The sequence below is a fragment of the Sarcophilus harrisii genome, chromosome 6, assembly GCF_902635505.1.
Source record: "Sarcophilus harrisii chromosome 6, mSarHar1.11, whole genome shotgun sequence".
Taxonomy (NCBI): Eukaryota; Metazoa; Chordata; class Mammalia; order Dasyuromorphia; family Dasyuridae; genus Sarcophilus; species Sarcophilus harrisii.
Window position 1 is genome coordinate 158174426 of NC_045431.1, and position 125124 is coordinate 158299549.

The window sequence follows — 125124 nt, forward strand, 5'->3', positions numbered from 1 at the left end:
TGAAGCAACTCCTTAACAACCATCTCTCTTTTTCTTTAAAAGGTATAAAGAGTATCTGGAAGAGTTGGTTGGCTCTGAGGATTAAAGGCTGGCGACATCACTTCTTCAGCAGAGTAGAAAGTAGCCACAAGGAACTTCAAGAACACTTTGATGCTTGGTTGTTGAAGCACGATGGATGAACTTTGCTCAGATGAATCAACTTGAGCTGGCTGTCTTTGATGGACACCCTTGTTTAATATTTTTCTTCTATGGCTAAGTAAATTTCCTTTTTGTAACTATTGAATTATCTCCAAGTGTCTCATTTTATTCCAAATTTTAAATACCTTAGGACTGGCTTGATTTAGGTCCAGCCTAGGGCAGGAGGTGTTCCATGTGTTCTTAGTCCAAAATAGAAACGTTCTGTTCTCGTCTATAACATGATTTCCATTCTTACAGTGTATATGGGTTTCCCTAGTTATATCTAGATCTATATACTAAGAAACAAATTTGGGAAAAAAAGTAAAAAGAAAGTGCTGGAGAGACTGTGAGAAAATAGGTACAATTTTGGTCTAGCTGTTCTAAAAAATATTTTGAAATAACTCAATGTATATAGATCTAAACTTCAGGTGTGAATAGACATATTTTGACCAACACCAAGTTGTATGCTGCCTCCCAGCGAGGAGTGAAAGCACTTGTTAACTGTGAAGCACATATTATTAGCCATTGAAGACTGGTGTGGATGCAGAGGCTCTATTCTGTAGCTCTCACAACACTAGAATTGTGGCAATACTCATAGAAGGTGTGATGAAAATTCCTGAGATGCTCAGGACATTAATTTCTTTTTTTAAATGTAAAACTGATTAATTTTTGTGTTTGTTTTGATTTTTCTTTTTTTAAATGTAAAACTGATTTTTTGTGTGTGTTTGTTTTGATCAAAGCCAAATCTATCTCAATGTCATTTCATACCTTATATAGGGCATCTCACCTGGATAATAAACAGGACCATCCTGAGTTCTAATGATGCTCCTGACATTTTCTCCTTTATTTTTTTTATCAGGGCACTAATTTCAGTCAAATGGAAGAGCATTTGAAAACCTGAGAACTCTACTTACAGACATACCACCAATATGTGAATTTTGTGGTACCAAACCCATCCTGTTTCCTCATTTATCTTTGGATGCATGGCAACAAGAACAGATGCATGATAATAGAATATGGGAAGAAATAAAAGAATAAAAATGAAGGACCAACCCTTGTAGCTCAAGCTTTCTTCTCTGGAGAAGACCTTACTCTTAAGACAAGGATGGAAGTTCATCGTATTCATTGAAATGCTGCTTTATCCCACCATGTTTCCAAGAAGCTGGTATTTCTCTGTATATTTCATACTATGACTGTGAAGACAATGCATGATGAGAAAATCCTTAAAATAGGGAGAAACATTTCTACTGGCTCAAAACTGCAGCAGATATTGATAAGACTTGTGTAGTTGTGACTGATAAAAGAAAATGCTCCCAGTTTGTGTTGCCTACTTGATACAGCAGATAGATCCCAGAGCTTGGAATCTGGTCTCAGACATTTACTCATTATGGGAGCCTGGGCAAGTCAACTTCTGTCTGCCTCAGTTTCCTCAACTATGAAATAAGGATAATAATAGCACCCATCTTCCTGGATTGTTGTGAGGAGTAAATGAGATAATATAAAGCCTTTAGCAAAGTGTCTGGCCCATGTTGGGGATTTTTTTTCTTTTTTGTTTAGTCCTTTCAGTCACGTCTGACTCTTCATAACCCTTATTTGGGTTTTTCTTTGTAAAGAAACATGGAATGGTTTACCATTTTCTTCTCCAGATCATTTTACAGATGTTCAGAGTTCAGTGACTTGCCCAGGTTCACACAACTGGTAAATGTCTGAGACCAGATTCTAATTAGGTATCCTCGACTCCAGACCTGGTGCTCTATTCACTGCACACTCATACAGAAATATATATTCAAACATATCTATACATGTATAGATGTACATGTGTAGTATATACATGTGTATGAAATGTTTATGAGGTTAAACTTCCTGGTTTATGGTAGCACTTTGCAATGAATTAAAGACCTGAAAGACAGTGTTTCTGGGTAATTAATAATCAATTTATTAGTCTAGCTAATAATCAATAAACTGGTAGTCAGTGGTTTGTCTCAGAAAACCAAAAACCTCCAATGGAGACACTAAGTGTTTTAAATATCTTTATTAAAAGGGATGTCCATGACAAGTGAAAATAAGCCCTGACTGGTAGACATTTAATGAGGAGGTGGGCTGGAATTCTTTATCTTTATAAAAGAGAATGTCCCTGACAAATGAAAATAAACCCCGATTGGTGGATATTTAATGAGGAAGTAGGCTAGAATTCTTTAGCTTCTCTTCCTGAGAATATGGTTTGATGATGAGATTCAGCTACCTCCAGCAATCTGGACAGGGCTTGATTTTCTTCTTCATGAGATGGGTCATCCTAAATTCTAATGGACCATTACAAGGACTAGGATTCATTTCCTCAGGGTAAGAAATGGTCTGGATTGGGTTCTGTTTATTCTCTAAGCAGAAGTAAAGTCTCCTAATTGGGTGGGATTGGACCTAAGATTTAGGAGCGTGTTCCCCAAGAGTTAGGGTGATTTCATCAAAGACTGAGTGAGCTTCTACTGGTGTTGGGTCTTAAATGTGGAAATAAAAAGAGAAAATTCTGGATCTTAATTTAATAATTGGTTATTATTACTATAAAATAGCAATTTCTTTCAATTTTTTGTTCTTGCTTGTTGCCAATCTTTTGGGCATTTGTGGGGAACACTTGAATCCATGGCTTTTATTACTGGTTTCTTGGATTTTATCTCTTATGAATTTCTGAGTATATCAATTACTATTTTTCCCTTTCATTAAAGCAATTCTCTGTAAAATATGTTTACATAGACAGTTTTCTTCTTTCTCTGAACTTTTTAGTTGAAATTCCTTTTAATTAGATTTCTAAGACATCAACAAATATGTCCTTATCAGACCTTGTTAGTTAGGTACACTCCACACCTGTATTTTAAGCAAAGATCTAAATGCAAGTTCCATCCTCAGATACCACTTTTATTAGCCAGTTGTTCACTTCCCAAATTAATTTTTCTTTCTTTTTCTTTCTTTCCTCCCCCTCCCCCTTTCTTTCTTTCCTCCTCCTTCTCCTCCTCCTCCTTCTTCCTTCTTCCTTCTTCCTCCTCCTTCCTTCCTCCTCCTCCTTCTTCTTCTCCTTCTTCTCCTTCTTCCTTCTTCCTTCTTCTTCTTTTCCTCCTTCTTCTTCTTCCTTCCCATAAGAAAAACACCTGTGTTCCTATGGTGTTCTGTTTCTTGCCAAGAAATATATTACATCCAGCAATATTTTAATGTTCCTTTTGGCAGTATCATTTGTGCCTACATGAATCATTTTGTTAAGTCTTGTGAGATTTTTTTTTGTTATGTCTTGGCTATGTGCCCCAGAAAAAAGAACAAAGCCCTATTGTTATCAGTTCAATTTTCTTCCTTCTTTTTAATCAGTTTGATTAAAGGTTTGCCAATTTTGTTACTCTTTTCAAAGAATCAGCTCTTAGTTTCATTTATGAGTTCTGTAATTTTTATTTTTCAAATTAGCTGCTTTTGCTCTAATTTTCAAAGTTTCTTCTTTGAGTTTATTTGTTGCTTTTCTCATTTAAAAAATTACATATTGTTTATACATCTTCTCTTTATTCTCAGTTCTGTAATTTTTCTTCTACAAACTACTTTAGCTGTATTTTGAAATTGCTAGTATGTTGTCTCTTCATTATCATTCCCCACCATGGTTATTGTTTCTATGTTTTGTTCTCTGACTTACTTGATGTAATTATCAAATATCTAGTTAGATCTGTATCTTTTGCTTGTGCTCTCTGTACTGATTATGATTATGGCTTTTTATATATTGTAAAGGATATTTAATATCTCTTCTGCATTTATTTATACTTTTTCATGTGCTAATATGTGAGCTATTTTGAGACAGTGTCTTTTGAAAGACAAGAGATTATGAAAATAGTTTATATCATGAACCAATCCCCTTTTGGTCCAGCACTTGAAAAATATTGACAGTGATTTTTTTTTAAAAAGAGGCCTTTTGATTCAGATAAATAAAGAGTACACATTTTTAACAAAAATCCTTGCCATCACTTGATAGTTTTTGAAGTAGTAAGGTTACTTTTAATTAAGTATTGAATAATCTCAGCTGAGAAAAATTGAACTTTAAAACTTAGACATCCCAGCAGGAGTGAGGGAAAGAGGGCAAACATTTATTATTACTAATTTATTTATTAGATTAATATTTTTATTAATTACCTATTATGTGCCAGGTAATGTTCTAAGCACTTGAAAAAGCGAATATTATATCATTTAATCTTCATATTATTATGATTTTCACTTACAGTTGAGGAAACTAAGGCAGTCAGAGATTGAGTGTCTCAAGTTCAAGTTCTGAGTCATGATTTTAACTCCTATCTTGACTCCAATCCCAGGATAGGTGGTGACTTTAGATTCCACCTATTTGTTAATACATATCATAATATCATGATTTTGAGATGGAAGAGATTATTTAATTTTCCCTTCCCCCTTCCATTTTAAAAGTGAAGAAACTGAGGCCTCTAGATGGCACAGTGAATAGAGCACCAGCCCTGAAGTCAGGAGGACCTGAGTTCAAATCTGGTCTCAAACACTTAACACTTCCTAGCTGGGTGACCCTGGGCAAGTCACTTAACCCCAATTGCCTCAAAAAAAAAAAAAAAAGTGAAGAAACTAAGATCCAGGTGAAATGACTTATCAAGATCACACTAACAGTGAGTGATATAGAATTAAGATTTAAACCCAGATCTTCTGGCCCCAAATACAATGCATTTTCCCTATGTTGTATTGAACATGGAGAATAGAGAAAAGACATTTAGCTTGTAACTAAACATAAACTATAACAATCTCAGAATGACAGAATTTGAGACTTGCAGCCATTTAATCGCCTCCATATAGGAAAAAAATTCCTACTGTATCATAACCCACCAGGGCTTGTCCAGTGCCTGCCTAGAGATCCTCAATGTTCTCCCATCAAAGCTGGAGACACAGCATTCTTCTTCTGCACAAATCTAATGCTTAGTAAGTTTTTTCTGACAATCAAGTCTGAACTGGCCTCTTGGCAACACTCCCATTGTTCCTGCCTCTGTCCTTCGGGGCCAACCAGATCAGACTAAGTCCTTCATAGGACAGCCTTCAAATACTTGAAAAGAGATAAGGTGCTTCCCTAATCTTCCCTGCTTCAGGCTAGTTCTTTCAACAGGTTCTCATAGGACATGAACTCCAGGCCTTTCAGATCCTCATCCTTGTCTTCCAGACACTTAGCAATGTTCTGCTTAAAATATAGCACCCAGATGTGATCCCCGCTGAGGAAGTCTGTTGAGGACTGAGTATAACCTAAAACAAAATTAAGTAAATAGAGTACAAATGGACAATGCACCTATTTGTGCCATCCCAGGCTATGAAAAATGAGAGCTATTATTCCGACTCTGTGCTCTGGAGCTGCTACAGGTACAGGTAAGAAAGGCATGAGCCTGCCTCCCGTGTCTTCTCCCAGTATAACCAGGTCAGGTTGCCTGGCAACACACATTGCCTACCTCCCTCTCCCACAGCCACAAAAGGCTGTCTGATGCCTTTTTGTGCCTTTCTTTTTGCCTTTAAGGTGTGCCCTTGGTGTACGTTGTTCACCACATCTCACCCATAAAATGATGGAGAGCCAGGGGCATTCATTTCCAAAGATAGCTCTTCCAAGAGAACAAGAATTGTACTACACTGTTATTCACTGCACACAGAAGTCTTGTTTCTGAAATTATGTTCCCTCAGGAGTAAGACTCTGGGTCAGATACTGACATCAAATAATTTATCTCAGTTAAATGTCCTTTTAACCTGTGCCCCATCCCCTTGGCAGTGCTTGCAGGAGATCTGGCCAAATCAGCATTACAGAAATGGTGTAGAGGAGTACTCTCTCCATTAGAATGGACCAGGAGAGTATTCTCTCCCTCCTAGAAACGATCTTTTGTCTCCAATTGATCTTATTGCCTTTCTCCATAGTCTTTCCAGGAAATTCACTTAAAGAAATAGCATCCTCCATTTGCCAGTCTGCTAAAAGACTACACCCATATTCAGAGAATATAGCCTGAACCAAATTAAAATGTAATTGGGAAATATGATGCTGAATAATTAAAATACAATGAACATAGATAATATTAACAAGCATATAATTTTCTTAGGCAATGTGGCCTGCAGGGATCTTTTTTGTAAGGCTTACAGGACCCAGTTGTATTCCAATGACAACACTGTTTTAAGACTTCCCAAGAGGAGTGGTACCCTAGAGGACAAATTATTCCTTTTCCCTTCTTTGAATAATATTTTATTTCCTCCCCTGGTTATATGTAAAGATAATTTTAATCTTCATTTAAAAAATTGAGTTCCAGATTTGCAAATAACTCTTAATGAGAACAATTCTTCAGTATTTTATACATGTCAATCTGGAGACAGTAAATGTCAAGGATAGGTTTGAAAGAAAGAAAGAAAGAAAAAGAAAAAAGAATGAAAGAAAGGAGGGAGGGAGGGAGAAAAAGAAAGAAAGAGAAAGGGAAGGGGGAAGGAAGAAAAGAAAGGAAAGATGGGAGGAAGGGAGAGGGAGGGAGAAAGATACAAATATTGGGCAGAAAGAATGTGAGTTTCCTGAGTTTGGAGGCTGTTTTATATCTTTACAATGTAGTACTTTTAATAAATGCCTATTTATAGGTTTATAGGTCTATACCTGGGAGAGATTCTTAATAAGTACAGTCCAAATCCATCATTTTAAAGATGAAGAAACTGAAGCCCAAACTGAGAGGTTAAATGATTTGTCAAGGTCACATAACTTGTAGAAGTCAGAAGCATGATTTGAACCAGAGGTGTTTTGGAGGTAATTACTATTCCCTCTCCATAGCCAACTGTTTAATGTAAGCATTTACACCTGAATATCATCAAATGCTTCAAATCAAGACTTGATTTATTGTTTGGTTGAAGAAAGCAATGGAAAAAATATAAATAATGCAAATTAACTTAAATGTTGAGTCGTTTTTCATTTGCATTCACTCTTCATGACCCTATTTGAGGTTTTCTTGGTAAAGATACTGGAATAGTTTGTCATTTTCTCCTCCAGCTCATTTTTACAGATGAGGAAACTGAGGCAAATAGGGTCAAGAGATTTGACCTAGATCATACAGCTGAGACCATATCTAAATATACACAAAATAGTACAGATAAGGAGAATTGCAGATAAATTCATGAATCTTTATTAGATACAGCTTGCTTTTTTTTTTGAAAAAAAGTTTTTATTGATATTTTTGTTCTATATCATCATACTTAACTCAAGTAACCCTCTCTCTTCTCCCCGCAAACAGCCATCCTATATAACAAATATATTTCTTAGAAAAGAAAAAGAAATTAGCATACATGATCAATGTATCAAGAAAGTCCAAAAACATGCAATATGTAACACGTAAGGAACTCCCACGTCCACCAAGAGTGTGAGTGTCTTATCATATCTTCATTCAAATTCTGCTGGATTACCATATGATCATCTCAATAGATGCAGAAAAAGCATTTGATAAAATCCAACATCCATTCCTATTAAAAAACACTTGAGAGTATAGGAATAAATGGACTTTTCCTTAAAATAATCAGTAGCATGTATTTAAAACCATCAGTAAGCATCATATGTAATGGGGACAAAATGCAGCCATTCCCAGTAAGATCAGGGGTGAAACAAGGTTGCCCACTATTACCGTTACTATTTAATATTGTTTAGAAATGCTAGCTTTGGCAATAAGAGTTGAGAAAGAGATTAAAGGAATAAGAATAGGCAATGAAGAAACCAAAAAATCACTCTTTGCTGATGATATGATGGTATACTTAGAGAACCCCAGAGATTCTACTAAAAAGTTATTAGAAATTCTTCTGGATCTCTTTTTTAAATTAAAGCTTTTTATTTTCAAAACATAAGCATTGATAATTTTTCAATATTGACCCTTGCAAAACCCTGTCTTCCAAATTTCCCCCTTTTCCCTTAACTCCCTCCCCTAGATGGCAAGTAATCCTATATATGGTAAACATGTTAAAAATATGTTAAATCTAAAAATTATGTGTGTGTATACATACACACACACACACACACACACACACACAATTATCTTGCTGCACAAGAAAAAATCAGATCAAAAAGGAAAAAAGGAGAAAGAATACAAAATACAGGCAAACAACAGAGTGAAAATGCTATGTTGTGATCCACCCACAGTTCCCACAGTTCTCTCTCGGGGTGTAGATGGCTCTCTTCATCACAAGATCATTGGAATTGGTATCAATCATTTAATTGTTGAAAAGAGCCACATTCATCAGAATTGATAATTGCTTAATCTTGCTGTTGCCGTAGACAATGATCTCCTGTTTCTGCTCATTTCAGTCCTGCTGAATCTTTGTAATTTTGTTATATTTACTTTTGATTGTTTTACTGTGTCTTGTTCTTTCCATTTACTTTGTTGTAGTTATATATATATATATAATATATATATATATACACACACATATATATGTATATATATACACACATATATTCTTATCTCTATTTACTTCATTCTTCATTAGTTCATATAATATTATCTTAGTTTACTTTTTTTTCCTAAACCTATTATAAAGTGTTTTTTATTTACTTGGAACTAGGTGCTTCCCACCTATTTATTTTTTTTTAGATAATAGCTTTTTATTTTCAATATATATGCAAAGATAGTTTTCAATATTCACCCTTGCAAAACCTTGTGTTCCAAATTTTTCTTCTTCCCTTCCTCCACCCCCTTCCCTAGCAGAAATTAATCCAGTATATGTTAAACATGTTCAGTTCTTCTATACATATTTTCACATTTATCAAGTTGCACAAGAAAAATCAGATCAAAAAGGAAAAAAATGAGAAAGAAAACAAAAAACAAGCAAACAATAATTAAAAAGGTGAAAATATTATGTTGTGATACACACTCAGTCCTCCCAGTCCTGTCTCTGGATGCAGATGGCTCTCTCCATCACAAGTTCATTGGAACTGGTCTGAATCGCATTGTTGTTAAAAAGAGTCATGTCCATCAGAATTGATCATTGCATAATCTTCTTGTTGCTATGTATAATGATTTCCTGGTTCTACTCACTTTACTTAGCATCAGTTCATGTAAGTCTCTCCAGGCCTCTCTAAAACCATCCTGCTGATCATTTCTTATAGAACAATAATATTTCAGGACATGTATATACCATAATTTATTCAGTCATTTCCCAAATGATGGGCATCTACTCATAAAAATTTTTCTTAAAATTTTTTAAATTTAATATTTTATTTCCTCCAATTTCATATAAAAACAAATTTTAACATTTGTCTTTTAAAAATTTGTGTTGTAAATTCTCTCCTTCCCTTCCTCCCCTCTACCTTCCCTGATATAACAAGCAATTGGATATGTAGTTATGAAAAACATATTTCCATATTAGTTATGTTATGGAAAAAAAAACACAGAACACTCCCTCCCCCCCCAAAAAAAAAACATGAAAAAAGTAAAGCTAAAAAAAAAGAGCATACTTCAACTTGCATTCAAATTCCATCAGTTTTTTCTCTGGATATGGGTAGCATTTTCCATCATTAGTCTTTTGGATTAGCTTGGACAACTGTATCGCTGAGAATATCATTCCCAGCTGATCATTCCCAGCTGATCCCATAATATTGCTGTTAGTGTGTACAATATTCTCCTGGTTCTACTCGCTTTATTTTGCATCTGTTCGTATAAGTTTTTCCACAGCTTACTTTTTTTTTAAAGTATCTAATAGATTTAATATGCTACTTTCAAAGTTGTTGTGTTTGCTCTATATTTCTTTCTCAACTCAGCTGTTTTCTTTTGTACATTTAAAACTGTTTAGTATCCATTTTTTCTTTCTTTTTGGCAAAGCTATGATTAGTTTCCCTCCTCCCCAAAAGTCCCATCTCCCAAATGCACTTAAGTTTCTATTTATGGAGGAAGCTCCAGACAGATGTTTTCTCATTTCCCACCTGACTACACTACTCTCTGGCTTCTCCACAATGCTTCTATGTCTAATACCTTCCTATTCCCCAATCCCTCCCCTCCCCTGCCCTCCCCTTCCCTCCTCTTCCTTTCTCTTCCCTCCCCTCCCCTTCCCTTTCCTTCCCTCCCCTCCCCTTCCCTTTCCTTCCATTCCTTTCCTTTCCCTCTCCTCTCCTCCCCTCCCCTCCCCTTTCCTCCCCTCCTCTCTCCTCCCCCTCTCTCTCCTCCCCCTCTCTCTCCTCCCCCTCTTCCCTTCCCTCCCTTTCTCTCTTTCTCCCTCTCTTTCTCCCTCTCTTTCTCCCTCCCTTCCTTCCTTCCTTCCTTCCTTCCTTCCTTCCTTCCTTCCTTCCTTCCTTCCTTCCTTCCTTCCTTCCTTCCTTCCTTTCTTCCTTTCTTTCTCTCTTTCTTTATTCACTGTTAAAAATGAAAAAAAAAAAAAAGAATATCCATGTAGTCAATAGTAATAGTCAAACAAAACAAATCCATACAATGACCTTGTCCTGCCCCTAACCCTAACCCTATATACCATATATACATATGGGTCCTAAAAATTTTTCTGATTTCTTTGGGACATAGTCTAATAGTGGTAACACTAGGTCAAGGATGTGCACAGTACTTTATTAATGGAGTTATAAATTACATTCCACAATGTCTAGACCAGTTCATAGACAGGTAGATGATACAATAGATAGATTATCATGCCTAAAGTTAGGAAGGCTTATCTTCATGAGTTCAAATCTAACCTCAGACACTTAATTATTGTGTAATTTTGGGCAACCTACTTAGCCTTTATCTATCTCAGTTTCCTCAACTGTGAAATAAGAATAATACTTCACAGAGTCGTTGTGAGGACAAAATGAGATACTATTTTTTTATTTTGACATGGAAATGATTTTATTAATAAAGTGGCTCAAATGTGTATATGCCAATTTAAGTACAGATCCTTTTTAATCTCGGCAATAATTATACTAAAACAAAAACAGATTTGACAGTGTAATTGTTAGCTATTATGTTTAAGCTATTCTAATTTTTTATTATTAATATTATATATTATTTTTATATGTGATATAATAATAATATAAAAATAAATAATAGTAAGCTATTAAGTTTAAGAAGAAAAAATCAGGATACAATGGATAATGTATATACAAGAAAGGAGGAACAAACTACTTCTATGCAAATCTTTATTGAGGATGAAACTGAATTACCATGAAGTTGGATGAATTATTAGGAAGATCTCCAACAGTGAAATAGGCAATCAATGAAAGATTTCTTCTCTGTAGAAATGGTATGGTAGTCTTGGGTGTTTATTTGCTTGTATTTGGGAGCATGGAGGTTGCCTCTCAAGCTTTATTCAGCCCCAAATATCTCTGATTTACTAGTCTACAGCTGGAGGAAGAGTTAGCTATTAGTTATATGAGAACTGCAGGGGAATTCACCAGCAATTGCTTGTGGTTAATGTTTAAGCTGCTCTAGCCCAGTGAAAAGAAAGACGAGGCTTGGACTAAGTCAGTCATTCCAAATTGTGAAATGCTGACTGTAAATGAAGCCTCCTGCTGCCATCTGATCCTTCCTAATGCTGGTTTTCTTGGAAAGATGAGTGTTTTCCCACAGATAAGCCCTATAAACTTCCACCTACTTCAGCAGCCCTCTCTTATATTTTGCAATCAAAACAGAGTTATAGGAAATGGGCTGGTTCCTCAGAGTAATATCAGAATCCAATCTGTACATAGTTCAAGCTTTTTATTGCATGTTCTACTCAAAGCAGAGGAACACACATAGGAAGACCAACAATTTCCAGTTTCTTGATACAATTTATTATCTGCCTTAAAATGAATGCATCCCTCAACTGAGAACAGCAAAATCTCTCTCTTTCTCTCTCTTTCTCTCTCTCTCTCTCTCTTCTCTCTGTCTCTTCTCTCTTCTCTCTCTCTTCTCTCTCTCTCTCCCTTCCTCCCCATATGTCTATACATATATCAGCATATATTTATATGTACATAATATTATATTCACATCCAGATCAATATCTCTTGAACCCATCCTTTGCATTCCCATAGCTACCACTCTGGTTTAAGTCCTTATATTAGTCTTTTGGAATACCCCAGCTCCATATTTCCCCCTCCAATTCCCCCTGCAAGCTCCTAACAATCAATCAATCAATAAGCATTTACTAAAGCACCTATCACATGCCAGGTGGAATATAAAGTCAAAAGTGCAACCAGCTTTTGATCTCAAGGAGATTTCATTTTAATTGGGCCGGAGAAGAGGGAAATGATATGGTATCATGCACAAATACAGATACATATAAAAGGTAACCTTGGAGTGGAAGACAATAGGAAATGAGATATTTGGTTCTCCTCCTACCTAATTTTTTCTTCTCAGTCTCTTTGGCTAGATCTTCAGGCAGATCATTCCTATTAGTATATCCCAAGGTTGGGTACTGGGCTTCTTATTTCTTTCAATTCAGTCATTCATCAGTCATCCCGACTCTTCATGACCCTATTTGGGATTTCTTGCAAAGATATTGGAGTAGTTTGCCCTTTCCTTTCCAGCTCATTTTAAAGATGAGGAAACTGAGGCACACAGGGCTGAGTGAGTAAAGATGACTCTTCCTGACTCCAGGTATAATGCTCTAAATACTGTGTCACCTTGTTAGCCCCTCTACACAATTTTATTTTGTGATCTTATTAGCTCTGATAATTTAACTATCTTCCCTATGCAGATGATATTTAGATTTATCTAGTCCTAATGTCTCTTCTGATTGGCAGTCTTCCATCTTTAATTGCCATAGAAAATTTCAAAATAGATGTCCTGTAAACATCTTAAATTCCAATTAAACTCAATTTTCCATCTTATCTCTCCCCTCTTCTTAACTTTATTACTATGAGGGTGCCTCCATTCTCCCAATCATCCAGGCTCACAACCTAGATGTCATCTTTCACTTCTTAAGCTCCCTCGGTCTCCCACACACACACCTTATCCAATCTGCTGCCAAGTCCTGTCATTTCTGCCTTCATTAACATCACTTTATAAAGTCTACTTCTCTCTACTCACTCACCCATCTCTCTGATTCAAACTCTTATCAACTCAAAAGGGGCCTTATGAAACAGGCTGCTAATTTGTCTCCCTGCTTCAGGTTTCTTCCCAATCCAAACCATCTTTACTCCCTATCATGGTAATCTTTACAAGTGTAAATCTAATCAGGTCTTGCTCCTATTCAGTAATACCAGTAGCTTTCTATCACCATCAGGATCAAATATAAAGCCCTCCATTTGGATTTTAAAGCCCTTAATATCCTGGTCCTCTCCTACCTTTCCAGTCTTCTTACACTTGTACTCTGAGATCCAGTAGCCTCCTCATTATTTCTTGGATAAGACACTCCATCTTATGATTGTACTTAGCACTTCCTTCCTGGCCTACAACTCTCTCCCTCTTCATTCATTTCCTAGCTTTCCCCGCTTCCTTTTACTTTCAGCTGTAGTCCTACCTTTTGCAAAATGTTTTTCCCATTCTCCTTCAATGCTAGTGCATTCCCTTTGTTAATTTTGTCCAATTTATCCTCTTTTCTCTCTGTCTCTCTCTCTCTCTCTGTCTCTCTGTCTCTGTCTATCTCTGTCTCTGTCTCTCTCTCTCTGTCTCTGTCTCTCTGTCTGTCTCTCTCTCTCTCTCTCTCTGTCTCTCTTCTCTCTCTCTCTGTCTCTCTGTCTGTCTCTCTCTCTCTCTCTCTATCTCTCTGTCTCTCTGTCTCTCTCTCTTCCTCTCTCTCTCTCTCTGTCTCTGTCTCTCTCTCTGTGTCTCTGTCTGTCTGTCTCTCTCTCTATCTGTCTCTCTTCTCTCTCTCTCTGTCTCTCTGTCTGTCTCTTTCTCTCTCTCTGTCTCTCTGTCTCTCTCTCTGTGTCTCTATCTGTCTGTCTGTCTGTCTGTCTCTCTGTCTCTCTGCCTCTCTCTCTCTCTCTCTCTCTGTGTCTCTCTCTGTCTCTCTCTCTGTCTGTCTGTCTCTGTCTGTCTCTCTGTCTCTCTCTGTCTGTCTCTCTCTCTCTTTCTCTCTCTCTGTCTCTCTCTCTGTGTCTCTCTGTCTCTCTCTCTGCCTCTCTCTCTCTCTCTGTCTGTCTCTTCTCCCCCCTCTCCTCTCCTCCTCTCTCCTTCACCCCCATCTCTATCTATCCAATTTTGGACACAGGTTTTTACTCCCTCATAATATTTGGTTTTCCCCTCATTAATATTGTGAGCTCTTTGGCAAGGAAGGGAATGCTGGGTTTGGCCTTTCTTTGTATCTTTGGCTTTTTCTTACTTTTTACACAAAATAAATGCTTAATAAATGTTTGTTGAGTTATTGAATGACTGGAAGGTGGATGAAGGGGGCTAGGGAAAGGTCTCATGTGCTTATTTGAGCTGAGTCTTGAGAACAATTGAGTAAATTGAGTAAATCTTGAAAACAAAAGAGTATTCCAAGAGGAGAACAGCAAAGTTATGAAGATGAGAGATAAAGTTTGATGCATAAGGAGCAATAAAGTCGTCACTGAAAGGAGAGATGAATAAATAAATCTGGAGAGATTTATTGGAGCTAGGATGGGAAGAGATTTAAATGCTAAACGGAAGAATTTATATTTGATCTTAGAGGTGATAAAAAGTTATTGGAGTTTATAGAGTATGTATGGACAACATAGATCATGTTGTTCATAGTCTGATTTGTGCTTGACAATATCACCTTGACGATTATCCCCCTCACCCAGGGCTATGAAGTTTCTTTATTTAAAGGCCCATAAAACAAAGTTTTTGTTTTTACTATAGTCCGGCCCTTCAACAATCTGAGGGACAGTGAACTGGCCCTCTATTTAAAAAGTTTGAGGACCCCTGGACCCCTAAACTATGAAACAGAAAGGAATCAGACATGAAAGATTTTATTGCCAATTTTATTGTTTTGGATCAAGAATTTTCCTACTACTCATAGTTGTAAAAGTTATCTCCTTTCCTGCTTTCTTATTTGCTTATGGTATTATATTTTATGTTGAGGTATTATGTATCTATTTGGAACTTATTACAATGTAAGGTGTAACTCATTAGTCTAAATCTAATTTCTTCCCAATTTTTTCCTAAGTTTTTTATTCCAAATAATACATTCTTACAGTCTAGTTAACCAACTGTTCTTTATTTATTTTATTCTTGCTTTGTGGTACAGTTTGAGGTCTGGTTCTAGAACGGTATTTCTGCCCTTTCCCCAATATTTTCCTTGAGATTCCTTTTGTTCCTCCATAAAATAATTCTTTGGTAGTTTGATTGATATGTACTGAATACATAAATTAAAATTAATAGTATTTTAATTTTTGAGACATTGATATAGTTCAACCATGAGTAATTAATTTCTCTCAATCATTTAACTATTTCTACAAAGAGTATTTTGTAGGTATATTTATATAATTCCCTTATGTTTTGATATTTTCTAAATGTTTCATACAATTCTAGCAATTTTGTAAGGAATTTCTCTTTTCCTATATCTTTTTTCTATATTTTGCTGAAACAGCAAAGGTTAATTTTTTTTGGGGGGGGAATATATTGATATTTTACTAAAGTAATTCTTTTACTCAAGGAATGTGCCTTGGGCCCTCACCCAAAATTCCTCAGATTACAGAGTGACGCCCTGCCACACTCCCTGCCCCATCCACTTTTGGGGGCCCAGATGGGAGTCTCCATGATGTTCTCCTGTCCCCACCTCCCATGCTAGGAGGCTTAGCTCAGTGTGAGTCTATAAGAGGAGATGGCTGAAAGAATAGAGGTCATCAATATCTTTTCATTTTTCTCTTCTCAAAATACAATTAAACTCAATTACAAAATGGAAAAAAAAAAACCATGCAAGCCCACTCAAGTTATCACAACCACAATTAACTCTGAAAAATCAAATAAAACAGAGCTAGCAATGATCATACACAAAAAGCTTTCTTTATTCCATTGGAAGAGGAAACTAGACTCATAGCTAGTCTATGGACTCCTATAGTAGCCAATGTCTTGAGGATGAGACACTAGATCTTTCCTTTGCTTCTCTTCTGATAAACTGGGACTAAGATCTGGCTTCAGTCTATCAATTATTAGAGATTGTTCAAAGGATTAAGTGGTTCACTGACCCTTTGGGGGAACTTGTGCTGGTCTCCTTGGTTTGTTTTTCAGGCTTTGCTTTCTGGTGTACTTACCAGGACTACCAGTCTCTGACACTGAGGATACTCACTTTAGTATATGGCTAAATCCTGCTATGCAGGAAACTATCGCTGACAATGAGGGGTAACAGCAACATTGAGATACGTCTGATTCATAGCAGGACTTCATGATTGATGGGTTTTGCAGATGCTTGTCCAAACTCAGAGAATACCTGGCGCTTACATGAAAGAATTCTGGAATTTTGCTGAGACTGAGTTCATTCAGAGGGTGAGTGCAAAGAATTTTTGTTTTACTAAGCTCAAGGCACAGCTTGCCCACTGGGTCTTAGCTTGGGAAAACATGATAAAAGGAAGAAGTAAAAAGAGAGGGGTGGTCTTGGCATGGGGATCCTGACAAAGCCTTGTGGCCAACCATTTTCCCCCTACTGCTTCTGGGTGCTGTGGGGCCATTATTTTCTTCTGGGTTTAATTCGTGGGTTTTTCGTTCCCACAGCATTTCCTTGTGTTCAGTTTGTCTTTTGTTTGTTTTCTAATACTTGTAACCTCGGTGCTTGGATTGGGATTTGTGGGTTAGGCAAGTCCCTTCTAGCAATCATAAATATATTGAGTAGGCATTGTTTGATCCTCTGTAGTCTAGATGTCATTGGCAGATGTGGTGTAGATGGGGCACCCTTTTTCTCAATCTCTGGCTCTTTTCTCAGTTTGGTTCCCTCCAGGATCTGGTTTTGGCTGGTCTTTATCTCTTTTCTTACACATTCACCTACCAGAAGCTGTGTCCATTCTCTACTGGAGCTCTGAGAGATTCCAGGAAAATTTTGGAGGTCATTCTGGTACTAGTTGGTCCTGTCTGCTCCTATAGCAGCCAGTATCTTGAAGATGGGGCATTAGGTCTTTCCTCTGCTTCTCTTCTGATAAGCTGAGATCTGGCTTCAGTCTCCCAATTATTGGAGCTTGTTCAAAGGGTTGAGTGGTTCAATGACCCTTTGGGAGAGCTTATGTGGCCCCCCCCCGGGTTTGTTTTTCAGGCTCTGCTTTCTGGTATATTTATTAGGGTTAAAGATTCTCTGTCTGTCTTTCATTATGTCTCTTTTTTTTTTTTTGTCTTTCTCTGTCTCATTGTCTCTGTATCTCTCAGTCTCCCACCCATCTCTCAGCCTTCCCTGATATGACTGCTGTCCTGGTCCTTGTCTTCTGGCTTGTTTACCACAGTTCATACTGGCTTCTCTTCATTGAAGACCCATGCAAGAACAAATAAGGTATGTGTGAACCATATTTATATTTAAATATGGGTTGGAGATTGTGAGTGGTGACTTTCTCTTCCTCTCCGCTCTGATGGCTATTGTCACCCAAAAAGATGTAAAGTACTGAGGTTCTTTAAACTAAAGTTGAATTTTGTCAGTGCAAAATGACTGATGGGGAGAGCCTCATTATTTAGTAAATAATATAGAAGGAAACAAAGAATATGAATGGGGCCATATTCTTGAGTTTTGAGACTAGTATAAAAGCATCCTGGGCTGCAAATGAGCAAAGAGAATTTTTTTTTCTCCGTGGGCTTCAACATTTTGTCTGATGGGGATTAAAAAGAAAGACACATCCCTAAGGAAAGAAAGAGATAAAAAACAAACAACTTCCTTGCCCTCGTCAACCAACCAACCAAACAAAAAAACTTAGATTTCCAAAAAGGGAAGAGCAAGTTCTATCCTTTCCTCCTCTTAAGACATTTTAGACTGGCTGGCCTGACAACATCTTTCACGTGAGAATTTGATAGCTACTTATACATAGGAATTCCATTTGAGTGAAGATATTCTGTCTGTCTCTGTCTTTCTCCTTTTAGTCTCTATCTCTTTGACTCTGTCTATTTCAGTCTCACTCTCATCTCCAAGTAACTGGAGCAATCCTCCCGTTGAAAATATCTTTACTATATGACAATATAATTTTTCTTAGAATACTTTTAAGCTCATTTTTCCTTATTTTTTGGAATTTTTTATTTTAAAATTTTTATACACAATTTGAAAACACTTTTCTTTCTTTTTTACTAAAAATTTACATCCTGGGCTTTTAAAATCCTATTTCAATATTTACATTTTGTTTGCTATTGGTTTGCGTTTGCATTTCTTCTAGGCTTCATGGATATTTCCCTCTGTCACAACCAATCTGTTACATTTCTGTAACAAATATAAATGCAGAGTACCTATTTGGATGTTGCTAAGTGATGCATTAAGTCTGTGTTTGTGGAGAGTTTATGAATGTGAAATCACTATTGACTAATTTGATGTTGCCTAGTCATTGCTATTTCCTGCTTTATGAATGAAGGTTCAGAACAAGCTATTGATATCACAACTAGAAGCCTCCCATGTAGCCAAGGCTGAGATAGAGTTCTTTCTTTCAAAAAGAAGAAGAAAATCCTATCTGTGGGAGAGGCAGAATCTAAGTTCTTTATATCAGAAATAAAGATCTTACCTGAGAAAGGTAATAGTTTGACCCCTGACTTATAAGGAAAGCTTCACTTTTGAATGTAATCAGGACTCCATCCCCTGAATGATATAAAGAAGTATAAACTGTGTGGGAAAGGGGAGGGGGAACAAATCATTAAAGTCTTACAGAAGCCTCACCCATGGGTAAGGCAAAGGAACCTAATTGCAGATGTCAGAGTGACTATCCTAATCTCAATCTGCCTGGACCATCACCTCCTTGTGAGCATCATTGAAGTCATATCAAAATTTCACCTCTGTAGTGGTCACTGCTGAGGCAGTGTCCACTTTCTACCATGGCTGGGTAGACGATTTAACTTCCTTCCCCTCTGGAAAGCAAGCCATCTCATCCAGACACCATCCCCTTGGTTCTCTAAGACTTTTTGAAAAGGGCTGTACAAGCAAAATAATGTTTTGGTCATGTATACTTATTGTGTATCTAAGTTATATTTTAATATATTTAACATCTACTGGTCATCCTGCCATTTAGGGGGGGGGGGGGGGTAAGAGGTGAAAAATTGGAACAAGAGGTTTGGTAATTGTTAATGCTGTAAAGTTACCCATGTATATATCCTGTAAATTAAAGGCTATTAAATAAAAAAAAAAAAAAAAAAGAAAAGGCTGTACAATTCCAAACAGAAATAAGGTTCTATGCCCTCCTTAGGAAGGAGCTGTCCAATGATTACCCCAGCTGAAATATTGACAGCAGTGTGGAAGTGTGTACATACATATATGTATGCATCTTTTTTCTTAAAAGATATATATATATATATACATATTTATACCTCTCTATATATGTTGTTTATATATTTTAGATACTAAATGTTTACCAGAGAAATATCATACAAAGATACTTTAATTTTTTAAATTGATAATAGTAAATATCTGAGGCTAGATTTGAACTCTGTTCTTCATGACTCCAGACTCAGGGATTTATCTGCTGTACCATGTGGATACCTCTTAAAGGCCACATATGTCAATTATTATTTTAATGCTTTGAATGAAAACAATCTTAAAAGTCTTTTTAAAAAAACTCAGAGGAAAGGCAGGTGGTTGGGGTAGACAGGTTAGGGTCAGAAGTCATGCCTCTGGGAGACCAGAATATTCGCAAAAAAGTGGGGTTGGGGTAGAGAGGTCAAGTCAAAAAATTGTTGTAAAATGGCAATAATATAACCCTTAACTCCCAATATTGTTGTGAGGATCAACTGAGATCATATTTGCAAAGTGCTTAGGACAGTGTTGACATAATAGGCACTTAAAAATGTTCATTCCCTTTTATGCTCATCAGATCTTCACTTTAACCTTAATTTTACAGGAGAAGCACTGAATTTCTGAGAGATTAGGCGACCTGCCCATGCTCACACGCTAGGAAAGATAGGAGGGAGCATTTAAATAAAGATCTCCTATTTCCAGTTTCAGTTTACTTTTTGCTTTATCAACCCACCTCTCCATAATTGAGGAACTTGGTAAAACTAGATGTGGAGAAACAAATTAAGTTATTCAGAAGGAGAATCCATCTTTACTTGTGTATATATAGCACCAAACATCCAGATAAAGCATGATGGATTCATATTTTAATTATCCAAATATTGAATATTTGCACATTTTTATCCCAGTGTTGTTATTCTTTAAAGTCAACTAGCATTTATTAAGTGCCTACTATATGCCAGGAACTATTCTAAGTGATGGACATACAAAGAAGTCAACAAGTATTTATTAAACCCCTACTATATGCTACACTGTGCTAATTGATAGGTAAGGTCAAAGATAGGAGCTTATACCTATTGAGAATAAGTAGGAAGCTATTAACAAATAAAAGACAATTCAATAAGTACTCATTATTCATAAGCTAAAAGACAATGTAGCACAATGAATAAGGAGCAGATCCTACAACTAAGAAGACTTGAATTTAAGTCTACCTGGGAAATATATTGACTATGTTAGCTGGGGCATATGACTTTTCCTCTAGTTCCAGTAATTAAGTCTGTAAATTTCCTACTAGTTGGCAATGTCTATGTTGTTAGGAGAGTCTCTAGCTCCAATGGAATCATAAGTCCTAAACTATCCCATTTCTCTTTAAGAGCAGAAATGTCTTTTGCTTTTCTTTGTATCACAAGGTAGTGCTTCAGTGGACCTGGAGTCAGAAAGACTCATCTTCCTGAATTCAAATCTGTCCATACTTACTAGTTGTATGACCCTGGACAACTCACTTAACCCTGTACACCTCAGTTTCCACATCTATAAAGTGAATTGTAGAAGGAAATGGAAAACCGTTCCAGTATCTTTGGCAAGAAAACCTCAAATGGGGTTATAAAGAGTTGGATATGGCTGAATAACATAGCCAGAATACTTCATACATTGCCTGGCACATAATAGGCACTATTCTAAATGGGTTTTTTTCCCATGTGAAGCTATTAATACTATTTTATTGGCTTGTGTCATTTGTGATAATAACAATTAAAAAAAACCCAACCATTTTCTGGCAAAGTCTGCATGTAACCAAAATCCCCATGTGTGAACAATGGACGCAAATGTTTATCACAATAAATGGGGCTCTTTGAATCCATTTCTCCTTCGTATTTCACTGCTGTCTTTAAATGCTAAGAACTTGTTTCAGTCAAATGGCTTCACTGGAGAGGTAGCATTGCATTGTGGAAAGAGTACTGGCCTGAAATCAGGAGTTCCAGCTCTGCCACTAACTAGTTGTGAGACCTTAGACAAGTACTTTTCCCTCACTGGGACTTTCCTTCCCACCTACAAAATGAGGAGGTTGGACTAAGGGAACCCTAAAGTCTGTTCCAGCTCTTGCACAGTACAAATATGCTAAATGTTTGTTGATTGGCTCCCCCTGTTGCAAAGGAAACTGCTTTTACCTTAAAATTATGCATAATATAATGCCACTAAGGTCAGATAGACAGTAAATGATAAAACTGGGATTTGAGCCAGGGTCTCTAGAGTCAAATGTATCACTCTTTCCTACATACAAAACTGCTTCTTTCAAGTGCAGTTTATAATATACAATAGCTATCTCAGAGGGTAGTTTTAGAAATACATGAATTGACAGTCATAACATCTCAGGCTATTGATTCTTTCCCCAAGGGCACTTCAATAACCTTAAGACTTTAATGGGTACAGATTCTCCTGTCTCATTGGGTCAGAACATCAGATTTGTTAGCATTTCATTTTACTTTCCACATTTAAGGTTGCTTCCAGATATTCATCCATGTATATTAAACATACACTCCATTCCCCCCCCCTTTACCTTATTTATTTTTAACATTAAATTTTTTTTGAGTTCCAAATTCTTTTCTTCCCTGCAGTTCCTCCCCCACCTATTGAGAAGGCAAGCAATATGACTCTCATTATACATGTGAGTCATTACATTATACATGTAAAATAATGCAAAACTTATTTCCATATTAATCATTTTGAGGGGAAAAAGCAAGACAAAGTGAAAAAAACATTCAGAGTTCATCAGTTCTTTCTCTGGAAGTATAGGTAGTATTTTCTATCACAAGTCCATTAGAATTGTCTTGGATCACTGTATTGATTAAAGCAGCTCCATTTGTCACAGTTGATCATCATTACAATATTATGGGTACAGTGTTTTTGGTTCTGTTCCAAACACACATTCCTATAATAACTTTATCAGATGCAATTCCCACAGAGTATGACTTTTTTGTTGCTATTTTTAATAGTGGGTCACTGCAAAGCCAGCACCACCTCAGGAATCTCTTTTTCCCTCTGACCACACAGGAAATTTCCTGTCCTAATATCCAGATGAAGGGGTAAGCCAAGTACTTCTGTTTGAATTGGATCATTTGGGTGTATATTTTCTTTTGACTACTAGCTAGAATATAATGTTTTAAAGTCCTAGATGGCTTTTGAGCAATATACAGTATACCACAAAAACCCAACTGATAAGTGAATACATTTTTTTATTCACAATTTGAAGAAGCCTGTAGAAGGGAAAAAACACCCTAATCATGGGTCCCATTCCTGATTCTGTCCTTGGCTCTCCTCTATTATTCTCTCCCCATCTCTTCCCCTCTCCTTCTTTTTCTCTTCTCTCTCTCTTTTCTCTCCACTACCCCATCTGTTTCTATTTCTGTAATCTCTGCTTCTCTTCTTATCTCATCAACTCCTATGAGTTCAACAATTCCTTGGTATCTCTCTTCTCTTTTCCCTATCCCTATCTGACTCTGTCTCTGTCTCTGTCTCAATCTCTATCCACATCCACATCCATATCCATATCACCCTATTTTTAATGAGATTATTTAAGACATACATGTAGGATTACATGTGTGGCAAAGACAATTCACAACTCATGGTTGAAGGGGTTGAAGTCCTTTCTTTATTTAGTCTTCATGAAATTCCCTTTGGGGACAGCATCTCTGTTGAGTGGGTTGCTCATTTGGGTTCCCGGGGTTTACTCTTTCCATTTTCTGACTCTCTTTTCTGCTGCCAGGACTCACATTCCTTGAAGCTGATTCTTTTTGAGGAATGGCTGACTATATGTATCCATGTTAATCTGAAGTTTATGTCTCTATTCCATGCTGGATTTAGTGTCTCCTACTGGTCCAGTAGCTGCGCTTCAAAGCTACAGGCCAATGGGTAAGAAAAGAGAGAAATTCCCCTCTCTGGTCCTGCAGGAGGGTCTTCTCTACAGGAAACCCCCTGCTTGAAATCTTTCCCACTATCAAACTGGTGACATTTTTCCAGAACATAGCTATTTTAAATCCTCAAAGAGCTGGCTAATTTGTTTCTTCAGCCAATAACATTGTTGCTATCTTAACTCAATCAGAGAGGTGTGTTCACACTTATAAAAGGATGGAGCTGGTGAGTTTAACACCTTATTAACATGTTATATTCTAAGCCTTCAGTAACTACAACAATTGAGATGGGGAACTTTAGTTTCCTCACTTATAAAATAGAAATAATAACAGTTGTTAGTTGTGTAATAACAAAATTTTTATAATAATTTATATATATAATATAATGAGGTTATGAATTGTTAAGTGCCATATAAATATGAGTTATATTAGCTAAATTAGCTTAAAAGAGAAATTATAAGAAAAATAAACAAAAAGGACATCTGACTCTTTATTCCCTTGTCCATCTGCTCCATTTGCAGTGTGAAAAGTGACTATGTACTCGTCTTCTTTTTTTTAACCTAAAATATGAATGATACAAACATTGACATCAGCCAAGGGTCTATTTCATGACACCCTAGCAAGGACAAACTGTAATCTTTGCTATAATGTACAAAGGACACTGATACATCTCAAATGAAGAGCTGGAAGATATCTCAGCAGTCACTGTCTGAAAGCCTTATTTTTCAGATGAGGAAATAGAAGTACAGAGAGACTGGGATTTGCCCATGGTCAAATGAAAATAAATGACAGTCAGGATTTGAACTCAAGTCTTCAGAATCCAAAGTCATCACTCTTTCCTTGATATTATACTATATCTACATATTTCCAAATGAATCCCTTCCTTCCTGCCATATCCAGAGAGTCATCCCTTGTAAGGAAAGGGAAAAAAAGGAATTCATTAAGACTAGACTATATCTTAGTCTGACAGTATATAAAGTGTCCATATATCCATAGTTACCCACTCTTCAAATAAAGGAAGGAATGTACATTTTCTTATCTCTTCTTCAGTCAAGCTCAGCTATCCTAATTATTTAATGTTCAGTTTTGTTTTGTTGTTTTCCTCCCATTAATACTATTTAAGTCATTATATATGAATGATATAGAATGCAAGCACTGGAGTCAGTAAGACCTGGATTCTAATCTTGTTTCTGACACGTTAGCTGTGTGGAAAACAATCCTCCAAGATTATAAACTTCAAGGCAAGAGAGCAGAACCGCTCATCTGTTTGCTCATTGAGAATGCCCTTTGCTAATGAATTCAATTCAGTTCAATTCAATAAATAATTTATTGAGTGCTTACTATGTGCCAGGTACTGTGCTAAGTACTGAATATTCAAAAAGAGACAAATGACAGTCCTTGCTTTCAAGGAGCTTACAATCTAGAGGCGGAGATAGATGCAAACAAATCTATGCAAAATAATCTATAACTGGTATGAATAGAGAATAATCAACAGAGGGAGGGAACTGGAATTTAAAGGGATTGGGAAAGACTTTCTATAAGAGATGGGATTTTAGTTGGGAATTAAAGAAAGCCCAGGTCAGTTAATACTACATTAAATCCATGTATAAAATTCATTTGGCCATTTCCCCAATAGATTGGGCATACATTTTCCCCCTGGTTCAAAAAAAAGCAGACCATCTCTAGTCTTCATTAAATTAAATAAAATGATATATGAAAAGCTCTTTGAAAACCATAAGGCATTATGTAAATGCTCACTGTTTATTTTTAGTATATCAGTCCCGATTCAATCTAAGAAAATGTAGGATACATTTTCATTACTCACAGCATTCTTATAAAACTTGGACTCACAAAAACAGCTACTCAAAAATACTTGGATGGCCTCATGAATGAAAGAATTCCTTCCAACAATGCAGGTCACAACCCACCCACCTCTGCCCATCCTCTGTGACCTTGGTTAAATTCACCCAGAGTTCACCCTAGTGGGTCTCTAGTATTTATAGAAATCTTCCTTACTTCCCCATAACAAGGAGAGGATCGGTCATCCCTTGCTCTCACTACATGATCCTCTGTGGAACAATCTTGGAAAACATCCTTTACCTCTGTTCTTCTTCAGAATTTCTTATTGGTGATATATTGCATCCACTATGTGCTTTTTGCATTGCCCTGTGTTTGGTTCTCATCTTCAATTCTTCAGAAGCAATGAGGTTCCATGTTTTCCTCAGAATAGGCAAAGAATAAAAATGATGAACTCTGAAAGTTCCTTTAGTAAATTCATATTTTGTTTTGGTCATTTTGAGGGCTTGTGTAATTGGTGTGTGTGTGTGTGTGTGTGTGTGTGTGTGTGTGCCATTTTAGTGGCCAGAACTGGCTTATTAATAGTTATTGTCCTTAGTAATAATTTAGCTATTAATAATTAATAGATAATAATTATAATTACTATCCTTCTAACATTGCTTTCATTCATGTTAGGCAATCTTGTTCATCTGTGTGGTCAATAATTCTCTTGCTCTAAACTTTTTTTGGTTTGTACATTTTTTTTTTGCCTCTTGAATTGTTTAGAGATATACCTGGCATTTAGCATTGTGTCTTATACATAGTAAGTGTAAGTGTCTTATTAAGGGGTAAGTGATCAATTGATGTCTGTATTCTATAAACCAATAGGAGAGGAGACCAGGAGAAATATCATCTCTCTTTCAACAGACCAATTTCTATCTCGACAAGAAATTGGATTAGAAATTAATTAATTTCCTGATTTTCGTAAGTGGGTTGAGATTGTGAATTATACATGGAAACAATATGTATTATAGAATTGTCAAAAAGAAAGATAATGTAGACTGTCAGCAGAGATTGTTCTATTTTTATCTTCCTCTCCCCAGTGATTAGTATGGTTGCCTGAGAAGCATTAAATTAGTATGATGAATTGATTTATCCTGTAAGAACTATCTTTCATTGGAGATTCCAATTTCAGCTAAATGGTATAGTAAATGGAATGCCTGGCTTGAAGTCAGGAATACCCAGGTTCGAATCTGGCTTTTGACACTTGCTGTGTGATTCTGGGGCGAGTCACTTAATCACCGTTTCCCTCAGTTTTGTCATCTGTACAATGGGGATAATAGTAGCACCTACTCTCCAGGGTTGTTTTGAGGACCAAATTAATTGTAGTATGCTTTAGTACAGTGCCTGGCACCTTGTAAGTGCAAGATAAACATTAACTATTATGAGATCTAGAGCTGGAAGGAACCTCAGATCCGACCCAACTCCCTCATTTCATAGATTTGGAAATTTAAACCCAGAAAAGTTAAGTACCTTGCACCAAGGTCACAAATGTGAGCAAGCCTCAGAAGCAGAATGTGAATTCAGATTCTCTTGGGAAAGCCGGTTTTCTCAGACCACCCCTAGTACAATGAGAAATTTTAAAGAAAAAAATGATTATTTATTTAAGGCTCTTAAAGCTTTAAACTCCACTAAGACTTTTGGAACATACTGTATTATATTTTCCAAGGCAACAAGCAACAATTTCAACATGATTGTTTTCTTTCTTCTTTCTTTCTTTCTTTTTCTTCCTTCCTTCCTTCCTTCCTTCCTTCCTTCCTTCCTTCCTTCCTTCCTTCCTTCCTTTCTTTCTTTCTTTCTTTCTTTCTTTCTTTCTTTCTTTCTTTCTTTCTTTCTTTCTTTCTTTTCTTTCTTTGTTTAACACAAAGAAGTAAAACTCCAACAATGGGGAGAGAAGAAGCATGTAAAAGAAAAGAAAAAAATAAGCTTAAAAAAAAGCCTTAAAGTTTCTTATATGTAAAAATATCCATTCATTGATTTTGATACAATTTTAGCTATTTGGAGCACCAATTGTCATGTAAGTCTTTGAAGCTTCTTTGTTTGATGCTATCTTTTTCAGCCTGTTTCCATGGGAACTGTTGTCAAGGACATTGTCACATGATTCGTTTCTTGTTCATTGTGTGGGTTCTTAACTTAACAAGCTTCATTTGATTGTAGCTCTATCTTGACCATTATGAATAAATGCTAGATGACTTGATGAGTTGGTGAGTATTTCCCCTTGATGGAGCATTTTAAAAAAGAAATAGTTTTTTCAATAACTATTATCTTTTAAATGATGTCATCTATTAGAATCTTTCTCTAAAATGTTTATAAACAATTTTCCTTTCTAAAAAGTCTTCTAAGTATATTCAAAAAAGTTAATGCCAATAAAATGCTGAGATCCCAGAAATGTCCTGAATTCCAATTTAATGCAAAGAAAATATTATTTATTGCACTATTTCCAAACAGACATTAGCAACCATTGTGTAAGAAGCTCCTCAGCCTATCATCATGATTCACTGAATGATTATTTCAGATACAGGCTTTCAATTTAGTTTTGAATAAATTGTTGTCTGTCAATATTGAGTCTTCTTGTTTTGAAATAGCTAGTTTCTTATTGATTGTATTTGTGAGAATAACTATATTCTGTGTCATCATGCCCTCAAACCATATTTCAAATCAGTTAGGGAACTCAGGAATGTAATTGTTTTAGCTTTCTTCCCAATAATACTATGAGCTGTATAGTGTACATACAGCTCATAGTATATACTATACTATATACTATAGTATATACTATATACCTAGTATGTATAGGTATATATATATATATATATGTATGTATATATATACCTCTTACATATCATATATATCTAGTATAAATTTTATTATATATATTTATTTATGTATTTGAAACATGCACACAGTATATATCTTATTATATGCACAGTTTATATTTTTACATACATTATATACATTTCATTATTATTTTATAAATGGGTGAACTGAAAGCTATATATGTGAAGTGTCCAGGGCAATCAAAAAAGTATGATATTGAACATGGAATCCTAGAGGGCCAGATCTCCATAAAACCTGGAAAAATCTAGATGTAATAGCTATTCTATTTGTCATACTTGTAATTTTTTCTCCTCGCCCTTCCTTTTTGTTTTATGGCTTCCTTCAAGTGCCAGTTTGTTTAAGAACTCTTTTCTCAGTCTTCCTTAATCTTCCTGCCTTCCCTCTGAGGCTACAATTTATCCCATATTTAACTTGTTTGCATGACGTCTCCTCCATTAAACTGTGAGCTCCTTCAGAGCCCAAACTGGTTTTGATTGGGGTTTTTTTTTGGGGGGGGGGGAAAGGAGTGGAAGGTAGTCTTTCTTTGTATTATCAAACAGCACCAAATACTATGACTGGCATGCATTAGGTGCTTAATAAATGCTTGTTGTTGTGACTTTTTCTCCACCCCAGCCCCATCTGCTACCAATACCCTGATCTCCCAGTTCCACAAATTCTGCCTCCAGTCTCTTCCACCATCCAAAAGAATAAAATATGTCATCCTACTTTAGAGTCCATGCTCTTAATTCCTTTCCCCACTCCATTGCATTTTCTCCAGGTGCCAGAATTCCAAGTTTGAACCTTGCTGCTGTCTCTTAATATAGGCTGCACTTTCATGCTGCACATTCACAATATGACTTCCATCACTTTCACCTGGATTATCAGGTGTAAGAAATGGACCTGTACTTGGCACCTGTTTAGGTTTGATGTTGGGGTGAAATGAGACACTCACCAGTCATTGAACAGTTAACTTTGTCTTAACATGGAAGAATGTGCAATAGGATACTCAGCTTCAATGTGGGAGCAAGTCTTTTCAGCTGGGCAAGGTGTGGTGACTCTTATGGTCTTCAAGCATCATGGGAAGGACCATTAATACTTGGAAGTTATATCAATCCAGCCAGAAGCCAGCAAGAAGCTGTTGAGTCTTGCCCTATCCCTGTGACCAATCAAATCTTGACTTTATCACCTTTTCCTGTTTTGTTCCCTTTTTCATGGGAGGGATATAAATGGAAAATTTGATATTTCTTCAAAAGAAAAATTATAAATTAGTCAAGCTGTGGGATCAGGTTTCTTTTTCCCCTGCCTTTCCAGACTGTAAATCAGGAAGATGAGTTTTTCTGACTTCAGACCTGGCACCCATATCCACTATACCACCTAGATGCCCAAATTGACTTCATGCCATGGGCAAAGTAGAACTAGGAGAACTGCACTCAGCTGAACCAGCATAGTTATGGTTATTAACTTATCCTTTCCTTGCTATGAATAGTAAATCTTCTTAAATTCTCCATTCTATGAATGTTTCATTTTGTTCCAACATCAAATCTCAAGAAACCAGGGAATTAGCCTGGACCTATGCTAGAAGAAAACGATCAATCAATCTATATACATTTATTAAGAGCGTTTTGTTTTCCAGGTAGTTTTCCAGTGCTACATACTGGGAATATATATCTATGTATCTATATCTATATCTATATAAAACAACAATGAACAATTTTTACTCACAAAAATGATGGCTATCCTTAATTGGAGGGCTGTCATGTGGAAAGGTAATTAAAATTGTTCTGTTTAGGTCTCTGAAGGCAGAACAGGGAACAATTTCGGGAAGTTACAGAGAGGAAAATTTCAATTTGATGACAGAAAACACTTTGTAATAATTAGAACTATCTCAAAAGGGAATAGGCTACCCCTGGAAGTAATGGATTCCTTTTCAATCTTGTCTGTACATTTTTTATTGAAGATGTGATAGAAAAAAATTATGTATATGGATTAAATGATACAGTCTTTAGGGATTCCTTCCAACTCAGATTCTGTAGTACTGAGATTTTGACACCTCCAGTTAAATGTTTTGCCAGAAACTTAAATTTAATGTCCAAGATTAACCACAGCATAATTTCCCTCAAATCAGCTGCTTCTTTTTCCTTTGTGTTAAATGGCACCACCACTTTACCAGGTCATCCAGATTTGAAATTTTGGTGTCTATTTTGACTCTTAGAATCACACTTAAAAACTCACACCCAGAATTTGAGAGATGGATGGGAACTCAGAGGTAATCTATATTATATGAACCCATATATGAAAGAAATTTCTTTTATAATGTACCCAACCATCACCTTCCAAAATATCTCATTATTCCACCTTTGGGCAGCTCTAATGGTTAGGAAGTTTTTCTTGGCTTCAAGCCTAAATGTGACTCTTTTCAATTTCCACCCATTGTTCTACTCTCTGGGGACAAGACAGCCCTTTAAGTACTTGAAAATAGCTTTCATGTCTCTCCCATATCTTCTTTTCTCCCCATCCACAGTCTCCTTCTCTAGTGCCTTCAAGAAATCTTCATTTAACATGGACTTTCTATAACAAGGCCCTTTATTATCCTGCTTGCCCTTCTGTGGACATGCTCCATCTTATCAATGTCTTGCAAAGGCAAGGCACATCTTCTCACCAGAAAACTATGTTCCTCTTAATGTAGCCCAAGACTGCATTAACTTTTTGGACCCTCACACCCTCCTGTTCTCATGGAGAACATCCAGTAAAATCCCCAGGTCATTTTCAGATCAACTGTAATCTAACCATGGTTCCCTCATCTTATATTTCTGAAGATGATTTTGTTTTGTATCCAAATACAAGATTTTACATTTATTTCTATTGAATTTCATTTTATTATATTTAGCCTAAAGCTCCTAATTGTCAAGATTCCTTCAGATACTGACCTTTTTCATCTACAGGGCTAGTTATCCTTACTAGTTTGGTGCTATCTACAAATCTGATGAGCATTTGTGTCTTTTTTACCAAGTTATTGATAAACTGCCCAGATACCTGGAGCACTCTACTGGAGACCTTCCGCCATGATGACATTGAACCATTAATATTTCTGGATATCCAATAACTTCTGAATCCATCTGATTGCATTAGCATCTAATCCATCTCTCTCCATTTTCTCTGTGAGAATAATATGATGGGGCAGTAAGATAGCACAGTGGATAGAGCACTGGTCTTGTAGTTAGGAAGCGAGTTAAAAATCCCACTTCAGATGTATGATCCTGGGTATATCATTAAATCCCAATTGTCTAGCCAAAAAAAAAAAAAGATTAATGTGACATATTTTATCAAAAGCTTTGCTGAAATCTAAGTAAAGTTTCTTCATAACATTCCCCTCATCTACTAGTTCAGTAATTCTGTCACAAAAGGAGATAGGATTAGTCTGGTATAACCTGTGCTTGATAACACTAGTATGGCTCTTTGTAATCATTTCCTTATCAAAACACTTAGCAACCATTTCTTCAGTGATTGAATTTTTAATTTTCCCATAAATTGAAGTCAAGCTTACTAATAATTATTATTTGCAGATTCTATTCATTTTCTTTTTCAAAAAAAATTTTGCAGTCTCCAGTCTTGTAGTAACTCTTCTGTTTTCATTGATCTTTTAATATCATTGACAGTGGTTCAACCATCACACTTGCTAGTTCTTTTAGGACATGAGGATATATATGGCTCATGTTGGCCAGGTAATTTGAATTCATCAAGCTAAGTATTCTTTTATTTGTCTTGGATTTCAGCTTCCTGTTAATCATTTTTATGTTGTCATTTCTAGTAATCATTCCTTTCTTTTTCTTTATTCAGATTATATATATATATATATATATATATATATATATATATATATATATACAAGCCCAAGAAACAAAAACAAGTATTTCCATACACATAGCAAAACACATAAAGAAGATCTTTATCTGGGAATCTTCATTTCATACCACTTGCTTAAAAACGTATTATACTAAATTCTAAGCTCTTTTCCCAAAACCATTCTATTTATCTGGGCTTTCTAAACTCCCTTCTTTTCTGTGAATTTCATAAAATTGTTTCAATGTCCTCCATCTGTCTGTCTGTCTTTTTTTGCCTGACCATCACTAATGTCCTCTAGATGATCCCAATTAAAAGTCAGAAGAAAGAAAGGAAAAACAAATTTTAAAAACCTTCAAATAAGCAGAGTCAAGCAAAATGGATCTCTGATAGGTTAGGCAATTAGGACTTATTAAATATACTATAGGCCAGGCATTGATGAAAAAGGTAAAAAAAAAAAAGTCCATTTTAAAGGAGCTCGCAGTCTATTTGGACCACATAGTAACCATGTTGAAAAATGTCTATCCTGCACCTTATGTCCATCACCTTTTGTCAGGACACAGGTAACATGCTTTATTCTGGGTCTACTGGAGGGAAAATTGATCAATTATTGTCTTTAAAAGTTGGGGGTGGTTATTGTTAGGTTTTTTGGTTTATTTGTTTTTTATGTTGCATCCTTGTATTAATTCTTCTACTGGATCTGCTCACTTTAATCATCAGTTCCTATTTCCTAGGATTCTCTGAAACTCTCTCATAATTTCTTACAGCACAATAATATTCCATTATATTTGTATATCACAATTTATTCTACCCTGATTGTAAGGGAAATTTCAGACACTACCTTAGATTCTAGTTCTCTGCTTTTCTTTCTCTTTCAATCCCCACTTCAGAAACAGGAAGTTTATTTTGCTTGTTATTTTTCTCCTCTTTAATCTCTTTCCCTCCCATCCCCGCTTGTGTTCTCCTTGAATCTGATGGACTTTTTACACCACACTGTGCCTATATGTCCAACCTTTTTTGTCCATTTTAGATAAGTAGTGAGATTCATCTAATGATCACTCCTCCAACCCTTTCCTCCATGTTTGGAGACTATTCTCATACATATAAACTATGAGAAATTGGAAGTTTCATTCCACTCTTTCTCCTTTCTATACTATAGTATTCCTTTTATCGTCCCTTCTCTTTTCTTAAAACTCTCTATCCCAGAGAATTATTTTTTCTTATTTAACTTCTTCAATGCATTTTGAAGGAATAAGGTTATAAAAAGACACTTGCTTCTTCTCCCCTTAGTAAAATGCTAATACCACAGTATAATAAAGTTTTTTCCAAGTACTCAAATTTAACTTGTTAGGTTTATATGGACTCATTCATGTTTACATTTTGCAGTTAGCTTTTGCCTGTTCATTGGAATGCTTGAAAATCCCCTTTTCCATTAAAGGTCTCTCCCCAACCCCAGTAGAATTATATTCAGCTTTGCAGGGTAAGTTGTTCTTGCTCGAAAGCTTATATCTTTTGCTTTTTGGAATATTGTATTCCAAGATCTTTTTTTTTTTTATGGCAGAAGTTACCAGATCGTGTATGATCCTGACTCTAGTTCCTTGGTACTTGAACTGTTTCTTTCTAGATGTTTGTAGAACTTTTGCTTCCAGCAAGAGCTCTTGATTTGACCATGGCTTTCCTAGGACTTTTATTGTGGAGTTTCTTTTAGGACATGATTTTTTTCCCCTTTTCTTTTGGTTCTAATAGATATAGGCAATTTATCAAAATAGAGTGTCCAGGTTTTATTTTGTTTTTTAAATCTTGGTTTTCAGGGAGTTCAGTAATACTTAAGTTATGTCTCCTTGAATTCTTTTCCAAGCTACTTTTTAAGATATCAGATATTTTACTGTTTCTTCTTTTTCCCAGGCTTTTTGTTTTATTTCATGTTGTTTCATGGAACCATTGATTTCTATTCTAATTTTCAGGGATTCCATTTCTTACCTTCTCTTCTAAGCTATTTATTCTCCTTCCAATTTTTCCTCAAGTACTTTTTCCCATTTTTTGGTTTTATCATCAGAAAAAAATTAATTTTTTTCTTTAAAATCTCCACTTATAGTTGCTATGGATATAGAATTATATTTAGTGTAGAATTATGTGGAGTATAGGAACTACATGTTCCTTCTTTTGATCTGTAATCGTTTTTGATACTGGTTATTTTTTTTAATCCATTCATCTTCACAGTTTTAGTGCTTGAATTTGAGCTGTTTGCCAGGTCAAGTCCATGAGTCCTTTAGATTCCTGTACTGACTTCTACTTGCATTAAGTCTCCCCTGGATTGTTCAGAGGGCTAAATGTTCAAGATTCACAATGGTGTCTCAGAACAAAATATTAGGGACCCTGGAGCCACTAGGCCCAAACATCTTGATTTGAGAGCTTCAGCATAGATTGGTTGCTGCCAGTTGCCAGCTCTCAGTCTTCAGGGCTTCTAAGACTCTGTAGGGCTTACTGGTCATCTTTAGACTTTATAACCACTCTGAGGCTTTCTCAAGGCAAGTGTCCAATCTTGCTGCCTCTGGATGCAGAGTCCTATAGGTTACAAATGTCCCTCCTCATCTCTGGTCATACTGAGAGAGACTAGGTAGAAAGTATTATTTTTTCCAACCGTAAAATAATCTTTTGGTGGTTTGATTGATATGGCGTTAAATAATAAATTTATGTAGTTTCTTTTTTTTTGCTTGACCTACCCATGAAAAATTAGTATTTCTCTAATTACTTAGATATGACTCTTTTTTCTAGAAAGAGTCTTTTACAGTTGGATTCACATAGTACCTGAGTATATTTTGCAGATATACTCTCAAATATGTCAGACCTTTTCTCATTATTTTGAATAGAATTCTCTTTTAATTCTTCCTGATTTTTTGGGTAATATTCAGGAATGCTTACAATTTATGTGGATTTATTTTGTATTCTGCAATCTATTAATTGCTTCAATTAATGTTTTAATTGACTTTTTAGAGTTTTCCAAGCAAGTCATCATAGCATCCACAAAAGTGATAATTACATTTTTTCTTTCCCTATGATTCTCTTTCTTGTTTTATCACTATAGATAGTAGTTCTAGAATTGTGTTAAATATTATCAGTAATAACCAACATTCTTGCTTTATCTTTGGTCATATCGAAAAGCTTTCCCATTTTGTCTATTACCTCTGTTTGTTTTTTATTTTAGATGGATACTATTTATTTTATTGAGGAAAAGTCCAATACCCTAATGAACTCTGGTGCAAACATTTTAAATAAAATATTAGCAAATAGGCTTCAACAGCTTATCAGAAAGATTATGCCCCAGTTGGATTTATAACAGAGTGTAGGGTTTGTTCCAAATAAGGATGACCATTAATATAATAATCTATGTTACTAACAGAAATAATAAAAATCACATAATCAGATCAATAGATGCTGGGTTCTGTATCTTTTCCTGCTATCTTTCCTCTCCTATCTGCAGCCAGCTTCCCCTGGCCTGAGCCATTAGGCATGAGTCTGTGACTAATGCCAACTCCCCGTTCCACGCCAACATTACTGGAGCTCACATATGGGCCTGCTGTCTGCTCTGCCAGAGCCAACTGCTACCCTCTGTGCCAGGGCAGGAGACACTGTCTACCACGGCCTACCCTTTTGTGCCCTTTGATGGGTCAGAATATTACAATTTTGTTACCAAATGTTGGGGCCTGACTGTACCCTACATGGCAGGCCTTTCTGTGCCCTACCTACCTCCCACTTTCCCATGTAGAAGGTTTGTGGGGACCTGTCCTGATTGCTGCCCTTTGTTCTTAGGACTGCCATGGGGGCTGTTACTGCTGGAGCCAGACTCTGTCCTCCTACTCTAGGAGAAAGACATCACTGAGAGCAACAAATTCAGACTCCGATTGACTAATATGTGTTTTCTATTTCTCCTGGTAGCCAATTTTTTTCTGGAATTGGGGGATTTTACTCCTGGGGGCCAAGTTTTGAATTCTTCAGGGGCCCCTAAATGAAAACTGTGGAGAGAGAATTACAATTCACAAGTTGGGGGTGAATAGAAATGTTTTTAACTAGTAGAGCAGCCCTGCTACTGTTGGTTAATTAAATGGAGAGGAGGGTACAATCTTGACAATAGAAGTATTACTTAGTTACCTGAACTTGCTTCTATCTTCTATACATTTTTTTATAGAATCTAAGTTGATGAGTGAATTTCCTGTGGAACCAAATCAGTCTCTTCAGAAAAGCCCCATTTTCCTTTTTCATAGTGTGGAAGCTTGGGGTCTACATATATCTTCAAAATACTCAAGTCACATATCAAGGATAGTGGAGATAGAATCACCATAAGGTGATGGAATATGGAGAAAGTGCAGAGAAGAGGAAGAGTGAAACAGAGAATGAGCAAAAGGGGTGATATTAGAGCTAGGATGTGATTATTACCTACTTTCTTGTAGATGAAGGGCAGGTTTTAATGAATTAAGTCTCAGTCATATTCTCCAATGAAATTTGGCAAGGAGGAACAGTAAAGCCTCTTCCCCTTTTCAGCCAGAAATAGATATGGAAATAGTTTAAAAACCATGGCATAGATTTGAACTTTTTTGGGGAAATCTCCTATGATTATGCAAATCACAAAAAAGCACAAATTCAGTTGCTTTGCTATGGGAACAAAAGGATAATCAATCAATAGGAAGAACTGAGATAGTTCTTATAGATAGATAGATGAAAGACTTGGGAACTATAGCATTCATCCTGCTCCTATATAAATTTCTAGCTTGTGGTGTTCTTTCTTTCTTTATTTTAAAGGTTTATTGGTGTATTTTGTTTTTACATTTTTAAAATTTCCTCAATAAGCTCTTCTTAGAACCAAGTTTTTTTTTTTTTTTTTAGAAAAAAAGGGAGAAAGCCACCAAAATCAATCAATACAACAAAAAAATGATAATAGATGCAATTTTCCTTACCTGCAGGCCCCCCCCCCCAATCTCTCTGATGGATTGGGGAAGGCATCTCCTCTTATCTTTTCTTAATTCTTTGAAATTTGCAGCATTCCTTTCAACAATTTTGTGATTGTGTTCTTTCTTTTTACTTTATTGTACACCCCGTGTATCCTATCTTGCCTTTTCTTACTTCACTCTCCCTCAGTTCATGTAGACTTTCCACAGTTCTCTGTATGGAATATATAACGTGTTCTTTTTCAGAGCACAGTAATATTCCTTTACATTATAGACTCTGGTTAGTTTAGCTGTTCCCCAGTAAATGGGCATTTACTTTGTTTCATATTCTTTGCCGCCACAAAAAGGGCTGCAGTAAATATTTAGGTGTATAAAAGTATACTTCTGCCTCTTGGTCTTTTAGCTTTCTTCTAGGTTCAGCTCTGATACCACCCTCTGTAGGAAGGATTCAGTGAGTCAGTCATCTGACATTTATTAAGCATTTACTAATTCTGCTAAGTACCAGGAATACAAAAGAAAAAAAGGCAAAAGATAATCTTTCCTCTCAAGGAACTCACAGATTAATTGTAAGACAAAGTACAATCAACAATGTGAAAATGAGTTATATGGGGAAAATTGGAGGGTAGTTTCAGAGGGAAGATATTAAGATGAAGGTGACTTTGGGACAGGGGGATGAGGAGGGAAAGAATTCGAAGCATGGAGGGCAGGAGCTGCAGTGGTGATAATTTATAAAATTTTAGAGTTGGAAGGGACTTCCAGAAATCATCTAGTCCAACATATTTTGTTAAATGAAGGGGTTTTATTCCAAGTTAAATTGTGAAAGGTCTATTCCCCATGTCTCAATATTCTTCCCCTTACTGTTCATGTTATTCCTCTAAGTCTTTTAGGTGAAAGTTCTCTAATGAGTTTTCATTTGATGTCAAAGAACTTTTAAATAGGCCCAAGTCAGAAATATATAGGTTGTTTTGGAAGGATTTTGAAATGTAAAGGGACTCATAGGTCATCTGGAAACAGATTTGTGGAATTTTACATTTGGAAGGGGCTTCAGCGACCCTTTTGTTTAATCAATTTATTTTATTTTATTTTTTAAATTTGTTTATTTATTTATTTAATCTATTCTCAAAAAGAATACCCACTATTATTTCCCAGACAAGTGGTCCAATCTTATTCTGAAAGCTATGTCACTCCATACAGGTCAAGATTATATCTGCTTTATTTTCTTTTTGGCTGCCACATCATACTACTGATTCATGGGGCTGCCACAAAAATGTCCAAATCTTCCTCAGATCCACTGCGGTCCAACTATGCTTCCTCTACCTTGTTTTTGAAAAGCTGATTTTTGTGAATCCAAGTATAAGACTTTACATTTATCCCTAGTGAAGTTCATCTAATTAGATTCAGCCCAATGAATCAATCAGTCTGTCAAGATCTTTTGCATTCTATTTCTCTATAGGCCAAGGTGTTGGCTATCCCTCCAGCTCCATATTATCTGAAAATTCATTGGACTACCCATTCAATCTACTACATCTACCCATTCATCCAAGTCATGGATAAAACATTCAGTATCCTAAGATCAGGAATAGATCCTTGGATTACACTAATAAAAATCTAGAACCAAGGGAACACAGAGCCACCAAAAGTGACTCTTTGAGTCTAACCATTTAACAAGTTCTATACCCCAATTTTATCACCTTATTATCACCATTTATTTTGATTAGTTTTTTTCCCACCCTGTCATGTCTTTTACATTCACCATGATATTGCAACTATCTCTGATGATGTCAGTCAGTCAACAGGTATTAATAGGGGCCTACTATATGCTTAGCAGTGAAGATACAAAGAAAGGCTCTCAAAGAACAGCAATCACATTTGCTAATTTTTTTCTTAAAAAATTGAGACTATAGTTCATCTCAGCAGGTTTGAATTCTACCAGGGCAGTGAAGTGTTATCCTTACTACATCCTTACTTGCCTTTCTCATCAGGTTCCTGTCAGTCATTTTTATTCTATTATTTCCAAAGAAGAAAAGGAGAATCGACCAGCCCTTTGTCTCCTTTTTAAAATGGATGTTCAGTCAATGAAAGGGGGAGATCCACAGCAGAGGGGACTTCCACTGTGACAAGTAATTCAACTGAGCTTTCAGTCTGCAGACAAAGATGTATGTCTTAAACATGCACACAAACACAAATGCACATTAATCTAGATTAGGTGGTAATTTGTGTATTCCCTGTGGGTTGTTCAGGATATTCTCATTTTTCTTGTGAATGTTTTTTTCTTTTGTGTCTTCAGAATTTCATTCTTGAGAGTTTCTCATCCCTTTTGAGATTATTTCCCCTATAGAATTTTAGGCCACAGGAGCCTACCTCTCTTGTCTCTGAACTTTCTGAATTCTGCATTCCCCAAATCTATAGTGATACTATCAACTCTCTCATAAATTTGAAGAGGAAGGGGCCAGTTCTCTATTCACAGTTCCATAATTTCTACCCCAGCAAGTTCAGTAAGAATCAGATCCATAACAGAATTCACCCATCCATCCCATCTCTGCCCCTGGTGTTCTCTCCACTTATTGAAAAATGAGATCATCATTAAGACAAGTCAAGAAGTTAAAAGCTTTCTTGCTTTTGGCAGACAGAAAGCACTTCCGCGGATGCTTGGATAGTTCAAGTCTTCAATTATTACTGCTCTATCATGTCTTTTTGCAAGACTTGAGGGTCAGTTTCTTGAACTCTTCACTGACTTTCTCTTTTGTACAGGTGTCTGATAACAAAATTGCTTCTTTTCTCCTTCCTTTGCTCTTTTCCTAAATGTTTTCTATATTTTTCCTCTTTTGGTCCCCTGATTTCCTCACAGAATATATGATACTTTCACCACTTACCACCACTCCCACCTCTTTCCCACTCACCATACATTCATTAAACACTTCTTTTACCTATCTGAATAAGGTATATATATCCACCAGAATCATAGTCCACATGGATCTCATCCCACCAAGTCTCACTGACACCGAAAGAAATGATTATTTTCCCCTCTTAGAGACACCAATTATTGAATTGGAACCAGGATTTTTTTCAAAATTTTGTGGGTTACTTATTATAATATTCATTTTTCTCATTACTTATTAACCAATCAGAATTAATTCAATTAAAAAATAATTGAGATTGACTCAAAAACACCCACTCTTCTAAGGGCATATAAATGGAAGCCTTTCTCCATGAGGGGACTTTGGCACTTAAGGTTGCCACTGACCTCTTTTATTGATAAAATGATTAATTACCCAGAAAGTATGTTTCTCAAGCTTTTAAAATATCTTGAGATACATTTTATCTCCCTGTGTTTGAAAGTCTATTTTTTTCTTGCTTATAGCCTAAATTTTCAATGTATGTATTTAGAAATATTAGGCCATGAGTTTTATTCCTCTCTCTATTCTTGGATTTTGTTTACTGTTAACTCTTCAGAATCTCAACTGATATTCTTCTTCTTTTATTGTAGTCACTCTTCCGATATCTAAGCTTGAGGTTATGCTTTAAGAAAGGATTGCTTTAAATTTTTATATTGAGCTGAAGATTCTTCATTCTCTGCTCACCTTGGGTATCTATAAAGTAGTCATGTGAACCATGGCTATTTTATGTGAATAGCTTTCAGCTATTAAAGCTTAAAAATACACTAAAACTTTTGAGATACCCTGAATTTGAGTGTAAAAGGCCAATGAGAGTCTAGCCCTGTATGAACATTGGTTGGCAAAATCTTTGACATGGACTTCAAACCATGGGCAGGCTTTCTGTGACATGTCCCATCTGCATACCAGGTGTAGGCTGGTCTCTTAATTTGCTTAATCTGCTTAGTCTTAATTGAACATGCAGACAATATGCTCTACTATACTTTAGGTACCCTTAGAATTCAGAGGAGATTTATTCTTCAGATGGGTATCCAACTTGCCAGTGAGAGTGAAAATTGGAATAAGGACTCCCAAAGGATATGAGGGCTACATCACTATATAAATTTTAAAATTTTCATTTTTTTATATTTTTAAGTCAATAAGTAATCTAGACCTAGCATTAAGTTGGCCATATCTAACATTTTCTCAGTACAACTTTCCCTCTTGTCAATCTTTTTTTAATCTGAAGACTGTTTAATTAGATTTACAAGACTCCAAATAAGTATTCTTACCAACTTTTATTAGGGATATTCTATCCCTGGTGAGGAGTCTTGTTATCTCATTCTCAAATGTCACCTTCTTAGTCAGCTATTTACTTCCCAAATTAATTTTTCATTTCTGCATTCCTTGACTTCAGAAGGTAGTAATGAGGAAATTACAATTCATGTATTCAGTGTCTTGTCCAACAAAGCCCTTGCAATTTTTGGCAGTCATTTTAATCCAACACTCTATTATACAGATGAGAAACATTGGCCCCCAAAGATAAAGTGATTAGCTCAAAATCACACAGTTAGAGAGAGTTATGATTTGCATCTAAGTCCACTCCTTTATCTCAATCTGTCCATTGTTCTAAAGTAAACATGAAAACAAGGATAGTCTGAGTTATTTGTTTGATCTTTACTTTTCTCGAAATACTTGATCTTCACAAGAACTTTTAACATCTGGACAAATGCACAAACTAATTCATAAGCATTTATTGGAAATCACTCTGAAACTTACACACCATTAATGGACAAATGAACACGGTTAAATACCTTCTGCGTCAAGTACATTATAAGGACAATTTCATATTGAAATAATTTCTTTAAAAAATGTTAAATTTAAAATTCTATATCCTTCCTAAAAATAGTTGTTTTCCAAGTGCTCCAAATGCCAGCAATGTAAGGCTTTTCTCTTGTGCTTGCTAACATGTAACACAAAGGGCACTATGCTCCATTAATTCAACATGCTCCTTACCAGGCAACTTGTCACACATTTAAAAAAAAACCCAGAAGCTCATTAGGTAATCATCATTTAATATTTTGATGCTAACTTAATGAATGTTGCATGCACTTAAACATTAGTCGACACTGAATTCTAGATAAATGCCAGTTAATTATGATCTGATTGCCTGATGTGGAAAATTAATGGACTTACTTTGAGGGAGTAGGTGAAGTGCCCATGCACCAATGACTGTGATTGATTAGACGATAAACCAGCTCTGTCAACATTTAAATGAGGGCTTTATTTGGCACCAGGCATATTTGCACAAGACAGCTTTACAAATGACACTAGCAATGAGAATAGATAAAAGGCAGACTGGAGAAGTAGACCGAAAGCTCACCTACAAGCCAGGAAAGCTTTGATTTCAGTCTACCTTTGTCACATCATGGTTGTGTAACCCTGGTCACCTCTGAGTGCTCTGGGTGCCTTTCCAACGTTAGAAATTGCAGAAAGGTGCCAAACCACATTGATAGAGGGAATAGTTTCCTATACAAATAAAGACCATAACTATGAAGAGATGAAGTATTTAAATGAGCCACAATTTACAGGATTAGCTGGGTGTATCGCTTTAAACACAAAGTTTGCAGAGCAAAAAACAAAATTATCAAAGAAACTGAAGGAAATAAGCTTAGGAAAAGGGTAAAAAATTAATTAAGCCATTTTCCTTTTTCTCTTCTCTATTATTTTTAGCTAACTTTTATCTTTCTTAAAGAAAACAAAACAAACCCAGTCCCTGAATAAAATTTCTTCAAAAGCATACTTAACCCTCTGCCTTTTTTTGTTTTTTCACTCTGCCTACTGGATTTTTCATGTAATATATCTCAAAAACTACATTTGATTAGTCACTAATTTTTTTTAATGCTCATCATAACTTAGAAAGACTAATCAATTACTTCATCTAGTCAGGTTCAAGACCATAAAAAAGTTTGACTGTACATTTGACATATAACTACAAAGACTATTCCATATCCTACATCTTGGAACATTAACTAACATTAAATAACAGCTTTGCTGACTTTTCCTCTTACATTTCAATGAAGAGTTTAATTTGAGACATTAGACAAGTTGATTCTTAAAATAAATAATTCCCAAAACAAAACCACAACAGTTTTCCCCCCACCCCCAGAAAATGAACATCAAGACTACATTGCCCAAAGTAAAGAACCAATATGTAAATGGTATATATTCTGGATAAAGATCAAATGGTCAAGCGCTGCCATCTCCAGTCCTCTCTTTACGGGCTTGGATCATCTGCTTGGGAGCCCGTTTCAGCTCAGTGGCCAGCCCTAACCAGGACATGAAGTCAATAAACCATGTGGTCGGGTTGAATTTTAAGCCAAATTCACTGGCAGAATAGTCGAATGGGAAGGTGTGATGGTAATTATGGAAGCCTTCACCTAGAAAACAAAGAAAACAGGTAAGAAAATTAGCCAGCTTCTTTCCAGAATGCTGATGCAAAATAATCATTCTAATAACCATGACGTTTCTATAACGCTTCAGTTTTCATTCATCTGAGCCTCACATCAACCTTCTGAGGAGGGGTCTTGGTTCAGGATCAGTGGTAACAACATTATAGAGAAAAATAACTTTGAAAGACTTTAGAATTCTAATTAATGCAATGACAAGCCATGAGTCCAGAGGACTGAAGATAAATCTAACCATCCACTTTTCATCAGAAAAATCATGGACAGAGAATTCAAAATGGAACCTGTATTTTTGGACATGGCAATGAAATGTATTCTACTGAACTCTGAATACTTATTGAGAGAGTTTTATTTTGTTTTATTGTTCTTCAAATACGAGAAAGATGGGAGGAAGAGATAATAAATTAGTGCTTATAAAAGTAAATTTTAAAATAAAGTTGCAAAACTGTTTAGTAAGGATGCAGTAAAATTGTCCTCAAAAGTTAATTAGTACAGGGAACTCAGATCTGAGATGTTGACATAGCTTCCCAGTTATCTAAGGCATATAAAACCTAGGGCACCATGAGTAAGGGTTTCTTAGATTTGATTTTCCTGTTCATATATATATATATATATATATATATATATATGTGTGTGTGTGTGTGTGTGTGTATAAAAATATATATACACATGAACATGAAAATACATGTATATTTATAAATATTTATATACACATATAAAATATAAGTATATATGTGTTTCTATGTATATACACATATATAAATATGTGTATATGTGTGTGTATGTATATGTATAATCTCCCTTGATCTTCAAAACAGCCCAGTGAGATAACTGCTATTATTAACTCTGTTAGTTTAGAAAATTGAGGTCTAAAAAAATCACATGACTTCCAGAGGGTCACACAGCTACTAAGTGTATGAGGGAGGATCAAAATCCAGTTCCTCCTGATTCTAAATCCAACACTGTGTCTACCACACTGTTTCATATTCTTCAAGGAGGACAAAGAGAGAAGAAAAGATCCTAATACAACAAAATATTTTTGGGAGCATTTTTTATAACAAAATACTAGAAGGAAAATAGCTAATTAGGAAATGGCTAAAACTGGGGTAAAGAAGCATATTGGAATATTATTGTTCCATTATAAATGATGAATATGAAAAATTAAAGAAGCATGGGAAAACATGAACTGATAAAAAGTGAAAAACATAGTATGTCAATGATTACAACAATATAAACAAAGAGCCACAGAAAATATCAAAGTGTTATTATATTTTCTCATATTTTTCTTTTATATTGTAATAAAATATTTTATATTTATTCAGTTTTTTAAATTATTATATTTGTTCTAAAAAATACAAGAGAAAATGCACCTTTCTATTTGTAAAGAAGGTTGGGGCCTTACATCATGCTGTCAAAATTAGCTGTTTTTAAAATGTAGCAATTTAAAAAGAAAAGAGAAGAAGGAAGAAGAGGAAAACAAGAAGAGATAGAAGAGGAAAAGGAAAAAGGAAAGAAGGAAGATAATAGTAATGGTAGTGGTGGTGCTGGTGATTTCGATGATGATGATAATGATGATGATGAAGTTGTTGGCTCAGAGCAGCAACTAAAACCAATTACATCATATTTGGCAAACATTCTCCATTAAATCCATTCAGCAGGTCAATTTATTCTTTGATCTGGGAATGTATTTCTGAGCAAATTCCTACCCCAACAGGATAAAATATTCCACAAAATCAGACATTCTCATACTAAGTTTCCTTACTCCCAAAAAAATTTAAGTAAAGTTTCTCAAACCAAAACAATATCATCTTATAGGATATAGAATTCTAGGCTATCAGATATCAGTTGTCCCACTGACTGAGAACATTCAGAGTTCCTTTTTGAGGAAACTATTGACTTTGCTCTATAGATTGTTCTACAAGTAAGTAGATGGCCTTTCATCTGGGAAAGAATACATGTCAGTTTTCTAAACTTTCACAATATAATTAATCAGTTCTACCTTACAGATTTCTCTTTAAACCACGACACAAAGTATAGCCTTTCTAAAGTTTTCTTTAGAAAATTCAACCACAAATTGAATGTGGTCCAAAAATTGCCAAAGGTTCACTTGCAGTGTTTGAGATTTGTGAGAAACGGCTTCATGACTATGTTAAATATTCATTTTGCTCGGCTCTGACTGCAGAAAGCATTAAGTGCCTTTATGCGCTAAGCTTGAACTTAATACTGGAAATAGAAAACCAAAAGTGAGACCGGAACTTATATTCTAATGGCACAAACAGCACATATAAAAGAGTGGGTAGCCAAGGAAGGAAGTTTTTTCTCTTAGTAATTACTCATATTTGCCTCCTAGCTTTCCTGGCTTCCTTAAAGTCCCAGCTAAAAACATATCTTCGATAAGAAGTCTTTTCTGTTCCCTCCTAATCCTAGTGCCTTCCCTCTGTTGATTATTTCCAATTTACCTTTTGTAACTTGTTAATACATAGTTATTTTTACATGTTTTCTCTCTCCCGTAAGAAGACTATCCTTGATTTTCTTTGTGCCCTAAGTGCCTGGCAAGTAGATTCTTTATATAAATGTTTGTTAATTTACTGACCCTTTCCAGAAGTGATAGTGGTGCTGTTCTGATTGCTGTTCCAAGAGCAAAAGGTGAAAGGGGGGGGGGGGAAGGGTAGCATCAGGGCAGGGCAAGATGTCCAGGATGAGATGGATATGAAGATTTATCTGGGACAAGTTAGTTATAGTAGGTTAAGGTGAGTCATTCACCAATCAAGATTCACAAACTGAATGAATTAATTCCCCACAAGAAAACAATCTAACTATATCTTATTATGATTATTAATTATTGTTATTGGTGTTAAACCTCAAAGAAAAATATTTTTCATTGATTTATATTTATATCAAACACCCAGATTTTATAGAAAATCAATATAAGAAATGTCCATTAGAATAAAATATCTTCATTTTTTCCTAAACAGTGGTTGAAGAGACTCTACCATACTTCCCAAAATCCCATATCTAAGAACCCATCCAGAGCCAAGGGGGAGTTATAAACAGAAAAGAAAAGGGATGGAGTGGAGGGAAAGAAAAAAAAAAAAGCCTTTATCTCTTGATGAATTTGCATATTTTACATTATTACACAATGAGAGCTGTGTTCCTTCTTTGCCTTAGCTGCTTGGAAATAGAGCTAAATTTGGGACTCAATAGCAACAACTAATTCATTCCAGATGCCCAGTAAAATTTGCTTTTTCTACCCCTGTTAAGTGGGCTTGGTTCTATTTTTATTTTTATTTTGAATTGCCTTATTTTGTGTTGTATTTAATTTTGTAAGCTGCTTCCCGATCCCTTTTGGAAACAGTCATGATACAAATCCTAAATAAGGGCTTTATATACTAACAGTTCAGTGAATGAAACATACAATCTACATTATAGGTTTGGTCACCATATGTCCCAAATTCTGTTAGAAATGGAAATTTCAAGAAAAAAATGTCCATTTAAGGATGTTTTTAACAAGGGAATGTTTTTAATTAGGCTGTTTGTCTCAATTTGTCCACAGGTGGCACAGGTCAGAAAGACCTGAGTTTAAATCTGGACTTCTTACAGATACTAGCTGTGTGACCCTGGACAAGTCTGCCTTGGTTTCCATCTGCCTCAATTTCTTCAATTGTAAAATTTGGATCAAAATATCACTTAACTTCCATCTACTTCAGTTTTTTAATCTTTAAAATATGGATAATAATATCAGTTACTCCCCAGGATTGTGAGGAGGATCAAATGAGATAATATTTATAAAGCACCTAGTACTAATGACTTCTTATTTCCTTCCTTTCTTTTGATTTGGGAAATGCCATTACTGTGAACAGAAGAGGCTACAGTGATCAGGAGAGACTTCCCAGGGGAAATGAGACTTGAATGGGGCCTTGAGGGATACACAGAATTTTAAAAAGAAGAGAGGTTTCCAGGCAAAGGAACTTAGTTTTTAAATTTCCCAACTTGGTATGCATGTGATGCTATATATAATATTATATATATATATATATATATATGTGATGCTATATATAATATTATATATATATAAAACAGGAGAGAGGCAAGATGGGAGGGAGAAAGAGAGACAGAGAAAAGGAAAGCGATGAAAGACCTGCTTAGGAAGAGGCAGCTGCAGGGCAGAAGGAAAGTCTCAGTGGTTCTTAAGGTTTTGCAGCAAGGTCCAGATTGGCTGGAATACTGAGGGGAGATAAAGCTAGAGTACAAATGCATCTTTTTCAGTGTTGGTTCAGCTGATAAAATTTTATTTGCTTCTAATATTGAATCATTTGACAGTGTCCAGGATAAGAATCTGTGGCTGCCTTCCCAGCTTTGTCTAAAATGGCTTGCCTGGCCCATTGGTAGCAATTAATAGTTGAGGTTGGTGGTAAGGAGGATTTACCATTGGCCATTTCTTCAGTGGGGGCTAGGATGGAGGTAGAGCTGGTGAGCTGGGAAATGGGAGGCTGCTCCTTCTCTTGGGGATGTTCCCCCGGGGCATCCACACCAGGTCTGAGGGGAAGGGCCTTCTTCTGCTTTGCTTTGACTTGCCTATTTGCTTGTGTTGGTATTGATGTAGTGATGAAAGTGGGGTTAGATCTCCTCAGAAGCCAAGTGAAACAAATCTACATATCCTAGTTCAGGGGTCCTCAAACTTTTTAAATAGGGGACCAGTTCCCTGTCCCTCAGACTGTTGGAGGGCCAGACTAGAGTAAAAACAAAAACTGTGTTTTGTGGGCCTTTAAATAAAGAAACTTCATAGTCCTGGGTGAGGGGGATAAACGTCCTCAGCTGCCGCATCTGGCCCGCAGGGTGTAATTTGAGGACCCCTTTAAAGTTCTTCAAATACTTAGACAGCTGTCATATTTCTCATAAATCTTCTCAAACATCTGCTGGGAGTCTTCCTCCCATTTGTCAATGCTTTTGCAATTTTCAGATAAATGGCAGCAATCTTACCAAATTCTATCAGAAGCATGTGGACTGACAATGTTAGGATGAAGTTCCAGTAAAAAAAAAAGAAATGATAACAATTACAAAGAAGGCAATAGCACAACTAATGGCAATGGTTTTGTATCACACCTGTGTTCTATCCCATTGTTACTATGGGGGTTTGATCAAGGAAAGTTTCCCAATGAAATTGATAAGCTTACAAGAAGGAAAGCCTTTGTTTGAGACTTCTCAAAGTATTTTTCTCTGGAGAATGTGAAAATACCCAACTGCATAGCACTGAAGGGAGTCAGGACATCTCCTGACTAAGTACTCATGACTTAGGATGCCTCCAAAATGAAATGGTGGACTTATCCTCTTGTGAATGGATATAGAAAGGGAATATTCCTCCTCAAGTCCTTGCTACTCTCCTCAGAGGGGCAAGAATAGACCTATGTCCTTCGCTCTTTAGGAGCCATTAATGGCTACCTTAAAGCTATTTAACCATTCATGGCTGTCTCTGAAGGCAGAGGAAGCCTCAGGGGAGAGGTTTGGGCACCAGCCTTGAAGCTATGAAGAGGTTATTATCCAAGTGGTGAAAATTTCTGAATTCCAGAATCTTGGATAAAAGAGGATTGATATTTTCTTCATAGCATTGTCCCAGAATCCAGGCTTTGAAACAGAGCAGGGAGATTTCCGAAGTAGCGCTGGCTTTGGGGACAGTTTCTCAAACTGCCTCAGATTCTTCAGTTCTAGAGTCTAAGCTTCTATTACAGAAGGAGGAGTCCCTAAGTAATACCAGCTTTTTGTAGGAAAGAAGGGTGAGCTGGCTCTTGTAGCTAGAGAAACAGCAATGGACTACAAGTCAGCAAGGAATCTGTTCTTTGCCTTCCACTATTACCTTAAGTTGTTTGCTTAGTTAGGTTCCAATGGGAAGGCAGTTTCCATTTGGGGACAGTCTGAGTTCTGGCACCTTAAACCTACATATCTGTACTCACCATTATGGGGTAAAGTGAAACCCGTCAGAATGTTGGAGAGTATTTCCTGTCTAGTTACTCCAAGCTTGTTTCCCCTCAGAGGGAAGCTATAAAAAGCAGAACTAAACAGAAAAAGGGGACAATTGTGGGTTTTGCTTTATGGTTTTGTGTCCTTTATGTGTTTATGCATTATTTATAAGTTCCTATAAGTCCTTTTTATTTTCTCCATTTTCTATTGGCTGCCTTGTGCCTTAAATCTGTGTGGAATCTGGGGGACTTATTTTGTCCACATTTGTGGAGAGAAAAGCTTTCTTTCAAGATTTTTCCAAGAATAAGCTCTGAGTTGGGGCATAATAGCCAAAGAGAGATTATGATTTCTTGGGTTTAGATTAGACCTGGTCCATATGAGCCAAGAGTCTGTGGGACCTGGGCTTGCAAGCTACATTGTGATCCTTAACTCTTTGGGGTAGTAATTTGTGTGTTGATTAGTTCTTGATTTTTATTTTTTAAAAACTGCTTTTTCTCTGTACTATTTCTATAAAACTTATGAATCTTCTTTCTTCCCACCTCTCTCATTCAAAAATGTGATCTTTGTTTTTATAACTGTGGTTGCCAAGGCACTTTGTGAAGCAATTGGAGAAGATATCACCCACTTCTTCAGCCATTACTGATGACTCCTCAGGATGCTTATATGACCATCCACCACCCCAAACCAAGTCACAGCTCCCTTGCTTTACTGGTCCTTATACTCCCCACTCACCAATGGCACCCAAAGTGACAAATGGGTTCTCCCGGGGACTGATGTGCTTGTCAAAGGGCCGGTTGCCATACATGTGGGCAGCGCTGTTGACCAACCAGGTGACATTGAGGGAGATGGTGTAACGGAGGATGAAGGCCAGGAAGTAGGAATTCCATATACTCTCTCCCCAGACGTACCAGGGCACCAACGTGGGTACGGCAAAACACATGAGCAATACGGTGGTCTTATAGTACCTGAAAGACAAGATGGCAGAAAAGCTGTGAACAGAGTCTCACCATCAGTGGAAAGGGAAAAAAAAGAGCTAATTATTGGTAGGGGCTCTCCTTGCCCAAGAGATAGTCAACAGGCCAGCTCTTTCAGCACTTCCTGTAGCGGGAATAACTCCTGGTGTGTCCATTCTCTAGACAACATTCAAGAATCAGTCAACCAACATTTTCCCACCACTTCCCATACATGCCATATGTCACCATTTAAAAAGTGAAACAAAAAGGGATGTTTCCTGTCCATAAATAGCTTACATATTAAACTAATCGTGAATAATTTGCATAATAAATTATGCCCTAATATTTAATGAATATTTTACAGATGCCTTTACATCATCCTCATCTCGGCTAACATTTCCACAGTGATTTAAGGCTTGCGAAGCACTTTACATATATTGTCTCATTTGACTATCTCACAATGAGATGGGGACTATTATTATTCTCCTTTTACCCAGGATTATACAGTTAGTAAATGTCTGAGGAGAGGTAGAGGAAGGGAGGGAAGGGGAAAGAAGAAAGGACAGAGATAGAGGGAGACAGAGAAAAGAGACAGGATAGAGGCAAGATGGGAGGGAGAAAGACAGAGAAAAGAAAAGAAATGGAGACAGACAATAAGACAACAGGGGAATAGACAGAAACAGGAGAGAGGAAGAGACAGAGGAAAGTGAGGAGGAGAGAGAGAAAGAGGGGAGAAAGGAAAGGGAAGGAAGAGACCCAGACATGTATTCACATTATCACCTTAGATGTAGGAAGGCTTCCCTCGTTCCCAGCATGACTGTCTGCCGGTGCTCCCCGGGGGCTGGGGGCTCCTTTCTCTCCCTCTTCCCCCTGAAAGACCCCAGCCACCGGCTTCTGTTAATTACAATCACAGGTTCTCCTGGGCTGAGCTGCGGCAACGTAGCAGAGCTAAATTCACTTAAAAAACCCGAACATTTAGCTCACCACTCATGGGGTTTCCTTGCTTAATAACGTTCAGATCCAAAAAGTTCCAGTTAATCTTCGGAGCCATTCTCCCGAGCCCTCCACTCCCCGTGCCCTCCCCAGCGTTTACTTGGTCTTTCCTCATTTGCCAGCTGCTTTTTGGGGGGAACGAAGGGGATGTTTCTGTCTTTATATCTGATTGCTTCCTTGAACCAGAAGCCTTCCCTTAGTCACATCCGAGCCAGATGGGAATGGATCAAACTTTTCCCCAGGGACTGAAAGCATCATGGAGTTCCATTCCAGGTAGGGGATGGGAGGCTTTCGTTACAGAGGATCTCAGGAAGGAAGTTTGCTACTGACAGACTCTTATAATAAAGGTAGGAAAGGGGGGAGAAAATCACTGCCTATTTCATTCATCTTTTTATTCTATTCTAAGTTCATGTGTGTGCTATTTATACATACCACATATATATGTATATGTGTGTATATATACATATATATGCAAATATAGGACAGAGAAACAGGGAGATAAAGAGAGGGATAGTCAGAGAAGCATTGACGGAGACAGAGAAACAGAGGGAAACTAAAAAAAAAAAAAAAAGAGAGAAAGTGGGGGAAAGGAGGAATAGAGAAAGAGATTATATACACAAGTATGTAAATCTATATAGATATATTCTTTTTTTTTTTTTGCTGAGGCAATTGAGGTTAAGTGACTTGCCCAATGTCACACAGCCAGGAAGTGTTAAGTGTCTGAAGCCAGATTTGAACTCAGGTCCTCCTGACTTCAGGGCTGGTGCTCTATTCACGGCACCAACTAGCTGCCCCAATTTATGTCTTTATATGTATGTGTATATATTTATAAATATTGTCAGGAAGTTGCAAATTTCTAACCCTAAATGAAATATTTGCCTAAGATAAAAGACAAATTTCTTTTAAAATAAAAATATTTAATACTAGCCTAGAGAGCTCGAGGGCAGCTGAGTGGCGCAATGGATAGAGCACCTGGCCTGGAATCACAAAGATCTGAGTTCAAATTTAGGACAATTTTAGGACAATTCACTAAACTCCTACTTGTCTTAATTCCTCACCTATAAAACTAGGTGAAGAAGGACAAGGAAAGCACTCTACTATCTTTGCCAAGAAAACCCCAAGTTAGATATGTATGGGGTCACATAAAATATGTGACCATATAATAACAAATACTATATATTGCTGTGGGGCAGCACAGTGGATGGAGTGCCTGACCTGGAGTCAGGAAAACTCACCTTCTTGAGTTCAAATCCAACCTCAGATACTTATTGACTCTGTGACCCTGGGCAAGTCACTTCCTCCAGTATACCTCAGTTTCCTCATCTGTAAAATGAACTGGAGAAGGCAATGGCAAACCAGTCCAGTATTTTTGCCAAGAAAACCCAAAATGAGGTCACAAAGAGCCAGACATGACTGAAATGACTCAAAAACAACAAAGAGAGCTCTATCTAGCCTTTATTAGCTGGAGACAGTGGCTGATGGCCTCTAGCCATTGTTAAGTAGCTAAAAAATATGAAGAAAAGACTTTCTAGGCATTTCATTCTATCATGATGGAGCTGAGGTAGTAGGCAAGGAATCCTGAAGAGATGAAGTCTAGAAGCTGATGGAAAAGAGCTGGGGAAAGATTGATATATAAAACCAAAGGGGAAGAAGGGAAAAAAGGATGAAAGGAGCAGGGCTGGAGTGCGTATCCAGTGGGGGAAGAGCAGAGGTATTTTGCTACTGATGTGATGTAAGGCAGTGTCCAGGTGCAGATCCAGGGAGCAGCAGCATGATGACATGACCAGAAGACATCAGTCTCCCTGTAGTACTCTCCATGTTCATCCAGGTCACATAGTTCCCTCTGGGTGTGCTCCCTGCATTATTCCTATGTCTGTCCACTCTTCCTACTGATGGTACATTTATTTATGGGAGACTGCACTGCCAGTTATTTTTATTACTCAGATATTTCAGAGATACATTTCGTTTAATTACTTGTGTCTGGCTAACTAGTATAATAGGGGCTCATGAGTTATGGTTTTGAGTAAAGGTATAGTCATAAAATACTTTGAACCTGTAATATATTTTCTGGGTGTCCCACAAGAAGAGATGGAGTACCCCAAGTCCTAGATTCAGTTATTTTGTTTATTTCTTGGACTTTTTGTATGCTTTGTTTTGGACTAGTCAAAAAAAAGTTCCTTTGGCTTTATCCCTGCCATGGGAGATTGAGGGAGAAAATAGTGGTTTCTACTAAAGAGTGGACTCCAACAATTCCATTGAAATATTAACAAGAGAACACTGTAAACAGTAATAGCAATGTTGTTTTAAGAATGATTTTATTTTTTATAGTCAATGAATTGATTTGCTTTACCTTTACTTCTTTGTTAAAAGGTGTTGTTTTGTGATTATTATTGTTAGGGAAGAGCAACTGGAAGTGTAAAAAATTAATAATATATATTTTCCAAAAAGTAATTAAGAGGAGCTCATTCAAATGATTCCACTGGACCATGCTAATTCTGACATTCTATAATTGTTTAAATTTTCCTCTTCATCCCACTTTCACTATTTCTTTTGATTTTACAATTATCCTTGAAGTCTCCAGGTACAAAAATTTTGATTTTTGATTCTTTGATTTCTTTGATTTTTCCATTTCTATCAGTCTCACTTTTAACCAGCTGTGAGTCTTGTTGACTTGGCCTCTACATCTCTCACATCAAATTAAGAATGATTTTAAATATTTTGTCTATCATACATACTCAAATTAACTATAAAGTTTATATGAATAAAATACCATCTGCATCTAGAGGAAGAACTGATAAATAGAAGTATATATAGAATAATTATACATGTATATATGTATGTATATAAGTGTATATATGTATATACACATATATATGTATAAATACATACACACCTCTCTATCTAGATAACTATCTAGATATATTTGTGTCTAATGGTAGCCATCTTTGGGATGGGGAGGGGGAAGGAAACAAAAAAGGGGGAAAAAGAAATTTACATGACAATTTGTTATATATTCGAAAAGAATATCAAGTTGTACATAGTAGATTTGCAGTTTCATGTGCAATCATCTTTTAATTGTACTATTATATAAATGTTTGTTTTATTCCACAAATTAAAAAATAATTCCATAAATAAAAAGTTATTTTTTTAAAAAATCAAAGACTGAATAGGTCTAAAAACATAGGGCTTAACAGATTCCTAGCCAGTATAAATTATTTTTGGAGTTATGGGAAGGACTTTGAGTGACAAATTAAAGAATTTATATTTAATGTGGTGGGGGATGATCAGCCCCTGCAGGTTTTTGAGTAAGGCAAAGATATACTTCAAATCCATGCATTAGGAGCAAAGAAAAAAAAAAATGATAGTCTATCAAGCTATAACCTTTGCCAAGAAATAGCTTTGGATTTTTCTCCCTGTCCAAGTCACTTACTTCAAAGCCTAAATTTTCATATGTAATCATAACAAGCTTGTCAGATAGATAAAATGAGTCTTGATCGTGATATAATGTGATTTGTCAAAACATCCTCAGTGACTCAAGCAAAGCCCGTTATCCTTCCTGACATCTGTCTCTCTTATAAACCATCTCTTATCTGCCTTTCATTTGAAAGTGGAGAAAAACAATTACCCGGATGTCCTGTGTAGTCTAGAGACTTAGCGAAAGACGCTGAGATTTTTCTTTTGTGAAGATAAACAACAGATCATATCTTTCTTTCAAATTCCATTCAGCCAAAGATTGGGATTTCATGGCTGTAAAAGACACATTTGGCTTACCAGCTAGTGAGTGAGCCAAGATCTGGGCGAAAGAGCTGAGAAAACTATGCTATTTGTGTGACTATCATAACCATCAGTTCAAGGGAAAGGATTTCAAAGCTCTGATCAAAACAGTGACCTATTGTGAATCAAAAAGACTGATGATGAAGCTTACCTCTTGGCAGGAAGATGATGAACTAGACATTTTCAGATGTGGCTAATGTGCTTATTTATTTTGCTTGATGAAATTTATCTGTTACAAAGGAGGCTTCTATTTGGGGGAGTGGAAGAAGATTAAACAAATTTAATAAGAAAAGAGAATCAATTAAATATTTTAAATATATGAAAGTAAAACACAAGAAAATTTAGAGAGGGACAAAGGGCAATTTTGTGGCTAGTTTAAAATTTTTGATATATGCTTAAAACGTTAGCTAAAGTTCACCATTTAATTGACAAACTTCTTTTGTTCTTTGTATATTGAAATATTTATGTCCTGATAATGATTAAATTCATAAGAAAAATAAATAAAATGTTAAAGAAAGAACTTTCAAATTCTATGACACTGAGGGGGCTTTAGTTTCTTGATACCATTTTTCTAGAGACAGAGAAATTAAAAATGTAATAACATCATAATAATATAACTGTGAGGAGCTCCAGGCTCATAGTTAAGAAGAACTGAGTTCAGATATTTATTTCTGTATAACCCTGAGCAAGTCACCTAATCCCTGTTTACCTTGGTTTCCTCATTGGTAAAATGGGGGATAACAGGACCTACTTTCCAATGTTATTGTCAGTTTCAGATTGATATTTGTAAAGCACTTAGCACAGTACTATATAAATGTCAGCTATAAGTGTATTATTGTCTCCATTTTATAGAAGAGAAAACTGAGGCTCAAAATACTTTGGGGTTATTCAACTAATAATTGTCTGAGTCAGAACTCCAGGCTAGTTCTAATTCCAAAGTACTTTTTTTTCTATAACCTTGACTGTGGCTTAATCCTAACATTCTGCTTGGACCTCAGAGAAACTAATATTTACAAGCTTTCCCAATCTTTCCCTTGGTGTTGCCAAGGTGATACAGATGGTGGAGATTTATTCCTGCTGATCAAGATAGAAATCCCCCAGCATTGCCCTCCTCATTCTTTCAGTTCTTTTCCTAGACTGAGGGAAAAGAGGGACAGAGGTTACTGCCTAATCCATCTGCCCCTAAGAATACAAACCCGGGCAAAAGCACACAAGATTGGGGGAGCTGGTGTGGGATCCAGGGCAGGCAGGCGGTGTGGACTCACAGCCCACTGAAACCCTAATGGCTATACAGGGAACTGTGCTAGGGGATGGATAAGTGACCAAGAGAGAAGGGGCAAAATAGGTGTGCTCTCCGGGAAGCAAATTTGGTAAGCAGCTGTCTGGGAAATCAGGAGAGTAAAAGCCTCCCTAAAGAAAGAGAAGTGAGGAAATCAACAGCTAATGAACTTGAGAGACAGAGGGGGAGCTCCAAAGAGAGCAGTTCTTCTTTCTCTCCCTTCTTCAACTAAGGAGACTTGTGCTTGTATCCCAACCTCTTTTTCTTAAGAACTGGGTTGCTTTCTCTTGTTTTTGTTTTAAAGCCAGTTCTCTGGGATGAATATAGTAAATCATTGCCTTGTTATGATTTTATATTTCCTTTTCTCATTAATTCTTTCCCAAGATTGGCTTGAAAGAAAAACCAAAGAAGGAAGGAAAGAAGAAAGGGAGAGAGAGAAATGAAAGAAGGAAAGAAGGAAGGAAGGAAGGAAGGAAAGAAAGAAAGAAAAAAGAAAGAAAGAAAGAAAGAAAGAAAGAAAGAAAGAAAGAAAGAAAGAAAGAAAGAAAGAAAGAAAGAAGGAAGAAAGGAAGGAAAGAAGGAAAGAAGGAAGGAAGGGAAGGATGGTTAGAAGGAAGAAAACGAGGAAGCAAGGAAAAAACATTTATGTAGCATTTATATAGCATCTATTATGTGCCATAGCTATACATTTGGTAAATGTCCAAGTTAGGATAAGCACAGGTCTGTCCTGAATGCCAGTACAGTACATTTTCCATCAGAGAGGTGGTGGCTTATCATTTGGGAAGGAGGAAGAGATATTATTGATGTGATTGAAACAATACATAAAAAGAGCCAGGTTTCTACATATACGCCTTTTGACTTTAAATCTAAATTTCTTCCCTCTTTCCCAGTACTGACTTCAAGAATTATAGATATGCTCCAGCATGGCAGAGATAAAACAGATAAAATCTCAAATGAATCTCTTGTAATAAAAGTGATCTCTTGATTACTCAGTGGTGAAGCAAGGGTTCACTCATTTGTCAGTGATCCTTTGCCTTTTCTGGTCTTTATTTTGTTATTTCTTTTCTAATTAAAACCTTTGGTTGCTAGTAAACACAGAAAGGAAAAAGAGCTGAAGCTCAAATTCCTCCAAATTTCTGTATGCTGCAAGATTTTATCAGCTTTCTAATGTCTGAAACTTTGAAGTTTGTGGACTGAATTTTTTTTTAAGTTGTTAAATTTATCTTAAACTTAAGTACTAAATAAGAAAAGAAATAAAAACTTTCTCATGTACACAGCAGAACATAAAAAAGGATTCATCTAATAATATGATTTAATATTAGTTAAGGTCTGATATATTATTTATTAGTATTTAAATAATATTGTCAATAATTACATTATTTATTAATATCATTCCCCCTAGTTTCTTTGAAGTTCCTGACCTTTTGTTTATTCTAATGAACTTTTCTTTCTAACTCAATAAGATAATTAGTTAAGTAAAATTGTTTTTTTAAAAAAATTATATTGGCCTTATCTATCAACAAATCTTCAATTATTTAGATCTAACTTTATTTGTATAAAAATGTTTTGTGTTTATATTTATATATTTCCTGTGTCTGTGTTGGCAGATATACTCTCAGGTATTTTATACTATGTACTTATTTTAAATGGTCTAAAACAATACTGAATAATATGATTGGCACATAGTTTAGTTTCCCTATGTTTCTCTTTCGATTAGATCTATTTTGGCTTTAACTTTACCTGAAATTATGGTTACTACCCCTCCTTTTTTATATAATAAATTCTACTCCTGACCTTTATTTTATGTGTGTGTGTTTAATTTTTATAGCAGGTCCTGAAAGCAACATATTGTTGAATTCAAAATTTTTAATCTACTATCAGTTTCCATTTTATGGATAAATTCATCCCATTTATATTCTAAGCTATAATTATTTGTATATTTTCTTCCTTCCTATTTTTCTTCACTATTCTTCTCACCCTATTTCTAGCCCTCCTCATTTCTCTGCTTTTACCCCTCATAATATTCCTAACCTTCCTGAATCTTCTACTTTACTTCTACCTTGCCCTTCTATTCCTAAATCTACCCACCCTTCCAAGAATTTCTCCCTTATTCTCTCCCCCTACCCTATCCACATGACCTCTTATTTCTTTCTGAATTTGGAAGACTTTTGTTATTCTTTGTATGTATTGTATGTTATTCCTTCTTTAATCATTCCCTAGAGTAAGGTTTCAGTACTACCCATTCTTCTCTCTACTAACTTCTTCTCTCTCAATTTTCCCTTTTTTTCCCCCTCATTTGTATGAGATAATTGCTCATTTTATCTCTCTTTTCAGTTTTTTTTAAGAATCACCTCACCATCCTCAGCACAGCCTAAGCCTTTCTTTCAAACTGCCCAAATAAAAATGATAGTCATAAAAGAACTGATAATAGTTTCATATATAAAAAGTAAACAATTTGATTGTATTGAGTCTTATTATTATTATTATTTTTTTTTTTTTTTGCTGAGGCAATTGGGATTAAGTGACGTGCCCAGGGTTACACAGTCAGAAAGTGTTAAGTGTCTGAGGCCAGATTTGCTCCTGAGTTCAGGGCTGGTGCTCTATCTACTACGCCAACTAGCTGCCCCCTATTGAGTGTCTTAATGTTTACATTTCTCCTGGATATTAGATGTTGGATTTCCCCTTAAGTTCTGTTGTTTTGGTCACAAATACCTGAAAGTTTTTTGATTTGTTAAATATTTATTTTTTTCTGTCAGGATTATTATTACTTTTGCTGAATATGTTACCCTTGGTCTTAACCTCAGCTCTGCAAAATACAATATTCTAAGCCTTAGAGTTCATTAATAGTAAAAGCTGTTAGGTCTTATGTAATTCTTATTGGGACTCCATGATATTTCAATCGTTTTTTCCTTGTTACTTCCAATATTTTCTCCGTAACCTAGGAGCTTTGAAACTTGTTTATGAAGTTCCTCAAACTTTTCCTCTTGGAATCTCTTTTAAGTGGTAATCAGCAGATTTTTTTCTATTTCTACTTTGCCTTCTTGTCCTAGAACTTCAGGGCAATTTTCCTTTATAATTTCTTGCAATATTGTATCAATATTCTTTTTTGTCATAATTTGCAGGAAGTCCTACTATTCTTATATTATTTTTCCTGGATCTGTTCTCTGGATCAATTGTTTTTCTGATGAGATATTTTACTTTCTTTTCTACTTTTTCATTCTTTAGATTTTGTTTTATTGTTTCTTGAGTCTTAAAATATCATTAGATTTCTTTTGCCCAATTCTAATTTTCAAGGAATCATTTTCTTCCTTAAATTTTTGGTTCTCTATTTCAAGTTGGTTATTCTTTTTTTTCGTAATTTTCTTCATTTTCTTGGATTACTCTTATATTTTTTCTAGTTTTTCCTCAATCTCTCTTATTTGATTTTTAAAGTCCTTTTCAAGTTCTTCTAAGAAATCTTTTTGTACTTGGGACCACTTGACTTTTCTCATTTAAAAAGGAGTGATTTTTTTTTAGCTCTATAATCTCCCTCTGAATATAAACCCAGATCGTCTCTATCCTTATATCATTATCTATGGTTGGGTTCTTTCTCTTTTGTTTGCTAATTTTTACTTGTTTATTTTTATTTTATATTATTTTAGCAGCTATTAATGTGTTCAGATTCTAGTCCCAAAATATTGAGAATAATGCCCCAAGCCTCAGGTTCTTCTTACCGTTATTTGTTATGGTCTGTTCTGTGGCTCAACCTTGGGCTCTCCTCTCCAAACCAAAGCCCTGGCCAGAGTCCTGTTGTCCCATAGAAGATCTTCCTCTCTCTGCTGGCTGTCTTCTCTTCTCTGAGACTGGGACTCCTGCAAGTCCCCCAACCAGCAGAATCCCTGCCTCTCTGCTAATGCATCCACCAGATGTGTGCCAGATCCTCCCAGCCCTAAGCAGAAACCCAGCCCAGGATGAGTGTGGCCAGCACACTTGTGTTTGGGTCCCTCCACAGTGGGAAGTCCTTCCGTCTTCTCATCAGCCATCAGACTTTCTCCCTGGGCTCTTCTCAAGTTGTCTTAGAACAGCTGCATTACTCTGACTTCTGTTTTTCTTCTGCTCCACATTCCCTCTGAGGCAATGTTCTTTTTTGGAGGAAATTTGGAGAGCCTAAAGTTTTCTGACCCATTCTGCTTTCTCCCCAGAATCCTCTCCAGCTCTGTAAATTCATGAGCTCAGCTTTTGCCTTCATTATTCCTCCTAGGGTTCCCTCACTTATAATGGATAATTAAGATAAAATACACATGATGTCTGTATATAACACAATGACTATAAGATGAGATACATCTCCATTCTCTAGGTGCAGAGGTGGAGAACAAAAGGTAGGGAGAAAAGGCATCTGTTGGAAGTGTGCTATTTCATTGCTCCAGGACTTCTGCCTGCAGGGATGGTCGTTTCTGCTGAATGTGTAAACACTGCTGTGAAGACCCTGTTACCCCAGGCTGGGAATTTATGTCTGCTGCTTGACTGCACTCCGCTGGTCCTACAGTCAGACACAGCTCCATTGGGCATAAAGTTGTGGAACTCTTGTCTGCTTCCAACTTTCAGCTTTAGACGGCACCTTAAATTTGGAAACTACCTCTTTTTCACAGGGTAAAGAATGGGATCTGCCATTGTTCTGTAAGCTTAAAATCCAGAGCTCTGGGGAGTTTGGGGTTTTTTTTTGGGGGGGAGAGGACAGTATTTTTGTTAGAGCCTGGGGGATGTAGAGGAGAAAAGCAAAAATCTTAAAACATTCAACCTCGAGACTGAGATTTTTCCTAGTGATTTTTCTACCACAAAATGGGGTTGTGCCAGTCCATTTCCTCCAGTCTTGACAGGGATGAGTGCTTCCTTTCCAAAAGGAGATTTCTTCCCCCAAACATGAAAGTACTTTGGAACACAGAGCAGCTAAATTTATCTTTTCTTTTCCCTAAAGCACATCTTTAGAGACTTGGGGCTAAAAAATTTTGTGCCTCCCTGCATAATTTCTGATCGCTAAATTTCTCTGTCTAGATTTTTTTTTTCACTAGGAAGGCAACTTTAAATAAACTGTCAAAGTCTCTCTGGGTTCCAATCCAAAACTCATTTGTTCTCCTATGCAGATGAATGGAAAAATTTTTTAAAATGGAGGAATAAAAAGCAAAAACTGCAAACAAGGTCATTATTGGCTTCCTGTCTGATGGCATTCTTGACTTTTTATGGATATATATCCAACAAAATATTTCTAGTCTTTGAACTCACCCTACAAGGTGAATTCTGAGAACTGGTTGAACTTCCCAAAATAGTCATTCATTGCTTGATGTCCAATTCTGGAGTAATGTTTGTTACTTGGGTCTTTGCCACTTAACAACTTTATCAATGACATGGAAAAAGGCCATTATAGCATATCTACCCAATTTTCAGATGACATTGGATTCCAAAAGATCTAAACAAGTGAGAACACTGGGTTGAATCTATAAGTTGTTTAGCTTTGTTGTTTTGGGGTTTTTTTAATAGGAATAATGTAAGAAGTTTTACATAGGGATTTAATAAATAAACTTCATAAGTTAAAAGAAAAACTGGAGAGATGTGACTGGCAAAGATGCAACTGAGGAAGATCTAGAAGTCCTAGTAGATTGTGAGTTTAATGGCAGTCGGTGATATGATATGGAAACTAAGAAAATTTACTAAGTCTTAAGCAGAATTAAGAAAGAAAGCATAGGGGACAGCTAGGTGATGCAGTAGATAGAGCAATGGCCCTGGAGTCAAAAGGACCTCAGACACTAGCTGTGTGACCCTAGGCAAGGTCATTACTCAAATTATTCTACAGATTTAATTCAATGCTAATTAAGTCAGTAAAGGAATATTTTATAGAATTAGACAAAATATTTAAAAATTCATTTGAAGAATAGAAAATCAAAAGTTTCAGAGGAAGGAAAGGGGTTTGATATTACCAGCTTGCAAATTATATTTCAAAACAGGAAGTATCAAAATTCTCTAATACTAGATTAAAAAATAGAAAAGTAAATCAGTAAAAGAGATTAGATCTAAAAAATATAGATGATCGAGAACTCAAAGTACACAACAGTTTAATATTATATAAGCCCGTATACACAAACTTTGAGAGAAGAGATTTTTTTTTGTTTAACCAGCTTTGTTGGGAAGACTGGTGGGAGAAAGGATTAGATCAACACATACGACAATAAATTTCAAATCGAATAATAATATAGATACCAAAATGTATAATATAAAAAAATTAGAGAACAATGAGAGAGTATGTCTTTATAGATAGGGAGAAATTTTGTAACAAAATATGGAATAGAAGGTATTGTAAATTAAAAATAGCAATTATAACATTTTTATAGCTTTTGTACAAATAAAATCATTTCAATTAGAATCAAAAAGAAAGATCTTTGTATTAGATAGCACTGATTAAAATCTGACATCTAAAATCTATAGGAAATTGAAACACAACTTTATAAAATTAAGAGTCCTTCTGTTATAAGTGGTTAAAAATAATGCAGTTGTCAAAAGAAGTACAAAATGAAATATGTATATTTATCACCTAAAATATCTTCAGAATCACTAATACTATAAGAAAAATAAATTAAACAGTTATGAGGTCCTCACATATGTCAAGCTAATAGAGACAGTAAAAAATGGAAAAACCTGCTGTTTGAGTAAGACAAATCTGACAATTCACTGCAAGATGAGAATTGCTTCAACTCTTCTGGAAAATATTTGGAATTATTCATGAAAATAGAATTTAGAGTTTAAAATATAAATTTAAAATTGCCAAATCATTCATGTCCTTTTGCCAAAAAATCCTATTATTGGAACTATCCCCCAGAGGGGCTAAAAGAAAATATTCATTCTTCATTTGAGGAATGAATGGCTGATCAAGTTCTAGTATATATGAATGTAATGCAATATAAATGCATAGTAACTGCTGATAAATATGAAAAATTCAGAGAAATATGGGAAGACTTGTCTGAAGTAATGCAAAGCAAAGAAAGGACAAAAGAATTATATATGTAGGGGTGTGTGTGTGTGTGTGTGTGTGTGTATGCACATATATATATACATATATACAATCACCATAATGCAAGCAAAGGCAATTTTTGGAGGTGATAAAGTCTGGCTTAAATACAAAGGAAACATATCTCTTTTCTATTAACAAGTGATAAAATTACTTCAGAAAGTGAAATTGTAAAGGGTTCTGTTGAGAAAAATCTGTCACATAAAACCAAGATTTTTTTAAGCAACTGCAAATAATTTTATCATGGAAAGGGTTAAGAAATATAGTTTAGACCCTGCCTACTCCCTTTACAAAGGTGAGTAACTATGGTTACGAGAGGTTTCGAGCACTGTGCCATCAAACATAGCATAGATGCACAGGTATGAACATGTTAATTTACTCAGTAAATTCTAGTGCCTCCCTGTCACTTGCAGGATCAAATACAAAATCCTCTATTTAGTATTCAAAGTTCTTTATAACTAACTCCACACCTGTGCCACGCCGCTCCACCCTACCCTGTTCTTATTCCTTATCTCCTGACACGTAGTCTTCAATGCAATGGCACTGGCTTGCTGGCTGTTCCATGAACAAGACCTTACTTTCCTCAGTTCTGGGCATTTTTACTGTCTGTGTCCCATATCTCGAATGCTCTCCTTCCTCATTTCCATCTCCTGGCTTCCTTGGCTTCCATCAGCTTAAATCCTATCTACTACAAGAAGTCTTTTCCAGTTCCTTTTAATTCTAGTGGCTTCCCTCTGTTCATTATTTCCTATTTAGATAACAACTATATAACTATATATATATATATATATATATATATATATATATATATATTTAAGCTCTTTGAAGGCAGAGATTGTCTTTTGCTTTTCTTGATATCCCAAACACTGTGCTTAGCATGTAATCGGTGCTTAATAAATGTTTAGCGACTAACTTTAGCTAAATTGGTTTTTTTTCTTTCCTTCTAAATTTTTGTTATAAGGAATAGATGTAGGAAGGTGTGAAAGGAGCAATATCCTAAGATTCACCACCTTCAGACTATAGTAATTTTTTCTTAAAGTTACTGAAATTATCCTTAAGATTTTATTTGGTTCAGGGGTGTAAAGGCATATTCCATTGATATCCCTTTTTGGTTGCCTCTGCACCAAAAAAAAATCAAGGCATGAAAAGTCAACATGGCCTCTCTCCAGTTTCTGTTGTATTTATTATCATGGGCAACACACAGAATTGGGAAAGATATTCAATAAAAAACTATGCAAATAAAACAACAAGGAAAAAAATCAATAGGACTTGGTAACCTGTTAGATATGTTGGAGGTCAAGGAGACCCCAACAATGTTGGGTGTACAAACTGGTGTCACAAGGTGTCTCAAAAGAATTTGCAGGCTCAAACCCATCTCCAAGTCAAGGAGCGGCGTTTATTATAATTGTAACACCAATTAAAGCGGGTAAAAAAAAGTTAGCAAAGAATCAGGAGCAAGAAGGCAAATTTATAGAGGAGAGTGAGAGGGAACAATTGCTTCATGTCACTGATACACCAATTTTATGGCTTAGAGGTAAAGTTGAGGAATGGTCTGGTTCTGAATTTGTACACAGGTACAATACCCAAAATTCTCTGGGCAGAGCTCAATGGGAGCACCTTCTGGAGGTGTGTTTTCAGACCTAAAACATCACTAGATTAAGTGGTGGGCACCTAATTTTGTTCTGTACCTGTGTTAATGTTAAATCCTTTATCATTGTTGCTCATTGTTTCAGAAATCCAGTCATCACTGCCCACAGGCTGTTATCTGACAGCAAGCAATATTTGTGGGCTCATATCCCCACAAACTGATGGATTGGTGTTGGTTTTTATCAACATCCTGGGCATATAGAGTAAACTGGGGCAGGATAATCTAAAGAAATATGTCATTTCTAGCTACATCATTCCCAGGTGACCTTGGGATTATTGCTACGTTCTTCCTAAGAGGTACACCACATCAGAAGGAAGGAAAAGAAAGGGGAGAAGGATGGAAGGAGAGAAGACTGAAAATTCTATGGAGCACAAATGAGTAGTGAAAATTCATCTGAGGAAAAATGAGATTAGTCCTAAAGGAAATGAAGAACTTAAAATGGAAACTGAGAGAAAATTTCTGAATAGGAAAAAAATTCTTAATGTGAAATCAAACAATTATAACTCCATTAAACGGAATTTTAAAATATAGTTTATTTTACAAAAAGAGATTTCTCTTTTTGCCCAGAGCCCTACTGTCCTTACATGAGAAAGACATCCATCACACTAATTCACTTACTTTCTTTGGAGTCGGACAACTGGATCAGCAAGGAGATCAGTGAGATCTAGCTTTCTTCCTTTCTCAATGACATCATGGTGCTTCCGGACAAATAACCACCCAATATGGGCAAAGAAAAAGCCCCGCTGTGCATTGTGGGGGTCAGCATTCGTCTCTGAGTATTTGTGATGCACTCGGTGGTCCCGCGACCACTCAAAGATGTCATTCTGCAAGGGGACAGAGGATACAATTGAACAAAGAGAAAAAAAATCCCTATTCTCAGGTTCTTTCCTTTATCCCCAATCTCCTCATTTCCCTTCATTCCCACACACTTCAGCCTTAACATATTTTTGTGGGCTGGCATGAAAACCCAGAGCCATTACTAGCACTCTTCTACCTGAGGCAAGGGCATGATACTCACCTGAAGGGTGTGTGTGCTGGAGCCAGCTCTTCCCAGCTTGAAAGACTCAATTGTTTTCAATGTGAACATTTGCATCTCAGAAATCACAAACAAAAATCAAGACTTGCTTTTTTAGTCACTGATTTTCTAGACTTGAGAAAATGTTGATATTGTAGACTAAATTTAAACCTGTGTTGTGCATTCTGGTTATTTTGAGTGTTTTTGTTTGTTTGTGTGTTGTTGTTGTTTTGCTTCTTTAAGGGAAAATTGTTAAACATTTATCATCATAACTCAGTATGGATGAGGGGAAACATGCAGAAAACCTGATAAAACCTGGGATTTCTGTCCTTCTCAAAATGTGTCCCCTTATGGGAAATCTTTCCAGCAAAGGATGAAGAGAGAAACCCCTCTGGGACTGGTACAGGACAATTTATTTTGGCTGAGATGGCCTTAGCAGCTGCAGTGAGGGGGACCATGGATGTCTCATGAAGAAGAAGAGCTGAGCTTTAAAACTAGGAATTCTGAGAAGTAAAGTAAGGAAGAGGTATGTTTCAAACATGGAATGGAGAGAGTACGTTACTTTGCCTGTCAAAGGCAGGAAGAGTACCACATATGAGGAACAATAAGAAGATTTGCATTGCTGGATCATTTGTAGAGTGCATTAAGGAAGATAAAGCATAAGAAGCTTGAAAAGGTAGATTGATAAGGACTTTATTTTTTATTTTATTTTTAATTTATGTAATAAAGCAAGCATTTTCATAACATGGTACAATAAAAAAGATCTTTCCATATGAAACTGCAAATCTACTATGCACAACTTGCTATTCCATTAGAATGCACAACAAAATTATGTAAATTTTTTTCTTCCCTCTTCCAGATATCTATCATTACATATAAATAGATTTTATATAAATACATACATATATATGTATAAGTATATACATATGTAAAATCATTCTATACATACTTTTATTTATAGATTCTTTCTCTAGATGTAGATAGCATCTTTTTCACGTCTTTTATAATTTTTTTCCATAATAGTACAATAAAAAAGATGATTGTGCATGAAACAGACAATTTTCTACTTGATCCTAAAGATAATAGGGAGCCATTGGAGTTTCTTTGGCTTGGGGGGGGGGGGGAATGATACGGTCAAGGCTGTGCTTTAGGAAGTTCATTTTGGCAGTTAAATGAAGAATGAATTGGAGTGGGATTGACAAGACCAAAGAGAAGGTCTTTTGTTAACTAAGGCATGAGGTGAGGTGGTAAGTAGAGAAAAGGGTGGTTTTGTAGTGCAGAAGGAATATATTCAAGTAGAAACCAGTCACTAAACTGTACATGGGAAATCTGTAGTCCCCATATTGACTTAAAAACTATATATTAATATCAATATTCTACTGTATTTTTAGGTATTTTGTTAAATATTTCCCAAATTTTATTTTTATTTTATATTTATTTATATATATATATTTATCCCCAATATATATATATATATATCCCCAATATAAACATTTATATAAATTTTATATTTTACTCTGGCTGGCTGCATTGCCCCACTTTTGGGGGGAACTAGATCTTGAGTCAAGAAGCAAGCTGAAATAGGGGTTCAAATATTAGCTATAAACAAGTCACCTAAGCCTCTGTCTGCCTTGTGGGATGTGGATAATACTAGCAGCGATATCATAGTTGTTGAGAAGATCAAATGCATGTCTCTGTGTATGTATGCATTTATGTATATGTGTTACCATAGCTATATACACTGTCTGTATTATGAATATACTGTTTATATCCATCACTTTATGTAAGTTGCAGTTTGTTGACAAAGAAGCAAATGTCATTTCTTTTTTTTGAAGCTCTTGAATGTATGTGTCTGTGTGTGTGTGAAATTAAGATGATGTAATGAAAAACTTGTTCCTTCAGCACAATGGATAGAGCACTGGACCTGGAGTTAAAAAGACCTGAGTACAAATCAAGTCTCAGACACTTATGTGACCAAGGCAAGTCATTTTACCTCTGTCTACTTCAGTTTCCTCATCTGTAAAATGGGGATAATAATTGCTCTTACTTCACAGAGTTGTTAAAGCACTCTTTTTTTCCCCTCTTGGTGATTTACATTTCTTCCTTCCTTCTTTCCTTCCTCTCTTTCTTTCTTCCTTCCTTTATTTCTTCCTTCCTTCCCTCCTTCCTTTCTTTCTTTCTTTCTTCCATCCTTCCTTCTATCCTTCCTTCCTTCTTTCCTTCCTTCCTTTCTTTTTCTTTTTTTCTTCCATCCTTCCTTCTTTCCTTTCTTTCTTTCTACCATCCTTCCATCCTTCCTTTCTTTCCTTCCTTCTTTCCTTTCTTTCTCTTTTTTCCATTCTTCCTTCCTTTCTTTCTTTCTTTCTCCCATCCTTCCTTCCTTCCTTCCTTTCTTCCATCTTTCCTTCCTTTCTTCTATCCTTTCTTCCTTCCTTTCTTTCTTTTTTCTTTCTTTCTTTCTTTCTTCCTTTCTTTTTCTTTCTTTCTTCCATCCTTCCTTTCTTTGTTTCTTTCTTTCTTTCTTCCATTCTTCTTTCCTTTCTTCTATCCTTCCTTCCTTCCTTTCTTTCTTTCTACCATCCTTCCTTCCTTCCTTTCTTTCTTTTTCTTTTTTTCTTCCATCCTTCCTTCCTTTCTTTCTTTCTACCATCCTTCCATCCTTCCTTTCTTTCCTTCCTTCCTTCCTTTCTTTCTCTTTCTTCCATTCTTCCTTCCTTCCTTTCTTTCTTTCTTCCATCCTTCCTTTCTTTGTTTCTTCCATTCTTCTTTCCTTTCTTCTATTCTTCCTTCCTTCCTTTCTTTCTTTCTACCATCCTTCCATACTTCTTTCCTTCCTTCCTTTCTTTCTTTCTACCATCCTTCCTTCCTTCATTTCTTTCTTTTTCTTTCTTTCTTTCCTTCTTTCCTTCCTTCCTTTCTTTCTTTCTCCCTTTTTTCTTTCTTTTTCTCTTTCTTTCTTTTGTTCTGAGACTTTCTCAATCTACCCACAGCATGCACAGACTTATAAACATAGACACACATATACAGACACACACACACATATACATACACATACACACACACACACACACACACACACACACACACACAATGTCCATGATGAAGAAACAAAAGACAATAAGGCTGTCTTTTTAAATGTCTTTTTTTTTCACTGTTTAAATGACCTGGGGCATTTCCAGGATCTTTGCTTGGGTCCATTTTGTAGACAGTTATAATCATCAATTAATCAAAAATAATTTATTAAGTACCTATCTTATGCTGTAAACTACTAGACATCAGGGATATAAATACAAAAACTGAAATAATTCCAGATTCTGTGTACATGTGTGTATATCTACACAGTGAGAGGCTACATGGTTTAGTGAATAGACAACTGCTATCCTCACACTAATCCATTCATGTCTCAGTGGTTCCTGTCTCACAGTATCCCTACTGTGATGCCCCAAATCTTGGATGAAAATCCTCTTCAGACAAGGTTGTCTTTTTTATCCTCAGTTATTAGAACAGTGCTTAGCACATAGTAGGCACTTAAAGGTTTATTGATTTTCAGAATGTTTCCAAACAGTCCAGCCCCAGGATTTCCTATGATCTTTGAAAGGTAAGTCTAGCCCAGTAAAGTCTCTCAGTTTCTATGGAAGTTTTGATAAGGAAGAAAGAAGTTCAAGAATATAAACTATTATGCTTAGTATACTAATATAGTATAAATAAATGAATATTATACTATAATAGGAATATATAATAGTAATATTATATATATATGTGCTATACACATAATATTAATGTTATCCTATTCATTATAGTGTGTCTTAAAAGTATGAGCATTATACCTGTATAGGATTATTATTCATTAAAGAATAAATAAAAATATGAATATAAAATATGCCACTTATAAATGATAAAGTAGGAGAGACAGAATCCTTAAAATTAGTCAGAAAAAAATAGTAGAATCCCAAAATCTAAAAGAAATCAGGGAAATTAGGGCAAAGCAAATTTTTTTCATTAAAATGGAAAATGTGGCTCACAACCTGGGGAATGTATTTCTGTCTCTAATTGATAATTATTATACTAGTATTTTGTCCAGAGGCTAAAAAAGAGCTGGGTACAAGATTGCAGGTTCATTACAATTTTTAAAATTATCTGAAAAACTGGTTTATGGTAACTGCAAAAGCAGTTTTACTTGAGGGTCAGAGCTGTTTGCAAATAATTGTCTTAGGAGGTTCCTTTTTTGTTTTACCACAAACAGGGCCAGATTGGGGTAAACAGGGCTTTGCCTCAAGTTGCTGACGTAGAAAGAGCCACTTTTTACTCAAGGTAGATTAGGATCTCTCTCTCTCCCATACCTTGTGTTTCACAGCCCCCTGCCCAGTGCTATTTGTCAAAACTCCATTCCATTCTAAGATGACAGGAAAAGATAATGATAAATGGGAAGGGATGTGGGAAAACTGGGACACTAATATATTATTGATGTTGTAAAATGAGTAATTTGGAATTGTGCCCAAAGGGCTATCAAACTGTGCAGACCCTTTGATCTATCAGTTTCACTTTGGGGTTTGTGTCACAAAGAGATCTTAAAGAAGGGAAAGGGACCTGTATGTGCACGAATGTTTGCGGCAGCCCTCTTCATAGTGGTCAGAAACTGGAAGCTGAATGGATGCCCATCAGTTGGAGAATGAATACATTATGGTATATGAATATTATGGAATATTATTGTTCTATAAGAAATGACCAGCAGGATAATTTCAGAAAGGCCTGGAGAGATTTACATGAACTGATGCTGAGTGAAATGAGCAGAACCAGGAGAACATTGTACACGTCAATAACAAAATTATGTGATGATCAACTGTGATGGACTTGACTTTCCTCAACAATGCAATGATTCAAGACAATTCTAATAGATTTGGGATAGGAAAATGCCATCTACATACAGAGAAGGAACTATGGAGATTGAATATGGATCAAAGCATAGTATTTTCACCTTTTTTGCTTTATTTATTTATTTTTTTTTGTTTTGTTTTTCCTTTTTGATCTAATTTTTCTTGCACAACATGACAGATATGGAAGTATGTTTAAAATAATTACACATATTTAACCTATACCATATTGCTTGCTGTCTTGGATAGGGGGAGGTAAGAGAGGGAGGGAGAAAAATTTGGCACACAAATTCTTACAAAAGTGAATATTACTTTAACATATTTAACATGTATTGATCAACCTGTCATCTGGGGGAGGGGAGGAGGGGGAAGGAGGGGAAAAATCGGAACAAAAGGTTTTGCAATTGTCAGTGCTGAAAAATTATCCATGCAAATATCTTGTAAATAAAAAGCTATAATAAAAAACATTTTAAAAAGTAAATATTGATATTGGATTACTTGCCATCTAGGGGAGAGGGTAGGGGAAAGGAGTGGAAAATTTGGAACACAAGGCTATGCAAAGATCAATGTTGAAAAATTATCCGTGCATATGTTACGAAAATAAAAAGCTTTAATTTTAAAAAATGAATATTGAAAACTATCTTTACATGTATTTGGAAAAATAAAATATTATTGAAAACTTTAAAAAAAAAAAACATCCATTTCATTGACCAGGCCCAGGATGTGACTTTCAGGATCTTGCCACACTGTCATCCTTCTCCAAGGACCTACCTCTTTACTCTAGTCCACCCCCTCAAGGATGGGGCCTAGACTCACTGGAGCATGCTTCTCCCCCTCCCTTCATGATATAAATGTACTGATGATCAAACTGTTCTCTTCTCTAGTATCAGTACAGCCAACTTTAACCCACTCACAAATGTTTTTGCCAAGGAAAGAAGAATTCCTATGTATGGCTTTGAGCTTGATCAGAAAGGAGGTCTAGTGAGATAATAATCCTATTTTACCTCAGGATCTAAGATATCGGGGCAGTTTTCCTTTATGATTTCTTGAAATATTATATCTAAACTCTTTTTCTTTAGCATGGCTTTCAAGTACTCCAATAAATCTTAAATTATATCTCCTCAATCTATTTTATAATTATTTTTCCAATGAGATATATTTTAAAATTTTCTTCTGTTTTCATTTTTTTGATTTTGTTTTATTATTTCTTTCAATCTAATGGAGTCATTAGATTGCACTTACTTAATTCTAATTTTTAAGGAAATATTTTTTTCAGTAAGCTTTTAGACCTCTTCTTCCATCTGGCCAATGTTGGGTTTCTTTAATTTTTGTTTTTTTTTCTGATTATAATGCATATTAATTTTTAAATACACATTTCTTTATGAATCATATTGGGAGAGAAAATTCTGAACAAAAGGAAAAAGCTATGAAGGAAAAAATGAAAGAAAAAAAAAAGAAAAAAGTGCCAATTCTTTGCCACCACAAAAAGAGCTGCTACAAACATTTTTGCACATGTGGGTTGTTTTCCCTCCTTTATGATTTCCTTGGGATACAGACCCAGTAATGGCACTGCTGGCTTAAAGGGCATGCACAATTTAGTATAGTTCCAAATTGCCCTCCAGAATGGTAGGAGCCAATTCTGTTTGTAAAGGAGTTCTTTCCTCCAGTGAACTTTTGTTCCTTTTTTTTTTTTAAACCATTAGACCAATTCTGTTTTTTTAAGGTGTTATTTTCTTCAACAATTTTTTTGTTCCTCTTTTACCAGGCTGTGAATTCTCTTTTTATAATTTTCTTGCACCATTTTTATTTTCTTTTCCCTGTTTTTCCTCTATCATTCTTTAACTCTTCTGGGAATTTTTTGGGGGTTTCAATCTAATTATCATTTTTCTTTGAGATTTTGGTTGAAGTTCTTTTCACATTGCTGTCTTCTGCATTTATGTCTTGGTCTTCCCTACCACTATAGTAGTTTTTTACAGTCAGGTTCTTTTTTTTGTTTTTTGCTCTTATTTTTCCAGACTCTTCCTTGACTTTTAACTTTCTGTTAGAGCTGGGCTCTGTTCACCTGATGATGGGGAGATATTGTGTCAAACTTCAGCTTTTTCCATGATGCTGTTTTCAGAGCTGGTTCTGGGATCTGAAAGTTAGTTGGGAGAGTTTACCTGGGTCTCTACCTATTCTCTGCCATCTTGTATTTACTCCTACACATATGGTTTATCCTTATTGGTTTTCAAACAACTTGCTTAGGAATGGAGGATTGCTTCAGAAAAGACACTGCAGTGTCCAGAAATTTTTCTGTCCCTTAAACTGTCCTTTAAGGACATCTGAATTTCCAAAAGGGAAAGCCTGCCAGGTGACCTTGGGACAAAGCTGAGGGGAATCCCATTTGTACTTTCTTTTTAGCCAATGGAAAAACAGATTTCTGCCAGCACATCAGCTTGAAGGAACAGGTTTTGATGATAAGGTTTCACATTTACAGCTTATGAATCAATGACATACTGTCTAACAAAGGAGCTTCTATCCAATAGATCAAAAAGGAGACCACATTGCTGGTACTTTTTTTTAAGAACTGTGTACTTCATTTGGAGCATTTTTTATTTCAGTCCCAGAGGCTTATATTAATCTGCTCCAGTTGAGATGCCAATATTTTACCATTCACAAGAACATTCTGTGCTTTACTAAATTGTTTATTTTAGGTCAGCCCTGATTTCCCTCCAGATAACACCTGGCACTGACAGTCTGCAAGAAGGGCCCAGAAAGTCCCCAAACAAGAGCCTGGCAGCATTTTAAGCATTTTGGAAAACTTTACCCTCAAGAGAACAAGTAACTACTTGTTGCCTAATATAGGCAAGGAGCATCGATGGTACAATTTATATGGTTTATGGTTACCACAATGGCATGTTCAGTTTTATTTGATGTCTTCCAATGCAAGACCACCAAGCACAAGTGTTTTGTAAAGTGTTGGTTGAAATAATTTAAGATTCTCAAGTCAGAGATTTCTCACTGGTAGCTAAGTCAATATTCTGAAAATGTCTTGTTTCTAAAAAGAGTCAGATTGACAGAATATGAGATGATCAGGCTACTAGGACAGTGGGCAGAATTTCTAGATGCCCTTATGGTGCCCTCTCCAACAAGATAAATATAAATTAAAGTTCAGGTCATTACACAAGAAAGTGGAAAATTACTGAATTGCTTTCTAGGGTAGCTCAAGTCTGATACTGATAATATATATATATATATATATATATATATATATATATATATATAGTATAAGTGCTGATCAACCAATGCCTCCACTAAATATATATGTGAAGAAGATATCTGATTTTGCTGTTGAACTTAGAGTTAGGAAAACCTGAATTCAAATCCTGCCTCAACCATTCACTTTGTGATCCTGGGCAAGCCAATATATCACTTTCAGCTTCAGTTTCCTCATTTGTAAAATGGGGATAATATGAGCACTGACCTCATGGGGTTATTATGAGGATTCAATGAAATAACTTATATAAAGTACTTTGCAAACCTTAAACAATATATAAATATTATGTATATATATATTATTATTAATTATTAATCAAAACAATTAATATTAAGACATAATAGTTATGTTATAAAATTAACATGTAAATGCAATAGAAATATCCAGTTATAATAGCATAAATATGACTATGCTATATTGATAATGATAATGATGATACATTTATCAGGAATCTTATTTAAATAGAGTTTCTTTGATTTCACCTTTTAAAATCATTTAACAGTAAGCACTAATAAAATGAAAATAGTTTCAGAATGGCTGAGATACCAGACTTCTCTCTAAGAAATGAAGAGAGATTAGAAGAAGAAAGCAATTTTTAAGATTAGAATATCATGGTTTATTCCATATAAGGGAATAGAGATGAAGGAGAAGTTTGGGCAACTAATCAGTCGGTCAGGAAACATTTATTAAGCATCCACTACATGTTAAGCACTGGGAATATAAAGAAAGCAAAAGACAGTCAATCCTTGCCTTTAAGGAACTCACAGTCTAATCAAAGAAAGAGCAATCATGAATGTACAAATTAGGAGTTTGAAACAAAAGTTTAAAACAAAAAACTTAGAAATAAAAGTGAAATTCACAAAGTGGGGATATGTTGTAAAGGCAGAATCCACAAAACTTGGCAACTGATTGTATGGAATGGGGGGCAGAAGAGGGAGGGAGTACAAGAGTCTAGTGCCCACCTGGAAAGCCATAGAGTTGGCAGCGGCCAGGAATATCCTCAAAGGCAGCTTGGCTTTATAGGACCTGTGGCTCCATAAGCGATGGGCACCAGCCGTGACTCCCAGGGCTGTCAGGAGGAAACAGAGGTATGCTGCAAAACACAAAGAAAGGGGAAATATTCATAAATCATGAATAATTTTTAAAATTTCTTTATTTTATTCACTGAGAAAGGATTCATGAAATTGTCCAGGAAAAAAAGAGGAGACTCTCCTTCAATGAATGATCAATAACTTGAGAAACTATAGCTTTCTATTGATTTGTGACTTTCTAAATCCTGTACCGGGGTGACAGAAAGAACTTAATCTGGGAAACTCTGACCTTCGTACTCCAAACATTTTTTCCATTCTTTTCTTTCTCCACAGTGAAGCTATACCAGTCATGTCTAAGTTGGCGTGAGTTTAGTCATAAAAATCAATTCCCTTTTCATTTTCTTCTGTGCTTTAACACTCACAAATATGTGTTTTAAAGACAGTATTTCTTGAAGTATGAAAGCAAGTTAAGTAGCTTCTATAGGTCTTCAGATTGAAAAAAATTTAAATTGTCTTTAAACAATCAGATTATATATGAGTAGGTCAAAACAGCAATGGAAATGACAAAAAAAAATCCAATATCCACAAGTTGTGCCTTGACCCACATTATCAATGAGACTTTTGAAGCAAGAATAAATGAGAGCTTGGCTGGACTTGACAAAGTTTTAGCCTGTCTTTGTTAGGAAGAAATAGAGCAAGGATTCCCACAGGTTGGGGATAGAAATGAAGCCCATTGGTACAAAATGGATAGTCCTGTAACATAAACAGGGCTTATCTGACCAGTAATCAAACACCTTCAAGTACTTGTAATGGTCAACCAATTTTTCAACTCTTGCTTCAAATCCCTGAGTCTGGCCACAAGGCTCTCTGGGGGATGGTTTTTGTTTTTGCTTTGATCAATTTATCCTATGGTGCTCATTGAACTGACTTAGCCAAGGAGGCCGTAGAGAAGTGCCTAGGGAAGAAACCGTCGTGACCAGGAGATTTCATATTTAACTGGTGGATTCATTCAACACAAAAGATTTATATTTATATCTCATCCATTATTCTAGCATATTTATAGATTTAATTTTCTCATCTGTAATACAGATCACAGCATTTGTCCTTAAATAGTCTTATTGTCTTGATCAAGAATGAGACAAATAGTTTGAATGAAATTGTAGTGAAAATGGAGAGTTTAAATTTCATGAGGCAGTATGGCAGAACATGGAGTACTCACCTTTCACAGATAATTATGATTATTGATTCCAACAATAACAACCACAACAATCAGACATAAGAACAGGGACAGATTCAGTTCTAAGGGGACATTTATACTAACACTAATGTGGCTTAGAGGGGTCACTCAGGGTGTCTACACAAGCCACAAGGTGACATTCAAAGGAGACATAGACTCTACTCCCAATGACCTGTATCACATTAGACATTTAACTTAATCTCATTGGGCTTAATTTTCTCCTCTGAAAAGTGAAAGGATTGCACTAGATATATTAGATGTACTACATTAGTGCCTTTTCCAGGCTCAAATTTTTTGAATGTTATGAATGCTTCAGAGTGAAATTCAAGCCACTCAGATATAATCTATTGATAATAGAGAGCAACTTGGAGTCAGGAATGCTTAAATTCAAATCTACCCTTTGGCACTTACTAAGTGTATAATCCTGGGCAAGTCACTTAATTTCTGCCTCAGTTTCCTCAATTGTAAAATGGTGTGTGTGTGTGGGGGGTAATAGTAGCACCTGCCTTGCAGGGTTCTTGTGAGGATCAAATGAGATAATATTTGTAAAATGCATAACACAGTGCCAGGATATAGTATGCTTTATATAAATCCTTAATCCCTTTGCTTTTTCCCAAGAAAGATCTGAGGTTAAAAGGCAAGTAGAAGAAATTCAATATTTGGTTAAATAGGATTTCCCCACCATGTAAACCCACAGAGAACGGTGCTAAATCAAAAGAAACTATAATAATAATAAGCTTTTATAGCAAAGAGTGTCAGAGAGCTGGGATTTCCTGAAGTAAACCCTTAAACCATCAGTTACCACTTCCTAAGTCTATGGTACAGGCAGGGACACTTACTACACTTACTGCTGTTCCATTACAGCTGCATATTTAATTCCCAATAGTTGGTTCTATTTAAAGGTAGAAATCTCTTCCCTCCCCCACTTAATAGTCACCCCTGAAAAGAGGAAAACAATTAACCAGAATTAGTTCTATATATTTTGCTCATTATTTCTCTATGGAATGGAAGTCAATATTAACATCATAATATTCATCCAGAATCCTGCTTATCTTTTATGGAGAGAGGAGCCTGAATTTAATTTTATTAAAGATTGAAATAAAAGAATTTATTAAGTCTCTTCCTATGCATGAAGCCTCACTAGAATATATACACCAAACACTTTAGTCCCCCCACAGGGGCCGTTTAGATCCTGGAAGAACACTTGTACTAGAACTAGTATGGCTTGGGGGAGAGGGGGTTTGTTCAGGGTGTGTGCACAAGCTTGCCATGGCCAGCCTGTTTTCCTGTTCATGTAGATAACTTCTCAGCATCTACCAAGTTCTCTACACTGGTGTTCTGGTGTTCTCCAAATAATTCCTTCCTAGCAGAATGGAATAATTCCTAAAATACTTGACTCATGCCGCTTACCCACTTCAATTCCAAACTTTTCTTCTGTTCTTATTATATTACCCAAGAATTTGTACAATTAGGATTAGAGGCTTGTATTTAGTATAATAAAAATATTCATTCTAAAAGTTCTAAAATAGTGAATTGTGACCACTTCTGAAAAGGATGAATTTTTGACTCCCTTTACCTTAACTTTTCCATCATTGTTTTCACTACACACCTGTCAGATTGGCTAAGATGGCAGGAAAAGATAATGATGAAAGTTGGAGGGGATGCAGGAAAACTGGGACATGGATGCATTGTTGGTGGAATTGTGAATAGATCCAGCCATTCTGGAGCAGTTTGGAACTATGCTCAAAAAGTTATCAAACTGTGCATACCCTTTGATCCAGCAGTGTCTCTACTGGGCTTATATCCCAAAGAGATCTTAAAGAAGGGAAAGGGACGCACATGGGCAAAAACTGGAAACTGATGGATGTTCATCAGGTGGAGAATGATTGAATAAGTTATGGTATATAAATGTTATGGAATATTATTGTTCTATAAGAAACAATCAATAGGATGATTTCAAAGAGTCCTGGAGAGACTTATATGAACTGAGTGAAATGAGCAGAACCAAGAGGTCATTATACACGGCTACAACAAGATTATACAATAATCAATTCTGATGGACATGGCTCTTTTCAACAATGAGGTGACTCAGACCAGCCCAATGGTCTTGTAATGAAGAGAGCCATCTACACCCAGAGAGAGGACTGTGGGAACAGAGTGTGGACCACAATATAGTATTTTCACTTTTTTTTGTTGTTTGTTTGCATTTTATTTTCTTTCTCATTTTCCAGTTTGATTTCATTTTTCTTCTGCAGCAAGATAATTGTATAAATATATAAGCATATATTGGATTTAACATATATTTCTACCACGTTTAACATATATTGGACTACTTGCCATCTAGGAAAGAAGATGCGAGAAGGGAGAGGAAAATTGGAACACAAGATTTTGTAAGGGTTAATATCAAAGAATTATCCATGCATATGTTTTAAAAAATAAAAGGCTTTAATAAAAAAAAAGAAATATATCTAGGCTCTTTCTTTGATCATAATTTTCAGATAATCTCATATTCTTAAATTACTCCTTCTTAATCTATTTTCCAGGTCAGTTGTTTTTCCACTGAGATAGTTCTCATTTTCTTCTATTTTTTCATCCTTTGATTTTGTTTTATTGTTTCTTTTTGCCTCCTGCAGTCATTAACTTCCACTGGCCCAATTCCAGTTTTTAAGGAATGATTTTCTTCAATCAGTTTTTGTGCCTCTTTTTCTATTTGATTAGTTCTGCTTTTTAAGGTGTTCTTTTCTTCAGTGAATTTTTATGCCTCCTTTTCCATTTGGGCAATTCTGCATTTTAAGGAGGTCTTCAGGGAATTTTTGTGCCTCTTTTGTTATTTAGAAAATTCTGGGGTGTTTTTTTAAAACAGTTACTATTCTCTTTTTTCTTTAGTATTGTTTGTGTCTCTTTTTATTGTTGTTCAGTAATTTTTGCAATCATGTCTAATTCCTCATGATCCTATTTGGGGTTTTCTTGCCAAAGATACTAGAATGGTTTGCCATTTCCTTCCCTAACTCATTTTATAAATCAGCAAACTGAGACAAACAGGATTAAGTGACTTCTCAGATCTCACAATTACTAAGTATTTGAGGCTAGATTTGAAACTCAAGACTCATCTTCCTGACTCCAGGCCCAGGATTCTATCCACTGTTCCAACTAACTGCCCAGAATTTTTTTTTTTTACCAAGTTATAAATACTCTTTTCACAATGTTCTTGCACTATTCTCATTTCTTTTCTCAGTTTTTCCTCTACCACACTTACTTCTTTCTTTAACTCTCCCAGGCATTCCTGTTGGATTTGAGTTCAATTAACATTTTTAATGTGAGGCTTTTATTGTAGCTTTTTTCATACTGTTCTCTACTGATTACTTTATATTTTGCTCTTTCTTGCCACCATAATAGCTTCTTACGGTCAAATTATTTTTTATGCATTTTTTGTTCATCTTTCCAGCCAATTTTTTTTTTTACTTTGAACTTTACATTAAAGTTGGATTCTGTTCACCTGGGAAGGGAAGGCACTCACCCAAATTTCAAGCTTTTTCATGGTGGTGTTTTCATAGCTAGTCCTGGGGATCTGCAAGTGTTCAATGCTTCCTAGGTAATCCAATGCTGGTAAAGGTGTGGTCCCTGCTCTTCTAGTTTGATCTGGGACCTTTACCTAGGAAGGATCCCTGATACCCTGCAGCTGAAAGTGGAACGATGCTTCTTTATTTTAGAACCCCTGCTCCCTTGTGACCACCTTCCAGAGCTCTTCTCCACCCTGGAACTGCAACCCAAAACTGCATTTAAATAATAGAGTTGTTAATCAGTGCTAACTGTAAACCATTGTCATCAAAGTATCTCCTATAATCTCTTTTTGACTTTCTTACTTTCTCTGAACTGAGCTCCCCAAACTGCTCTTGCTATTGTTGCCAAAGCTACCACTGTTGCCACCACTTAGTATATGGGTTCCAGACAGACCTCTGCCCTGGTGCTATAGACTTCTGCTAACTTCTTAAGTTTTCTTAGGCCAGAAAAATATCTCACTGTGATCTTTCTTTGACTTTGCCACTCCAAAATTTGTATTTTAAAGTAAAATTGAGTTAACTTTTTAAAATAAGTTTTAGTTTCTTCAGTTTGTTTAATGAAGATATTATTTTATCATTGAATATTCAGTAAATGTTTGCCTTTTTAAAAATATATATATATATTTCTTTATATATAAATTTCCTTATATAAATAAGCACACCTGATGAAATGTGTTATGCAAGCCTGTGAAGTGAGCATTTCTCCCCCATCTTTCCCTAACTGAAGACATTCATATCTAAGTATTTTATGTTTGAACGTTCATATAGATTCTATGGTATGTCCTCACACAGAATCATGATGGTAACTTGTAGCCACATTGTATTTCAGGTCCATTCTCTAAACAGAATTAGAAATGGGGTACTCCTACTCTCATAAGGATTAAGATGCCAGAGACATGGGAAGGAGCCATATTTTATGGGTTCACACTGAAAATCACTAGGAAAATAAAAAGTAAATCTTTTTAAAATTCCTAGCCCATTTCAGTCCCCAGAGGAGACAAACACAACCTATTCTCCCAGATTTACCTTTTATTTTCCTGGTGGTTTTCAATGTGACCACATAAAATATGGCTCTTCCTCAAACATTCAGGAGACTAGGAGTATCTCATTTTTGATTCTGTTTGGAGAAATGTGCCTGAAATATGATTCTGGTACAAAAAGATCAGCCCAAAGCCTCAGAGGGGGCCTTGCTGACTAGCCAAATACCGATCCCGGGCTTGCTGCAGTGGAATTAAGGGCAGGAAGGAAGGGCATTCTCCTCCACTTTTTAAGTCCACTGCTAAGTCTTACATGGCTTCAGGGAAAGGTTTATTAAGCAGAATATTCAGGTAAAACACTCCATCTCTCAACTTAGGTCATTGTCATTGGCAACATCGCCCTGCTGATATAAACTGAGATCTTTTGGGGAGAAGGGTTGGAGAGACCCTGATGTGAACTGTATCCCCTTTAATCTGTGGGGCAATTGGAGTCTCAAACTCTCCCCTAGGAGGGACACCCCCTTGGGAGGGAAACTCCCAAGATAAATAATCTCATTCAATTTTGAATCGAATTGATTTGAAAATCAGTCTCTCAGATTCATTCAGCTAGATATATTGGGGCTGCTTTGATCTTTGACCCCGAGCTGGGGGCCTAATCTCTGAATGAATCTAGCATTCCAACTCGTATTGGTCTGATCTGCCACAGTCCAACACACTGTAACTGGACCCTAATATGGTGATGTCATTTTGGTCCTCTTGGAGAATAAAGACACATAAATGATAAATGCAAGTTGGCTTGATTGTTCTCCCTTTATAAAACAGAGTTTTCTTGGCTAAAACTTTTGGAGGCTGTTGCTGTGTAGGCTGGGGCTGGCAATTCTCTTAGATCCTCAAATTTGTTATGATTTTCTTGGAGAGCCAAGATCAAAACAGCAAATATTCTCACCCCCTTCCTGCCTTTGCTGCTGTTGTTGTTGTTGTTTGTTTTGTTTTGCTCTTTTTTTTTTTTTTTTTGCAAAGCAGCTCAGGTTAAGTGGCTTGCCCAATATCATTGGAAAATTGTTTGATTCTTCTCTCTCAAAGAGGACCAAGAATATCAACAGAATGATTTGACTTCCAAGTGAATTGGATTTAAGTGAGGCAGAGTAATACAAAGTCATCAGCCTCATGCTCTTCTCCAGACTCTTGGGGGTCCACTGGCAAGACATAGGCCAGGACAATTAGTCTCGTGGATAGGAAGTGTTAAGTGTCTGAGGCTGGATTTGAACTCAGGTCCTCCATAGCTTATGCTCTATACACTGTGCTATCTAGCTACCCCATATATCCCTTTAAAGGACATGAGGTACTTTCTTCCTCATCACTGATTCCCATCATCTACATTCCTTGGATTGCATTCCAAGATGATCAACCTCCAAGGAAACCTTTCTATTTATAAACTCAACATTCTTTTTTTTCAATTTAACTTAATTTTTATTTTATTTTATTTTTATTGAAGCTTTTTATTGTCAAAACATATGCAAGGATAATTTTTCACCACTGACCCTTGCAAAATCTTATGTTCCAATTCCCTCCCTCCTTTTCCCCCCACCTCCTCCCGTACATGGCATGTAATCCAATATATGTTAAAGATGGTAAAAATATATGTAAATTCAATACATGTATACATATTAATACAATTATCTTGCTGCACAAGAAGAATCAGATCAAAAGGAAAAATAAGAAAGGAAATAAAATATAAGCAAACAACAACAAAAAGAGTGATAATGCTATGTTGTGATGCACACTCAGTTCTCAGAGTCCTCTCACTGGGTGTAAACGACTCTCTCCATCACAAGATCATTGAAACTGGCCTGAATTTAAACTCAACATTCTTTAGATTGCAATAGCTTTTACCCTCACACTTCAACAGTTTCCTCACTACTTCTGCTCCGCAGTTTGGAGGGCAGGATGGTAGCACAAAGAATACCGCCCATAGCCTCCATTTAAAGAGAGCCAGGAGACCAGGACATCTTCATTTCCCACTAGCTAGACTTTGGACCAGACTCCACCTTCCCCCTACACAAGGTCTTTCTTCCCCAGCCTTCCTCTCCAGTCTTCTTCAGCTTCCTTTTGTATGTTAGCTTCATTCCTTAAATTGCCTTTTTCTTATTTAAATCTTTCATATAAATATGCCCAGTGTCTGGCATATATTAGATAATAAATAAATGGTTGTTAATTTGGCTTCTACATGCAGCTAGACAGAACAACGGATAAAGTGCCAGGCTGGGAGTTAGAAAAACCTACATACAAATCCAGCCTCAGAATTTAGTAACTATGTGACCCTAGGCAAGTCACTTCACCCCTTTTGCCTCAGTTTCCTCATCTGTAAAATGGGTTAGAGAAGGAAATAGCAAACCACTCCAGTATCTTTGTCAAGGAAACTCCAAATAGGGTCACAAAGAATTCAACACTACAAAAATGACTCAAAAACAAATGTTTACTGACTTATTGGAAGCAAACTAAAGTTTCACTTTTCCACACACTTTAAAAATAATAAGAAAGCATTTTAATATTACCCTAGTCAGTAGTTTACAATTACGCTTAGCCTTTGAACTAATCAGAAAAAAAAAATTATCAGTCTTTCTTTAATTTTCAAAGTCAAAATAATTCCCTACTTTGCTCTCTCCAAACTAACCCAGTAAGGACATCTCCCTGAAACAGAATGATTAACAAGGGCCAGATGCCGTTGGTTGATCCACCGTAACTGAATTATGTTAATTATCAGACTAAGAGAAGAGAAAAGTATTTTGTTGATTGAATTTATAATCCCTTACTGGACTATTTGGGCAGCTAGGTTTTAAGATGCATGGAGTGCCAGGTATGGAGGCAGAAAGACTCATCTTCTGAATTTAAATCTGGTCTCAGACACCTAGTAGCTGAGTGATCTTTGGCAAGTCACTTCACTCTGCCTCAGTTTCCTCATTTGTAAAATGAGCTGGAGAAGGAAATGGAAACCACTCCAGTATCTTTGCCAAGAAAAGCTCAAACAGGGTGATGGACAGTTGGGTATGACTGAAACAAGTGAACAACAATCTGGCTTGCTTAGGGCTCCTTCCTCAGTCCCATTCCTGTAGATTCAGGGAGTTGATCCTGCAGGTCCTTCAAGGCTAGAAAGGTTTCTAGTGCAAATTCAGCAATAGTTGTGTGCCAGCTACTCCAGACCGGGCTAAGGTCAGCAAGATTCATCACTAGGAAGCCAATAAATTGTCATCCCACGGCTGCTCTAGAAAGTGTCTGCTCTACATTGAAGAAGTCACAGAAATGCTGTCAGGGCTCCTCGTGCTACAAATCCTCACCAGCAACGTCTTGTACAGCTCCTTTCTTGGGGACATGCTCCAATGTGAGGCACCCAGAACACCCTTCCCCTTATGGGAGCCCCTCGATGACAGCAGCTGTATGATTTTTGTCTTTCACTGTATCCTAGCACTTAGAACAGCCTTAATAAGCACTTAATAATTACTAAGCATCTACCATGCATCAGATACTGTGCTAAGCACTGAGGAAACAAATATGAATAAAAGAAAGGCAGTCCCTGCTTTTAAGGAGCTTGCAATTTATATAGAAGAAAGCTGATGGGGGGGGGGGAGGTACCTGTTATGGGGACCTGGTAGAGAAGTCAGAGAAGAAGAAATGATTGCCGACTGGCTGAATGACAACCCCTCCCTTCACGATTTTGGATACAGATAACATAGGAATTTGTCTTGCTTAAGAATGTTTATTTGCTACAAAGCTTTTAGTCTTTTTCTTTTATTTTCTAATGGTGGATAAAAGGAGGCAGGGATAAATTAGGAGAAAAAAGAATAGAAATAGATTTTTAAATGAATGTTAAAAAAATTTTTACAAGTAACTGGGAAAAATAAAATACTAAAATTGTTTAAAAAAGAATAGAAATGGAAATAAAAGAGGGCCACTAAGGAATTTTTTTTAATGCAGAGAAAAGAGCAGAAGGAAGGCCTGGAAAGAAGCTCAGAAAAGGTGGGTGGCTATGAAAATTTTAGATTAAACACACACACATATACATGTATAGATACATATATATATATATACATATATAAAATATATTTTCACATACACATATATTGTATGTTATACATATATACATATTTAGAGCAAGCTTCACATAGTAAAGACTTGCAACTTCATGTACAATCCTCTATTTCTTTTTTATAGATATATGGAAACACTTTATTTTGCATTTGTTCAGTTCAGAATAACAATAATTCATGTTTTGAAAACTACAATGTATGGAAGGAAATATATCCTCAGTGCTAGAAAGTCACTGGAATTAACTTTTCCTGTGTAACTGTTAAGGAAATAAAATCTGAAAAATATCTACCAGATGAAGCCAGTCTTCATTTACTTAATGAAAAAGAATACTGGTCTTAGAAGCCAAAAATCTAGGAAGAGCACAAGAAATCTAGTTCAGCCTTGTCGTTTCACCAATAAGGAAACTGAGGCATAAAAGCAACTGAGTCTGAAGCCAGAATTACCTGAGTTTCAGACACTTGCAAGCTGTGTGATCTTGAACAAGCCACATAAGTTGGATCTGCCTCAGTTTTCTCATTTGCCAAATGGAGAAAATAACACCTGCCTTCTAGGGTAGTTGTTAGAATCAAATGAAATATCATATGCAAAGTTCACAGTTCTTGGCACACAATAAGTGATTAATAAATGTTTATTCACTCCCCCCTTTTATTTATTGATGGCCACACAATTAGTTCATGGCGAAACCCAAACCAGAGCCCAAGTTTCCCGACACCCTGTCATTGAATCATTATAGTATAAATGAACCCTGACAAGCCATCTAGGGCAGTTCACTCATTTTCAAGAGGAGGACCCTGAAGTCCAGTGTGACAGCCTGGGCTTGGATTTGGGTCTAGTGATTCTTGATTCAATGTCTTTGTTGTCTCCTCTGAGACTTTAACTTCTCTCCCCTTCCTTAGAAAGGAAGAAGCACCAACTTAATAATCATTCTGTTATATCAGTAGATCCTTCTGGGACAGAGCTAACTCCTTAATGGTTAAGAAGAGGAATGCTGGGGAATTTCCATCCTAACCAACAGCAGTCCATCTCCAGCATCCATATCTCCTTCACAATACCAAAAGGTGCTACATTAGTAAAATTGTGTCAAAGATGACCATTATAAGAAAATTATTAATTTCTCCAAAATGTTTCTAAACCTCATTGATAGCTACACAATCTCATTACAAGAAAAAATGTCACTTGAATCCACTTCACTATAATGGGAGCTACTATGAAATTGTATTAAAGTCCCCATTTTCTCTTTTTAAAAATTTAATTTCAAGAAAAATCTTTTCTTGGCTCAACGCAGCAAAAAATTGGATCATGAACTACTTGTAGATAAGGAAAGTCCCTTTCAGTAAAGCATGCCAACTGAGAAGAGCAGGATGAGAGATTACTTCAAAATACTAGACATCAAATTAATTTTACAGAAGAAACTAATTTTCAGAATGATTTAGGACTCTTAGATGAATTGAGCTAATTAAATTAAGGATAGAAAGAAAGGGGTTAATTCAAGTATTGAGGCAATTTACCTCTAACTCAGGGATTCTTAATATTTTTTTAAATTAAATTTCATTTTATCTTCATGAAATGCTGCCTTCTTTTTCTCCCAGAAAAAGCAGAAAAACAGAACTACTATTTTTGTTAATTTTTTATAATCAAGCAAAACAAATACCTGTACTTGTCATTCTTATTTTGTGTGATGGATATCTTTGGCAGTCTAATGAAGTCATAATGGCATTTTTTAAAAATTCATAATCAAAGGAAATAATACATTTCAGTAAGAGGCTAATGAAAATAAAGATTTCATTATTTTCCCATCCAGATTCAATTAACCCCCTGAAATCTATCATAAGCCCCAGGTTAAGAACTTCTGCTCTTGTGTGAAAAGAGAAGGAAAAGGAGAGGAAAGAAACCAGAATTTATTAAGTATCTTTTATGTCCCTAGCACTATGCTAAATGCTTTACAAATATTATTTCATTTGAATCTCACAATTATTATCCCCACTTTGTAATAAAGGAAAATTGAGCAGGCAGAGATATGAAAGGAGCTTTGGAGACCAATGATAGAATCTTTACAACTTCCCCATCACCATTTCTTGTTGCCCTTTTGATCCAACAAATTTCCACTTAGAGAGTTACATCATAGTCATTTTATATGACATTCTCCAGTATATTTTAAAATCCCTTTTCTCAAGTCCCATTCATCAAACCAAAGAACTTCAGTTAGGTCTCGTTCATTCATTTTTAATCAATAAACATTAATTAGATATAAATAGCAGACAAAGTCCAGCCCTGATAAATATGATGTAGACTATTCAGGAAGAACTAAGTAGTTTCCATTGTTTTGAGAACTGGACTACAATGATTGCAATCCTAGATTGGAGGCTAATGAAAGATGCTTTCATGTTGAGATGAAAGGCTGTGTAAGTGCCTCTTTTCTAGAGAAAGACCACACACTGCCATGTCCACTTTATTTTTTTATCTTTCATCAGGCTTTCATCAAAGAATCTAAAACAAATGCATTTTAATCCACTATGACAGTAATTTATATTTGTTTATGTTCTTTGGATCTATGAAAAACCCATTATGATTTTATTATTTCCCCCAAAATTCTTCTTTTTTTATTTTTCAAGATTAGTTTTCAGTTAATTTTAATCTTTCAATGGCATTTGCTTTAGCATAATTTTATTGTATTGTTGTCAGTAAAGAATTTAGTAGACTCTTTTTCTGCATGTGTTTGTGAAGTTTTTATGCCTTAATACAAAGTCATTTTTGTAAAGGCACCATGCACAACTGAGAAAAATGTATACTCCTTGCTATTTTCATTCAAAAATCACCAGTAAGCTATTATATGTAGCTTTCGAAAGTCTGTTGAGGTCCTTAACATGTTTACTATTTATTTTTTAGATTTGTCTAGCTCTGAAAGGGGTATACTGAAATACCACAATTATGGTTTTATTCCTTGGTTTTTCCTATAACTTTTTTAGTTCTTCCTTTAAACATTTGTATGCTATCTCATCTCATACATATGTGTATATATGTACATACATGTTGAAATCTGATATACATATATATGTACACCAGATTTCAATACATTACATATGTGTGTAATATATACATATATATATATATATATATATACATGAGATATATTTGTAAAGTATTAAAATCAACTCATTGTTTATGGTACCTTTCAGTAAAATGTAATTTTTCCTGTTTATTTCTGTTTTTATTAATTTTTTTTGCTCTTGTCTTATCTGGGATCATGATTCCTACTCCCTGGTTTACTGAATTCAGCTGAAACATGATCAATCTTACTTTCACCCCTTATTTTAATTGTGTTAATCTAATGTTTAACTGGATTCTTTGTAAACAACATATTGTTGGATAGTCAATTTTGCTATCATCTGTTTTATGGATGAGTTCATCTCATTCACTTTCATACTTAGGATTGCTGATTGCATACTATATATTTATTTCTCCCTCTCTCTGTCCTATCTTTCCTTCTAGATCCTCTTCATGATGCTTCCTCTGAGTTTAAGCCCTATTTTGTTTATGACTAATCTGACCCTGAATCTATGCCCCATCTTGGTCCCCTCGTTTCCCTTCTCCTTGTTTGTTCCTGTTTCCCTGTTGTATGGAATGTATTTCTACAGCACAGCTCTGACCTACATTTCTTCTTACGCTGACAGAAATGAAAAGCTTCAGAGATTGAAGAACTTGGCAGAATTGTTGAGAGTTTCACAAAGCAGAATAAATATGCACATACCCTACCCTATCTATGGCATCCATGGGAAAATGCACAACCCAGACCATTTGTATCAATACATTTCATGATTTACTGCTTCTCTCAGGGACAGTGTGATATAGGGGGATGGGATCTGTGTTTAGTCAAACACCTGCCTTTGAATCCCAATTTGCTAATTGTGTGATCTTGAGGAAAGTCGCTTAATCTGTTTTCCCAAAATCAATCAACCAATAAACATTGTTAAGCACCTACTATGTGTCAGGCATTGTGCTAAACCCCAGGAATAGAGGACCACGGAGGTCTGAAGAGACTCTAAACCTATCCTCCTCTGTTCCTATGACAGAAAACTTAGTAAGAGCTTACTAAAATGCTTTTTTCATTTATTCATTCATCGATTTTACCAGTGAAAGTAAATTCTAAAGGAGATGCAGGGGAAGAGCAATCATCATCACATGGCATCTCCTCCCCATCTTGCCCCAAACCACTAATTTCTGTGTTGCCTTCAGGAGGCCTTTTATCGTACAGTAGGATAGTATCATTAATTCGCCCACTACAGGTTGGATGGGTTTTGCTGTGATCACTTTTAGAGACTATTTACACCTTAAAGTAGTTTCAAACTTTGGGTTAAACCTTCTTTGGGAAAGGGGGCAGGGAAGAAGCATTAATATGTATGTAAGTACATACATACCTATTATGTACCAGGTGCTATGCTGAACAGCTTTTACACATATTTGACAGAAAAGGGAGAGCACAAGAGAAAGTAAAGAGAAAAGGTGGATGATTCTCTAATTGCCTGGGCTCTTGGCTAGGGAAATCTTCCACACTGACCACTGGTGTCCCATCTGAATCAATGGATGAAGATGTTGGCTTCCCTTGTAGAATAAATGTGTGATCAACATATTCTATAATTCTGCCATCAGCTCTTTGATGTGTCCCTCCTGACTTCTTTTATAGACCTATTCTACAACCCCCCGTGGTCAGTATAAATTTACTTTGTTATTCTAATCACATAATTCTGTCTCTTCCCCCTAGCTAAGAACTCTCTTAGAGAACTACATCTCCCAAAATGCTTAGCTAGCCCCTGGAAAATCTCTCTCTGTGTCTCTGTCTCTCTCTCTGTCTCTCTGTCTCTCTCTCTCTCTCTCCTCTCCCTTTCTCTCTCTCTCCTTCTCTTTCTCTCCTGTCTCTCTGTCTCTCTCTCTCCTCTCTCTGTCTCTCTCTCTCTCTCTCTTTCCTGTCTCTGTCTCTCTCTCTGTCTCTGTCTCTTTCTCTCTCTCCCTCTCTCTCTGTCTCTCTCCTTCCTGTCTCTCTCTCCTGTCTCTGTCTCTCTCTCTCTCTCTGTCTCTCTCCTTTCTCTCTCTCTCTCTCTCTCTCTCTCTCTCTCTCTCTCTCTCTCACACACACACACACACACACACACACACACACACACAAACCATTCTGAGCCAGCAATTGGATTGACTTTTTTCAAAGGCTTACTATGTTAACAAAGAATTACATTATAGAACAATACAAAATCACAGGATTCATCTGGAAGTCAAGAATCTCAGGGAAATCATGAAAAAAGTCACCAAGGAAAGGATCTAGTAGCATCACATCACAAACTTTAATAAAAGTGATCATAATTTTTATGATGAGACTTAGAAGCAAACAAATAGTATCAGAGTACTTGATAAATTCAAATACAGAGTACTCTGTATCCCAGAGTATTACAACTACTGGGATAAGGACTCACTAGCCAACAAAAATTGCTGGGAAAACTGGCAAGTGGTTTGTCACAAATTATGTTTATAACAATATCTCATACTATAATATTAGATTCAGACCAATGTCTCATACCACAATAAGATCCGAATGGACTCATGTCCTAAATATTAAAGGTCATATCACAAATGAATTAAAAGAGAATAGAAAGAGATAATTTTGACAATTGTGAATAGAAGAGCTCTTGACCAAACAAAAGGATAGAGATGGTCAGAGAATATTAAAATGGACAATGTTGATTAAATACAGCTGAAGATGTTTTGTTCAAAGAAAATCAATGTGCTCGAAATTAGATTGTTGTTGTTTAGTTACTTCAATCATGTCTGACTCTTCGTGACCTTATTTGGGATTTTTCTTGGCAAAGATACTGAAGTAGTTTATTATTTCCTTCTCCAGCTTATTTTACAGATGTGGAAGCTGAGGCAAACAGAGTTTAAGTGACCTGCCAAGAACTAATAAGTCTCTGAGGCTATTTTTGAACTCAGGTCTTCCTAACTCCAGCCCTAAGACTTTATCCTCTGCTCCACCTAGATGCTTTTTGAAATTAAAAAGGAAATTGTTAACTGAGAAAAAACATCTTTGCAGAAAATTTCTCTGGCAAAGCTCTGATATTGAAGACATATAGGGAAATAATATAAAGATATAAGAATAAGAATTATCCAGTAGGTACATTGTCAAAAAATATGAATATATATATATATATACTTCTCCAAGGAAGAGTTTTTATTTGAGGTAGGGGAAAGCTATTGAACAGATTTTGAGGTGGAATATCAATGAAAGTTGTAAAAAAAAAAAAAAAGATGGCAGAAGAGAGTTCAGAAAGAAAGACAAACAAGTAGAGTAATGCTGGTACAACTCTTTAAATATATTTTGTTTTATATATATCATATTGATATGTATATATATATATCACATTGGTATGTATATATAAATGTAAATATATACATACAAATATATATGCCAATATTACATGTGATACATATCCTTATGTGCATATATCAACATTTTCATATTTATGTGAATTATATAATATAAATAATTCTACGTGTTTTTGTTGTTTGTCCTTGCACATGAACTGAATTTAAGTGAGACAGAGTTGCCTAAGGCTTTCGTTGGTCTCTCTTTTCCAGAACCACTGAAATTCAGTAGCAAAACAAAAGTCAAGACTATGGCACTGATTTGGGATGTAGCGGATGACCCTGGTGTCTTCCATGTCTGACCAAAATCTAGTCACTCCACACAGCAGCTACTTCAGCAGCCTACGTGGCCACTGGAACAATTTGTTCTTATCCACCCATTGTGCTTCAGGAAGCCTTCACATGCTTGGGGTAGATACTCTGTAACTCACTGATGGGTTGGAGGTTTGTCAGGTATACTCAACCCGGTTTAGCGCTGGGCTGTGGCCACTGGGCATGTTATAGTTTCTTGGAGCCACAGGTGAGAATTGGATGAGTCAGGTAGACACCAAAGTTAGAGGAGTAGCCCTGGAAAGGGCTCAGCAAGCCTTCACACCAGAAGTGCATCCCAAACACTCCCAATTGTTATATAAAAATATATATTTCTGTGTTATATTTTATAAACAAATATAACAAAAACATATTTAGTATATATAACCAGAAAGCCCAGGTAACCAACTCCAAGTACTTATTTTTGTTTCATTCTTTTAAGTTAATTAACCTACCACTATAAAGTATAAATACATATATTATATATAGCATATATTATATTATATATACACAGTATTATGTGTTCATACTCTCATTTATGATCTTTTTCTAGCCTTTTTGTATATAAATGTTTATATTTATTGATGATTTCATAGTTCATAATTTTAAAACTCATTAAAACAATAACAAGAGAGTTAGTCCCAGTAGCTTGGGCAGTGTTGTACACTGTGCACAGAGAAAAATATTTAAAAGAAGGTCCGACTCTAGGGCAGGTAAGAAGACCTGCAAGTTCTAAGAGGCAATGAAGAGATTGATGGTGGGGATCTGTAAGGGAAGCATTAGGTTACATGGCAGATCAGGGTTCTCTAGGGGGTGTAATGGCAAGGCAGGTGGTAAGATTTTCCAGCTCAATGCAAAAACTAGTTCATCCAAGTAGTTAAGGGACCAGAAAGGCACCTGGGCTGCAATAAGGGCAGAGGGAAAGAAAGGGAAAGGTTAAGGAGGAACCCCAGCAAAGGCACACTTTCTTTTCATCTGGCCAAGGGAGGTCACATAGCTAGAAGGGACTTCAAAGACCATCTAGTCCAACTTTCTCATTTCACAGATGGGGAATCTGAGGCACAAAGAGGTTATCATACTAAACCAAGATCACAGAGTGGAAGGATTATCTAGTTCATTTTGTAGAAGACCCAAAGAAATGAAGTAAGTTGCCAGAAATAGCAAAAGCACAGGACTTTCTTAATCTTATGTGTTCATCCAGGACATGACTAACCAAAAAAGAAGAGAGCCAGATTAGTATCCTGATACCCATAAAATATTAAATAGTAAAGTATTAAAATTACTATTTTAAAATTATTAAATTAAAATATTATAAAACTAAATATAAAATTTAAATTTAAAATTATATTAAAATTATAAAAACAAAATTAAATATAAAATTCAAATATTAATTCAAATACTAATTAATTAAAATAATCGCTGTTAAAGAACAGCCTCCAGTCTGATGGGTTTTATCCTCTTTAGAGGATTTACGGGAACATACAAGGAAAAATCACATAGGATGGGTTTCTATCTATATCAGCAAACATCCTATCACACAGATGATATCTTGATTCTCCAAAGTTCTGAAGCTTTTGCAATTGTAATAACAATCTAAATTTACAGGATCCTCCTTTTAGGTTTATTCCAAACCAAAGTTTTTCATCCTTTCTCATACTATCATTCATCCATAGAAGGATCTCATAATTTCATGTTATTCCAACAAAGAAGCCTGAGATTCTCAAAAATAAGTCCGTGGAGTCAATTACCTGGGGTTTGTGACTATATATACCCCAAATATGTATTTGGTATATTTATATATAAAATGTAATCGAGTGGTATGTAATTTTATTATGGATTTGTTGCTCTTCAGACAGCAGACATTCAGTAAAAAATTTGTTGCATTGGATTATGTTGTGTCCCATATCACCTCCAAAAAGTGCATTTTTGAGAATATCAACAGCTATTCAGGGGTCTGAAATGCCAACAACTTTCAACATTATATAATAAATAATAAGGACAGGGAGGCTTAGAAATTCCTGCAAGATAAAGGAGACCAATTTACCCCCAGAAACTCCCTCCTCAGCTTTTGTCATCAAAACAGCTATTCAAAAAATCCCTAGCTTGAGAAATATTTTTTAGGTTAAGGTTTGCTTATTTGCAGAAGTGGAGTGGGTGGATGTTAGTAATCCATTACTAATTACTAACATCCACCCAAGTTACTTTACCTTGTCCTACTAGCTACATATATGGGGAAGAATGGAGCTGCATCCCGAGAAGCTAATTAACATTGTACCCTTGTTACATATCCTTGTGGTAAAAGCAAAATAGATCTTTGGTTAATTGTTCAAATGACTTTTGAGTAACTCAATCATACCTGAACAAAGAGAGTGCTGGAATATTGGTTAATTTTACTAAAAATAATTTTCTCTTTCTTTTTTTGCTTTTTGGTTCAAAGGATGGCAAGCTGGGTAAGGGAAACATAAATTCAAAAGCAAAAACAAAAGAAATAAAATCAAAACAGAAAATAAAAGAAATCAAATAAAAAATTCAAAGCTTAGATTTGAAGGTAATTAATTGCCACAATCAGACTAAAGCATTTTTGGCTTTGCAAAATCCCCTGAGGTTCATGAGCATTTCAGAGTAGATTGTCAAGGCTACCTGGTATATGTTTGACATAATCAAAAGACTTGGATTTGAATTCTATATCCTACACATTTACCAGGTAATGTGATCATTGCGACCTTATTAGGTCTCAGAGTCCCAGTTTTCTTCTTTGTAAATGACATTTTTCCTACCTGTAAATATAAGCTGTTATGAGTTAGTCTCTGCATCCAGAGTCAGTTTCTCCTCTAGATCTATAGAGGTCTTAGGAGTATTAGGAAGAGCTCTTGGTTTGAGTTCTGGTTCCGGACTATTTGACCACTGGCAAATTCAGTCAGAACCTCAGTTCCTTTTTGTGCTCTATGTTTCTTAAAATTGTCAGGAAAGTGTTAAAATACAAAATGAGTGAAATATTATTAATATTACCCAGGCAGCTAATTCTCTAAGCCCCACCAAAAAAATAAATAAATCTCTTTGCTGAATGCCTAAGATTCTAACAGCAAGATATAGTACCCTCCCAAAATAAATAAATAAATAGATAAGTAGGTAGATAGGTAGATAGATATATAGATGATATATAGATGGATGAATGAATAAACAAAAAGATATAGTGCCCATAGTGGACTACTTTTACTAACCCACACTTTAAAGTTAGGTCCCCCAGATGCAAGGTACTTTATAGGTGTGAACTTTTAAAATCATAGCTCATGAGCCCTCACCTTTGAGAAGTAGCCCATTGCACAGTTAGCTCAAAACAAAAGCATTAAATAAAATGGTATAACATGAGCAGCAATAGCAAAATGCTTCCCCATAAACATGGGGTGCACTCTATTACAAATTTACATAGGAAAAGTAAGCACATATGTGGAGGACACAAGTAGAAAATCATATACGTAGGGAACCAGTGTGACTTGGCAATTCACACCTCCAGTTCAACCAAGGTTTTTCTCTTGGACTGGTCTCACTGCTCTCCCTGGATGAAGCCTCCCTGCCCAGAAGCTAATTTGGCTTGGTCCCTGAGTTGGCTCCTAGCTTCCTCTTCTACTCTGTGCTGGAATTAGTGTCTTCATGGGCTATGTGCTGAAATCTTCTCTTCCCCCCATGCTGCACTCCCCAAGAAATACAAGGAAAAGATGAACAACTGTTCCTCAACAGTCACAAAAAATCTGCCATATGTCTCCAGTGTGATGGCAATTACCTTTTATCCAGCATCCAAAATTCCTATAATTCTCTCAGCTTGATTAAAGAATTCCTTCATGCTTTTTAAAGGAGTGAAGAAGTGTCCATTGGCCCATTAAGGGCATCCATCATAGTCTTGAATAAATAGGTCAAGATTTCATGGTTTTTCACAAGATATTTGAATGAGATTCCAGTCGTTACACTTTTATGTGTGAATAGGCCACTATGGCCATTTGAGGCAGAAAAAGGCAAGGTGTAAAATGGGCTTTGCCCCACAACTTACAAATGAAACAAAAAGACCCTCCTCCTTAATTATGCAGATAACCTTAAAAATCAGATATCCTTGAGAGATCTATGGACTAGGTTCACACAAAAATGACCAATTACTAAGGTTGTTTTCAGATTGCTGTTTGAGGGCAGGGAGTAGAGGGAGAATGAAGATCCTAGTTCTAAAAGAAGTAGGGGCAGGGAATATATGCCAGGAGGAGGGACATAGAAGGACAGAAGCACAGAAAGAAGAAACTGAGGGAGCTAAAGTCTTGCTTCACAGCAAGATACCCACTGGGTGAGCCCTGTTCTCTCCTCACTCAGCATCATCATAACTAGACAAGCTGCGGCCCCAAGAAATACTTGTCATGCATTCAAGTCACCTAGTTATTTCCCCAAGGTCTATTCATGAAAATAAAATTAATGTTTCTAATCTATGAATTAAACATTAATGCTTCCTGCAGAGAATTTTTAGTTCTGTAGAAATATCTCTTTCGTGGCAAAAGAAAAAAGATCCTAGCACATTCTAAAATAAGCTTCCATAGCTAGAAGGGTTATAAAGGAAGCAAAATTTGTGATTTTTTTTTGAGAGGGAGGGAGAGAAGAGTTAAAGAAGGGAATAGAGAGGAAGGAAAAAAAAGAAGGAAGGGAGAGAGGGAGGAAGGGAGGAAGGAAGGAAGGAAGGAAGGAAGGAAGGAAGGAAGGAAGGAAGGAAGGAAGGAAGGAAGGAAGGAAGGAAGGAAGGAAGGAGGGAAGAAGAAAGGAGGGAGGAAGAGAGAGCGGAAGGAAGGGAGAGTGATGATTCAGCTGTTGATGATTTTCTTGTCCTCTGAAAGATGTTAGGAATTCTACAAGGCAGAGATGAAAAAGGGAAAATTCCAAGCACAAGGGACAAAGGCAGAGATTAAATGCTATGTACAGACAACAGCAAATAAACCCTGACTGGAGTATAGGGTGTATAAAAGGAACTAATGTGTCTTAGAAAGAGGTCAGAGCCAGTCAGTGAAGGACTATAAATGACAGATAGAGAAATTTGTATTTTATCCTAGAGACAAGAAGAAGCCACTGAAACCTCTTAAGCAAAGGAATTACATAGGTAGATCTGCACTTTAGAAATATCCACTTGGTAGCTGTGTGGAGGATAGATTGGAGACATCTAGTGTGAGCAATATTCTAAGATTTCCTCTCTTCCCATGCAAGTTTTAATACTCTTCCTTGAAAGTTATTGAAATTGTTCCCTCAGGAGATTAGGGCTCAAGCCTCTAGAATAACTTCCTAGTCATCTGGGTACAAAACCAAAGGAAAGGAAAGATGGAAGTCCCCCTCTGGTTTGGGAAAAGATAGGCTAAAATGAATCTTGAATAATCTAGAATGAAACATAAATCGCGTACATAAAAAACATAAATCGCGTACATAAAAAAACATAAATCGCGTACATAAAAAAACATAAAAAAAATGAGAGACTGAGAAAATATGGTACCTTTAAGAAAAATATATTTTTAATACATTGAGTTTGAGATATCCACAGGATAATCAAGTAGAAATGTATAGAAAGAGTTTAGTGAGCTCAAGAGAGAGGTAAGGCCTGGTATGTAGATATGAAAGTGATCCATAATAATTGAGCTCATGAGAACTGACAAGATTACTGACAGAAAGTATAAAATGAATGGTTAGATGGATGGATGGATGGATGGATAAACTAACTCATGAAAAATCATTTATTTAATACTTATTGTAAATCAAGTAGTACTTACTATATACTGTACTAAGCACTGGTGTTACAAATAAAAGCAATCAGTCCATTCTTCTATTAGAATGGAAATTTTCTTACATTTTTTCTCCCCAACTCGAGCTCTGAGAACAGAAATCAAGTTATCAACCCATTATTGAAAAATTAATTTACTTTGACTTTGATGTCTTAAACATTCCTCTCTGTCCTCAGTCCTCTATGTATACTATCTTCCTCTATTAGAAGAAAAGATTTCTTACATGTAAGCTTTGATGATATCACCAAATGACATTTCATGACACTATTACTCATGAAGCAAAAGTTGCCTTTCTATGCATCTGGTCACAAGAGCTCACCAGATGTTTTTAATTCTTATTTAGACTTCTCGCTGATGGTATGTGTATTTTGGGAGATTGCGTTCCAGGTTTATAGAAAAATACAAGTGCTATTTTTCTTACTATACTACGTCATCAAATGTCTTAGTATTTTATGTGCTCTCGCTGACTAGTAAAAGTAAACACTTTAATGAGGGCTTATGAGCTATGAATGGAAGAAGACCCATAGAATACATAGCTTCTCTGAGAGGCCCATGTACAAGTGAGATGCTCTGATATACCAGAGTGGGAAGAAAAGGGGAGGGGTGATAGAAGAGGTAACCAGCCAGCTCTGAAATGAAAGATAGCACAGACTTTGACCAATCACATTTTTTACCTGTTTTCCTGGATGAGAAAACTAAGATGAGAATTGTTCCTACTACACAAATGGGTGTATAGAAGATGAAAAGGGAAGGAAGGAAAGGAGGAAATGGAGGCAAGATTTTATTTCATATAGACACATAATGTTATGCCTTTTATAATACTTTATAAAGGTCTTTCAAATATATTACCTCATTCATAGACCATCACATATATATGTATATGTATGTTACATTATTATCATTATATTATTGTATTGTATATTGTATGTTGAGACTATTAGAGTAGAATGACAAGCAGGGCTTTTTTAAATTTTTTACATAGTTGTCTGTCCAAAAGATTGCAAACTTCTCGAGGGCAAACCCTGACTCTTTTGTCATTTTTGAATCCCCAATACCAAATTCAGTACCTGGCACTTTTATTTATTGGACTAGATTTGTAATTTTATAGGTGTAAGGGATCCCAGAGAAGAAACTCCAACAATAGCAGCTGGGTGACAAATGGATGAAGTGCCTGGCTGGAAATCAGGAAGCCCTGAGTTCAAATGCAGCCTCAGCCACTGACTAGAATTGTGACTTATGAAAGTCATTTAACTCAGTTTATTCATCTGAAAAATGGGGATAATAACAGCCCCTAACACATGGGGTTATTGTAAAGATTAAATGAGATATATTTGTAAAGCACATAGTAGATTATTAACAAATGCTTGTTTCCTTCCTTCTTTCTTTCTTTCCTTTGTAGATCAGTAACTGGTGTGCAATTTATAGTCATAAGATTTCCTGGGCCACTGAAAAGTTAAGTGACTTGTCCAGGATGACATATCTATGGGGTCAGTAGTGGAATTTGAACCCAACTTCTTTGTGATCTAGATCTAACTCTCTATTCATTAGATCCTACTATCTCTCACCTTGTATGCAGTGAACCTGTAATAAATGCTTGTTGAATTAAATTGAATGCAAAAGACCCTTTTTGTAGTGACAAGGAACTGGAAATTGAATGGATGGGGAATGGCTGATAAATTCTGGCATATGAATGTAATGGAATATTATTGTTCTGTAAGAAATGATGCAAGGGGCGCTGAGTGGCGCAGTGGATAGAGCACCAGCCCTGAAGTCAGGAGGACCTGAGTTCAAATGTGGCCTCAGACACTTAACACTTCCTAGCTGTGTGTCCCTGGGCAAGTCACTTAACCCCAATTGCCTCAGGGGAAAAAAAGAAAAGAAAAAGAAAGAAAGAAAAGAAATGAAGAGCAAGCTGATTTCAGAAAAGCCTGGAGAGACATGAACTGATGCTAAGTGAAGTGAGCAAAACCAAGAGAATATTACACACAGTAATAACAAGATTATGTGATAATCAATAGTGATGGACTTGGATTCTTTTCAACAATGAGATGATTTAGGACAATTCCAATAGACTTGTGATGGAGAGAGCCATCTGTGTCCAGAGAAAGAACTATGGAGACTGAAAGTGGATCAAAGCACAGTATTTTCATTTTGTTGTTGTTGTTTGCTTGTTTGTTTTTTCTTTCTCATGTTTTTTTCCCTTTTGATTTGATTTTTCTTGTGCAGTATGATGAATATAGAAATATGTTTAGGAGAATTGCACATGTTTAACCTGTATCAGATTGCTTAAGGCCTTGGAGAGGGGACAGGGGGAGAGAGGAAGGAAAAAAAAATTGGAACAGAAGGTTTTGCTAAGGTAAATGTTGAAAATTATTTTTGCATGTATTTGAAAAAATAAAATACTATTAAAATATCATAAAAATTGAATGCAAAAATAGGAAACAATATATTCCTCCATATCATTCTTCATCTGGCATGGACTGAATGCCCTTCACCATCTAGATTGCCCTCATCTGGATATTCTCTAATCTATCAATGTTCTTTCTAAAATAAGGTTACCACAAATCAACATAGTACTCCAGGTATGGAACTACTGAATCAGGAACCCCTCTTCCAATCCTCTCACCTAAATCAAGTAGGTAATAGAAATCTGAGAGGAAGTGAAGAAAAGCTGGGAAAATATTGGAATCAAAGTCAGGAAAATTAGTTCATTTCCCACCAATTATATTTACTGTGTGACTGTGCAAGTCATTTCATTTATATATCTGTCTCAGTTTCTTCAACTGTAAATGAAGAAGTTAATCATATCTTAGGGTTCTTTCTAACTCCAAGTTTATGATCTATGAGATTTGCCATGAGCTCTCTGTGCTGATAACCACTTATTCTTAGATATCTTGGAAGTTTTCTTTTTGTACTCCTAGAAGTGAAGAGATAAGACAAAAGCAAAATGTCAGACCCCAGAAGAGCTTTAGGTGGAGAGAGAAAACAAAGAGAAAATTACAGGAAGATTAATTAAATGTAGATGCCAAATGTCAAAACCAATGGCTCAGCCAACCTGTGACATAACTTTGCCTGACCTGACATCTACCTTAAAAAAAAAAATTAATCTTAAAAGAACTATAAAAAACCAGTATATTTTCCACCACTCTACCTTCAGTTTCTCTAAACAAAATCATTATTTCCCATAATCTATGATTTTTTTGAATCCCACCTAGATCAAGAGTTTGTGGTTTCACACAACTGGAGAGTGTCTTAACACAGGCCAGAAGCAATGTTTAGATTGTTTTTAAATGTGTCTTTTGTTTTAATTGCATGTTAAATGTAGTCCCAGTCCAGAGATCAAAAAAGGATTCCAAGGACTTCAGCATAAAAAAAAAAGTGCCCCACAATGCTCCCCTGTAGAGAACATGGCTGCCAAGCCAGGTGACCCATTGAAAAAGGAATTTGCCTTGCAAATTGGATCCTCAGCCTACATTTGATATATCTTAGTTTCCAGCTACAAGGCTCAATCTCACATATCTAGTTTTTGTAGTGGCTCTTGGCACAGAATGAGAAGGTTTTTAAGAGGAAAGTTCATTTCAGTTTTAAAGTAGATCATCTTTTGTAGAGAAAATACCAAAATTGAGAATATAAAAGATGAAGTAAAGAGAATTAGCTCTCCAGATTCTGATGATTCTCAACAAAATGCTCAGGATGAATTGAGTCTCTAGAAAGGAGTAAAAGGAAAAGATAGTGGATAAGAATTTCAAATTACAAGACCATGGTTTGAATCCTGGTTTTTACACTCCTGATCTGTGCCCCTAAAGCTTCTTTAAACCTTGGATTCCTCCTCTGTAAAAACAAATAAAAGAAATTTTGTACTTCTTGCTTCATGGGTTTTAGTGAAGAAAATACCATATCAAAATTTCTAGACTGTTGAGTCATTTCAGTCATGTCCAGTTCTTCATGACCTCATTTGGGGTTTTCTTGACAATGACTGCCTTATCCTATTCTAGCTCTTTTACAGATGGGGAAAAGTGAGGTAAACAAGATTAAATGATTTGTTCAAGGTCACTCAGCTAGTAAGTACTTGTCTGAGTCCAGATTTGAACTCAGCAAAATAAGTATACCCGATTCCAAGTCCAGTGCTCTATCCAACTGCAGCACTACCTCACTATCCCCAAAAACTTCTATAGCACCCAAGAATTGTTGGTATTACCACTTTTTTTTCCAAGGAGATTCTAGTGAGAACTATTGCCAAAGGTTTATGTCCTTCATGCTTGGGATGAACTCTATCTTTTGGATTCTCTTAACTACTACCTTCTACACAATCCCAATGCCATCTCTTCCTTTTCTCCTCTCCAGCCCAGTTGTTAAGAGCCTTCCACATTATCAGATATCTTTTATTTTGTGCGTGTGTGTGTGTGTGTGTGTCTGTATACACATACTCATCTTTGTATTTATTGTTTCCCTATGAAAAAATGTAAATTCCTTGTTTCTTTTTTTTGTCTGAATCCTTTGGTTCCAAGAACAGTACTGCCATGTAATAAGTGTTTGTCAAATGATTGTTTGAGCCTTGATTCCTCAATTACCCAAAGCAGTCCCTGTCAAGTAGAAAGAGCAATTAAGCCATATTCTTGAATCAATACTCATTTATTGAGTACACTGTGTGAAATGCACCGTGAAAAGGAATGTACAGAAATAATTAAGTCAGGCACTTGCCTTCCATTACAGAAGGTGATGTACAAAGATAATGATAACCAACAGCGTACTGATAAATGTTTAACAACTGATCCTCTGGGGGGAAAATATACACACTACACATTTTAAAGCTTAATCAAAATTTTTAACATTCTCTCAAGTCTAGAAAATCGACAAAACATCAAATTCAGATGTGTAACATTTGCTGATTTCTGACGTATGAATATTCTCCCTGAAAATTTAACAATTGGCTCCTATGAGCTTTTTTGAGCTGCATCCAGCACACCTCTGAATAACTCGAAACAAGATAAATGTATAAGAAGTACAAGTAAAGGGCTTTGAAGCTTCTAAGAAAGGTGAACTAAGCCATGAATGATATAAAACCCATCATCTCTCAAAGCTCATTTGGATGGGACTCTCCTTATTGATAGAGATTGAATACTCAAAACTATATACTAGCATTAAAAGAGAATTGGTGGGATCCTAAGAGTCTTCTGGTTTCCACTTTCAGAAAAGAAGTGAGGTGGTTCTAGACTCTCCTGAAGTTTCTGAAGGGAAAAAAAAGAACCGGGGGGGAAAAGCTGGCACTATCCCTGATTTGCTACAGCTGAGACTTCAATTAATTTCACCTTGAGTGAGATATTTCTTGAGTTTTTCTTGGTTGGACTGCCAATGAGAGAACTCATTTACTCTGTCTTGTATGCTATATATTCATAGCTGCTTGCCTTCTCTTATTTCTGCTTTGTTATTAGCTTGGATAGATGGTTTTATTTGTTGTTTCCTAAGTGTACTTTTTGTGGAACTGGAATTTTTTGGGAAAAGAGTCAAACGTTGGGTATAAAGCTCTCCTCCATTAAGAAATAGCAATCAGGAGCCCAGCTTGAACTTAAAAGTTATTTCCTTTGGACTAGAAATATTTAAGGGGAAAGAGTGACATAATTTTAGCTCAGTACCCTTTCTCTGAGAAAAAGAGGGTAGCCAGCCTCTGGCCCCATGATCCTATTTCCCCTCCTGGCAGGAATCAAAGTCTATCTTGGAGATGGATGGATAGAAAAGTCACGTCTAGACAGACTTGTGTAAATATATATGCCCTACCTAGGAAAAATATACAAATGGGCAGAAATTCAATTAATATATATGCTGGATCATAGGGATTGGAGACAACAGTGGGCTGAGGTTAGATTTCATATATAAGAGCAAAAGCATAAAAACAGGAAACCAAAGAAGATATTCGTGGAACAGTAAGTTCCATAGTTTATTTTCTTGACAGAGAATATTGAAAGACAACTTTATGGAGGTGGATGGAAAACAGATTTTGGAGGGTCTTAAAATGGCAGGCATAGCAATTTGGATTTTATACAACAGGCAGTGAGGAACCATTAATGGCCTTTGAATATTACCAGATTGATAAAATTAATCTGACAAGATGGACTAGGCCAATCTGGCAGGATGGATCACACCTATGGGCAAAAGAATGCGCTGTCTTATGGACATGTCTAATAGATTCCCCCTAAAGAAAGAGCTTTAGAGTGAGGGCTAATCATTAGGAATTTGATGTAGGAAATGTTTAGTTTTGCTAGGTTTTCAGTAAGAGAAATTATGGAGTCAGTACCTGGAAATATTAGGGAAATGGAGAAAAAAGAAGAGAAGTAGTTTCATGAAGTCATTTTATTCTTGTGAGGTCCTTCCCTGTATTTTGTGGCTTGATTTTTTTTATGAAAGAAGGAAAGGAAAGAAAGGGAAATGAAAATATAGGGCAATGTGCATAGTTTGTGTGTGCCCACTATGCCCAGGAATAGTATTATTTTTACATAAAATATCTACTCACAAAAATGATAATTCTTGATCTTAAAAACAATTATTTTTTACTTAACAGTAAGGCAAAAGAAATAATTATTTTAAAGGTACTCACAAATTCATCCTCCCACCAATGCACTCAATATCTGGGGAAGAAAATGGGCTTGTCCTTCCAGGAACCTGGCACAGAAGCATGTGAGAGAGGAAAACCATATCCTGAGGGTTCAGAAGAGCTCACAGCTCTGGACTACAGGCTTTGATCCAACTGAGAAACATCTGCACTACAGAAGTTCTTGGCTAACTGCAAGTCCATTGGGTTTTGCGGCTCTCCAGCTGCCCAAATCTCTCCTACATTCCAAAAGAACATCTAGAAGTGCTATTAATTTACAATTATTCTTAAAAGGATATTTAGAAATTGTTACTCCTTAATTTGAACAGTATTTCCCTTTAAACTGGAGAATAGGAAGGAAGGGGAAAATGGAAAGGGGAGAGGGGAAGAAGGCTACTACCAGCTTACCCATTATAAGAAATAGGTTAGACAGAGTAACAAAGATAGTCAGAGATCCTTTAAACATGAAATTTCCCTTCCATTTTTTCTACCTTCCCCAAAAAACAGGTGATGCTTCTCCTGAAAGCATTTGAGCTGACCCTTCAACAGTAACCTAGGTAGTGTATGATAGTAATAGATATATTGTTGGTTTGGAGTCAGTGAATCTGGAGTCAAATTCTAGCTTTCCTATTCACTACCTCATTCTGCCTATTCACTATTTCAATTTCCCCATTTGTAAAATGGAAAGGATGAGACCTCTAAGGCTCATCACAACTGTAAATCTATGATCTTGTGATCCCATATGATCTCCTAAACCAATCTATTCTGTGCCTAGTTTGCAGTTTTTAATTGAACCTAGGTTCAACATTTTAGAAAAGACATTGATGAGGAGAATATCCAGAGGAGGGTTACTACCCCGGGGTAGTGGAGAGCCTCTAGTTCATGTCATTAAAGCTTATATGAAGGAACTGACTGTATTTAATCTAGAGAAGAAAAGGTGTAGAAGAGCTATGTTCCAATACTTGCAAGGCTGTTTTATGGAAGAAGGATCAGGCTTGGTGACTTAGCCCCAGAGAGTAGAGCTGGGAGCAACGGATGGAGAGCACAGACAGATTTAAACCTGATGGCAAGAAAAAGCTTCCTTGCAGACAGAACTATACAGTAGAACAAGCTACTTTGGGTTGGTAATGGTTTCCCTGTCTCTAAAAGACTTCCAGCAAAAACTGAAGGACCACTTGTAGGGGGCATGGTGGCAGGAATTCATTTGTGAACATTATTATATTGGATGTCTTCAGAGCTTTTCCAATTTTGAAATTCCACGATTCTGTGATTCTACAAGGACATAAAAAGGCTTTATGGACAGCAAGATCCAGGAAATGATAACGCACACAGGGTACCCTTCGGCCAATTTTTCATCCAACTGCCACACCCCATGTACCACTCAGGAGTTCTGTGAAGTAATGGGGAACCAAATCAATCAAACCTCAAATTGAAAATAATCCGCCTCCCAGAGGAAGGTAAAATTAATTCCCTGGCATATTTCCCTAGCAGAAGAGAGCAAAATAGGTCTATTGAAAGAAATATCTCCCCACCTCAGCACAAGCCAGCTCTACTAGACAGACCCTATTTAGAACCCCAAGTTTGTTCTGGGAAAGACAGTTTTTCAGTGGGACATGCTCTATGGATTTCAATAACATGGTCCATATATATAAATGTAATATTAAGTGTTCACTTCTCTCTGCTTTTTTTCTCTAGCATTATTGCAAAAAAATAAATAAATAAAGCCCTAGAGAAAGGTATGCTGTGATGTACAACTCACAAGTAACCTGTCTAAAATGATCATATTCTTCAGTTTACCTTATAGAAAACCTGCTAAAGAGAGCTTTGGTTTGTTTTCCCCTGGAAGAGTTTCAGTACCCCGAGGACATTCTGAATTTTCTATAGCTTGTCATTTAGAAATGAGAAGAGAGGGAAATGAGACAGAGAGACAGAGACAGAGACAGACAGACACAGAGAGAGATAGAGAGACAGAGACAGAGAGACAGAGACAGAAAGAGAGAGAGAGAGAGAGAGAGAGAGAGAGAGAGAGAGAGAGAAAGAGAGAGAGAGAACGAACAATGGGAGAGAAAAAAAATGGAAACATGCAGAGCCAAAGGGATGGAGATAGAGGTCATCCCGGACACATTTACAGCAACCTTAGAGAACAGACTGTCAAGGAAAGAACATAAAAGAAGCCTTGCATGAATCCCAAAGCAAGGTATACTGGCTGCCTACTGATCACTAAAACAACAAAACTCCTCTATCATTAACCCCCAAATCAAATACAAGCCCTTCTCTACAAATTGCCAGAGTTCTCAACATGTATATTTTTAAGTTCTATTTTCCTTGTTTTCTAGTGAGGTGAAGGGGAAGAGAGAAAGTGAAAGACAGAGACAGAGAGAAAGAAAGAAACAGAGAGAGACAAAGAAAGACACACACACACACAGAAGGACAGAGGATGAATTTCTGTTCAATGAAAAAATATAATGTAATTTTTAAAAAGGAAAGAAAAAAATGCTTCTTTTAGAAACAGGGAGGAAAGCCATTTCTCTCTTCCCCCATCCTCAATCCACATTAGACTATAGAATTTGCCAATTACCCATTTCTAAGCTATAATTCAAGACATTTAAGAGACTAGGAAAAAATTTCTTCTCCTTTCCTTTTCCTTTTTTTTTGGAGGCGGGGTTGGAAGATTGTTCATAGAAAAGGTTGCTCCCTCAGTCCTTTATAGATCACAGAAAGGGGAGAACAAAAAATAAGTTGGGTTACCTAGTTTAATTCTCCAGCTGAGGAAGAGATCTGTGGCTATTGCTTTCATCTTGGCTATTATAGAAAAAGCTCACAAATATCAGAGGCCAAAATAAGCTTTCTAAGGCTGATGAGGGACTCCAAAGGAGAGGTTAGAGGTCATAGGTTGAAATAAGATAGGAACAAAAATCCCCAAAGATGTTCGGGAGTTTCGGCATCTCCTGTCTCTGGGATCCAGCTCCATTGTTGGGAGGGTGGTGAAGAGAGCCACAGGTGCCTCTCCAGGGAACTACTCTGAGTCTGGGTCCAAGAGTAGGGAGCATGTGCATAATAAGTGTATTGTATTCTGGGAATGTGAATGAGCTTTATATGGGGCTGGATTTTCACCAGGAAAAAAAAAAGCTTCAGGGGCTAGAATTGCAAGCAAATAGCAAATGGGAGAGTAGAAACTGGGGGGTGGGGGGAGGGAGTAGTGGAGGGAATGAGAGATAGTAGAGGGAAACAGGCAAGGATATCAGAAGAAAGATGGATGAGCTGTGCCAATGTATGTATGAGAGTCAAGATTCAGTTCTGTTCTAAATGAGGTGCTCCTCCCTCCATCCCCATCAAACACACACATACTACAGCCCTCCTCCTCGTTAAGTACACAGTGTGAATATTTTTGTTGCCAGAAGGAGACTGAAATGCAAGAGAATAAGAGCAGAACTCTGGGCCCAAAGGCACCCACCCACAAGAAAGGAGAGACACAAACAATACTCCCTCAGAAAAGCCCTAGAAATCCTGGATTGAACCACACGAACACCTCAATTTCTTCATTACTGATTTGAAAACATGCAACATCATGGGACCCCAGAGACTCTCATCTCCGTCCGCCCAAAAAAGCTAGAGAACAGGGTTAGTCAGACAAAGGAAGAAATTAGAATCTCCTAGAATGAAATAACTGCCTTGTCCCAAGAGACAAGCTGGGGTGAGGGTGCCACCAGAGAACTATGTAGGAAAATTTCTCTTGATTGAACTAGATTCAGAGTGGGGGAAAGGGATGGCACAAATGGAGGGTCAGCAAATCCCAGTCTTTGAACATTTAAAAAAAAAAAAAAAAAAAAAGGAAAATTATGATATATTTTCCTAGCTGTGTGATCCTGGGCAAGTCATTTAACCCCAATTGCCTCAGGAAAAAAAATAATGATAATGACATTTTTCACATTAGGAAGCTGTTCTTCAACCCCTAAGGTTAGTAGGTGCTGAATGAAAAGGAAGGAAATCCATTTCTTAATTGGCAAATGCTCATTACTTGCTATTAGCCAGATACTATATGCTAGGCACTAGGATTAGAGACCAAAAAACCCAGTCCCTTGAGAGGGAGGTCATGCATACATATCAGTCTATGTAACACCCGGAGAACGGGAGAGCTGGAACTTACCCCAGAGCAGAGTGAGCAGCTGGGCCTTAGGAATGAGGGTGAGGGAGTACAGGGCCCCGAAATGAAGCAGGGCCATTAGGATGACATTCCTCCAGACTATGCCCTGGCGGGCCGGCACCTTCCTCCTATCTCCCTCCTGGATTCCTTCCAGCGCTGTCCATTCTCTCGGGCTTTCTGCGCCCTTCCTGAGAAAAGCAGCCTTCTCTGGAGCCGGCCCGGAGCCTGCCCCCGGCCCCGAGCCAGCCCCCGGCCCCGAGCCAGCCCCCGGCCCCGGCATGCTTGGAGAGGGAGATGAGCCAGGAGGAACAGCAGCTCCGATGACCCCCTCCGGCCTCTCGGTTGAGCTTTCGGGTTTCATTTTCTGGTTCAAATGGCCACGGTCATTTCCTCTCTTTGGGAGATGTCGAGACTTGCCTTTTTCTTTTGTATTCTCTTTAGATGGGGAAGGAGGGGGGAACACAAATCTTGGAGCTCAGCATCTGTTGCTAGTCTCCCATCCCTGCTGCTGCTGCTGGGTCAAAGCTGAAATCCGCACAGTGACAGAGAAAAGGGGGGAGAGGAGGAGGGAGGAAGGCAGGTGGGGAGCTGGGGGGAGGGAGTTGTGGGAAGGGAAAAAAGCAAGAGAAGGGAGGAGAGGGAGGGATGAAGGAGAGGGAGGCAGGGAGCGCACACCAAAAAGAAAGACCTAGATAGCTGCGGCCAATCAGGATGACATGTGATGCTCTTAAAGAGAAAGCAATTCGGTCTCATCACTGTGCACAGCTCCCTGAAACTCAGAGGCACAAGCTTAGTCTGGGTGCCTATGAAACACCCCTTCCACCTTCAATTGCCTTCAACACCTTAGCGCCTTAGGGACGATGGAGTGAAGAGATCAAGAGAGAGAGCAGGAAACTTAGGGTAGCGATCTTTGTCCAAAGCCCGACTTAGACCAGTTGGTAGGATGGGGGAGCATTTTATCACACACTTTAAATGAGGTCTGCCCAGCAGAGCATGGAATGAGACTTAGAAGGACCCAAGTGGCTGCAAATGCAAGTCTCTCCCTTTGCAGACGAGGAAAGAGATGCCCAAAGAGAAGTAAGATTACCAAGGACCAGGCATGTGCTGGTAAATGTTTTGCAACAGGATTTCTAAGGGCGGGAGGCTGTGGAGGTGGTGGACAGACTGCATGCAGCTCACACTTTTGAGTTTAATCCGCATTAAATTAAAATTAAAAATTAAATTATAAAATTAAATCTAGAAATCTACAAAACAATAAAACAAGACCTGATTAGTAGCATTTGACAATTTCCCAGAGGTAAGTGCTCACACTGAAAACTTAATTATTAAGCTCTACAGAGTCTGTGCAAGCTGGCTCCAGGACATCTCTGTCAAGACCCTAGGTAATTGATAGCAGAGAGCTGAACCCAAGTTCTCCAAGCTCTAGTCTTGAGCTTGCTCCCTTATGCAATAATGGATCTGTTCTCTAAAAAAAAAAAATGCAAACATACCTCAGAGGGGTCAAAGACAAGACAAAAAGGGTCATACACACCACTATTTGTGGTAACAAAGAACTAGAAACAAAGACTGTGTCCGTCTTTGGGAAATGGCCAAATGACTTCTAACACAAACTCACTCGTAATAGAATATTATTGCATCCCAAGAAAACAATAAACAGGAAGGATTCAGAGAAGCCTGGGAAGAGTTAGATGACTGGTAGGAAGTGCTTAGAGTGAGAAAACAATACGCACAATGACTACAATGTAAATAGAAAGATCAAGAAAGGGAAATTGAACACTGTAATTATAATGACCAAGTTGGTCTTTAGAAAAAAGATGAGAAAATTCACCTCTTTGCAAAAGGTGGGATTTACTGGGATGGAACATGACATACACTATCTGCCCAAGTTGATGTGTTATATGGTTTTGCTAAACCGCTAGACTAGCACAGTAGTATTCCATCACAATAATATAGCACAACTTCTTCAGCCATTCTGCATTTGCTGAGCATCCCCTCCATTTTCGATTCTTTGCCGCCACAAAAAGAACTGCTCTAAATACTTTTATGCAAATAGGTCTTTTTCCCTTTTCTTTGCTCTCTTTGGAATGTAGACTCAGCAATGGTATTGTTAGATCAGACTAACGATTATTGTCTCATTTGATCCCCACAACAACCCAAAGAAGTAGGTGCTATTATCATCACCGTTTTCAGATAAAGAAACTGAGGCAGACACAGATTTGATAACTTGCTCAGTGTGACACAGCTAGTATATTTCTGAGTTCAGAGCTAAACTCAGGTGTTCCTTACTTTAGAATCAGAGCTCTATTTTTTTTTCTTGCTTTATCTGCAAGAAGGAATGGAAGAAGCTCAAAACTCGGAGTCAAGAGACCTAGATGAATTTCTAATACTGAAACTGAAAAACCAACCTCTGACACTCAGTTTCATCAGCTACAAAATCAGCTAAATTCTTAAACTATTTCATGAGGTTGTTGTAAGAAAAAATATTTTGGAAATTTAAAGATATAACTTATTTTTTATTTTTTTTTTATTTTTTTTTTTATTTTTTTTTTTTTTTTATTTAATAGCCTTTAATTTACAGGATATATATACATGGGTAACTTTACAGCATTAACAATTGCCAAACCTCTTGTTCCAATTTTTCACCTCTTACCCCACCCCCCCCCACCCCCTCCCCTAAATGGCAGGATGACCAGTAGATTATAACTTATTTTTTAAACTTTAGAATCATATTTATATGACCTCAGAAAGAAAGAAAGAAGATTATGATAAACCTTCACAATGTGCTCCTAATGCACTTTTCCCACATTACTGCCCTTCCAATACCCCACAGTTTAGCCAAACTGGTCTTCTTGCTCTTCTTCCCTCATGACTTTCCACATTCTGACTTTGAGCTTAAAAAGGTGAAGAGCCCCAACTAACTGATGATGGCTGGAATCTTCAACCAGGAAGATCAAGAATCTAATGGAAGATTGTCACTAGCTGAGTTTTTGTTGTTGTGTCTAACTCTTCTAACAGACTCTCCATGACTCCATGTGCATTTTCTTGGCAAAGATACTGGAGTGGTTCACCTTTTCCTACTTCATTTTCTAGATAAGGAAATGGAAACAAATAGTGTTAAGTGACTTGCCAAAGTCATCCAACTAGTCAGTGTCTGAGGCTAGATTTGAACACATGAACATGAGTCTTCCTTACTCCAAGTCCAATGCTCTATCTACTACTTACCTGCTCCCTGGCAGACTCTACATAATTTGACTAACTGTGGGAGAATTTCTCAGTTCTCTGTTATTACTCTACCTTATATTGAAATAGGCTAGAAGCAGACATGTGTTTGACATCACTGCAGAATACTTTTGGCAGCCTTAGATTAAGAATGAAGACCTATTCTCTCTGAAGGTGAGAAAAATAATTAAGTGACATCTGGGGAGTGCTTTGGAGAATGAAGAAACCAATTTTCTAGCGAGCCTGGGATTGTCTCTACAGGAGATGAAGACTGAACAAAATCACAAGGTCTGCCCAATCAGTGCTAATCATTTAAGACAACTTTCTTTGGGGAGGAGAGGAAATTCATTCTGACAATAGTTTATGCCTTTCTTGTTAAAGGGGAGACTATAGAGAATTGAACCCACAGAAGATTACATCCAATACAAACCTTATGCGTCCAGGGGGGACAATGTCCCTTAGATTGGGATGATTGCAAAAAGATGGTACTAAATCTTAGAAAGGCAGCTTCCATTATTGAAAGAAAATTGGTGTCAAATCAGTCAAAAATTAAAAACTTATCAACTTTCAGGCAGAAGAGAGTTAGTTTCCTCCCATCTTTAAGTGAAGATTTTGTGAATGGAGATTTAAAACAGTCCAGGAGGAGACATATGCCCCTATATTTATACTCTAGAGTAGGAAACAAGTTACAGCACATTATAATTTAGGGAGGAAGGTTTCTGAATATTCTGGGAAGGAGTACATCTGCAGTTAAGAATTCAGAAGTAATTAGAATATGCTTTTCTCCTTCTCCATTCAGTTAGTCACATAATCACATAACATTAGAGCTGGAAGGGATCTTAGACACCATCCTGTCCAATCCTTTCATTTTACTGATGAAGAAATCAAAGCCTTTTGACTAGAGCCATAATTAGGAATTTTTACATCTGGGGCAAGAGCTCCAAAGCAAGTACGGGCCAAGTGTCATGAAAGGTATCCTTCATTATGGAAGGGAGTCAGATACCACCTAATGGAGATCATGAAGGATATATGCAGATGCTGATGAAGATACTACCCCTTCTTCAGGGAAATAGATTGAGATCATAATTAAAAAAAAAAAATCTTAAAAATTAAATGTATCAGGACAGCTAGGTGGCGCAGTGGATAGAGCACCAGCTCTGAAGTCCAGAGGACCTAAGTTCAAATCTGATCTCAGACACTTAACTCTTTCTAGCTGTGTGACCCTGGGTAAGTCACTTAACCCCAATTGCTTTAGCCCCCCCAAAAATAAATAAATAATGTATTGATTTTTTTAGTGTTTTTGCATTGCCTGTAGTTCCCTACTTTATCCCACTACTGAGAAACCGGGGAAGACTTGCATACTCTTGCAAAGTGAAGTGAGCAGAACCAGAAGAACAACATTATATAATATATTGATATAATAATACCAACACTGTAAAGATAATCTGCTTTGAAAGATGTAAGAACTCTGATCAAAACGACCAACCATAATTCCAGAGTACTCAAGGTAAAACTTGCTATCCTCCTCTAAATAGAAATGATAGATTCAAATTTAATTTGTTTTCTACTGGTCATCCTGCCATCTGGGGGAGGGGGTGGGGGGTAAGAGGTGAAAAATTGGAACAAGAGGTTTGGCAATTGTTAATGCTGTAAAGTTACCCATGCATATAACCTGTAAATAAAAGGCTATTTAAAAAAATAAATTTAAAAAACAAAAACAAAAAAAAAACCCAAATTTAATTTGTTTGTTTATTGGATGTGATTAATTGTTCTGCTTGTCTAGATATGTTTTGTTTTTTATGGGAGGAGGAGGGAAAAGACAGATTAGGAGAATGGTGGTGCCTTGGACAGAAATAGAGAAGTTTGAAGAAGAGTGGGTTTAAGGGCAAAGATAATAGGTCTTATTTTTGATATGTAGAATTTGAAAAGTTTGTGAAATATGCAGATAGAAATATATAGAAGCCAACTGAAGAACTGATTCAGTTTTGTAAAATTCTCACACAAAAAAACTACAGCTAAATAGCCAAAACATTACTCACTAAAACAACTTTGGAATTTAACAGAACTAGAAGGATGGTTTCACATTAAGAAAACAATTGGTGCAATTAAGCAATTTAAAATAATTAAACCCACATGTTTATATCACTACAACCCCCCCCCCAAAAGGGTTCTGATTAAGAAGACTACTTATTTATGCTAAAATAAAAAAAAATTAACTAAAAAGAGTAGGCACAGAAAAGCCATTATAGTATGATTTTTTTTAAAGTATATATCTTAAACAAAAACTAGGCAGTATTTGCAATAAGGAAATAGATCAGAACAGTGGTTCTTAATCTTTTTGTGGGATGATGGAATGTACCCCTTTGGCAATTTAGTGAAGTTTTACTAAAAATAATATTTTTTATTTTTTTATCTCATTTAATATTTTATTTTTCCCAGTTACATATGAAAACAATTAAACAAAAATAATATTTTTAAATGCATATGGAGGAAGACTGCCTCTCACAGGAGTATTGTTGCATGGCTCAAAAGGTGGTAGAATAAACATTTTTAGCCACTTCTCTCCCCACCCTTCTGCAAGAGAGACTAATTTCTGCCAGGAGGGGAAACAGAAGTTTGGGGCCAGAAACTTGGCCACTCTTTTCTTCTCAGAAAGAGAAGGTACCAGTAAAAATGATATTTATCCATAAAATTGGAATTATTATGTATAAAATAAATTACATAGGATTGCAAAGGAAGCCAATTATATTGAAATATGATTATCAAAATTTAAAAAAATTAATGTTCAGATAATGAACTGCTGCACTAGAAACTTCACATGTATAATTAATATAAAATTGTTTGTCTTCTCAAAAAGGGAACAGGATAGAAGGAGGGGAGTAAATTTGGAACTTAAAATTTTTTAGAATTTAAACATAAAAATTAAATGTAAAATGGAAATATTTGATAAACTAAAATGATTTTTAAAAATAAAATCTTTGTTATAAGGGAAGGTTTGATAGATATAAAATGGTGGAGGGAAAATATTTGGAAATTACTATAATTACAAGCAAAAAATTAATAAAAGGACGAAAATAAGTAAGTGGAACAACTTTAGGAAGATTCTGTGACATTTGGGACACTTTGTAAGGATATTCAGTCCAAATCAATTATACTGTATTCATTAAACCCAAGAGATGAATTTGCATGGTATTTTCAGTCCTATGAGAGTATAATACATGACTTTTCCACCAGGTGGTGCTTTACCCAAGCCACTTGTCAAATGCTCCCTTAGGTACATGAGTCTTACAGCCTACTACTCTAAGGCTGCCCCATGTAGCCATTGAAGCTCAGAACTAAGCATTTAAAAATGTGTGCTAATTGGATTAAATATTTAAACTAGGAGGTAATGTGAAATATAGCTCAAAAGAATATTCAGAATAGAGATCTATGTCACTACTCCCATACCAGCCTGGGAATTTCCCTATCAAAGAAGCATCCACATTCACAGGACAATGTACTGACTTAGTGTGGCTACAATATTTATCGAATATAGCAAAAGTGAAAGGTTTAAAATTTCAACATGGAGCCTTCTTTCACCAACCAAGAGCTCTTGAAACCTCCACATCTGTAGCTTGTGGTCAAAGCATACTTTTAAATTTTTTCTTTCATTTTCTTTCCGTGTGTGTGTGTGTGTGTGTGTGTGTGTGTGTGTGTGTAGGGGGATAGTTTCTTTCACAATTTGGCCAGTATATGTGCATACCCTTTGATCCAGCAGTGTTTCTACTGGACTTATACCCCAAGGAGATACTAAAGAAGGGAAAGGGACCAGTATGTGCCAAAATGGTTGTGGCAGCCCTGTTTGTAGTGGCTAGAAGCTGGAAACTGAGTGGATGCCCATCAATTGGAGAATGGTTGGGTAAATTGTGGTATATGAATGTTATGGAATATTATTGTTCTGTAAGAAATGACCAGCAAGATGAAAACAGAGAAGCTTGGAGAGTATTACATGAACTGATGCTAAGTGAAATGAGCAGAACCAGGAGATCATTATATACGTCAACAATGATACTGTATGAAGATGTATTCTGATGGAAGTGGATTTCTTTGACAAAGCGACCTAATTCAGTTTCAATTGATCAATGATGGACAGAAGCAGCCAAACCCAAAGAAAAAAACATTGGGAAATGAATGTAAACTGCATTTTTGTTTTTCTTCCAGGATTATTTTTACCTTCTGAATCCAATTCTCCCTGTGCAACAAGAGAACTGTTCGGTCCTGCACACATATATTGTTTCTAGGATATACTGTGCCATATTTAACATGTATAGGACTGCTTGCCATCTAGGGGAAGGGGTGGAGGGTGGGAGGGAAAAATCGGAACAGAAGTGAGTGCAAGGGATAATGTTGTAAAAAAAAAATTACCCTGGCATGGATTCTGTCAATAAAAAATTACCATAATAAAATAAAAAAATGTAAAAAAAAACAACAATTTGGCCAGTATAGAAATTTCCACATATATAATCTATATCAAATTGCTTGTTTTCTCAAGGAGGAAGGAAGGGAAGGAACAAAGAAAACTTGGGACTCGAAATTTAAAAAAAAATGTTTAAAAATGTTATTGCATGTAATTGAAAAAATAAAACAAAAATTTTCATATATATACACACTCATATATGTGTGTATAAAATCTATTATATATCAGGCACTTGGGATTCAAACATAAAAAATGAAGCAGAATTCATATTCAAATAGGGGAGACAAGTGCATATAAAAACATGTGTGTCATAAATGCAAAGTGAGTAAATGTAAACGTTGCTTTTCAGTTTTTTAGCTATGTCCAACTTCTTCTTGACAAGGTTTTCTGGTTTTCTTGGCAAGGATAATTTCTTGGCAATGGATATTGCCATTCCTTCTCCAGCTCATTTTACTTATGAGGAAACTGAGGCAAACAGGGTTAAATGACTTGCCCAGGGTCACACAGCTAGCATGTGTCTGAGGCTAGATTTGAGCTCAAAAGATGAGTCTTTTTGACTTCAGGCTTGGCACTCTATCCACTGGACTACATATAGTTGCTAATATGCACAAAGTAAATTCAAGGTGGGGAGGGATTAACAATTAAAGGGGATTCGGAAAAGTATGTAGAAGATGTTGCTTGTGCTGCAGCTGAAACAATGAAATGGACTCTGAGGCTAAAGAGTGAGTGCATTCCAGGCATGGTAGTCAGTCAGTGCAAAGGGATGGAGATGTTATGTTTTATGTGAGAAACAGAGAAATGGCTGGTTTCACAAAGTGCAGGAAGAAGAGAAATGTCTAACAAGGCTGGAAAAAATGTTTGGTTTAGGTTGTATTGGCCTTTGAAAGCTAAACTGAAGAATTGGATTATTTTTTTCCCCTAGAAGCAATAGGGAGTCACTGAAGCTGATAAAATAAGGGGAAATCTGTCCTCAAAAAAAAATTTCTTTGGCAACAGTGTGAAGATTGGACTGAAGGCTTGAGGCAAGGAGATCATTAGAAGGTTAGTGCAGTAATCTAGATAAGAGGTGATAAGGATCAAAAGAAAGGGTTGAATATCTAGAATCTCCCTTAGGATCAGAGATTGTACTCCATCTCATCAGCCAATGAGATTTCTAATAGTATTGGTTTTTAGCACTGCAGACTTCATCTCCATCATCTGGTCTATAGTGACTGTGACTTGGAGAGCACTGGTTTTGCCAGGGCAGCAATGGCAAGTATGGCCATTAGGGAATACCTCTATGCACATTATAGGATTATAGGGGGACAGATTTGACCTTGGAAGGAACTTTAGAGATTACCCAATTCATTCTCTTAAATTATTTTGTTATTGAAGAATCATTTTGTGATTGAGGAAACTTAGCCCTAGAGACTTGCCCAGTGCCATCTAGGAGATAAATGATAGATGTGGGATTTAAATTCCCAGTGATTCTGAATTGTGTTCACATCCTTTCCACAATGGTGGGAAATGGGACCCTGAACCCCATAAACATATAGTCACTTCCTGGGGTGGCCAAAAATTTTGTAGATTTATGAGGTTCCTTCAAACTTCCCCACAAAGATAAAATAGCGAAAGGTACCTATAACACAAGAAACAAAATTAAGATCCGTTGACACGATCTATAACCTTAATCAGTTATGGCATCTCAATTATGGAACAGGAATGATTTTTAAATATCATTAGTGCTACTGGTAGACTCCTCAAGATTATACCTTGTAATGAGAGCAGCTTTCTTGGCTATTTGGAATAAGGAAGGATCTGGCACTTAAGCATTTGTGTCTTTATTGTTTCTTCCATTCCATGACCTGTCCTTAATTCATGACAAGATACCAGCGGGAAATTTGGCTAGTCAAGCTTAAAACCTTCAGTGAACATCATGAAGGTACATCATGTCTCTAGAATCTAATCAATACAAAGTCTTCTGCTTAGCATTTTAAAAGCCTTCACCAACTTTTTTTTAATAAAATATATTTTATTGTATCTAGGATATACTGTGACATATTTAACATGTATAGGACTGCTTGCCATCTGGGGGAGGGAGTGGAGGGAGGGAGGGGAAAAGTCAGAACAGAAATGAGTGCAAGGGATAATGTTGTAAAAAATTACCCAGACATGGGCTCTGTCAATAAAAAGTTATAATTATTTTAAAAAAAATAAAATTTTTAAAAAATTAAAAAGGAAAAAATAAAGTATATTAAGCTTTAAAAACTAAAAAAAAAAACACCTTCAGCTAAAGCAAAAATATATATATTTTTTAATTGAAAACTTTTTAAATGAGAAGTTTATATTTTATTCTAGACACAAGGAACCGCAGAATGAATGAATGAATTAAACAGATTTATTCTCCATATATAAAATATAAAATTTTATTTAGAATTAAAACAAATACTTTGGTATCATAAATACAATATTAAACTTCAAGAAATACACAGCTAATTTGGAGAAAGCTCTTATTTGCACAATTACAACTTACAAATTTACCTACTTTAGGCATATTATACATTGCCCACATGTGTTCTACAATTTAGCCAAACTATTCTTAATCCCCAAACTTCATCTTCCACCTCCAAGTCTTTGCTTAAGTTGTCCACTATATCTGGAATACATTATCTTCTCACTTCCACCTACTAGAATCAAAGTGATTGTTCATAATTCCCCCCCATACTTGTTGCTGCCTTATCTCTGAAATTACATTTGTAATGTATATATGTATGCATGCATATATACAATATACATGTGTGTGTTATATGTTGTCTCCCCAAGAATCTCCCAGAGAGCAGGGAATCCAAAAATGTTTGCTGATTAATTGCTATAAGAAGTCAAGCTAATAAACACTATCCCTTGCTTTTGCTACATGGTTGGTTCAATGCCTTTTTCAGTCATCCATAATCGTATTGATAATCTTTGCTTGATGTTCCTGTGTAGTCTTTGTTAATAATTATAAGCTTATGGGTGAGATACCAAGAAGTTAGATAAACACCCAAAAGGACCATAGTAACTCCCTCCCCTTGCCTCATCAACCACAGCAGAATTATGGTTGAAAAAGTTGGGTATACAGGAACTTCCCAGTACATAACTGGGTCAATCGATGGTCAAATATGGAGTCTCTTCCACTGGCTATGGGCCTAGCAATAGGCTAATCCTTACAGCAATATGTTTCAGTCTATTCATATTCACCATGGTACCATGTCTCATTGTGCCTCTGAGGTGATGATAGAAAGCATTATTTATTTGCTTATTTATTATGCTATCATTTGGTTGAGATGACATGGACTTTCTGTCATTCAACTATTGTAGAGAGTGGATCTCTGGAGAAGTATAACTGATGAGACAATGGTTCTCTAGTTCACATATATACTTAGTATGGTAATGTAATGGTTCTCTAAGTTCACACATAATCAGTATGCTGTAATGATGTAATTATTGTATGTATTATGTATGTAGGTATATATTATACCTACATACAAGGTATATAAGGGCTAAAAAGGACTGAAAGAGAGACATTCTATCTCTGACCAGCCTGGTGGTGGCTCTCCTGCCTCCTGCACTAAGATCAAGACTCGGCCAGAATAAAGGCTCTAGACTCTATTCTTGACCATTCTCGTGATGTTATCCTGCTGAGACCAAGGCCCATCTGAAGGACCTCTAGAAAACTAGCCCAAACATTACAAATTATAAAATTATGCTCCTCTGCATAGCTCCAAGGTATTCTACAACAACACGGTTTGGAAATCATTGGTATCAAAGAATATTGGTCCTGGAATTAAAAAACCCATGAACTTGCTACCTCTAGGAGCTAATATAATATGATTTGTTATAATATGAAATATGATATAAAATTATATATAATTATATATGTTATGCAGTATATAACATTTGTATTTTATAACAATATACAGATATATTTTGTCATATAACATGTTCTATATTAAATAATGCATATTAAATATTACTCTTAATGCATATTGCCATCTAGCCAAATGAGATAATTCCATCTCCCTGCTCTCCCCTGCTTTGTTGCTTTTATCTATATAATTCAATGTCTAAAATAAAACACTTCCTCACCGCACACCTTTTACTTGTTGAAAATCTTTCCCTTTCTTCATAGTTCCCTTGCCTTACAATTCAACTCACATTCTACCTCTTCCATGAAGCCTTCCCTGAAAACCTTCTCCAAAAGAAAGCAATCTTTCTTTCCTTTAAATTACTCATAGCACTTTGCCCGAGACCGTTTCATATTTATTACAATATTGATTGAATCATTTATATTGTGTATTTGTTCTCCTTGAAGTCAGAGTCTGCATCTTATTCCATCTTTTTTATAATGTAGTCATTTGTTGAATCTAATTGAATTTACCTGTAGGTAGCTACCTGCTACCTGGTATCAGGCAGCAGAAGAGTTGGACATTTGGAATTTAATCTTCTAATGCCAAAGGCAGAGTTCTTAGTTTCACTCTACAATTAGTCTATAAATATTTATTAAGTGCCTATTATTAAGTATCTGCCAGACTCTCAGATTTAGGCTTTTAGGTTAAGGGTTGGACAAATCAAAGATTAAACCCTTTAAACGGATTTGCCACTTCTATAAAAGAAGGATTTCAAGAATTATCAAGAGGGTTTCTGGGAAAATGGCTGCCAAAATGACTGCAGGAACCCCAATCCTCCCACACCCAATAAAAACCTGAAATTACCACCAAACTGAATAATGATCAAAAAATCCAATAAGAAATTATGAGTGATTTTATTCATCCCAGAACTGCACCAAAAGTGAATTAAAGATTTCTAGAGGAAAGAGAAGAAAGGGTAAAAATGTGCTAGGGTAGAAAGGATAAAAGGGATGGGGCTGGCCATTTCTCATTATAGGGCTATTTCCCTCTAATTAGGGTGGGTGAGAGAAAGTATCTAAAGACTTGAAGGACGATGAGAGTAGTGGGTTTTGGAGGAACTTTATTCCCATGTGAATTACACAGGGTTGAGTTCACATCCAAGGAGTTTGGCATTTAGGAGATAATAGATAGGGAAAGGAAGGTTTTAGAGAGAGAATAATCCCAGGGAGAGCAACTAGGTATCACAGTGAATAGAGCACTTAGAATCGGGAAGACTTCATGAATTCATATTCAGTTTTAGGCACTTAGTAGCTGTGTGACCCTGAGCAAGTCACTTAACCTTGCCTGCCTCAGTTTCCTCATCTCTAAAATAAGCAGCAGGAGGAAATGGCAAACCACTCCAGTATCTTTGCCAAGAAAATCCCAAATGGGTCACAAAGATTCAGACACGACTGAACAAGAAACCCAGGGAAGAAATGGTCATAAGTAAAACAAATTGTTACAGAAAGGAGACTAGTAGGAAGAAGGGGGAGCAATGAACCAGAAACAAAGGAAGTCAATTTCATTTGGGGAACAGATAAAATCAACTGTAGTATATGAATATAACAAACATCATTGTAAGAAATGAAGAAATGATGTCAGAGAATTCTGACAAAGTATGAGACAGACTGAGATGAGCAGTCCAGGAGAATCATTTTCCAGTGAAAACATCATAAAGGAAAACAGGTTTGGAAGACTTAGGAAATTTGATTAATAAATGAATCAAACATGCCTCCTTGGTGATGAAACATACTAAGGTATAGGAGACATTTGTTTTTGGACAAGATCACTGTGTAAGTTTTGTTTGATTATGCTTATTTTTATAAGGGTTTCTTCCCCTCTTTTTCTGAGGGGGGTGTAAAGGAAGGGAATGTAAAAGGGAGAAATGCCAAAAAGAAAAAGAAAAAAGGGAGATCATTGAAACATTTTTAAAAGTACCCAGAATAAAGAAGGTAATTTAGAAGAATTTATAGACAATCAGGACAGTTTTTAAATTGACAGGCTGAATTTATTAAATACTTAAATTTTAAAAAACAGATAGCATGGAAGGCATTCATAATTTCATATATAATTCTTGTTTTGGGTTCTAATTTGTATAAGGAAATGCTGATAAATTATTGGAACTGAGGCAATGTTAAGTTCAGAAAAAAAAATTTTTCAAGGATTACTGAACTATTCCTAGTACAAAGTAATCTTATGCAATGTTCTGGTGTAAAATACAGATATGATTACATTAAGCTCAGGCAAAAAGGGAACCACCAGGGTTCAAAAACAAGAGGCACAATTGTTTAGAGTTAGAAAGGTGCTATATCCCTTTTCCACATCATCCACACACACAAGCATATAGACTCCCTTAGTCTCCTTGAAAAAAAGGAAATATATTTTTAGGGTGGTCCCTACAGCCAACAGAAAACTCAAACCTGAAAGATAAACAAACATACCGCTTAACAAGAGTTCTGGAGAGCTTTTCTTCTACATTTCAAAGTATGATGAAATTGCTTGATAATAAAAATCAGGAAGGTTCATCTTCCTGAGTTCAATCTGGCCTCAGATTCTTACTAGCTGTGTGACCCTGGGCAAGTCATTTAATCCTGTTTGCTTCAGTTTTCTTTTATAAAATGAGCTAGAGAAGGAAATAGCAAACATTCCAGAATCTTTGCCAAGTAAACCCCAAATGGGGTCACAAAGAGTCAGACATGACTGAAAGGACTGAATAACAATAAAAAGCACAGGAGAAAACTGGGGAGCTGCTGTAGACTGCAAATGAAAGAAACATTACTGCTTCAGGGAATTACTCTGCCCTAAGAGAAAAATCAATTACTAATTCAGCTTCTCAGTGATAGAAAGCTGTGAGAGGAAAGGAGCTCTTTTGTTAGACTGATCCACTCAGGCATGATTAAAACCAAGTCTGAAACACTTAAAAATTTTCTGGGAGTAAACAATTTCCTGAGCACTATAAGAAGTTGGCAAGGTTATCTTTGAAATTTGATTAGTATAAATTAACAAAACATGAAAGCATGATAGTAGGTGCTAGGGTCAGGAAAACAACAGTTCCTAACCTCAAAAAGCTTACATTCTATTGCGAACAAGAAAACAAATACAAGATAGATACAAGGTAATTTCTGGGGATAGAATGCTAGCAGCTGGCCTGAGGATCAGAAAAGATCTACTGCAGCCAGAGCATTTGAAGTGAACTAGAAAGGAAGCTGGCAGAGGTGAAGAGGGAGTGGATTCCAGATAGGAAACAGAAAAGCATGGGAATGAGATGGACATAAGGAAACAGCAAATAGTTAATTTGGCTGGACTATAGGACAGAATACCCGAAGAACAGTTGTGAGTAATATTCCCTGGAAAGGCAGCCTGGAGCCAGATATGATTAAATGCCAATGTTATTTTCAGAACAATGCTAGGATTGGGTGCAGAATCTCCAGTTCAGAACTTTGCAAACCATAAAGTGCTACATTAATGTTAGCTATTCTAGGGGAGGGGGTGGCAGGAAAGAAAAAAAATTTGGAACACAAGGTTTTTGCAAGAGTAAATGTTGAAATGAGATGAACCAAATCAGTTCCATTTGTTCACTAATGAATAGAACCAGCTACAGCCAGCAAAAGAACTCTGGGAAATGAATGTGAACCACTACATAGCATTCCCAATTCCTCTGTTTTTGTACACTTGCATTTTTGATTTCCTTCACAGGTTAATTGTACGTTATTTCAAAGTCCGATTCTTCTTGTGCAGCAAAATAACTGTATGGATATGTATACATATATTGTATTTAACATATACTTTAACATATTTAACATGTATGGGTCTACCTGCCATCTGGGGGAAGGGATGGGAGAAAGAAGGGAAAAATTGGAACAAAAGGTTTTGCAACTATCAATGCTGAAAAATTACCCATGCATTTTTCTTGTAAATGAAAAGCTATAATAAAAGAGTAAATGTTGAAAACTATCTTTTCATATATTTTGGAAATAAAAATAGGAGAAAATATGAAAAATAAAAATAAAGGTTGGCTAATATATTACAATTAACAGGTATCTGACTTACACCTTCTCTGACACTCATCAGTGATGTGACCTTGAACAAATGGAGTGAAAACCTGAGAAAAATACTACCCCTACTTGTCTCATTGGATTGCTATGGGAATGTACTTGGTAAACAGGAATTCACTTTTAAATGCTCTTACTCCACTCAAGTTCCACTAGTCTCATCATGCTCCCCCAGTCAGGTTCTGTCCAATTACAAAGGTTTGAACTGTGGTCTCACTGACAAGACTATGTAAGGCCCTTCCAGTCTGGCTCATTTTGAAGGTGAATTTTCAGCCACAGAAAATCTAGAAATGGTAAAGGGATGGAATGAAGGGTCTTATATTGATGAAGTCACCTAAACTTGACTAAAAAAGAGAAATAGAACCAAAAACTTAAAAACACGAGGGAGCAAGCATTTGATTAGCCTTGAGATCCACAGATTGTCTCATGATCATACAAATATTCCTAGTATCTCAGAAACCTTCATCTCCCTCATTTTACATGAATTGAAGCCAGCTAGGTAATGGTAAAGGGAGGTCTAAAACTCTGACAACCACTCTTGTGTTACTGAAAAGTGGGAACAATAAAACATGCATTAGGCCATGCAAGGAGTGGTTAAGGAACAGTAGAAGTAAGAGTCCAGGATAATCACAGATGGAATTGGGCAGAAAAGTTGGAATAAGATAGAGGCAGAGAACATTCAATCAACAATTTATTTCAGGATAATTAAGACTGAGTTAGGTCTTAGGGAAAAGGCAAGATTCTGATGGGAGACTATATGAATTGAACATGTGAATAAATAAGTAATCTAGTCATTGGAGGGAAAATGGCTATGGCCATAGTCTCCATCTATTAGTCCTGATAATAATCTAAGTTATATAATGCTCCATCATTCCCAAAGCATTTTCCTCACAACCCTGTGAGGTTAATAATCAAATGATGGGAGTCATAAGAGCAAATACAATTACCTTTTATGCCTACTTTGGAAGTCAATTTGCAATGTTTGTACAAACTTAGAAATTTAAAAGAGCTTTTTGTTGTTGTTGTTAAATTTAGTATTTAGGGAGGCAGAAACAAAAGGCTTGGACTTCTTTTGCTGGGATAGTTATATGTTCTCTTCATGTATGCCCAACATCTATGCCATCCCAATTAGATTTGGATTTCTCAAAGGGAAGTGAGCTGTGTCTGCAAGTCCTAGCACAACGTCTAAATTTTAAAAATCACTACAGTTTGTATAAGAAAGGGCCTGGGAGTGGGGGTGGGAGATAGTCTCTGGTTAGCATGATCTATAATCTTCTATTCACTTTTAAAACAATATATTATGAGCTCCTTGATTAGTTTTGTTTTTTGGTTTTTTTTAGCCTTTCTTTATATCCTCAGTGCATAGGACACTGCCTGTAAGCAAATCATAAATTCTTACCTTGACAGATACCATGAGCTCTTACAAATACATGGCCCTTGAGGGCA

At 36.3% G+C, this 125124-nt stretch overlaps 1 protein-coding gene across 1 annotated transcript; it reads right to left on the reverse strand.

Moving 5' to 3' along the window:
- Window positions 1–41144: 41144 nt before the first annotated feature.
- SCD5 (stearoyl-CoA desaturase 5) lies at window positions 41145–108654 on the reverse strand. The gene is made up of 5 exons (XM_031941331.1): window positions 108050–108654; window positions 74876–75006; window positions 65390–65595; window positions 49821–50053; window positions 41145–43106 (listed from the first exon to the last, which is right to left on the reverse strand). Exons 1-5 carry the CDS (start codon window positions 108405–108407, stop codon window positions 42916–42918), a joined length of 1119 nt encoding a protein of 372 aa, XP_031797191.1. The 5' UTR covers window positions 108408–108654; the 3' UTR covers window positions 41145–42915.
- Window positions 108655–125124: the final 16470 nt, after the last annotated feature.

Excerpts from the sequence above, each read along its gene's own strand:
- SCD5 (XM_031941331.1), bottom strand. The coding sequence starts at position 108,407 with ATGAAACCCGAAAGCTCAACCGAGAGGCCGGAGGGGGTCATCGGAGCT. Across the intron at positions 65,596-74,875 it reads CCAACTCTATGGCTTTCCAG|AATGACATCTTTGAGTGGTC; the intron begins GTGGGCACTAGA and ends GTCCCCTTGCAG. Across the intron at positions 43,107-49,820 it reads TGTCACTTTGGGTGCCATTG|GTGAAGGCTTCCATAATTAC; the intron begins GTGAGTGGGGAG and ends TTTGTTTTCTAG.